General features: G+C 42.7%; 2 long non-coding RNA genes across 10 annotated transcripts; one reads left to right on the top strand and one right to left on the bottom strand.

Annotated features, from left to right (window-relative positions):
- Positions 1-43,845: 43,845 nt before the first annotated feature.
- On the bottom strand, positions 43,846-141,794 carry LOC109456686 (uncharacterized). Of its 9 annotated transcripts, none has more exons than XR_012491194.1 (11): positions 140,301-141,794; positions 134,192-134,387; positions 123,553-123,765; positions 121,072-121,201; positions 109,778-110,088; positions 83,248-83,365; positions 81,738-82,685; positions 53,110-53,244; positions 45,853-45,916; positions 44,401-44,649; positions 43,846-44,248 (listed from the first exon to the last, which is right to left on the bottom strand). It is a non-coding gene; the product is annotated as an uncharacterized LOC109456686 (long non-coding RNA). The 9 variants fall into 9 exon arrangements; XR_012491191.1 differs by having other exon boundaries at positions 81,738-83,365; positions 140,301-140,529; positions 141,102-141,794; XR_012491189.1 differs by having other exon boundaries at positions 81,738-83,365.
- Positions 138,836-141,303, top strand: LOC141568156 (uncharacterized). Its single transcript, XR_012491197.1, has 2 exons — positions 138,836-139,106; positions 139,533-141,303. It is a non-coding gene; the product is annotated as an uncharacterized LOC141568156 (long non-coding RNA).
- Positions 141,795-144,179: the final 2,385 nt, after the last annotated feature.

The following is a 144,179-nucleotide window of genomic DNA, read 5'->3' as shown; positions in this document are numbered from 1 at the left end:
ACTCAGTGAAATACCGTAACAACAATGCACTTTCTTTTTCTGCTATCCCATATTGTTCCCGGCTCTCTATCAGTAAAATGTTGGCTACAAATCGTTTCTACAACCCTTCTTGAAGTCTTCCAACAACCACACAGATGTCTGTATGCAAAACATTAGCTGTGAAAAGAATAACTGTGTTCAAGAAGACTTTTTCCAATTATAGGGAGAGGCAGAACCACTCTTTTAGGGTAAAAGCAATAAACTGAGGCCCATTGGGTGGCCTTGCTAAGTGGAAATTCAGACACCCAACAGGTATCATGTCTGCCAAGTGGGTAGACGGGAGGTGACAATGAGGAGCAATATGAATGGAGCCTAGAAAAAAATGGAACAAAGAAGCAAGATGACCAGAATTATTCCCCAGACTGGGTAAAATTATCCCTTAAGATCACCCATCGTCGAGTTCACTGAACAATTTTTTAATGCCTGACTCAGTTATCATTGAATGTTGATAGCAGGAAAGAAGTGGAGGAAGAGATTCTTGATAATACACAGAAATAACCTGTGCATCTGGAAGGTAGAGGTGACTCTGTAAATTGATTCAATGTTATCTGTTTCTACATCCATTGTTTATGAGCTTGATTACTGTGCGCTGGTACCAAGAGTTTGCGCATCCGAAGAACAATACCCAATTAAATATTTCAGGGCATGCAGTGTTGAGGGGGCTGCCACTTCTCTACCCTGGCCCATTGGACTCCCTCTTTGAGGGAATTTGAATCTTAAGCCAAGTATAAAAGAATCATAAATCATTGGAACAGAGTATTTCTCGAGGCACTTTTTGAGACTTTCAGGAGTTCCCACTACTGAGATCCCTCCAGCTGTCCTGGTTTCTGCCCTTCTCAAAGCCTGGAAGTTTTCAGCTTTTCCTTCACTTCTCTGCACCATCCACGACATACTTCAAAAAAAAATATTATTATTATTTTTTAAAGTTTGCTTCATTAGCCTGGTGTGGATTCTATTTCTTGCAACCTCAGGATCATAAGTCATTCAGGAGCCATGAGGCCTTTCCATGGAGGTACAAATCAGGGTCCACAGAAGCCACATTTTCTTTAACTGGATTTCAGGACCCAGGGGCAGATAATTAACCTTTTATTAGGAAAGCTATGAACCCTGCCTCCTCCTCCCCAGGCAGAGACAAACAGTTCTCCACCCAGGCCTTACTGAGCAATGTGATTGTTTGAGCCCACATGCGTTTGTACAGGAAGGAGCTGCTGGAACTTGCTCAGGAGGCCCTGGCCAGAACCAAGTGCTGGAAGCCCAGGAGGAGGGCCCTGCCTCACCCTGGGCGGTCGGGTGGAAATAAACTGTCTACCGCCTGGTTCTGGCAGCAAAAGCAGCACCAGCACCAGAGAAGGTTCGGACTCCAGACCCCCCAAAACCAGGAAATTCCAAGCTGAAGTTAAAATTGGAGCTGGCCTCCCCAGTTGTGCTCCCAACTCTCACACGCTGCAGCCTCAGCACAGCACATATCCACACACTGAGTTACCCACGTGGGTTCAATTATGGAGGCACAGCACTGCTGAGGCTGAGGCCCTCCGTGACTCTCCCACTCTCTGAACCCTCGGGCACGAGGGATCCTTCACCCTCTGTGGCCTTGGATACTGCAGCTGAGCTGGCTGGTCATTTTCACCATAGCATCAGAAACCAAAAACTAACATTTGTTATTGCAGGCGAGGCACCGAACTAAAGATTTAATAAAAATTACCTAGCCACTCTTTCCGACAACATTTTGATCAAAGCCATATTATCCCCATTTCACAGTGGTTGCCCAGGGATAGGAGCCAGGTTTGGAATTTGAGCCCAGGTCTCTGTGTCTGAAACCCAGGTAACCATTTGATACTTTCTGAGGGAAGTGAGAAAGTTTGAAGTGACTCTAGGCTCACGTGCCTTTTTAAAATTATAAAACCAGACCCCACCATTAGACTTTTCTATTGTAACAGCCAGGAAATGCCATCCTCTAGGTTAGGAGGTTTTCCTCTGCTTGTCCTGGCAACGTCATTGTCATCAGTAGGAATGATCAACTTCCCAAAGGCTATGACTTGGAGGAGAGAGCGCTGGATGAAGAATTAGGAAGGAGAACTGATGCTGGGTGGTACACATAATGCAATAGATAGATGATGTATTATAGAATTGTACACTTGAAACCTATGTAGTCTTGTTCACCATTGTCACCCCAATACATTTTAATTGAAAAAAAAGAATTAGGAATCCAAAACCACCCCTTAATGTTATCTACACGACATAGGTTCTAACACCTGCCTTCTTTGTGTCTTCAAACCGTTCATTTATAAGAAAGCTTGTAACTATGCCCTCCTACAATAGCAGTGTGCATATGAGAGGCAATGACCTATCAAAAATGACCTATCAAAAGGGGTGTGGGGGGGCTCACCGCTGTAATGGGGTTGTTTTCATCATTAACATTGTTCAGACTTATAAAAATAGGTGGCTTTTAGTTAATGTAATGATTGTTTTTCAATTGTCTACAGACAACACAAGTCTTATGACCTGTAAGAGAGTCGGATGGGAGATGTTGGGAGCTGGTCCTAACTCTACTTATTCTGCATGCCCCCAGATCAAGGAATTTACCTGAAAAAAAATGCAATGCTACTACTAGAAAAGGATAGATAGATCATGAACCTCAATTCATCACTTACAAATCCAGAAATCAAAGCCTGTAAAAGAGAAGTGACTTTCCAGGATTACATAGTAAATTAGTGGCAGAGTGAAGGCTAACCCTGATCTTCTCAATCTAAAAGGAAATTTCAGTACACATGTAAAGTGGTATGATACCAGTATCTTATGGCCAGAAAATGACCCCAGATATTTCCTAGAAATCCCCTCACTTCAGGCTCTGGCTCTCAGGAAGTTTATTCCCAATGGAGGGAGCATTGAACTTGGATTCCAAAGACTTTTGCTCGTGTCCTTGGGTGCTGATAACCTCATCAGGGAGGCAAGATGAGACATGAACAGTTAATTCATACTATATGGTAGAAATGACTGCCTAAGACACAGACACAAGCAGTGTCACAAAACAGTACGTGATAAGTTGTCAAAATTGTGGAACAGGAAAGTAATGCTCTGGGAAGGCAGAGGAGAGCAATCATTGGCCTCTTCCCAGAACCCTTCCCAGCTCATCTGATGTCCCTCTGGCCCCCTGAGCCCTTCATCAGGAATTTAAACAGATGATCAGCTTGGTCATTATGTCTAAGAAACGTGGTGGGTTGAGGGAAATACTAAGAGATGTGGAGTCAAGAGTCCTGTGTGTACAGCTCATCTCTGCCATATGCTAATTAAACAATCTTGGCTGAGTTTCTTCACCTTGGAGACTGTGCTTTCTCTTCTGCAAAGAAGGAACAAATAATCCATACTTCTCATGACTTGGGAGTTAAAGGAGAAATTAGTAGGAAGCATCTACCATTGTTCTTGGCTCATGGTCAACACAGAGTTTCTTCTTCAACAGACCTGCTAACTCCTTCAGGGTAAGGTCAGGCCTTATGACAGCATCATGGCTCCTTCACAGGGGTATCAAAAAGCATAACTAAGTTGAACTGACTCAAAAGTAGTCAGGAGGGAGGAGAAGAGCACCCATCTTGTTTTAATAACAGAAGAAAGTGGGATTTATACTGCTTTTCGTTGAATATCGATCAGAATCTGAGCTGTGTTTCTTGACAACGCTTTGTGGCCCTGGGCCCACTGTGGGGCTCCACCATCTATTTGATTCAGAGTCATGCCAAGAACCAAAGAAGAAAAATTAATTCCTCCAATATCTGGAACCCCAGTGGTCTTACTGGTGAGTTCTTTAAAACTTCTGTATGATGCTCTCCACAGCATGTTCATTTTCACAGGACATATAAACTGATAGAAAACTATCAATTCAACAAAATGAATTTGAAAACCTCATGGCAAAACCTGACATTTTAGTCCCGCTAAAGAAAACTATCACTTATCATTAGAGCCATAAGAGTGCTACACCAAAATTAGTGAGAAGTACTGAATGGCTTAGGAAGCAGATTACTTTTATTATTTATTACCTTTTTCATTATTTGTTACCATAAAAAGAATGCTTTATCCCAAACACACACGCACCAAATAAGCACTAATTGATTTTCTGATGGGAATTATTGAAAATGCGGAAAAATACAATATACCCGTCAGTCAGGGTCCAAACAGGAGACAAAATCCACATACCTAGTAATCTGAACAGGAAAACTTTAATACAGAGAATTAAGTATGACATGGGATGGCCTACTAAGGGGTACACTGAATTTCAGAGATGATAGTAAAGGCAGAGTAGGAAGCAGCCCTTAGCTCTAGGGCTAGGCTGAGAACCCTAGGAAGGAACAAACCTGAAAGACGCTTACACTTGCTGGAGCAGAGCTCCGTATCTGATCCGGTTCATGGTGGCACTGCTTTGGCCCATTGGGTGGTGGAGAAGTTCCTTGAGGGGAGCATCTCTGGGATGCTGGGAGAAAACATCATGCCCTTGGGGTATTGCGTCTGAAGCTCTCTGGAGGTGAGAGTCACCGTGTGTCCCTCTAGCCACCTCCCAACTCCAGGAGCAAGACAACACCACAACCAGGAGGAGTAGCCCCTCTCTAGTCCAGTATCTCTGCAGCGCCCTCTACTGACTCATTTTATCATTGTGACGGCTGGCAAAGGAACGGTATTCCAGCGCCGTAAGCAGGGCGACCAAGAGGGATAGAGCTGAGCGGCACAAATTGATAACCAGCACATACAACAAAGTATGACGTTAAGTAAATAAATTAAGATCACCAATAAGCCCATCATCAAAATATCTCTTGATAGTTTCAAATATCAACCCCCTTCCAAAACTTATGTATTTAGAAGGAGGTGGTGTCTTTTCATATTTTTTAAAACATAATTAAGATTATATTTTATATATGACTTATCTACATTGGGTTTTTTTTTTTTACTTAACATCATACCATAAGTAGTGTTTTATATCATTAAAATTCCCGTTGATGTCATTTTATTGGGTGCATAATATTCCATGATGGAATATTTATTCAAGTAGCCTTCTGAATCAGTAAGAAAAATACAACACCCTAATAGATAAAAGGACAAAGGGCCTGAGCAAAAGGACGGCTCACTGACTATCAACTACAACCATTAAACAAAGAGGGGGAAATGTTAAACCTCTTTAATAATCAAAGAAAACTATCCCTTTGATGAAAAACACGATAAAGCTGGGCATTCACTTGTGGTCATGCTCCACTGTCTGGTTGGAACATCTGAGCTACTACTCAAGTCAGTTTCAGACAACGACAAATTATTCAACTCCAAAACTTGTTTTTCTTCAAATGAGAAGGGCTGTAAGCCATAATCTTTCAAACGTGTGTATGCTGTGTGAGTGTGACATTGCTAAGTTCTAAATAGGCGCCCAGACAGATGGGAACCACAGTGTGACCACCCTCTCTCCCAGGGGTGCCTCCAAGATAATGATCTGCATTTGTTTTGAAATGTCTTCCCCAGAGAAGGAGTCCCAAAAGGCATCTTCTAGACTAAACCTTTGGCTCCTCTTGGCACAATGCCGGCAGTGGTCAGGCCCTGGGAAATGTTGAGAATCCCTGCAGGGGAGATAGGACCCAAGAGAGGGGCCCGGCTCCAGACCCAGGACTCTTAATTGGTGTCTGCTCAGGCCTCTCTGCTACGCATGCCCACTCTTGCTGAGTCTGCTGTGGACAAGGAAAGGGCTGTCAAATTCATTTATGGAGCTGCCACTCCCCTCCTCTCAATGCCCACTTATGTTTGGGAATACTGGAAAAGAATGCTGGATTTGGAGAGTACCAGCTCCTTCACTAAATTGCTGTATGATCATGGATAAGGTACATCAATCTGTGAATGCTGACTTTCTCCCCTAGAAAACGGGGTCAGTGGTTGCTTTGCCTATGTTACTGAGTTAGTGGGAGAAATACAACTAATTTTGAGGCAATGTGCATGACGTTTTACATGCTGAAACAAACCAGACACTTCTAGATTCAAATCTGTTTCCACAGCTATGCATCCTTGAGAATCTTTACTTAACCTGTCAGTGCTCAATTTCACTATTCTGTAACATGGAGATCATTTCTTATAGAATCATTATGAGAATTCCTTACTGAATATTTATGAGAATTAAATTAGATAATGCATGGAAACCCTATAACAAGGCGTGGAACTAGTCTTGTTATTAATAGTACTCAGTTAGAAAGTCCTACTATTTAAGCATTCTTTCCTGCATTCTTTTCTGAATTCTATCATGTCTTCCATGTTTTCTTCCCCAGTTCTACCAAGCAGCATTTTGTAACTTATATTTTTAGTACTTCTGACACCATCTGACACAATGATTGGCATTTCCCTAGCATAATTCTCATCTGTCTGAGGCATAGGACTGCATCCCCACACCTCTCACTCATTCGTTTATCTAGTCAACAAATATTTATTGAGCATCTACTAGATCTTGAGCCTTGTGCTAGGCCCTTGATCTATAATTATGACTTCAACTTAGTCCTTGTCATTTAAATCCCAGGGCTCAAATTCTAACTTGGAAGGCAGGCAAGCTCACAGATGATTTAAGAACCAAGTGATAAGTAGGTCATGAAATCAAGAACCAGGTTCTGTGGGCAATAGAGTGAGATGAGATTAGCCCCTCCTACCAGGATTAGGAAGGCTCCGCTGGGTCATTGGGTCAGAGCGCAGAATGTACTGGCAAGTGAAGCGGAGAAAAGGTATCTCAGACCAAGAGAACAGAGTGTTCAAGGGCACAGAGGTGTGAACACACTTGACCTATTCAGGAAAGGTTGGACAGTTGACTTGGGCAAAAGTAAAGGGTATGTATAAAGAAGAATGGCTGCGAAAAGTTGAATGGAAGAAAAAAAAATGCCAGGGACCAGAAGGGACCTTGTGACCAGAGAGGAAAGAGTTTGGACATTTTCCTAGAAATGAGGGGTTTGAAGGATGTGGCTCCCGGGCAGCCCTGATCGAATGAGGTTAGTATCTTCAAAGTTTGTTTGAAATATGGGGCATATGTTACCTATTTAACCACAGAGCCCATCATGCCATATTGCCTTACACGAACCCCTTCCCACATATCCCTGATGGGTTTGAGTTTGCAACTCTGCTGAGCCTTAGTGAGCTGCTAAAGAGTTTATACCAGGCATCAACTTCATCAAATGCCGCTGGAGGCTGGGAGGAGAAGATATGGTGTGCAATGGGTTATAAGACTGTGGATGGAAAGAACAGTGGGGGGAAAAAAAACTACTGTAATAAAATAAAAAGGATTCTTAAAAAATAAGTGTTTGCAAGGATATGGAGTAACCCAGACTCTCATACACTACAATTACTGGACGTATCAATGCATACAACCATGCAGCAAAACTTTTTGGCATTATCCATTAAGCTGAACATCTGTAGGCCCTGGGACCCAGCAATTCCATTCCCAGATACATGCCCAATAGCTATGTGCACATAGGTGCACCCAAAATTATGTACAAGACTGCTTATAGCTGCAGTATTCATAATAACCCCAAACTGGAAACCCCCCAGATGGATAGTACATAGTCGGTAGATAGTTTGTGGAACATTCACACAATAGGTTACCATACAACCTATTGTTGTATTCGTGCTCTCTGCCTATGCACAATATGGATAAATACTGTGACATAATATTGAATGAATGAAGACAAACTCAAAGAGGTACATGCTGAATGGGTCTGTGTATAAAAAGCACAAGAGCAGGCAAAACTAAAATTTACTGTTAGAAATGATTCTCTTTGGGCGGGGGATGAGGGGCAGTGTAGGTCTGGAAGAGGGCAACAAGAGGGCTTCTGGAAAGCTGGTGATGTTCTATTTCTGGATCTGGGAACCGGTTTCATGGGTGTGTTCTTTTTATAAAAAGTCATCAAAGTGGGAAGACGTATACTTACGAGCACTTGTCTGAATATACTTCAATAAAAAAACTTTACAGATTTAAAAAATAATGTTGTTTCCGCAGACCAGTTGAAAGTTAATAGAACTGGTTCAGTGGACCAGTTGAAAGTGACCAGAACCTTAACCAGGGAAATAACTGTAGTCATTGCCCATTTATCCAACCATTCATTCTTTCCATTTTTGTTAAAGTTCTACCAGGCATCAAATACTCTGCTAAGGGCTCCGGACACCAAAAGGCTACAGCACATGGAGGAGGGGGCTGCGAAACAATCAGCCACTAACTAAACACGTTCCATAAGGAAAAGGCGATTGATACACAAAACAGGATGATGAGATCCAGCGTAAGTGGGCAGCAGTGAGCAGCGAGGGGCTCGGAGGGACTACGTTAGACAGCATGGTCACTGTGTTTCCTAGGATGAAGTACTTCTGCACAATTCAGGGTGATGAAACTCAGAGCACACGAGGGTATCCAATGCCAGCAGATTCTGCTTTGTACTGACAATGAGGCCGGATTTCGACAATGCTCTCCTAAAGAAGGTGTCATGTGCAGTAAAGAGGCATGATCACCATGTCACAAGCACGCAGCACTCTGTCCGTACAAACTGTGATCCAGGGTTCATAGTGTCATCATGGAGCCCTGGGAAGTGTCTTTTGCTGTCGGCTTGCACAATTTTCAATGGATATTCTCCGCCACTACTTGACCTGTTTTATAGACTCCTCAGCGGTTTGCCTCCATAGTGGACAAGATCCCAAGATATCCTGACAGCATATGGAACACACCCTTCATCTTAACACGTTTTCCTGACATATTTTTCTCTCCAACTCCCTAGCAATTCTGAACATTATTCGTATTCCTTTGTTACCAGGGCTTTTTCAACCACCTTTACTTTGGAAACACTTCTTAAAACTCACTTTTTAAAAAATGTTCACTATCTGAATAATTTTAGATTTCACAGTTAGTCCAAACATCCCACTGTGTCTTACGTGAGTTAGAAACCTCAGTGGAAGAAAAGGTACCCACATTTTCTAAGACAGACCGATGTTCACATGGAAGGTTTTAGTTTTTAATGATATCACTGGAGCCTCTAAAAATAAAGGTGCTATGTAAATGTAAAATTCTAATCATGAATTTTCATGGTAGAGCATGCAGCAAAGACAGCTTGAAAATATCTCAGCTTTTCGGTGGGAGTTATTGCCAGATTTGATTTTGTTTCAACAATATTGGCTCTCCAGGCTGTCTTCACATCTCCAAAGTCTACATATTTTGAGGGCCCTGTTCAGACATGAACACTTGCTCGAAGCCTTTCCTGATAACCTTAGCCAGGAGTGCTTTTTGCCAGCCCAACTCTTGCCCCTTCTTCACACATGACAGTACGAAGGCACATCTATCTCCCCAACTGGCATTGAGTGTTTTGAGTGAAGGGACTGTGGCTGAGTTCACTTTGAACCTTCCCCAACACAGCACCGCCAGCATCACCACCGTCTTTGTCATCAACACAAGTAACACCCGTGAGCACCTACCCTTCGGCAGGCGCTGGGATCCCTGCTTTAATAGCCTTACTTCATTTAATTCTCCCAACCACCCCAGGAGGAAGGTATCAGAAGCACTCACTCTTTACAGATGACGATATGGGAGCCTGGAGGAATTCAGTCACTTTCTTCAAATTTCTCGGTGCTGGAACTGAAACCCCAGGGCGTCTGGTTCTAGGACAGGCTCATTACCTGCAGTGCCACTTTACCTCGTACCAAACACGATGGAAGCTCATGAGCATGGGCTAAATAAATTGGCCCCAGAGCATGGCAGTGGCGGTGAATTGGTTTGGACAGAAAAAAATAGGAAGGGAATGCTAGCCTCATAAGTGTTTTGTGGTGGGTTTAAGAGAACTGAGGACCTTCATTCTAAGACTGCCAGTGGTCTCCTTGTAGCTCTGAGTCTGTGAGGTATCCTCTAAGCACCAAAATTTTCCCATGAGTATGACCCTCTCTGACCAAACAGACACATACCCACTGTCTCCTATAATGCTATCCAGTTGCTTGTAGGATTCCCCAAGAGGCATGCTGTGAGGACAGGTGGGGCTCTCAGAATGGAATGGATACACACTTAAGCGGTTGGCAGCGATGTGTTTTTTCCATTCCCTTTATTAACTCCCATTGACTTCCATTATAAAAATGAAGATGCATCCCCATGGGAGGAAACATTTGGCCTCCCTACTAGACAAAAATGACCTGTACGAAGGAAACAAATCCTTTTCAATCAGCTGTTTAAAGGAAAAATGATAATGGATGAGAGGACCTGAAGGAATAATGAGAACCCTTTTCAGAAAGCAACGTTGAACTACATAAAACATCAAGAGGGGGAAAAAATGCCTTTCAGAAAAAGAAAAAAAAAAGAAAAAAAGAAAAAAAGGAAAGTAGGTTCCCCAAAGGAGTCGAAGCCAATGTGGATGCTCATTTATTTGTTTAGTTTTTTCACTCACGTGTTCAGTTATTCGACATGTACCACTGATTTGTGCTGCATGCTCTCCAGTTGACAGAGGGGAGAAAGAGACAAACTAGAAGATATTCAAGAGGTAATATCAGGGGGACCTGTGGGCGGATATGGAGATGTTAGAACAGAGTAGTTACTTACAGCCTTTAGCATTTGGGAGAAAACACAACACAGACCCCGGAACTGGACCGTGTGGGCGGGAATCCTATTCTATGGCCAATCAGATGTCACCCCAAGCAAGGCATTTAACCTCTCTCTACCTCAGTGTCTCCATCTGTAAAGTAGAGAAGATAGTAGTCTCTGACTAAGAGAAGTTGTTATAAGGATTAAATGAATTAATGTTTCCAAATCACTTAGAAATGGAATATAAATGTAGTTCTACTAATTATCTGTAAGAGTTTGGGGGGAAATCACTTTTTTCATCCGGAAAATGGGTAAATTTCACATCTTAGGATCATATATATATATATATATCATACATACATATATATTCTATATCATATGTATACCACATATATATACTTATATGTGTATAACATAAATACATAAAATACATTACACCCAGAAAACACACTCAAGTAGCTATGTGGTAAGCTTTATGTCAAGAGCTCTCTGTCTATCCATCTACCTATCTATCTACTTTATATAATTTTGTTATTTTATTATTATTTAATAGGGAATGAGACAGAAAGAGATAATGAATCTTTTATGTATATATTTCTAAAGACTTGCTGAGCACCTATCCCTGGCAAGGCACGGAACCTCCATAGTGAAAAGAGACAAACACAGTTGCTCTTCTTGAGGGTGCTGACATTGTAGCCCATCGTTCTGGCTTGGGAAGGCGAGTAGACCACGGTGTCCACTCGGATACAGAAGATTAGGGAAATGGGCAGTTTGGAGGGGGAAGTCCCTGTGGTCAGTCAGGGGACATGAGGGTAACAGGAAGGCACACAGGTTGGGAATTGGAGGAGTTATGGATTTGCGGTTTATCGGGAGTTGGATTGGGGAGAGTGAGATCACCCAGACCACACAAATGGAGTGTGAAGCAATAGTAGGTTAAGAATAGAACTCTTGATAACTCTACATTTTTAAGATGCAAATAGAGAAAAGGTTGCCATGATGGAATCTGAGAATAAAATCAGTGAAGAGAGCCAGGATTCTGTAAGGACCGTAGATAGAGACTACAGAAAAGGGTGGGATAAACAGGATCGTGTTCTTGAAGCTTAGAAAAGCCAAGACATTTATTTACCCAGCAGCCGAGAGAGTTACACAGGTTTTGTTACATACATGTTGGGATTGCAACTTAAAAAGCCCGACTTGGAGACACTTCCTGTATCACGAGACTTGCTGTCCAGTGAATCGCATTTCCTGAAAGTTGCTTGCTCACAATTCTGCTCATAACAAGTCCTTACGTTACAGTTTACTAAGAGCACTCTCCCATCTTGTCTGAGCCTCATCCCCAAGAGTCAGGCAGGGCTGCGATCATTATCACCATTTACAGATGAGGAGGAAATGGGTTCAGAGAGGTTAAATACTGTCGAGGTCTTGCAGATTTATTGACATCCTGCAACATACTTGCTGTTCTCTACCTGACCCTGACCTTAGAGAATTGTGTCTTCTGAGATATATTTTCAGAAATTATGATCTACGGGGTCTTCGAGGGGCATTTTGGATCCACGTGACCCATGATATATGGGGAGTTAACTTCTTTCAATCCTTTGGAAAGTGAATAAATAAAGACATGCATAAGAACTAAACCAGGTATTGGAGCATTTCACAATGATGGAGAGCGAAAGGCAGAGAAACACATCACTCTGTGTCATTATGTCCCACCCTCTCCCTCATCCCCCAACAGACAGAACAACCAGACTGAGTCTCCAGGGATGGCCTGGGCAGCAGGCTGTGTATCCTCCCTTCCCTGTGGGGGATGCATTTCCTATGTGCAGCGGCGCAGGACTTGTGCTGTCTCTCATGTGTCTCTTGAGCCATCTGTTGCTGACATGGGACCTCAGTTCTGACTCTCGTGCCCTTCCTCTTATAGTCCAGCTAGACCTTCTTGTTTCTGAAGTCAGCAGCTTCCCTAAAGCCCAGAGACAGAGGATGTCATAACTCAGATGCCAAACAGCAGGAGCTGCCAGGAAGGGGAGGAAGGAATGAAATGGTGCTGGGTGGCCAAGAGGAACAAGCCATGTGTGTGAGTTGGAGCCCTGAGGAGGGCGAAGTGGAGGGTGTCAGGACAAAAGCCACTGCATTGGGTGACCAGTTGGCCCCTTGTCTTTAAAGGCCAGTGTGTATGCAGAGGAGGTGGAATTTGGAATTGAGGCAATCAGAGCAGTGGGGTAGAAGGAGCTGGATCCAGACCCTTACTCAAAAGAGATGGTCAAGAGGTGGGCCAGGGGCAGCTCCCACAGAGTACTGGAATGCTGCTCGGTAAACCAAGGCTGCAGCTCTTGGGATGAGTGGAGCCCATAGAAAGGTAAGAGATAGGATTTTCAGGTGCAACACTCATACCCAGGTGCAAACAATGCCAAGAATCGGGCAGCAGACTCCTTTCATATTCCACAACCTAGTGCGTCTGCAATGCTCAGTTCAGGATTAATGCACAGACCTTGTAGCTGATAGCAGCCAGGACTCAGGCTGGAGGAGCCAGGAGCTAGGAAGCAGGGCCCCAGAGATGGGCAGGGGCTGGAGTCACTCAAGACCCCAGAGAGAGCCCAGTGTCCGTGCCATCAGGTGCGCTGGCAGGGAGTTAGCAGGTCCTGCTGCGACCCCCAGTGCAGTGTATTAGCATGTGTCCCGTTGTCTTGGTCCTGTTTCACAGGATCTTTAAACTAATGTCACAGACATTTGGCTGACTATGCCTTTGAGCACTTAAATTATGTTGGCTAATTATATTATTTTCCCCATGCAATTCTGAGTTGTAGATAGCTCGCTTCATCATTTTAAAACATGTTTTAATACATATAGAAATATATATACACATAGTATATATATATATATACACACACACACACACACAAATATATATGTATATATATATAGAGAGAGAGAAGCATAATAAACATATAGAAAAGTATACTACCATATACATATGTATATAGCTCACTGAATTTTCACAAAGTGAACATTTGTGTAACCAGCACCCAGATCCAGAAATACAATAAACCAGCACCCTCAAAGTCCCTATAATGCTTAACTCTTAATTAAAAAAAAAATTACATCTTAGCAACTATGCCAACTCCCAAAACTATCATTCTGATTTAGGTAGAAAACAAATAAGGATGTACTATGCAATATGTGGACTCACTCTCCCGTCTACTTTCCATACAGATCTATTCTACAAAGGGAATTGCACCGTGTCTCCCACTTGCCCAGCCAAGCCCGAGGAGGTTCACTCTGAGGACAGAAAATGGACCCAGAGCCCCTCGCGGTGACTGTTCTGCTGTGCAGTCACTCAGAAGTTGGCCCTCTGCCTGGATGAACGTCCGGAGTCTTTTCAAATAACTCGTGCCCTTCATATCATCCCTCTACGCTCTGAGGCAGCAGCCAGCATGGCATGGGTGAGTCCCACACCAGCACTTAGTTCGTTTCATGCAGATTCTAACAGAGTGTTTGGCTTTACACAAGCACCTTGAAATTACCAAAGAGTCTGTTTCTGGAATATTTGAAGGCCAGAGTCTTTGCTGAGGATTGGGATGGGAAGACGGGTGCAAATATTCCTCCGAAACCATGAGCAAGGTTTTCAGTATTTTTCTGGGGAGATTCTCAAAGTTACAGGATATTTCCACACCCTGCCCTTCCCCCTAAAAGGTTAAGAATCTCTCTACTGGACTGGGAGTTATTTGAGGGCAGGGACATTGCGCTTCAGAGTGCATGCGTACTGAGATGTTTTGCCTACACTCCCAGCCATCAGCCTGTGTAGTGAGAAACAACCTGGGAAATTTAGTCGAACACACTGCCCTCCCGCTGTGTGACTGGGTGACTTTTTCTAACTCTTGAGCCCCCTTAGCTTTCTCAGCAGTAGAGTGGGTGTATACAATGTCCACTGCATTGTTTTCATATGTATGTAAACGTCTGCCAGGGCGCTTGGCCCATTGAAGATTTCTGCAAAGACCAACTACCTCCATCTCTTTCTCTGAGAAGGGGAGGAAGATTGGACTCAGGGTGATCTACCTATTCTGACTGACAAGTCAGTATGAAGCTGAGGCTGGCCACGAGATGGTACCTCCAGCCAGAATGGCCGCAGAAAGTAGAGAAAGCCGAGTATCTTTTTGGGTCTCTATTAATAAATCCCCCCATTTCCAACCAAGTTTAACCAGGAGCTCTTTCTCCCCAGACAGACTGCCCATAACCCTTTACAGGGCCCATCCCATGTGGCTGTGGTCAATTCTGGCCATGGCTGTGGTCTGTAATCTATCCAGTTCATGATTTACCACCTTAAAACCATACCAATGTTTTGAGAGCATGAGCTCTGTCTGTTTCTACCACTGGCACTAGCGGGTATTTGATAAATGCCAACTGAATTCAGAGTTCTTAAGGAGGAAGTCTACAGCTGAGTTTAGCCTGAAATTATAAGTAAAATGGTGTGTGGAAAACCCTGTATAGTTCCCTCTGTCCCCCAGAGGAGCAGCAGATAGCATTCATCAGCTTATCCCACGGTGAGAAATGTTAACGATGAGATCTTAAAGGAGGGTCTACGTGTCAGTCATCTCTAAATGTCCTATATCCACCCAATACTCTATAGATACGCGTTTCAGGGGAATCATCAGACTCTCCTGATCACTGACAATTCACTTACTGGTGCTCAGTGGCCAGTGTGCCCAATAAGTGGCTTCCTGTCCCACTTAACAACCACCTAACTTATTCACAGGCCCATCCTCCGAGAGGTAATGCTTGTCCTGAGTTTCTTTCCTACAGAAAGGGAAGAAAGTCTATCCGTTCACAACTCCTAGAATTTGATTCACATTTTCAAGTAGGTAATCATCAAGATGGCTGTCGTGCGGGAGACCCTGCTCGCTGCGCCATTTGTCATGCGGGAGACCCTGCTCGCTGCGCCATTTGTCGTGCGGGGAAGGCCTGCGGGGTCTCTGCTCCCACTCCCCACATAAGAACGCAGGATATGATGAGGCCAAAAAGGAACACCCACGGAGCCATAAGTAGGGGAGTCATACCACTATATTCTCTCTGGCGGCACTATACTCTCACTGGAGGCTGGATCCACACTGTCCGCAAACCGCCATCCACACTTGCCAGCCCAGCCGCCATCTTCTTGCTAGCCCCCATTCTCTTCTCTCTTTCTGCTAACGTAGCCACAGCAGTTATATTAGTGGCCAATGGCTCACTGGTTACAGCTGACGGCCAACTAGCCACAGCTGATGGCCATGCAATCACAGTTGATGGCCATTTACTACCTGAGCCAGGCACCTGTCTATGTGAGGCCGAGAGCCTGGAAACTTCTTTCTGGGGCTCTGCCCCCACAATGGCACTCCGACTGGTAGAGAGGGCAGAAAACAATAACCCATTACTAAGGTGATAATACTAGTAATAATACCAATAATATCTATCACTTATGAATACATTTAAAGAGCCAAGTGTTGAACAGATTGCTAATTATGAATAGTCTCATAATATTTTCTCAAGAAGGAATTTTTAAAAACGCATTACTTTTATCTCTAGTTTTCAACTGAGGAAACTTGATTGAGAGAGGTCAAAGGTCTTGGCCAAAGAAACAGTCACAGACCCAAAAACAAGCCCCTGTGCTTGGAACTGAAACATAAATCAACCACAGTCAGGTGCCTCGTCCATATCCGTGTTGAGGATGGTGCCAGGATTAGACTTCATTGTTCTTGATTCTTAAATTCTACTTCTGCACATTGAGATGATCTCTAGATTTCCTTGCAGAGCCACATGGGTTATCCAATTCTGATTTTAAGTCAGATCACACAACGCTCTGCAGTTTTCTCGAAACCCTGGCAGAGTTTCCACTGCCCACAAGATGGCGTTGAGGGGTGAACCAAAAACCTCCAGGTCTGGATGTTCTATGCGCTCAGTTCCACCATGGCATAAATGCATTGTCATTCTCCAGCAGGATCTGCTAACAGTTTTGGACCAAGGAAGGAGAAGGGACCTAGTTAGATATATCAATTGCCTGTCATGTGCCAAATTCTACATTAAGTGCTTTGCAGCAGAGAAAAAAAAAAAAAAAATCTCAGAAACCCCTTGGGATTCCCTGCCAGGTGCTGCAGCTACTTGCTAATTGTTCACTAAACTAAACTGAGTAGGTTTAACAAAAACCTCCAGAGGAGCCTTGGTCATATCATTCTTACTTGCGTTTCCATTCTAGATTGACAACGGTAGGTGCTCAGTCTGCAAAAAGAATTGATGACTGATGTTCCCCCGCAATCCCTTGAATGCTGACTTTCTCTGGATCAGGTTGAGATAGATTTCACATCCAGAAAATAGCAAGGTTGCCACTGAGAGTTGGGATCCTGGGAAGTAAGGGGTAAGGCCTGCTGGAAAGACACCTGGACCATGAGAACCCCAATCTGCAGCTCTGGATCTGGTCCTCAGAACCCTTGAACCAATCACAATGAGCCTCATGTCCTCATTTTGAAAATAATTGTGTTTGCACTGAGTAGTTTATACTATTAAAATAATCAAATAAGCTAAGGAATGCAAGTCACAATGCAGAAAAACGTCACTATGCAGAATATGAAATCCTATACACATGGAGAGAGCATGTATTACCTTTTAGTAGCTGACACCAAATATGGTCATACATTGAGATTCTAGAATCGGGTCTGAGTCTGAATCTCAGCTCTAGCATTTATTGGCAGTACGACCATAGCTAAATCATGCAACTCTATAAGCAATAGTTTCTACATCTGTAAACTGGGGGTAATAATGGTACAAACTTCCTGGGGTTGTTGTGAGGACTGAGATAAATATAAAATATTTAGCATAATGCCTACCATATAGTTAATATTCCAATGGTACCATTAACGATATTAATATTATGTATACAACTTAAATTTCATGTATTATGTATTATGAGCTGTGGTATTCCAGGCATGGCTCGTACCAATACCCCTGAGCCAATTGTGCTCATTTCTTCCCAATTTTGTGTTCAGTGACATCCCATTGGTAGCTTGAGATTGGCCATAGTGGGAGTTATTTACACTATGGCAATTGGCAAATGCTACAAATGATCAGAGTTGCTGTTTGTTTTTCCAGAAAGTCAGATTACCAGTATCCTACTGGCTATGAATATTGAATGTGTTTTAGTTTAGGTACACTAGAAACAGTTCCTGAGATAGAGTCCTGTGCAAATGAGTTACTTAGGGAGCGCTATGGAGTAAAACCTGCAAGGGTCTGAGGGAAGCAGCCCAAGGCAGGAGAAGACACCAGGCAAAGATGATGTGGATTCAGCTGAAGGCTTGTCTCAACTCTGCAACCTGCATGCACCACAGAGTTTCCATCTTGAGGCAAGGGGCCAGGCTTTTCTACTCCCGTATGACTTGGCCATTGGCTACTGACCACCTTCTGGGGGGGCGGATGTAGCTTCCCAGACATTTCTGGGTGAGGCAGCTCCTGATCTCAGCATAATTCTCTGGAGGAGTATCCAGATGTGAGTCACTGCCATCCAGGACTGCTGAGAGATCGTCGCACCAGCTCAGTAGAGGGGGGACCCGAACAGGACACCAACAGCCTCTACTACGATATGGAAACAGATTTATGTCCTGGACATTGGAACTAAGACAGATTTGGGAAACTCCCTCTTCTATGTGTGTAGCACAGTACAGAGGGGGTGTTTATTCAACCAACAAATATTGATTGAATGAGAACTACATTCCTGGTAATGGGATGGTTGCTGAGGATGTAAGGGGGAATACTGTCAGATGGGGGATCCCCTGCACTGAAGGAGCTTACAGTCCAGCTGTGGAGATGAACTTGAACCAGATGCTCCCACAAATAAATATCTATTTACATCTGTGAGGGTTGTTGTGAAAGGGAAAAGAAGCATTGAATGTAAAGAGAGGGGTTTGATAGCCCAGGAGGCCCCAGAGGGCTTCCCTAAAACAGTGACAACTGAGCAGAGGTCTGAGTCACCAACTAGAGTTTTCTATCAGGTTGATGCAAAAGGAATTGTGGTTTTTGCAATTATTTTTAACCTTTAAAACCGCAATTACTTTTGCACCCACCTAATAGTTATGGGAGTGGGGAGGACCTAGAAGTGAGAGGGACCAAGGTCAGGCAGGAAAGCGAATCTTCCCTGGGGTCCAGCTCTAGGGCTGGAGCTTGGAGATTAGTCCCTGAGGCCCAAGGAGAGGGATGGCTCTTGGAGGCCAGGGGACTGGGGAATGAGGAAGCAGGAAGAGTCATCATTGCTGCGTTGAGGAGAGCAGTACTTAGAAGGCAGGCCGGCTCTTCTCTATTTCTACTGAGATTCTAGAAATCTCTATTTTGAAAACAGGACTATTTTTAAGCTCTTCATATTTTCTAAGATTGGTTACTTTCTGTTTTTCTTTGAAGCTTAGAAAAGTGCCTTTTGAAAATCCCTGCCTGATTTAGCGATGCCAAGGAAAGGGCGGGGGTGTGAGGGGGTGTCCTTATTAAGTCCTGAAGCCAAAGGAGGGGGAGTGATAGGTTTATATATATATATATATGGGTGTGTATGGTGTATATAAATGTATGTAATCCTGTGAGCACATGTGCATGAGAACGTATGTGTGCCCATGAGAGTACGTGTGTGCCCATGTGCGCGTGCGTGTCTGCTTTGGTGATTAGGACTGGGAGGTGGGGGAGGGGAGTGGAAGGGCAAGTCGTGGAGGGAGGAGGGGGAGGGGAAGTGCTCATCGATGCTGCTAGGCCCATTATTAAAGAGAAACAACATTCCCAGCAGGAGTCAGAAGGGCAATAAAACCAGTGGCTCCACAATTTATGATGCTAACTGAGATTCCATAGTTTGAAGCTAGACTATCCCCCGAGCATCAAGGTCAACAAGCCGGCAATGCCCAGCCTCTCAAAGAGCTCCCCTGTGCCCACCTATTAATCAGACCATTGCTGAAAATGAACCAATGAGCTCTGCTCTGGAAACATCATTAATAAGCAGGGACAAGCCAAATTGCTAAGAATTCCAGGATAAGGGCAGGAAGGCAGGGAAAAAAAATATTTATATACACATATGTGCCTGTTTGCGTGTGGGGGGGCGGGCTGTAGCCTATTATGTATATGGAGCCATCTATTACAGAGGTCAGATATAAGTGTATCTATTCATGTTCCATATAGTTTATATTGTATGAGAAATTTTCAAGCTTTAGAATCTTGCCAAATGAAATTAGAGCAATTGTTCTTCTGCAGAGACTTTGGAAACTAATGAGGTCCGCACACAGAGCCATGAGAAAATAGAATTTTTTTAAAAAAAAAAAAATTGCCCAGTTTCCAAAAATACAGCAGCCACAATCCCAGAGAGAGTGATCAGTTTAGTGACTAACCTGGAGGCCCATCAGTGGCCCAAGCATATCTTTTGGGTTATTATAATTCCGAATGGAACTTGAATCAGCTGAGCCCAACCTGGGCACCAAGGACCTACAGGCAAAGGGCATTTTCCTAAAATCCTCTGGAAACCATCTCCTCTGCTCTAAACAAATGGATCATTCTCTCTCTAACTCCTTCCTGGAGTGCAGAACTTCACATTCTTTTGTGTTTAGGAAAGAAAAAGCAGTAATGAGAAAAAAAAGAACCCTTGCAATCTGAACCCCAAAGAACCTTTTCTTAGTACAAGGTCTTCAAGATGGTCTGGGAGTTTGGACCCCAAGTTGGAAAACTTAACCCCAAAAATGTGTTTCTGTTTTAATGTTCTATCGTCAAAACCTTTCCTGGAGTCTCTGTTCCCGTCAGAGACCACCCTGGAAAGGAACTCTGTGCCACTTTTGTCATTCTCCAAGCCCCACGGGACCAGTCTTTGGCCAATATGGCGACCTCCCATTCTGATAGCTTCGCTCACAGAATGCAAGGGGTGGGGAAATGAGAGCCCAGCACTGGATGCCTGCCTCAGTCAAATGAGCCAGCTGGTTTCAAACAAAACCACTGCTGGCTTGCTTCCTCCTCATGCTCCAGTCTTTGCTCCAGTTTGGAACAGAAAGGGCTTTTTGCCAGCAATCACCCCCAAAGGGTGTTTTCCTATTGCTTAACAGACCTCAGAACCAGAAATGCTCACTGTTTTCCCACTTCTTCAGCTCCCTGCAGCCCTGTCTTCTATTTGGGACTGCCTTGGAAGAAATCCAGGGAATTTATGATATGTTGTGTTTGGTGTGAGCAACAGATAATGGCTCTGGGGTAGACTTTTGAGGGGCTCTTCTTGCTAGCGATGTAGGGTAGGGTATGTACATTCTTTTATATCTGTGTGTATTGAGATGCTATATGGGGAATTTTTTTAACTGTCATTATTGAGTATACTCTATGCCAGCTCTACAGTGAGCATTTATATCCACCATACAATGTCCTTTGATGATATGGAAACTCAAAGGGTAATTTTTCAAGATGAGTACGAGAGTTGGGGTACTAATCTGGGTCAGTCTGATCCAGAACAGGTTCTGTGTCCTCATGAGTCCTATTCCATAGGCATCAAATATCAAAACTTCCAATAGACAAAGAAGAGACAAGAACTTGAGTACAATAAGGCTTTTTGTTCTGTTGTCTCTGTGTGATGAAGAGATGGAAGAGAGGGGCCTTCCTCCCTCTGCTCAAGCCCTTACCTTCCTCAGTGAGCAAATGCATGAGGCACCTACTGAACTACCAAGAATGGAATACATTCATTCCATTTCCCCAAATGCAGCCTGAGCAGGCGTGATCACCAGAAGATGGTAATTGGAGGACCAAAGACAGCCTCCAGCCAAGAACCATGCTCAGTTCTCAGGCCAAGACCAACCAAGTGCCTTGTTGTGGGGTCCTGGAGAAGGCCAGGTCCCCTGCACACAAAGGCTACCTGAGTGCAGCTTCCTGGGCTGACGTCCCTAGGAAAGTATCCCGACTCATAGACTTCCCAGAGAGAAAGAGACACAAGCTCTGGAGCCAACGGAGATGGGGAAGACATCGGCTGCTGTTGTTGTTTCTTTCTTGATCTTATTAAGGCCAGCGGGAGGATCCATTGTGCTCCTAATGGCTGCTGAAATGTGAGGTATGTTCACTGAATGGAAGCATTTTTGTTTTAATTAAAAACACAGACTCTCAGACCCTAACAAGATGAGCTAGACAATGAGGAACCCAGACCCAATCTTCAAAGCAGATTTGGGGAAACTGAATTTGCATCCTACCTAACAGTTTCATGACCTTGAACAAGCTATGTTTTTATGCTCTGCTTTCCTTTATCATTAATGTGGCTGGCATTTAATAATTCTTGTTGCTCTAAATTGTTACAAATATGGGGTTTTCCAACCCAGCTCTAAGCGTAGGCTTTGGCTACCATGGTATCTTCATTATTCATATTGCTCCTCCAAAAGAAGAGAAAGGCCACTACTACTCACTGAGAGTTTACTCTGTACCAGGTACCACATCAGATATTTTACAGACATGAATCCAGTTTCGTCCTCGTTCTACATAGCTTTAGCCCCATGTATTGATGAGCTTCAGAGACGTTTTGAATGTTATCTGATCTCAGACTGCTCTAAAGTGAAGCTGCAGTTCAGACCCAAATCTGTCTGACGCTCATCCTTGTTCAAGCCCTCTCTGACCCTTGGCAACACACTTACACATTTCCACACTCCCACCAGAAACGACGGATGATTCCTCTTACGTTCCGTGGAACTGTCTTTCTCCCTTGACATTACTTCTATTTGCAAATGGACCCTGCTCACTCAACCGGACCAGTTTTTTCAAATTAATGTCTTCATGTCCAATTGTTCACCCATCTCTACTCATCTACGTCTAAAGGCCTACAGAGGACACCTCTGCTATTTCCTTTTCACTGGAAGCTAAATGCCCCAAACCCAACTTGTCTGTGGGCCTCGAGACAAGTCCATGGAGTAGAGCAGATGCCGAACGATGTTAGCTGGGTGCAGAAAGCGAGTATGTATCACCCCACACTCCCAATCCACTTCCCCTCCTGACTTCCCATTTTTGGATTAATGAGGTGATATTGTATCATCACCCAAGGTTGCAGAGCCAGTGCTGTGTAAGTCCTCCCTTCATCAGGGCTTGGGCTCAGGAGCAGCCCCGGTGATCCCACAGTCATCAATGGGGGTGGCTTAGCAGGTATGACAATTCAGAGGTGTAGCAATTTCAGCAAGGAAAAATTAACTCAGTGGTTGTATATCAAAAGCCAAGGGGTCATCTGTTAATTAAAAACATTAGTTGCTTAACCTTTGAGATAAACAAACCATTGGTGTCTACAGAGAACACGAAGAACAAATAACCTCAAAGTGTAAATGGGGTACTTCATCATTCAGTTCCACACTTCCACGTGTAGATTTTTTCATTGGTCTCCCCACTGCTGGCATTGTCTCAACTCCAACTTATCTTCATGGGATGGAGCAGGGTTTCGGGTCATGTGTCTATTACTTTATTGTTTACAGAGAGACAACATAGCTCAAGGAACTCTTGAGTTTTTAGAATTTGATTTTTTTCTTTTCTTTTTTTGTTTCCTTTTTTTTTTTTTTTTTCTTTTTCCTTTAAAAACAACAGGCTCTTGCTCTGTGTGGCTCTATCTTGTTCCGTCTGGCCATGCTCTGTCCTCTGAAATAACTTCCCTGCTTCAGTTCTCCTTCTCCTTTCCAAAGCCAGTCCCTTCCTGCATCTCCTCTGGTTTTTCTAGTGGAGCCTCATGATGTCTGTCCCAGCTGTTTATAATTACCTCCCTCGGGTTCTTGGGGTGAGTGACTCAGCACTCTGCCTTGTTTTCACTTTTTTTTTTTTTTTTTAAAGAAGCCAGATATTTGTTTAACATAGTTAGTTCCTTCAATATCCCAGCCCCTGGGTGCTCATTTATGTTTCCTATATATATATAGGCAGCAGCTACAGTGCTTTGTCTGAAGAAGTTAGATTTTGGAATTAGAAGTAACTGGACTTGAATTCCCTCTCTTAACAATTTGTGAGAGTCATTTAGACTCTCTGAGCCTCCGTTTTCTCATCTGTAAAGAGGAGTTCTACGTAGTGTGTATTTCACAGGGTTGTTATGAAGGTAGAATGAGAAAATGAATGTAAAAGGCATAATTCAGTACTTATCCTTTGGACTTTTTTACTCCAAACGTATCTTTTTTTTTGTCTCGGATATGCAGTCAACAATTAAATCAGACAGATTCTGCCTTCCAAATGTCTCTCATATCCTCCCCTTTCTCTTCCACTTCCTTTTCAATCAAAGTCATAGTCCTGAGTTCTAAACTTTTACAATAATCCCCCAAGTTTTTAGCTTCTCACCTTTGCCTTTTTACAACAGATTAAGTTTCTTAAACTGTACATTCCAGCCCTGCTCAAGTATCAGGACCTAATTTTTCAAGGCCACACTTAGCTGTAGGTCTGAGTTTTACTCCTGTGGGTTCAGCATCATCCATCAATCCTCTGAGCCAGCTTCTACCAAAGCAGGGGACAAGGCTGCCTAATGTCTAAACACACCTAAGTCACGCTGTCTGAGACTCTCCATCGCCACAAAGATTTCACCCTGGTCTCCAGATTTTTCACAATCTTGGCCTCCCTCACTTCTGTTCTCCTTACCTCCCACTTCATCTAGCTTTGTCTTTGTAGTCTGCAGTATCTTCCACCTTGAAACACTGAAATGTCACCAGAAAAAGTGTTTGACCCATTTTCAAGGAATAACTTCTGCTAAGTCACTCAACGTCTCCATCTACAATTCTTTTGTGTATAAAATGGGGGTGCTGATCCCTATCGGAGACCATATTGTGGGGACTAAATAAGAAAACAGAGCCAAAGTCCTAAGTGACTCACAGAAAACACTCAACAGATATCCATCTCTCTTTCTTTCCATTTCCATGGTCTATTTTGTCCATCACAGATAGGCTAGTGTCCTCACTCTTCCCCACATTTTGTGTCATCTCTGTTTCACCAACCCTCTGTCTGTCACGTTTTTTTTTCCCCCACTAACTATACATATTGAACTAATCTACTCTGTAATGACAATGGGAACAAATAAAATTCAGAGCAAACATATATCTTTGGACACCAAATAGCATAGTACCAAAATACACAATGAAGCAACTACGGAAATAACAAGGAGGCATCATGGAAACACGCTGAGAAGACCATAGACTTAATTTCACCTTCCTCAGTCTAATATGCCTTTGCTGGAAATATATATAGGTTAAAAATAGAAAATACTGTTTTTGTAAACTATCCAAATGACATCTACAAATATCATCCGTCTATTAACCAACACAGAAACTCTCAAGTCAGTTCCAAACTCAAAAATCAATTAAATAACAAAAATTTGTTTGCAGTATTCAGAGCCCAACTCAATTTCTTTCGCTTTCAGAGACACTTTTGTTAGAAATCCATGCAGCTTGGATAGGATTTCATCTCTGAAACCCAACTGGTATTGTCACTCATTGAAAGGGCTTCTATCGTTTCTAAATGGACCACCCCACCTTGTGCCTCATCTTAAAAAACTGCAGAAAGTTTGTTTCAGTCATTCATTAATTCATTTGCTCATTTAGTCATTCATTCATTTAGGCATTCATTCATCCATTTAAAACATTCATTCATTTAAGATGAATAACCACCCAAAGGCATCCCTGATAACTAATGTTTACTCCAGGAAGCATCCTGGATTGACCCCATGGATGGTTTGCCACGAGCAACTCTGTGTAAGCAACCCATATCGGGCAGAGGTTTCAAGTGTAAAGAAAAGCAAGGCGGGACCCATGCTTCATGAAGGAGGTGAGAATGGTGTTCGCGTCATATTGCCCACTTATTTTGAGATGTGAAGAGCACCTTGACTCCTGGTTGGCCTCTTCTTGGAGCCACAGGGATCCAAGTCTCTCATGTTGCCTCTCACCACTCACTGAATGAGCATGGGCAGTCCAAATGGCCATGGGTTCTTTCCTGGTCTTTCAATCATCCCAACTCAGTCTACTTCACCTGCCTGCCTCCTCTCCTTTGGCTGACCTTGCCACCCCATCCAAGATCAGCCTTGCCTGGAAGGATGCCATCCTCTGGGACTCTGAGAGGTCTCACAGAGTCCTCGTGCCTGGTCCTCTCAGCCCTTCCCACATAGTATCTCTGACACCCACCACTCACAAATTCAGCCTTGTCTCCCCTTTGTCAGTCCCAAACTAGGAAGGGTTAGCCTCAGCCGTAAGCGGGTTCTCAAATGAATTTTGCACTCTTGGGCCTGGCTTTTGCTGCTGTGGTATACCTTTATCCATTTGGCAGGCAATTAATCATCACCTACTAAGTGCCAGTTCGCATTAAGGATCTTGAGTTCAGAGACGAATAAGACGCCACATATGCCCTTTAAAGAATTTTTAGATTAGTGAGAGAAATAAAAATCATTTGCAAATAATTACAATAAACACAATATAATACAACTTGATAAGGGCTAGCATAATGGGATATACAAGTTCTTGGGTTTCTTCTGCCAGTTAGGAGCCACATCTGCTCCTAATTCTCACTCGTTCTTTCACTCAACAAGTATTTATTGAGCACCTAATAGATTTGAGGCACCGGGGATGCAGGAATGAAAACACAGACATAGTTTTGTCTCCCAAAGAGCTTCTCATCTAGTGGGAGAGACAGATAATAAATGACTAAATACATAATTAGAACTTGCAATAAATTAATTCATTAATTCAACACATATTTATTTATTGAGTGCCCGCAGTGTCCCAGGCACTGTTCTAAAGACTGTGGACACGGTGACAAAACTACAGATGTTTCCTGATTTTCTCGACCCTCTAGAGAGCACTCACAAAATCAAATAAAGAGGTTATGCATATTGTAGGTTGGTGGTAAATGCTCAGGAGAAACAAAGTAAAGCAGAAAAGGGGGGTACTCAAACATCAGGTGAGGGAGAGGGTTTGAAATGTTGAATGATGAGGTCAGGGATTGCCTCCCCAGTAAGTGGCTTTTGAGAAAAGAACCTTGAAACAATGAGGGAGCAAGGCCTGAGGATATCTGAGAGAAGATATTCCCGGAAGAGGGACGAGCCAGTGCCATGACAGGGAAGTGAGAGTGTATCTAAGTAAAGAAAAATGCAGCAGCGAGATAATGAAGAGCAGGTCTATCAACTTAAAGTTTTCAGCAAAGGGCTCTGAGGAGATGACTGCTAAGCTCAAGTGGGAGGCAGGGCAGGATTCCTACCTGGGCTACGTGACCATGTTCCACGTAGGACTTCTGTTTCTCACTTTGACTGCTTTCTGTGCCTAGAATTCATTACTGAAAACCAGCCGTCCTCCCCCAATCCTCTGACCAGACTCTTGCACCAAACGTGGCTACTACTCCAGGGTAATCATGGCCTGGAGATTTCTGATCCTTCTGCCTACGCGCCCACTGGGGAGGTGAGACTGACCTGGAACCTGTCAGCGTTCCCCCCATCCATGTGAACAACTCAGACGCCTCCTTCTACCAATGGCCAGCTTTCCAGCTGGGTAAGCTTCCTCCATTTTAGCCCCAGCTCTTCCTCTTCCAGCTGTCTCATGCTTCTGCGGTCCCAGCATGCCTTGCAACTGGCTAGTCCTGGCCAAGTTATGACACATTCACACTTTCCTGAAAAAGAAAAAGGCAGCAATATAGCTTCTGGAGACTTGATTATTTATGGGCCTTCAGTCTGCTTGGAAAGCCTACAGAGAAAAAGGACAAAGGAACATGAGTTATGACGAGTTACGTTCAGTTCTCTTTTGCCATTTACTAGCTGTATGTCTCAAGGAAAGTTGACTTCACTGAGCCTCGGTTTTCTCATTTGTAAACTGGGAATTCCTTTTCTACTTCTCAGCTTTTGAAGGATTCAATAAAATAAGTTAATTGAAGTGCCTGACATATAATAAGTGTTCCAAAGAACACTTGAATATGCAACTTCAGTCTCCTCTTTGGTTTATGCCAGGGGTCAGCAACTTATGACCTATGGGTCAAATCCAGCCACTGGCTTGTTTTTACAAATAAAGCTTTATTGGGACACAGCCACACCATTACTTTACATATTGTCTCTGAATGCTCTCGTGCTACAAAAGCACAGTTGAGTAGTTGCCACAAAGACCACCTGGCCCACAAAGCCTACATTATTTGCTATCTGGTCTTTTACACAACAAGTGTATGAACCAGGGGTTTATACATGGTGAGCACCTAGTATTATGGTTAAGCACAGGCTCTGGAGTCAGGCTGCCTAGGTTTAAATGCTGGTTTTATCATTTACTAGCTGTGAAACTCAGCATGCTATTTAACTTATCTGTACCTTGGTTTCCACATCTGTAAAAGGGAAATACTAAGTTATCACACGGGATTGATGAAAGGATTAAACGAACCAATCCAGTAAAGCACGTAGTACACTGTCAGACAATGGTTAGTGTTCATTAATGTAATGGGTAGTGTTGCGAATGTTATATTGTATTACCACATGCGCTGTCCATGCAGTTTCTCCATCAGCTGGGGTTAGGGATAGTTTGTAGAATCAACCTGAAACCCAAGGATCCTGGTGAAAATGCTATTTGGCATATAAACATCCCTCCAAGTGCTTTGTGTACGGCCCCGGACCCCAGGATCTGGCCCCACCCCATCGGCTTCTCCCCATACTGCTTGTCATCTTCTGCTCCCTCCATAGAATCTGGCTGGTGATCTGGCCTCAAGATTCAGGCCTGCAGATGAGGCCTTCCCTGCCAAGCCTTTGGCAGGTGTGCGCATGAGTCACATCTGTGCCCAGGGCCTTTTGCTAGTGAAGACGACCTGCCTTGAGTCTGGCGTGGTAAGAGCACCTGGAACAATCATTGCCGTGCGCTGCGCACCCTCCTTCCCCTTTGAAGTTAACCACACCAAGGGACGAGGAGCGTCCTCTAGTGGCTCCTGTGTGTATTTGAGGGCTTGGTGGGTAGCACTTAAGCTGAAGGTCAGGGGCTCAAGTGACAGCCCAGGTGGGAAGCACAGCTGGAACAGGGCAAGAACAGGTACCTAATAAGCTGAGTGAGACCCAGGAAACTGGACACCCTGGTGTCAAGTCCACAAAAGTTAAAACACAAGAGCTCCTGTTAAACAAACAGAACCAGGCAGGTAAGCACTGATAGTTCCAAAAGGATCAAGAGCCAGACAGTTGGATATAGATCCAGAACTGCTTTTTTAAGAGAACATAGAGAGATGTCCAAAGAGACCAAGAAGAAGACGAAGTGTGTGTGTGTGTGTGTGTGTGTGTGTGTGTGTGTTCACATAAGCATAAATATCCATACTCTGTAGCCATTCAGAGATAAGATGGCACAAGTCGGCGTGGGTCCATTTGATTCATCCACAGTGCAAGACTGCTAACATTTCTAAAATGGTTGACGCCATTCTCTCTCCCTTATAAGAAAAATGACACTCTTCCTGAATCCACATAACCTAAAATGGGCTCTTTTCTAGTTTGAAATAATATTTGTATAAATAGTCTTACTCAGTTATAAATTCAGTCACACAGATTTTACATACCACTTTTGCTGACAAGATCACAGCCTCATGTTAGCAAGACAGCTCCAAGTCTTCTGAGATTCACACTGCCCACATCAACAGGATATACACTGTCGAGCAGCTCTCAGAGTTCCTGAAGACTTCCCATGTGAATCGAAAGAGGTTTGATTAAGAGCCAAGCCACCTGTGGGGAGTGTAGCAGAAGCTGCCACCACCTCACCCTAAGTGAATAAACATATGCGTGCTGCAAATCGAAGGCCCCGGCACACACCCTAGGTGTGGCAATATTGGGAGGCGATAGTCCTGTCAAGGAAGGCAGGTGACTGTTGGGCTGGTTTGTCGGAGCCAAGAAATTGTCTTTAGCAAATGAGGACACCTCCTTAAAAAATAAAGACCTCAGCCACAAATGCCAAGAACTGTCTTGCTCCAAAGTAAGATAACTCTATCTTAAATAACCAGCCTGGTCCTGGTGAACTTTTCAAAAAGGTAATTAAGACATTCACGAAGGGAAAAAAAATATCAATTTCTCCTGCTAATACATTTTTTTCTCTGCCTTTATTGTCCCTCCATATACAGAATTTAGGGTGGGGGCAACTGAGTGCCAGTGAAGGAACTCCCTAGTCCCAGAACAGAACCCGGCATATAATAGACTCTCTATAAATTTGTGTTGACTTTCTGATTGACCGGGTTCTACTTTGGGCGAAGGAGCCAAAATCATTCACGCATTCCCTGGTGCTGCTCCTATGACGTGTTGTTTCAAACCCATTCCTACAATATTATCTTTGCTCATAGTTAAATACATCTAAAAATGACATTCTGGCAGATTTTTCTTTTCTGATGGTATCTAAACAAACACCCTTTCCAGCTGAGAGATCAATTAGACCTAGCTTTCAGTCTGTCTTTCTGTCTGACAGACGGGTGACATGTTTGCATCATACAAGGCAATCCCCCACTAACCTAGCCATGCCCAGGGGTAGGGTTCAATGTTCTCAGAAATGTGAGCTAAAGACTCAGGGTGAGCATGATGGAGGAAGGAAATACAATGGCCAAATTTAGCAAACTTTTTGAAAAACCATCCAATTTCCCACAGGCATGCGATGATGCACCAGTTAGAAATAAACTGCTCAGTGTCTCCTTGCACAGATACAACGCACTGCATCATTCCTTTGCTGCTGGCTGCAGGAGTGGGGCAAGAGCATGAACAGGCTGCCGAGAGTATCCATCTAAGGACCCCAATTCGAGGTTGGCCCTTGACTCCTCTTATTCCATCAGGCATCACAAACACAGGTTGCAGAGAAGACAGTGGGGAGATTGTACAGCCCGGAAGCCAGGTTTGTTTCTCGCTTCTTGAGGGAATTTAACCACTTGGCACTTTGGAAATGTTCTTTGTTAGCCTGCAGCTGAAGCTAAAGGTAGGATTTAGGTTGCTGAACAGAGTGATGGAAAAGCTCATCCCCAAGGCAGAAAGAGGGTCTGAGTCAATGTTCAACGTTCAGCAGAAAGTACTTTGGAGACCTTCCCTTTCAAATAAGAACCCAAATTGAGTCTGCCCCAGGTATAACCATTCCCCAAGTGCCTACTGTGAGCTCAGAGAAGTGCTGGGTGATTTCAGAGGGAACTACCTGTTATTTCGAGTTCTTTATCTCATTTAATCCTCCCGGCAGCCTCTCAGGAGTGTACTGCAAGGAAATTTCCTTTTTCGGTTCAGAGCTAAGTTCTGGGCCTATGGTGGGGAGCAAAAACCAAGACAGATAACTCAGAATCCAGTGAAGGAATGGGCATTCATCAGACAATAGCATCGACAAAAGTGCTATTCCAGAATGAGCGAAGTGCGTGGAGGGAGAGGACCAGGTCCCAGGTAGGTTCTGGAAACACAGCCTAATTGTGGCTCCAGCCTAATGGTGGCAGCCAGGTGGCTCCCGGTGACATCCAGCTCTGCCAGACCTTGGCCACATCCGTGCCTCATCTATGAAATCAGGATAATGATAGTACCTACATCATGCAGCCGTTATAGGATTAAGTGAGATCATATCTGTGAAAAACCTGCAATGGTGCGGTGAAAGCATATAGCTCAGGAACATTTGCTAAGAAGCCTGGAGGGGGCCAGACTGTTATCGCCGTCTAGGTGATGAGAATGGAGTTCCGGGAGATGATCAGACTTCCCCAAAGTCACACTCTGTGCCCCGGAAGCTACACTTGCTACCCCCCAAATATGACCATCCACTCCCTTTGTCATGCCACCTGCTGGCTTGGCAAAGGGATGCATCAGGGAGGCCCAGCCTTGGGCAGGGCTCGCTGTCACCTCCACAGAAGCAGCCTCACTATCGTAACACATCTCTGTTTAAGAAACATAAACCACCATTTGGCAGCTCCTCAAGTAAATGTCAGAGGCAATAAAGGGCTCTCTCCCCTCATTTCACATTCCTGCCTGGACTGTAAGACCCAGCCTTATGGGGAAACACACAGGAGCTTAACCAACAGGTTTCCCCAACAGCCACACCAGAGCGGGCAGGCCCCAAGGAGCCCTGGCTGGGAGGGCCCATTCTGCTGGCTGCCAGTGCCCTCTCTGACCTGGCAAAGGCGGCCTCCCTCTCCTCCTGTCTGAACCTGCTGCCTGAGTGGAGCTGATGTCACGAATCCCGCCCCAGTAGCAGCAGGCCACCTCAGGCTCCCAGCAGCAATTACCCACACCAGCTCTGCACAGGCCCTGCCTCCTCCCCGCTGGCGTCTCTCCAGCCATGGCTGAGAGCCCAGCTTGGTGAAGATATGGCCTGGCCCAGTGGTGAGTGTCCCAGCCGGGCAACCTGGCCCACATATGACAAATACCATCTGCACTTCAGTAGACTGGCAGTGAGAGCTGAACCAAAGAGCCAAATTCCAAAGCTGGGTCTTCAAAGGACAGGAGAGACTCTGGAAACTAGATGACAATCTCGAAGAGGCCACATATCTCTAAGGAGTTATTCTATGAAGAAATTACACCCAGTCCCCAAACTGTGAGCGTAAATGGCTACTCGGAAAACCATTAGCTGTGCCTACCCTGCCATTTACAATGATTAGCCTCCTTGCCCCCCTGGACTATATTGGGGACAGATCATGTTCACATTCTCCTAAGATAGAAGAAGCTCAGGCCACAACAAGGGCCGCTGAGCACAACAAATGTGGTGAGGGAGCAGGTGCTTGGCTCAGAATTCACAGAACAAGCCGGGGACTCCAGAGGGCAATCATATTTACCACAAGAAAAAATAAAATAAAATAAAAGCAATAACAATAGCTGACATTGATTGAGCTCTCACTCTGTCTTAGGAATTCTGCTAAACTTTAACATGCACGAGCGCATTGAAACCTCACAACTACTCGGGAAGGTTGATATCAATATTTTCCACTTTACAGATGAGGAAGCCTGAGTCTGAGAGAGAAGTGATTTGCCCAAGGAGCCTCAGATGCAAAGGGTCGATTCATTCAAGTCTGATATGCCTAATTCCCGGGCAGACCACCCCCCGCCCACTAATGAATAGTGGGGGCCAGGGGTGCCCCTGCTACTCCTGTGAGCTGTGGGGTCATGGTTCTACAAACAACAGGAACTCACATCTTTTCTTCTTTTGCCTTCACCTGCATCTCCAAAGCTTTAGATTCAATCAATGCCAGACGTACACGTCTGACGCATCTTCCTTGGATGCTTGGAACTGACCAGCTACCACTCATTGACAAAGCAATGGGCAGCATAGGAGTTTTGGAGTCAGACATGGGAATGTTTCCCAGCCATGCAGCAAATGATCTGGCTGGCCTTGGTAATGTCCATATACTTCTCTGGGCTTCCACAGGCTTCCTTCTATAAAATAGGGGTAGTTATTTTTACGTTAACGATCAGGACAGGTGTGAGGGCAAGTCAGAATATACTCTGAAATGCAGTGGCGGGCTAGATTGCAAACTCGATGAAGACAGGAAGCAATTCGATTTTTGCCCCTGCTGTAGCCACAGCACCTAGTCCTCCACCCAATATATACTTCGCTCAATCAATGTCTGCTGAAGAAACCATTTGAAAAAATCACCTGCAAGTGTACACAAATATACATGGGAAGGGTTATAGGTACCACCAGCAGGAAAAAATGCTTATGACCATGTTGGGGTATAGCTAAATAAATGTGAGGACTTGCGTGCAATAGAATGCTAAGTCGTCATTAAACAGCGTGAGACAGCGCTATAGAAAGCTCTGTAGAAAGGTAAGCAGGGTCAGTAAAGAAGATGGGGCGATCACAGAACAATTTGCATTTATGGTAACGTGCTTGAAAAAAAGGTCAAAAGAAGAATCCGTACTAGTCTATTAAGAGTGGCTACCTCCACTTGAGATTAACATTTCAACAAGGAAGGGTGAATGGAGAATCGAGGTGTGCCCTTTTCATTGCTTAATTTGTGTTGACAAAGAATCTGAGATAGCTTTGCTATATAAAAATACCATCAAAATTATTCTTACATCTTAAATAAGTGACTAGAAGAATAAATAAAACATCCCAAGTGCCATGCATAAAGTAGGCCCCATAAATGTTCCTTCCCTCCCTTGTCCCTAAAGAATAGTTGTCACATTTCTGTGACCAGAATGAGACAGGCAAAGATAGGCAAAGTCCTACTAAAGTCAGTTTTGTCCCTCAGTGTGTGTGGCCCTGCAAATTCTGACCACACCCAGGTTTCCAGGGTTTTCTGGCTTTGTCTTAAAAGGACGTGTAGTCTGAAAGCACAACCATTGGTTTACCCCAAAGCAGACACAGAAACTTGGATTCTTTAGCCAAATGTGAAGTAGAAGGTTTGGATGGGCTCATGGGACATTTGACTTGGACATAATTCTCATTTGAGATTTTAGTGTGGCCTTGGTGCAAAGGAATATTATCTAAAAAGTCTTACCAATAATTATAACTCCAATTTCAGAAGCTTAAGTGCAATGCAGAGGGATCATTTCCAGTCACAGCCCAGAGGTCTGAATTCATAGTCACTCGGAAGAGCTGGGTTCCCTTACAACTAACAGGCCCTCATTAGGCTGCATTTTGTATCTAATTAACCAGATAATTGTACAACTTCTTTAGTCTCTGCTACCTCGGCCCAGCTGTCTTCAGATAGACCCTGAACTTGGTCAAGGGAGACATACAGGACAGGAATGTAAGAAACAAACACTTAGGAAGCAGCTAATTTGTTTCTGGAAATACTCTAGATATTAAACATAGAAGATCTCTTTAAACTTCAAAGCATCTTGGGAGGTAGGTTAGATTACCTTCATTTTACAGATGACTCAGAAAGATAAAGTGAACGTCTCAGGATTTAACAACAAGACTAGAAAGGAAACTTAGATTTTTCTTTCTCCAAAGCCCATCTTCACCCAACACAACACCTCCAACGGAAGAGAGAGAGAGAGAGAGAGAGCGAGAGAGAGAGAGAGAGAGAGAGAAACTGGAAGAAAAGTTTCCTTACTGTAACTACTTACCCAACCAGATCAGGTTATAATGGGTGATGTTTTGCTCCCAATGTTTCACATCCTCTCAGAAGAACAATAAACACAATTATCGGGGAAGAAATGTCACTCTGGCACACATCACACTGCATACGAAATTCTTAGAAAATAGCTTTGATATTGTATTTGGCGGCCCTTAGATGTTCATGTTTCTAGTCTCATTATACCAATAGTCAGGCATAGTTACACACGCTGTGTAGGGCATTAGGCCAGACCTCGATAGGGGACCAAGTTCCTAATCTCTGCTCCTCCCCATAAATTGACAGCCTGGTAGAGGAATGTGGCAAAAAACAAACAAACAAACAACAACAAAAAAAACAGTAATGTTAGGTTGGTGCAAAATTAATTGCAGTTTAAAAGGTTAAAAATAATTGCAAACACTGCAATTACTTTTGCACCAACCTGATAACTATTCTCTCTTTAGCTTCTTCGTAGGTATAGTGAGAGCTTAAAGGTTCCTGACAGCGCATGAGCACAAGCACTTCAAATTACAGATAAAGAAACTGCAGACAGAGAAGGGAAGCCCTTCCTGAATATCACTCAGTAAATCAATGGAAGAGTCTGAAGTAACTTGTCCTTGACGGGTCTCCAGATAGTTCACGTCGTCACAGACAGGCAAGCCTCTCATGTGGGTGTTTTCACAGATTTATTGAGACATAATTCACGTAACATTGAATTTCCTTGTTTTAAATGGGCAAATTGAATGGCTTTGTGTGCATTTACAAAGGTGTATAATTATCACCAGCATCTAATTTTAGAACATTTTTGTGACTCCAAACTAGGAACTTTGCGTCCATGGGCAGTCACTCCTCATTCCTACCTCAGCCCCCCTCCAACCCCAGACAACTACTAACCCCTTGCTGTCTATAGATTTGCCTTTTCTGGACATTTTATATATCTGAACTCATGCAATATGTGGTCTTACCTGTTTGGTTTCTTTCGCTTTGTATTGTGTTTCGAGGTTCATCCCCATTGTTATCCACCACTTTTTGTTGGCAAATAGTGTTTCACAAAGTGACTTACTACATTTTATTTTCTACTCACCAGTTCATGGATATTTGGGTAGTTTTTACTTTTTGGTCTATTGTATTTTAACACACATCCCAACCCCAAAGTTCCGGTAAATATATGTGTATTAAGGGTCTTGTATCATGTTTAGTAAGGATCTCCTGGCTACATCTAGACTCAATAGAAAGAGTGCCCTTTACAATCAATGATGTCTGCCACTGGTGAAGCAGTAGAGAAGGGTGGCAGTCATACAAAGTATGATGACACCATTTCCAAGAGGTGTCTTCTTGTCCTAAATGGAATAGTCACATTTCTCCTGAGAAAAACAGTTAAAAGAAGGGAAGACGTTACACGTAGGAAGAATCACGTTCATTTTTGGAGAAGAACATACCTTTCACGGTACAGTTTATTATTAAACAATCAGGAGTTGGGGCTTCTTTAGCATATTTTTCTGGAAAGGCAATGGAGCCATGCTGTCATGATTCCTTCAAGCCAGCTTCTTACCAGGCTCAGTATTGGCACCGTTTATGTGGCCAAAGATTGGCAAACTCAGCCACAGTTACAGCCCCAAGTGGCTGATGAGTTAGCATTCCTGGTGATAATATCAACAGCCAAGATTTTTTTTTTTTTTTTTTAAAGTAAGACTAGGAAGGTTTATTCTCCAATTTCCTCTTTGGAATGGAAGAATAGACTTAACTGCTTCAAAACGCAAAGTGTTCGGTGGTGTCTTTGTGTTGTCGGCTATGAGAGAAGAGATGAGAATGTGAGTGGACCTGATGGAAGAATGAGGAAATTGTGGTTTATGTGACTATGTCCCAAGCAAAGAATCTGCTGTTACTTTAGGCGAATGAAAAGAAAACAGTGTTGATGTCAGGGAGGGAATGGGTAGAAAAAGCAAAGTATTCGAGAAGGATAAGGAAGATGAACAAGGCAAACATTGGTAAATGAAAAGTCGAATAAACCATAAATGTGAAACTGGTGGTTTGTTAGCCAAATCTAGTCCACACCCATCTTTCTTTGGTCCATACTAGTTTTTAAAAGGAAATTAATTATTCTAACACTTAAAAATCAGGAGACTTTATATAAATTGCTGAGATTCTCATTTTAAAAAGAGAGAAAGAAAAAAGGAAAGAGGGAAGGAAGGAAGGCAGGAAAGAAGGACTGACAAACATTTGCTATAGCAGAATAATATCCGCTCCTTGTGGATACGGCATGCATTCTCCAGCTTGCCACAGTCCCCACCATATCCTATTGCTTATGAGATCTGGCAATTAATTTCATGAACTTATCCTAGAAAAAGTGCTACATAGGTCATTGATGAATATCACTATGGTCACCTTCGAAACACTCCCCTTGAGTAGCTATGCACTGATGCCAGCACCTAGTTCATCCTTCAAAGCAATTTTGGAACTCTTTTTCTGGAATAGTCATCAGAGCTGTCATCGTATTACCCTCAATATCCTGAATGTCATCAAAATGTCTTCCTTTCAATATTTCCTTTATCTTCTTTTGGGTCAAAAAGAAGTCATTGGGGCCAGATCAGGTGAGTAGGGAGGGTGTTCCAATACAGTTATTTGTTTACTGGCTAAAAACTCCCTCACAGACAGTGTTGTGTGAGCTGGTGCATTGTCGTGATACAGGAGCCATGAATTGTTGATGAAAAGTTCAGATCATCTAACTTTTTCAGGCAGCCTTTTCAGCACTTCCAAATAGTAAACTTGGTTAAATGTTTTTCCAGTTGGTACAAATTCATAATGAATAATCCCTCTGATATCAAAAAAGGTTAGCAACAGCGTTGCAACAAGTTCGTGAACTTAATTGTCAGAGTTTCATGTATTCAGCTATTTCACATGTTTATGAGACCCTTTATGTCTGCGATACCTGAAATAACTATGTCCATTTTGGCTACGTCATCCCAGACATCCTGCTGGAGCCCTGTGTTATCACCCCGTCTTTCGGAGAGTGAAATGAAACTCAGAGAGGTTAAGTGACTTGCCCAAGATCACCAGCAGCAAGGGTCCAAGCTGTTTCTCATCTCAGCGTAGCTACTGTTCTATCAAGTATGCCAAACCTTGACACACAGAGAAAATCATTGATTAAACATGAAGCAAAGAGTGGAGCAAAAATGAAAAAAAGAAAACTGAAGCAGAGGGAGAGCAGGGAGTTTTTAAAAGAACAGTTTATTAATTAATTGAAAATGATGCTATGGCATGGACTTTCCCCAGTGAAGAGCCAAATGCAAGCCTGGTTGGACACACATATCCATTGCCCATGTCTCTAGAAACAAGTCCAGGTCTCCCAGACAGAAAACATTTTTTTCCTTGACTCATAAAGACAGCTCTGAAAAAGAAAAGCATTTGGGAGTTGGCTTAGGAATAAAATAACTTGTTTAAACTAGCAAACATTTTCCAAATATTTCTTAGAGAGTCTCCCACCAAACCTCACTGAATCAACAAGGTCTCCAGGTGGCTCCAGACATTTCGCTGAGGCCACAGTTGTGACCTGGTGGTATAACCCACCCATCTCTAAATCAACCTTTGGAACAGGCCCCAACACTGTCAGCTGTCAGAGTTTATTGGGGCAGCAGAGGGTCCTGTGCCCATTTCCTTGGCCCTCACGGAGAACCTGAGATGTCCCCTGAGAGCCACCACGTGTACAGAAATAGAGGAGAACAGAGAAAACAAGCATTTCTTTTAGCGACTTCAAAATCTATTTCTGGGGTTGAACAGAAGCCATTAAAACATTCCCATGACTCTATGCCAAGCCCCCAAATGACTAATGACAGACACGCTGGCTCGAAGGGAGTCATTGCTGGCAAAGATCCCTTTGGTATCTTATTAACAGTAACAACCCCGAGGCTTTCATTGAAAGATCTCAAAGCACAGTAGAAGATTTTAATTGACTCCCCCCACAGCTCTGTCCCTGAAAAAGGTAATTATCATTATATTCTTCAGACAGTTTACAGAGGGGTTAAATGGGCGACGGAGGCTGAATGATTTATCCTCGTTTCATATTCTAAGTTGAAAGGAAAAGTCTAAATAATGTCATAACTTGGGGTGAACTCCACTGCACAACTTGCTGGAACCGTGGGATCATCAAAGCGGACAAAGTAAGAGGCTGTTGCAGCTGACATGATCAGAGATGGTTTTGACTAGTGACCACAGGCCAAGCAAGCGTCATACACAAAGGTGCTGACCTGAATTCAGTTTAGCCTGAATGAGAGACCCTCAATATCATCTATAGAGTCCAGAGTCCATGTTCAATGGCATGGAGAGAAACAAGGGTCTATCTCACTGGCAGAGCGGTGTGGCAAGAGCTAGAAGTGTACCTGGTCCCCAAATATAAGAGGGGTTCATCCCAGTGGAGAACTTGAATGCCAGGCATGACATCTGGAGCAGTCACCCAGATCGAGGAGCTAAGCCAAGATGGAAATGGGCAGCACGTACCTCACAAACCTGTTCCTCCTCCTGTAAATCCCCATCTCAATAAATGGGACCTCTCCTCACACACGTGCCATAACCAAGGTGCAAGGATCCGTCTTCACCACTACCTTTTGTATTTGATCCCCAAGTTCTAACGACACCCTATGTCTTCCAAAGCAGTCTTCTTATGACCATCGCTACCTCCTGTGGCTCATCTGAGACCCCAGCATGTCTCTCCTGGATTGTTTTAACAACTCCTTAACTGTTCCTGTCACTTTTAGACTTTCCCCAAGCCAAATAATTCTTCATAATACTGTCCACAGGGTATTCCTAAAACACAAATATAATCATGGCACTTATAAACAAACTCCCCTGATTAAACCCTTCAACATCCCTTCCACAGGGACAAATGCAAAATAAAACTGCCAAGCGAGAATTCCATACCAACAAAACCATATTTCAAAAAAAGAGAGGAAATCATGTTTCAGATAAATAAATGCTCAAGTAATTTAACACCAGTCAATCTGCAGTACAAGAAGTTATACAGATACAAGGAAAATGATACCAGATGAAAACTTGCATCTACACAATAGGAATAAAACTGTAATTGAAAAATTAAAATTTAAAAAAGAAATGGTATACAGGTGAGTATATATAAAACACCTTTTTCCTTGCTTAGCTTTTTAAAAAGACTTAAGTTCAAAGTGAAAATAATGTTACTTATAATAGACGCATAAATAAAAAGTGATTGAAAGCAAAAGATGGGAGGGAATAAATGGAAGTGTATGATTGTAAGATTTTTACATTATTCATGAAGTGATATGATATTATTTAGAGGTAGAGTGCGATACATTAAAGATGTATATTATATTTCCTAGAGCAATTACTGAAAACAAAAGCAAGGAATTGATAATAAGCCAGTAGTGGAAATAATGGAACACTAGAATAATAATTAACACAAAAGGGAGGAAGAGAACAGAAAAAATAAAGAACATATGGGAAAAATATATATTCTTATGTTTCCTCATTCTGTTAAAAGTAATACACTGAATATACTGCTATTTTTATTAGAAATAAGTTTTGGAAATATTTCTTTTTTAACATTTTTAAATTAGTTTCAGGTGTACAAAACAATGTAATAGTTAGACATTTATCATTTATATCCCTCACACAGTGATAAGCCCCTCCCCCCATCTACTACCCCTCTGACATTGCATACAGCCATTGCGTTATCTTATATTTGTACATAGAAACAATGAACAAGTAGTAGAATAAAATAAACAGGGTTAGTTGCAAATAGGGGAGAATTTGGTAGATGAGGACAGGAATGGGAACAAAATATTTCTTTACATTTCTTTTAAAAATTTTGAATTTTTAAGTTAGTGAATGTATTTCTAATTTTAAAATATTAAAATGTATTTTGTGTTTTACTATTAAAAGAACATTTTTATGTCAAAAAAAAGAACATATGGGACAGATAGAAAACAAAGAAGAAGATTGCAGATTTAAACTTATCATATCAATGTTACATTAAATTTCCCTCATCTTAACAACTCCAATTAGAAGACAGATTGTGAAAGGATATAAAAATGTAATACCCAAATATAAGATAACTATACAAATCCCACTTTATATTTTTTTCTCTCTCATTTTTTTCTGTTTTTCAACCACAGTTGATGTTCAATATTATTTTATATTAGTTTCATGTGTACAGCATAATAATTAAACATTTATATAATTTACAAAACGATCACCCCGATAAGTCTAGTACCCATCTGGCACCACACATAGTTATTACAATATTATTGATTATATTCCCCATGCTGTACGTTATATCCTCATGACTATTTTGTAACTACCAATTTGTAGTTCTTGATCCCTTCACCTTTTCCACGCAGCTCCCACTCCCCACCGCCATCTTGGCAACCATCAGATTGTTCTCTGTATTTATGAGTCTGTTTCTGTTTTGTTTGTTCATTTATCTTTTTCATCAGATTCCACATAGAAGTGAAATCGTATGGTATTTATCTTTCTCTGTCTGATTTATTTCACTTAGCATAATATCTTCTAGGTCCATCTGTGTCATCGCAAATGGTAAGGCTCCATTCTTTTTTATGGCGAAGTAATAGTCCATTGTATCTATCTATTGATCGATCGATCCATACCACATTTTCTCTGTCCAATCATCTATTCATTGGTACTTAATTTGCTTCTATATTTTGGCTATTGCACATAATGCTGCAATGAACATAGAAGTGCATATACCTTTTCAAATTAGTGTTTTGGATTTCTTTGGATAAATATCCAGAAGTGGAATTGATGGGTCATAAGGTAGTTCTATTTTTAATTTTTTGAGGCCCCTCCATATTGTTTTCCATAGTGGCTGCACCAATTTGCAGTCCCACCAACAATGTACTGAGGGTTCCCTTTTCTCCACATCCTCACCAACATTTGTTTGTTGACTTATTGATGATAGCTATTCTTTTTTGTTTGTTTGTTTGTTTGTTTGTTTAATTTATTGGGTGACAATTGTTAGTAAAATTACATAGATTTCAGGTGGCCAAGACATGGAAACAACCAAAATGTCCTTTGATAGATGAATGGATAAAGAAGTTGTGGTATATATACACAATGGAATACTACTGGGCAGTAAGAAAAGATGATATAGGAATATTTGTGACAACATGGATGGATCTTGAGAGTATAATGGTAAGCGAAATAAGTCAGACAGAAAAAACAGAGAACCATATGATTTCACTGATAATAGCTATTCTGACAGGTGTGAGGTGATATCTCATTGCAGTTTCAATTTGTGTAAGCCCACTTTAAATATAAATTCATAGAGAGGTAAGGGAATAGAAAATTATATGCCATGCCAACACTAAGCAGTAGGCTGGAATGTCTGTATCATTCTACAATGGAGATTTCAGAATAAGCAACATTATCAGAGATAAGGTGGGACATTCCATAATGAAAAACTGGTGAGCACATACAGAAAACCTAGTGTGTCCTAAAAGTGTATGCAATTAACAACAGTTTCAACAACGCATGACCCCAAATCGGTAGAGCTAAAGGAAAATGAGATAAATTCATAATTATGGCCAGAGATGTCAGCAATACTCACCAGTAATTATTAGACTAAGTAGGCAAGTAATTGTTAGAACAAGCAATAAAGGAATGGAAGACTTGAATAGCATTATAAACCAACTTGACCTAAGTAACATCTATAAAATGCTCCACCCAACAACAGAATACACATTCTCTTCAGGCAGAAGATTATATGGTGTTGCTTAGATTATATGGAGGACCATAAAACAAGTTTCGATCAATTCAAAAGATCTCAAATCATTTAGAGAATGTTCTCTGACAAAGTAAAATTAAGTTATATACTGAGAACAGAAATATATATGGAAAAATCTCGAAAATTTGGAAATTGGCCAACACTTATATATATATTACCCATTAGTAAAAGAATAAAGCACATAAAAATTTAGATAATATTTTTAACTGAATGACAATGACATTAGAAAATGTCAGTATTTGTGGAAAGCAGATAAAGCAGGGATTTGTGGGAAATGTATGTAGTATTGAACGCTTATATTAGAAAACAAAAATAGTACAAAATGTATGATCTGAGCTTCCAACTTAAGAATCTAGAAATGAAGATCAATATGAACTCAAAACAAGTAGAAATAAGTAATAAAGATAAGGGAGGAAGTCAATAAAATAGGAATCAGACAAGCAGTAGATAAAAATCAATAAAACCAAAGTTGTTTCTTTAAAAAAAAATCAGTAAAATTGATAAACTCCAAGATGGACTGATCAAATAAAGAAAAAAAATAAAGGAAGATACATTTTCAATAATTGAAATATAAGAGGGACATCACTACATATCCCACAGACATTTAAAAAGTAAGTAATATAAGGAAATGTAATAAACAAATTTGTGCCAATAAATTTGACAATTTAGGTAAAATGAACCAATTCTTTGAAAGACATAAATTGTCAAAACTAACTCAAGAAGAAATAGAAAACTTGTATAGATCCATATCAAATTTTAAAATAAATTCTTAATTAAAAACAGCCCCACAAAGAAAGAGCCATCAAACATTTATGAAATAAATAATAACTCTACATAAACTCTTTTGAAAAGAGATTATGGAGGAAGATTTTCCAAATCATTTCACGGGGACAGTTTTACTCTTATCCTCAAACAAGACAAAGAAATTACAAGAAAAGCAATGTTCAAACCGATATCTCTTCTGAGTAAAGGCATAAAAATCCTTAATCCTTAGCAAATTATAGACCATCTATATGTAAAAAAGGTAGTATGTCATGACAGAGTGGGGTTTATCCCAGGGATTAATGATTAGCTTATAATTTAAAAATTATTCACTATGCTTTACTATGTAACCAGAAAAAAGAGTAAAAACACAAATCATGTTTGAGTATACACACGTTTACACACATGACAAAATTCAACACCACTTTATGATGAAACTCAGAAAACTAAGAATACAAGAAAATTATTTCAGTGTTATCAAGATTATCTATGAAAAATCTGTAGCTAATGTCATACCAAGGATGAAAGACTGAATTCTTAACCCCTATGTTCTGTAACAAAGCAATATGGCTTTCTCACCACTTCTAGTCAATATTTATCTGAAAGTCAAATAAAAGGCGTACAGATTTTAAAGAACTAAAACTCTCTTTATTTTCATATAATATGATTGAGTACATAAATTATCCTAAGGAATCTATAAAAATGTTATTAAAACTAACAAGTGAATTTGACATGGTCACAGAATACAAGTTCAACATTCAAAAATCAATTTTATATCTATATATCTGAAAAGAACAATTTAAAAGTGAAATTTAAAAACAATAGCATTTACAATAGCACCTTGACACATGAAATCCTTGGGAAAAGTTTAACAAAATATGTGCAAACCTCTAAACCTGAAACCATAATATAATTTTTAGAACTATTACAGAAGACCTAAATAAAATGAGAAATATACCATGTTCGTGAATTGGAAGATTCAATATTGCTATGATAATTCTCCCAAAATTAATCCATAGATTCAACACCATCTCAGTCAAAATCCCAATAGGTTATTTTGTAGAAATTGACAAACCACACACTAAAAAAAGGGTAAATTTTATGTTTCATAAGTTATACAGCAATAATTATACACGAGTCAAATAATTTGGTTTTTTAAAAGGATACAACAACAACAATAAACGTAAATTCACCAGAACGTTAGAATACCCACTCTGTGAAGGAAAGAAAGAAGGTCAGGAATAACATTATGAATTTAAAAATTTACCTAAGATAAACTAAACTTTAAAATGGAGGGGGTTGGGGTGGTAGAAATGGGGGGCTAAAGAGCTTAGCTAACTTCAGTAATAATGAAATCACTACTCACATTTTTGCACACCTGAGTATTTTGCTGATGAAAATTAAATTCGGATCACATCCCTTGTCAACGAGGAAGCTATCTATGCCTCACACTCGAAGCATGAAGATCACTACGTTCTTGGAAGACATCATCCCCAAGATTATTGTGTGGCTCTGTGCAGAGAGGTTGGGGATACTGCCTGGAGTCCCCTCCAGCTTGGAGGTATGAAATCCTTACTGGGAAGACACGGAGATGGTTGGAAATGCATGGCTGACCCTGTTGGGAAAGCAAGGGCTGACAATGAGACCCATATTGAGGAAGGTCATGCCCAAGGACTTCTAGTTCCTCAGTCTTCAGTCTGAATGGGTTTCTATTTGCCCCTCTCCATTCCCTATATTTTTGCCTGAACACTGATGGTGGCATAGGTCATCACTGAAGGGCTAGATATCATGTTTTGATGTTGGGGGTGGGGGGATAAATAAATAAATAACAATTTTAACTGCTACCATAGTGCTTAACAAGAAAAAAAAAAGCTCTAAAACTAGCCTGCCTGCCAATGGGTTCATGCATGGGGGGCACTTAGAATGATGTGGCACCAAGAACGCACCCCACAAGTGTTGGCTATTACTACTTTTATTTATGTTAAAATGGAAATACCATATTTCAGCTCTAAAGGTGTTTGTCTAGCTTCTCCAGACCTCCAGGCAAGACAGCCCTGTGTTTGCCCAGAGGACAGGGGAGCCTAGACTTGCTCTTGCTGTCCTCAACTCAGCATCCCCGGCACCCAGAGTGGGTCTGTCTGTGGCCACCCAGTAACACTGTGTCATCTGGGCGAGTGGGTTTTGACTCAGGCCTGCTTTGCACTCAGGCACCTTGTTTAGAACTGACGTCCTGTCCTGACCTCCAGTCCACTTGGCTTGGGCCCTGACACCTGTCCAGCCTTAGCAGCCTCTTCCACACATTGATGTCATTCCTTAAACCAGGCAGCCTGCCCAGAGCCTGACCTGGCTTGACTGCCACTCCCAGGAGACTCCCGCTGTCCTCTTCGGCCTCCAGATCAGACCTCTTTAGACTTTCTTTCCGGACTGGCTCAAGGCCTGCTCACCATGCCCCTTTTTCATTACCCAATACAAGTTCTGTCCCATCCTGGCTGCATCTTTTCCCAGCAACCCTGAGCTTCTGAATTCCCAACCTGACCTCATTCGAGGTATGATATCCCTGCTTTCTAGACGAGGACCTGTGTCTCAGGAAGGGGAAGTACATTCCCCCCCGTCACACCCTGAGTGTGTGACAGATGCAGGATAAAATCCCAGCCCCCGAGAAACATTTGTCCTGGAATACTGTTACGATTCCAAACAGCTATGGCTTATGTTTCCTCGGCTTGTCCTCGCACAACCTGTGAGCGAACTTCTTTCTGAGGCCATAATTAGCAGGTAATTCCTTCTCACAAAAGTAGTTCCTATCCTCAGATGTAAATACCTGTTCTCTCCTCAGGCGTTCAGGAGTTGTCAGAGCATTATGGTCTATCAGTAGCCTGTGATGGCTGAAACGGAGAAAGAGAACAATCATTAGAATCCTTGAAGCCAAAAAAGACATCAGATGTTTCCCTTGGTTTTCTGGGAGCTGGCAAGAGCAGGCATAGGACCAAGATATCCACGTAATTGTTTCAGTTCTCCACATTACGTGGGCTTTTGGACAGAGCCTGTTAATTGACATACTGAGATATGTGACACATTCATGCAAGCCCCCATGGTCACTTCCAGAACAGGGTGGAGACGCGCCAGGCAAACACAGAGAAAGCCCTGACTTAGCAGGTCTATGGCCTACTGGGACATTGGCTGGGGTGGGGTAGGCGTGGGGGCGTTGAGGGGGATCCTTCCATATTCCAATCTGTGCCTCTAGACTATGCTTCCGATCCTGGGCATTTCCACACCTGACTATACTCTGAATTGTGCCAAAATAAACACCAGACGAATGAGTCCCTGCCTTGAAATAATTTTTGAGTTCCATCTTCTTCATCTATTGCCACGCAGTTTCCAAACCACGTAACTCCTGTGAACTGCAGTGTCCTGGTCTTAAAATTTAAAAGGAGGAGGAGGAGGAGGAGGGAAGGGGAAGAGGAAAGGGAAGGGGAAGGAGAAAGAAGGAGGAGGAGAAGAAGAAAACTCTGTCTTGCTTTACACACAGAGTTTAACCATTTAGCTCCACCAATCTTGCAGTTTGCAGGTTGTAAAAAAATGCAAAAATGTTCAACTTCCTCTTTTAATAGATGGCACAGATCCTCCAAGGATAGCAGAAAATACAGGGCGTCAAATGAGAACGGGAGTCTGAACACACAGTCTGAAATGTTCGGTTTCCTCACCTGGAAAATGAAAGCAAGCATAGGGCCACTATAGAAGAACGTTACAAGGTTCAGAAGATAATGGCAAGCATATTGTGACTATTGTCAAATATGAGTCTTGTTTTAAAAACATGAACTCTAGAACATTCCTTGTTGCTCCCGCTGATCTTGAGAGGCATGTTTACTGCTCCTCTAAAGTGATGAGATACAGTCCTTCCCTGGATTCAGCAGTGTTTTTGAGACAAGCTTCTAAGGTTCCAACGAGGTATGTAGCACTTTTTCTAGGGTGAGTTCGCGAACTTAATTGTCCGACATTGTATGTGCTGCAGAAAGTTGATAGTCATCCCTTCAGTCCTATTTGGTAAATCTATGTCCCTGAGGGTGGGCCTAGTGTCCCCTGAAGGAAGGAGGCACAACCAGTGTTAACCCCTGAAACCCTGGGTCACCCTGCAGACATCAAGTCTCCTCAAAGTCTGAAGCCAAAGTGTAGAGACTGGGAGGTCCCTTGCCATGCCTCCAAAGAGTGAATTTTCAAGCTAAGCATGGCCTGGTCTCCAGCTGGTTAACACTGGTTGTGTATGCAAGAGCCATGAATTGTTGGTGAAAAGTTCAGGTCGTCTAACTTTTTCACGCAGCCTTTTCAGCACTTGCAAATAGTAAACTTGGTTAACTGTTTTTCCAGTTGGTACAAATTCATAATCAACAATCCCTCTGATATTGAAAAAAGGTTAGCAACATCATTGCAACAAGTTCGCGAACTTAATTGTGTGACCTCGTACACACACACTCTGGAGGACCCAGAGAAAGCATGTTCCCCAGAGAAGCACCATTCTGATGCAAGGGGCTAGGATCACTATTCAGTTTTGTTGGTTTTTTTCCATGCAAGAAATAAAAGTGGCAGAGAATATCTCCGTAGAGAGAAATCCAATGTCTCAACAAAAAAAATATAAATGCGTAGAAGGAATGCTAGAACCAAAAAGCTGTGAAAAAAGGAGATCAGCCCTCCAATTTAGAATGAAGCGACACTCATGCCCTCTGAGAGATGATGGCCTGACAGAGAGAAAGAGGAGACACTGAGAAGACAGAGACTCTATGGAAGGATTATTCCAGAATGCATGAGAAATCCTGGGTCTAACTTCACTTCCCCCCTCCCTAGCCAGGCCTGCCGCAGTTTATGAATATATGTATATATATGTAGGTCTGTCTTTATAGCTTAGACAAGATAAAGGGAGCAAAGCGCTCCTGCCACAGGACTTTACCTGCATCCCTGCATAACATTCATTCTAATGGCCCCGTCATTCAAAGATGCTCCCCGGCTCGGCCTCCCCAGGCCTCAGCGGCTCTCTGATCCCACAGCCAGCTCCAACTGTAATTGCAAACACCCTGCCCCTGGGATGCGTCAGCTGATGTGAAGACACACGGGCTTTGCCGGTGTCTGTAAATGCAAGTTCAAGGGGACTTTTTAACATCAGAAGCAAAAATATGAGAGTCAAGAGACAGGTCCCCTGTGCCCTGTAGAGGATCACAGTAAAGATAAGAAGTGGGAGGTGATTGCTCTGAAGGTGGGAAAAATCCTGTGAAGGCAGCAGAACAGACACAAGATAATTACTGCTCAGACACAGCACAGGCAAAAAGGCCCTTACTTTTGGGAAAACAAGAAGGAGCAGAGCAAGCCTGGGGGAGAGGCCCGGCTCTTCTGAGTCGGGTGGAAAGTCAGAGCTGGCTTCCTCAGAGGAAGACAGGGAGAGATAGCAAATGACCCCCTTCCTATAGCTTCTTTAGTAAAAGGTTTACCTTTGCCTAAGTGAGCTCTGTCCATTGTTTCTGTGCATCTAGCTTAACACCCCTTTGAAATGAGCAGTAACCACCCTCAAGAGAGCACAGAATCTTGTTACCTATCCTGTAATCCAATCCCCACCTTGCTTTCTCCCACCCTCAAGTAATCTTTCTTAAGGTCTCTCCTTAATCTCAAATGCATCAGAGAAGCTGCAAAACTGCTTTTCTCCGGAACATTTGAGATTTTGCACCCTGGCATGTGTTGCCAGTTTGGCTCAAATAAACTCTTATAAAAAGTCAAAAAAAAGTTAAAAAAAAAAAGCCCTTTCATACTTAATGATTTTGTGAGCTAAATTGAGTATGGGTTTTTTTTAATCAACTTTTCTATTCTGTTTTAGGACAGTGTGTGTGTGTGTGTGTGTGTGTGTGTGTGTGTGTGTGTGTGTTTTCAGATGATGGAAGGGACACGAAAATTTGGGGGAAGGGAACAGAAAGAGACATCAAAAAGGCTACATACTATCTGAGCCAGCTGTATGACATTGTAGAAAAAATAAAACTATGGAGATGGTAAAAAGATCAGTGGTTGCCAGAGTTTTGGGGAGAAGGAAGGAGAGATGAAGAGGTATCACTTTAGGCCAGTGAATCTATTCTGTAAGGTAGTGTAACAGTGGATACACAGCATCATACATTTGTCAAAACCCATAGAATGCACAATACAAAGAGTGAACGCTCATGTAAGCCATAAGCTTCAATTAATAATACTATTAATAATATACAAATATTGGCCCCTTCACTATAATAGACGTACCAAACTGGTACAAGCTATTAATAAGAGGCGGAGCTGTACATGGCAGGGGAAAAGAGTACATGAGAACTCAATGTACTTTCTGCTCAATTTTCCTGTAAACTTAAAACTACTCTAAAAAGCAAAGTCTATTAATGAAAAAGAGAGAGACGTGGGTGAGAATATGGGATTAACATTTGAACAGCCCCTTCCCATCCAGACAAACACTTGGCAGTTTAGTAACTAGAGAAATTTGGATATTAGGGTCCAGGAAACACCCTCAAAGTAAAAAACTCTAAGTCTCTAAAACTCAACTTGGCTGTAATCTGATTTCACTAAAATCCAGAAAATACCAAAACTCCTCCTAACTTGGCAAAGAAAAAGAGAGAGGGAACAACACGGGGCGGGAGGTGGGGGGGAGGCATTGCTACAACAGTGCTTCCTGAACTCTGTCTGGTGAAGGGCTGGCTTTACGTGGCTGTTGTTTATTTCAGTTCGGTTCACTGCCTACCAATACTTAGTAAAATAAAATAAAGATGAGTTACTAGGAAAGGATAATAGTGCACTTGGGTATCTAGTTCTTATTAAAGTTTACGAATGCTTATGGTCAGTCTCTGTACTTATCTCGTGGCAGGCTGGTAACAAAAGTTCACAGACAAGAGCCTGTCACAGGCAGATGGCACTTTGAGCAGCGCTGCATTAGAGAAGAATGAACCTACCTAAGACCCAGGCACTCCATGAACGCAAGCAGCAAACAAAACAATATCCAGCTAGGAAACGTGTTTAGTATTCACAAGCAAGTTTTCTTGAAAACCAAGGTCATGGGGGGGGGGGCACCGGTTAACTCAGTTGGTTAGAGCGTGGTGCTAATAACACCAAGGTTGCCGGTTCGATCCCTGCGTGGGCCACTGTGAGCTGTGCCCTCCTTAAAAAAATGAAATAAAATAAAATAAATAAATAAAATATTTAAAAACAAAGAAAACCAAGGCCACCATCTCTTGTCTGGAAGTTCATTTTATTCTCTAGCCTGGCTCTCTTTCAGTCCATTCCCATCATAGCCAGGTAGAGAACATTCTAAACTGCAAGTGTAATCAGGTCACTTTCTTACCTGACCGCAGGTAATCGTTCTGATATCTCAGGATGATGTGGACACTGTAGAGCATCTCATTCATAACAAACTGCTCCTTACTTTTCTCAGTATGCGGTGCCCCAATGGTGGCCCCAACTGAGTTGCTGGTAGTTAGCCAGAGGGCTGGAATTTAACCCAAGTAGTCACACCCCAAAATCAGTACCGTAGTCCACTAACGTATATTATTATCACGTGTGAGTAGGTAAGTCTGGTTTAAAAGCTAGAGTCAAGGGCAGTTACTTAACTAACTCTGATCGTGGGAGGTAGGGGTGGTAAGAAGGATCTGGGGATGTTCACGAAAGGAATTTCCTTTGAGATAGAGGCATTCCAGGTGCGGAGGGTCAGCACCAACAAAGGCAAGCAGTCATGGGATAGCATCGAATACTCAGGCGCTCTCAAGAAATCCTGTGTGGTTCACAGTCAGGGAAGAACCTTAAATCTTCTTTCAGTAAAGGGAATGGCGATCATTGCTGTAGAAAACCTGAAGGTTTACTTTCTCTAAGAATCTGGAATGAAGATGAGCTCTTTTTGCCTCAAATTGAAATAGTCAGAAGACACTTAATTCTACGAACTTTCCAGGAGCTAGGGGAAATCTACTAAGGAAAGAGAAGTCAAATGTTCTGAATCCCTTGGGCAAAGAGATTAAACCTTCTCCACATCAATCCAATGGCATGAGCTTTCCTCCCATTTTACAGATGAGTAGACTGAGGCTCAGAGTGGATAATTGATCTTAGCCAGTCACACGAACAGTAAGAGCATTATTGAACTTCAAACCAAGGTCAACCTGCCACTAAAAGCTGTGCATTTTGCACAAGGCCAGCACTACATATTTATGTTCCTAAGTATGTGGGAAGGTGGTGACTGAGAGGAAAGAGGATGACAGAAGGCAAAAAAGAGCAAATTTTAATCTTATGTTTGCAAATATATATTAAAGTCGAGCTATGTCATAAGAATTGGCCTTTATTGAGTGTTTGCTGTGTCAGACACAGTTAGGTGATTTGTGTGTATCATTTGTTTAATTTCTACAGTAATTATGCAAAGTAAATGTGTAGTAATGTTGTCAACTGCATACTCTCTCCCATTGTCATGTGACTCAAGGTACTTCTTTGTAGACAGAATATACCTGCCGCCCTTTTAATAGATTGGGCCATGTGACTTTCTTAGGCCAATGGTATGAGAACAGATGTGCTATTTGCCACGTCTAAGAAGTTCTAAGAGGCTTTCAAGCTTGTGCCTTCTCTCTTGCTCTTTCTTTCTGCCCCAAGAAAAACATGTTACATGGCATGCTCACAGCCTGGGTCCTGGGATAAGAAAGCACGTGGAACACAGCCATAGCAGTGGACCAATAGCTGAGTGACCAATAAAAGCTTGTTGTAAGTCAGTGAGATCTTGGAGATGTTTGTTACTTCAGCCAAGCTGACTAATACACTTGATGTTTTACAAATGAGGAACTGAAGCTGGCAGACACATCTTTCCACACCTCATACAATTTGTACTGGTGAATCCTGGATTCAGACCCATTTCTACTGGATTTAAAAGTCTGTACCATTTTAATTCAAGTTTCAAAACCTTCCTGCAAAGTCTAGAAAGTTTAAAATATCTCATGTGAGGCCACTTCCCAGGCAGGAAAGAAGAGCACAGTCTCTGGAGTCCCCATTCTTTCCACGGTCCCTATGGCTTCTCCATCCTTCAAAACCTTGCCAGTAGCTCTGCACTCTTGGTGACTTTCACCTTGGCTTCTCCCAGGCCAGTGTCCCTTCTGCTTCCTCCTCACCTCCTGAGCACTTACATTTTGTGCTCCTTGTTTAGAAACATGGTAATAGATGCTTGTGCTTAGAAAACAGACACACATCGATGCAGTAGTATACATAGAAGAACTAGACAACAAACAACCAATTACTTGAGTGCGAGGGAAATAAGTATTTGAACTTCACGAGAGCAAATGGCAGCTTGTAACATCCATTTGGTTACTTGCATGATTTGTACAGTGGGAGTACAGTCTCTGAATCTACCGCTTGTTCAGAACCACCATCATCTTTTTCCTAGCATTCAGCAACAACCTAATAAGCGCTCTCCCTGCCCCTCCTGTTCCCCTAAAGACCCTCCTCCACATGAAGTTAGGGGGAGCTCCTAAAAATGGCCATGACATTCCTTGCCTTAAAACCTTTTGAAGGCTTCTCACAGCTCTCAGAAGTTGCCACATCCTAAATGCCCTGGCTCCCGCCAACCTCTCCTAATTCATCTTAGAGTGTTCTCTCCTTGTTTATTATGTGCCAGACATAATGACATCCTTTTAGTCAAGTAGGCCAAGCTGTTCTCTCCCAGTTTATAGCCTTTCCATGTGGGATTCTTTCTATCTTGAACACTCTTCCATCTCATCTTTGTGGTCTCAACTCAAATGTCAGAAATGACGCTTATAGACCGGGTTTTACAAAATCCTTTTTCATATCCCTCCTCTGGGTTGCCCAGGAAATATACTTTCCAGCCTGCTTGTCATGAGGTGTCATCATGTGACTCGTGTTGGGCCAATGAAATAGAAAGTGGAAGGGATGTGTATCTAGCAGTCGGGCTGTGCCCTCCTCCAGCCTCCTTTCCCTGCCACAGATTCTGACCACACCATGTACTTACAAATCTCCCACGCCACTGTCTTTGCTTAATTTGTGGCATTGGCACCATGTGAAATTATCTCCTTTCATGTATGCTTACCAGATCATTTCCTGTCTTCCATGCTAAACGTGAAGAGCTAAGGGCGGGTGGCAGGATGGGGGTGGGGTCTTCTGTCCATCTTGCTCATAGTTACATCACAGTTCTCAGCATCACTCAGGTGCCCAGTGAATATTTCTGAAACATATAAATAGGAGAGAATAAGTGAATAGAGCTTTTGTAAAAACAAAATGAGTTCATTAACGAAGGCAGCAAAGTGTCTGATAAAATGTCAGCATGCACCAAATATACCTAATTATGAGCATGAAGAACTGAGGCTAAGGCCGTTTCTTTCATTTGTGTGCTGTGGAAGGGCGAGCAACAGACGTGGGGTTTGGCTTGAGACCAGAAGTCGACAAGAGGCCATCTCAGCCTTGAACATCCAAATCACATCCATAGGCAGAATGGAAGTGGCCTGGGAGAGCAGTCACTGGGGAAAAGCAGACTGAGGGTGACAGACCCCACTTCTCCTCATCACAGCAGCACGACGCTAGATCTGGCAGGAAGGGTCTGAGATGCCAGGGCCAGGACATCACCCACTTTCTGCTTCAGCACCACAGAGCGCTTTGAAGGGTCATTCCATCCGTTCAGCGTGTAATTTATTGGGTTTAGACTAGATGCCAGGTTTGGGCTGGGGTTTTGCAATTAAGAAAGGAATAAATCATCATCCCTGCCATCAGAGGGAGAGACAGACATGGAAACAAATAACTAAAAATAAACTATGACCAGTAGTATGACAGAGGAATGGGCAAGAAGATATTGGAGTAGAGAAAACAGAAGAAGCACCTCTGTCTATGGATTTGTGAAGGCTGAGGAGACAGCCTCTCCATTGGACCACCCCTAGCCCACCCTCCCAAAAAAAGCAAGTACAAATTTCCCAGGAAGACATAGCGGGAAGGGTGTTCTAGGCAGAAGGAACAGCATATGCAGGGCATGGAGTCATGAAAAGCTTCCACAAATCTTAGGAAGAGAAAGACATTCTGGTGATTGAAGCATAAGCTAAGTATATCCTAAATGGGTTGGAATGTATGGTCTTGCCTTTTGCATTTAAAAGAGACATGGGTTAGACATTTATATAATTTATGACTAATGTAAAATAATATTGCATATCAACTATAATTGCAAAATAAAATAATAATTAATCAATAAATAAACAGTGAAAAAATGAAAGACACATGGAAGAGACCCAAAAAAGTTAGACAGGAACAGAGTTACTGATTGTTACGGGGATATTCTGTTTTGTTTGTTCAAGCTGAAAATAGAAATTATTCCTGAACTCCAATCTTTTTTGAGTTCTTTTAAAAATGTATTGCTTAAGCAATATTACACCAGCAAAACAGAAAACTCAAAATTAGGAAAGAATGATCCAGAATACTACCATCCTAATAACCACATGTTCATATTCCCATGTTCCTTCAAGGTTTCACTTTGACCAGCCCATCCCTCTCTCAGGGGACTGAATAAACGGAAACAGGCCTGGACTGCATTGTAATCATGGCAAAACACCCCAGGGTCCCCTGAAGGAGACGCACGGAATTCCTGTCCCTGGAGAACTTCAACTAAAGGTTGATTACGTATAAACCTGTCTAAAAGAGTTCTGGCCATTGTCCACTCTTCAAGTTGTAGATTTCTAGAATATGGACAGTCAGTGTAAATCTCTAGTTCATAGATTTTTAAATCTTGGATCCCGAGACATATGACCCTCCTAGACCCCTTGGGGTCAAAGTGTGGGTCCATGGAGGGTTCTCAGGAATCCAGGAGTCACCTGAAATTGTATGCCGAACTTTTGCAAGTATCTGTGTGCATATTCCAGGGAGTGAATCCTCTACTCATCGGAGAGTTGGTGTGTGATTTAAGTCTGACTTCCTGTTTGGTTGTGTTCTATTTATTTCCCAGACCACACTGGATCAACGTGTTTCTGAACTTACTGTTCTGAAGATTGGGATCTGAACAAGGCTGACAAAAGATTGGTTCTTGGTGAAACACTGAGCTACTTCCTGCGCAGTCCTTCAAAAAGTCCCACTGTTTCTGCTTCCAAAACACATCTCAAATCTGTCATGTGTCTCCATCTCCATCATCTAACCCCCGGCCAGGCCACCATCATCGCCTCACCAGACCAAATGCAACAGACTTCAAGCAGGTTTCTTTGGTTCCCTCTTTGCCCGCTGTGATCTAATTTTCATAGAGTATCTTGGGTGACTATTTTTGAATGAAGAAAATTATGTCAGCATCCTACTGAAAATTCTCCAGCAGTTTCTCATTTGCTGTCAAGGTAATCCAAGTTCCTTAGTGTGGCTCGTAAAGTCCTAGATAACCCATCTCCTTTCCATTTCTCTAACCTCATCTAATGCCGCCTTCCCTCTCACTCACTAGGATCCAACCGGGATGGACTTATTTCTGCTCCTGAACTTACCCAGCTACTTATTTCTCAAGGCCCACACCCATGCCGTCCTATCTTCTGGAACGGTCTTTCCCTTTCTTCAATGGTTAGCTCCTTGCCGTTACATAGAGAGATCTCAGCTTAAAAATATCTCCTCCACAGACAGATCTTTACTGACCATCCTATCTTGGTAGATTCCCACCCTCATCACATTTATTTATTTTTGTATTGTGAAGTCTCACTCATTTGTCACAATAGTTATTTTTAGGATGTATTTTATGCTTGTTTATTTTTTTCTGTTTTCTCAACGGGACTCTGAGCTCTGTGGAGACACAAGCATTGACCTTCTTCACAGTCACATGTCCAGTTCCTGACACACTATCTGCCACATAGTAGGTTAAATGGTTGGATGGATAGAGCACAAGATGAGTGAGTGAAGAAAGAAAGAAAGAAAGAAAGGAAGGAAGGAAGGAAGGAAGGAAGGAAGGAAGGAAGGAAGGAAGGAAGGAAGGAAGAAAATGGGCCTTATAAGTGTCTTCATGCCCCGTCTTTATGCATAAAACTAAAATTACCACCCCAGAATTCTACATTCTCAGATATGCTAGGATGGCAAAGGTTACCAATGGGCATGTGAGTTAGTGAGAGTTGAGAAGGGTGTGCTGAGGACAATTAGAAGATGCCTGTAGATGGTATGCATACAATCCAACACACATGATCCTTAAGGGCTTGGTGTGCCTAAGTTTATTTCAAGGCAACCTCCATAGCTTGGGAGACTGGAGGATGGGGGTGCGGGGAATGGGAGGAGGGTCTGCAGACTGAGTGTCTCATACTAAGGGTTTAAAAGGAAACTTGGGGAGGTCTTCAGGGGCATTTTCTTGATAAGCCTGACAGTAGGTTTAGAAGAGCAAGAGAAGGGTGGAGGTGGAGTGAGGGTTGTGATGATCTGATATCCACCTAGGACTCCCCACAAATGGCACAGGGATGGGTAGGACACAGGGTCACCTTGACCTGTGCCAGCCTGACAAACCCGCACACCTCCCAGTGGAACAGAGGAGGATCTCCGCCTTTTATTCTTTACCTCCTCCCTGCCCATTCCTATCAATGCCAGGTTCAAAGCCCCAACTCTGCCTGTCTCTGGTTCCTGCCCCTACTTGTGAAAGCTGAAGGGCATGTTTGCATGAGGTGCCAGGCTCCCTTAGCCCCAGCGTGATAGGCTCCCACCTTTGGTTCTTTCACAAGATGGGAGGTTTCTGTAACCCAGACTCTGTTCCTTTGGTCTATCTTTGGCCTGAGGCCTGAAATCTAATCAGGTCTGCTCAGCTCTGAAAGGAGGACTCTGGGGGCCAATTCCTGTTAACTTTTATAACTTTATATTTAGGGAGACAGTAGAGCTCACTAATTAAAACCATGGACTCTTGACCCATGGGTCATACCCTTAACTCAAACCCCAGTAACTCTACTGAAGTGACTTCTCTCTGAGCCTCAGTTTTCTGTCTATAAAATGGGTACACACCGTCCCTTCCTCATATAAGGATTAAGTGAGATAATGCCATTGGTGCTCCACCCAGCCCCTTGGAGCTTTCAAGGAGCTCAAGTGGATTTCTAATTCTTACAACCTGGCATATGCCTGAGGGTCAGTCTGTTTCTTTGTGAAATTTGGCTATAGTTGTCGAAAGTTCATTATGTGCGTGGGTGTGCACGTGCACACAAGCACACAGAAGGCCAGAAGTGCTAAGGAATTACATCCCTAGGAGCAGGCTTCAGCCAGTGACCTTGGCATCTGGTATATAAATATCCCAGCTCCCTGCCTCCCCAGAGGGGATGATTCTGTGTATTACACAGTGTCTCAGAGCTTCCCCACAGGCGTAAGCTCCAATCCCCCACTGTGATCGCTGGCTTGATACCACACTCTTAATTGCTGCCTTCATTTCCTTTATCATTCCCAATTTCCTGGTCTCTGTTCAACTTCCCAAATAAACTACTTGTACTGGGATCATGATCTTGGAGGTCTGCTTCTGGGAGAACCCACCCCAAGACAACATTCTCAGCATAGTGCCAGTTTCTTTACAAACCCTCCATATTAAATATCTCCATATTAAATATCTCCGTGGGAGAGACCTCACTCCGTGCCACCCAAACACACTGCTCATCAGAGTGAATAATCAGCCTGAGACTATAGCAAATCCCAGTCCTGTCCTCCAGACAGGTGACTTCCTTGTGCTGTGAGCTCAGGGCCTGCTGAGGGACCCACCAACTGCTCCTCCCTAGCACAACCCTCCAGCTTCCAGCAAAGCCGACTGCAGGTCTGTGAATAAACCTGCCTCTTCAGGTGAAGCAAGAAGCTCCCTGCCCTGCCCGGCCCTGGCTGGCCAGAACAGGTCTAGCCAGGTGTTCCTCTGGTCCAGGTGCCAATCAAAGACAAAGCCAGGGCACTTTGTCCAACACTTGGATTAAGAGCTTCCACGGGGCAGAGGTGATGCCTGTGAATCTGTCTATGAATCTCTCTTTGCCCCTTGTCCATTTGGCATCCTCAGAAGTCACTCCTTATAACTTTATCTCCAATAAAGAAAATTGCAGGAGGTATCACCACCAAAGACCCTTCAGTTTTGCAGGGAGGTTGCAAACTCAGAGCCCAGCCCAACTATCCTGGAAGTGCATTCTTTATTCTCTCAACAAACCCTAAGGCTGCTTCTGGGCTGAGCACAGGCAGATACAGGCTCTGTAGAATCACATAAGTTCTTGGCAAACTCCAGCCTCAGATCTTACGGATTCTCCAAGTGTTCATGGAAACTCGTTAAGCCAAAAAGCCCATTCTTGGCCGCCATGAGTATTTCCAGCTATGAGCACAAGGGCATTTCCATAGAATAAACACAAAGACTTAGATAAAGAAAAACTTTGCAATTCCTCTATAGTCCGAAGACATCTTGGCTTTAATTCTGATTGTGAAAACACTCCCGACAGCAAACCCGCCTGAAACCTCCTTTGCACAACCTGATTCTAGACTCTCACCGGCCGTGCATCCACTTGGTAAAGAACACTCCTTGTCCATTTCTTTGTGCACCCTACAGCTTGGTAATATCATTTAAAGCAGATCCTATTTTACTCACATAAATTTAGCATCTAGGGCACATTCAGCAATGCTCGAAGTATCATAGGATCGGTCGCCAACAGAGAATGCTCTGGAGTCACATTACCTGGCTTCAAATCCCTATTCTGCCTCTTCCTCGCTCTGAAATCTTGGGCAGGTTACTTAACCTCTCTGAAGCAGTTCTCAAGCACGATCCCCAGTTGTTTGACTCTTCTCCCACTGTGCTTTGGCGACTGTGTCTCCTCCCCACAAGTCTGAGCAAACTGGGGCCTGCTTGGACCTATATAGTTTAGAAGACGTGACTTCCAAGAATAGAGCATAAAAGGCCATGCAATTTCTGCCTGGCTCTCTAGCAACACTCACTCTTGGAATCCTGGGCCACCAAGTAGGAAGGCTGACAATCCTGAGGCCACCATGCTGGAGTGGCCATGGTAGATGCTCCAGTCTACAGCTCCAGCTGAGCTCAGCCTTTGCCCAACCCAGCCCAGGCACCAGACATGGGAGAAGAGAACTCATTTGTTTGGGTTCCTCCAGCCATTCGTGAAATTCCAGCCGATGCCCCAGGCATCACAGACCAGGGGGAAGCTGCCCTGCTGTGCCCTTTCCAAATTCCTGATCCACAAAATCTATGAGTTTACTAAAACGGATATTGTTTTATGCCATTAAGTTGTGTGATCGTTTGTTACGCAGCAATCGCTAAGCAGAACATTCCCTAATCCTCAGTTTCCTCATCTGTAAAGCCGTTCGTGGTGCCTGCCTGGTAGAGTTTTCACGAGCACTGGGTCACCATGCGTCTGGCACATTATTAGCATCCCCTTCACCGTTTCATTAAATTGAAGAACATGGGTGAGATATAGTTGATGAAAATCCCCCAATTGTGTGTGCGTGTGTGGGTGTGTGCAAACTGTTTTTTCTAATTAGGTGAATTGGAGATAGTTATGAAAAAGATGTTACAACAAAGTTGCCGACAGTGATTCGTGCTGTAAAAAGTGTTTATATGGATTAGGTCGACAGAACTGCCGTGTGAGATGGTGTCTGTGTGCATCTGTGACTTCCTGTTGGTTGCACACGCTCCGGTGCCATAAGCCTACAAACTGATTGACGTAGACATAACAAGAGGCAACGGGATCGTGCGGAAGCACACAGGCACACAGAGCGACGGCACGTGCGGAGAACCCAGAGTGGTAACTGACACTCCCATTAGGGAACACTTCATCATTCCCTTCCAAGCCTAAATGCTTTTATTTTCTCGTGCACAGATCGATACAGCTGGCAGGTAAGTGTCTGTCTGCCGCATCACAGCAGTGAGACCCTAGCGGGTCAGAGGACGTCCGCTCCTTCTGGGGGCCCTCAGGCCCAGCCACGCCGAGCAGGTGTCCGAGATGCAGGCTAGACCACACTTGAGCACCGAGCCGTCAGCGTACAAAATCAGATCTGACCGAGACTGCGGAAGATAAATGAGCTGGAGTCCCCCAGCCCCAGATTTGGTCATCTCTTTATGAGCTCTGAAGGGCCTATTAGCAGCTCTGATGAGTACTGGGGGAGATAAAGTCAGCCTCGAACAACGTTAGCCGGCAGAATCAAATCACACCCAGTCCCCCAGGGAGAAGGAGACCGGCTGGCTTCCAGGAGCGGTAGGCAGCCTCTCAGCTCCCTCGCCCAGAAGGTTTATATGAACACTTAGTGAGGGGAAAAAAAAAACAGTAAGCATTTTCTTTCCAGCAGAATCGTCGAAGAATTTCCTCATATATCTAATAGCTTCTCCTCGGGCAATTTGATGTCCCTGCTTAGACAGGTGTGCTCTCATTTTCTGCTCTCAGAGTCTCTACTTAGGAGGGGCTGTCACCATCTAGAGAGGCCAGCTGAAGTCAGCTCCTTTATCACCCTCGTGGAGGCCAGGGCCCTACCTCAGGCAGCCGTCAGGGTGGCAAAGCTGTGGGAGGGGGACAGGGAGCACAGTGCAGGGACTGGACCTCCGGCTCTTGGTCACTGGGAGACCATGGGCTACTAGCCCTCTCTGGCCACGGTTAATGCTTCAGTAAAATGGGGCAACTGGCTCCATTGTGATGTGGCTCTCATGAGGATTAAATGGAATCACATGTATACAGCTGAAAAGATGCTCATTGAAGGTTCTTCCTCATCCAGCGTTACAGACTGGGCTGAGAAAGGGACATCTGGAGGAGGCAAACAGCTACCCCAAGGGCTTCATCAGCCTATTACAAAGATGAAGATAATTAAATCTAGGGCAAGATTTGGGGAGAAAGAAACACCTTCCTGAAGAAACGAAAACTGCAGGCTAATTAATACATATGTTGCCCCTACCCCACATCTCGGGTCACATGCTATAGACCAAAGAAGACTTAGGCATGAATCTTGATTACCAGCTGTGTGGCCATAGCCTGGTCACTTGCCCTCTCTGATCCTCAGTGTCTATCTCTGTAGAACAAGAACAATATTAATGTTTACACAATATTCATTCATAACAATGATAATATTTACATTGAAAGGCTGTTAGGAGGGAAGTATACAAAATATCTGACAGAGTAGCTGACACAGAGTTCACGCTCCATTAATATCAATTACCTTCTCCTTTCTTCTTTCGTTTCTGTCTGTGCAATGTGGACAATCCTGACTCTGGCAGCCTTCTTGCTCAGTTATCCCTCCCGCCCCCTATTATTCAGACATACATCTGTCACAATCTTCCTCACATCATATGTTGTGATTGTGGGTCTGTCCAATTCACCGATTTGATTGCGAGCTCCCTGAGGTCAGGGACTGTCTCTTATTGATTAAATAATGATTTCTTGAGAGATCTTAAATATTTGCCTTTTAAATCAAGAGACTGCTATATACCAAGCACCTTGCCGAGGAATAAGAGAGAGCAGAGAATGAGACAGGCAGGGAACCTGTCCTCTTAGGGCTTAAGTTCAAAGAGCGAGGGAGACAGAAACCAAAACCAAAATACAAGTAAATAATAAGATAATTAAGGTCTGTGATGTGTCCTCCCAAGGATGGAAACCAAAGGATTGAGATGAGAGAAATAGAAGGAAGCAGCTTTTGGTGGGCAAAACTTTCAGAGGAGGCACCATTCAAGGAGGGTGTCACATAAGACAGAAAGGATGACATCTGAGGGGCTCCCATTACAACATAAAGAATGAAGAAGTGTCTTTGCCAAAAGCCAAGAGGAGAGAATTTCTTCAGGCTGAGGGAACAGGATATGCAAAGATCCTGAGGCAGGGAAGAGCTTGGTGGCTCTTGGAGCTGAAAGGAAGTTATTGTACCCGGAGTGGAATAAACAGTTAAGCAGAGCTGCGTATGATAAACAGGAGGAAGGAAGAAGGTCACAGGGCTCAGTGGGACAAAGGAAGGTATTTAGATTAGAGGTCAGCAAACAATGGCCCACAGGCCAAGACTGGCCTGCTGTCTCCTATTATAAATAAAGTTTTATTAGAACACAGCCACACCCATCCATCTACATATTGTCTACGGCTGTTTTCAAGCTGTAACGGCGGAGTTGAGCAGTTGCAACAGACACCTCATAGCCCACAAATCCTAAAATATACACTATCTTGCCCTTACAGAAAAAGTTTGCCAACCCCTAGCTTAGATATGCAAAATAAAGCCAGTTTGAAGGATTTTTAACTGAGGAGGGATGTGATCTGATTAGACACTCAGAACAGTGCCTAGCTCAGACTAGATTCTCAAATGTGCTTGTTGAATGAGTGAGTGGATACTTAGATGAATAACGCTTCATTATCCACAACCATATAATATTATCCCCTCCGGTAGCACAAATAATCGGGAGTTTTCGGGACTGAGTGGGAGCCCCCCATCCATCCAGGCAGACAGCGTTTTTCACAGCACTAACAGCTGACAGATACTTAGAAAATTGAATGTTTTATGCAGCTTCAGATTGGAAATAGCAGTGCGGTTTTCACCACAGGGAACCCTCTTAATGTAAATCCAACCCAATTACACACACGCAGGCAGGCGCCGAATTTGCAGCAAGACTGAGTTTTGCCCAGCAGCAAATGAGGCACAGCTAGGGAGAGGGAAGGAGGCCTGCTGGGGAGGATACAGGAGCTGCTGCAGGAGGCACCTCCGCCCTCAACACTGCTCTGTATGACTCATGTGTGGAGGGTGCTGGGCGGCTTAGGGCACCCAGGATAAAAGTGGCTTATGCAAATGCACGACAGGCTGCATTCTGCAATTGCAAAATCATGAATAGGGGAAATTGCTCCAAAACCATAACTAACTTTTGGCCCCTGAAGGCCATACCTCTGGCCAGTTACAGATGACCAAATCCTTAGAGAAACTTAGAGACTGGAACTTTTTGTTTTTTCCTAAATCAATGGCAATGAGCTTTGTGAGATACATGCAAGATTAGACATGTAGAATGATGGGTGTCCTCACGCTGAAGTAGATTGGACACAAGAATTGAGCAAATGAAACATCTGTGTTATGGTCAGGATCCCATATCATCACCAGCCATGTCGTCCCAATGAAGGTAGTGCCTCTCCGAGTGCTGGAAGGTCCCACCTTCAACATACCCCGCCCCCCGAAATATAGACATGCGGGACCTCGCCGCCACATGCTAAGTGTTCAGGGGTCCCCTGTGCTCTTAGGAGCTTGTATTAGTTTGCTAGGACTACCACAACAAACTACCACAAACTGGGTAAGCTTAAAACAATATAAATTTATTTTCTCACTGTTCTAGAGCCTAGAATTCTAAAATCAAAGTGCAAGAAAGGCCGTGCTTTCTCTCAAGACTCTGAGGGAGGATCTTCCTTCTCTTTTCCTAGCTTCCAGAGGTGGCTAGCAATCTCTGGTGTTCCTTCTTTTGTAGCTGCATCACTCCAATCGCTACCTCATTGTCACATGACCTTTTCCCTGTAGGTCTCTGTCCAAACGTCCCTCTTCTTACAAGGATACCAGTCATTGAGTTAGGGTCTATCGTAATGCAGTACAACCTCATCTGAACTTGATTATTTCTTTAAAGACCCTATTTCCTAATAATGTCAAATTCACAAGTTCCTGGGGTTAGGATTTGCACATATGTTCTTGGGAGACACAATTCTACCCATGAGAGAGCTGTAACTAGAGGTCCAGTGGAAGGATCCTATGGAAAGAAGAACCCATCACGTGGAATGGGCATTATTCTCACTGCCTAGAGAGCTTTGTGAGATACATGCAAGATTAGACATGGAGAAAGTACTCACATTCCCACTTGTGTGAAAGCAATGGGCATGGGTAATCTCAAGTGTCAAGAAAACCAGACCAGAACTCAGAAGGCTGGGTCTCCAACCCAACACAGATGTGGGCACCCAAATTGCCCACTGCTCACAGGTCGTTTTCTCAGTCCTGTCTCCCACCACCTCCCCAGACAACGCCTCGCTCTCCATCTCTGGCATTCAGACTCTGCCCTCGTCTCTCCTCACCCCAGCCTATCTGCCTCTCACCCACATCAAAGGCCAAGTCTCTTTGTTTCCTTCTGTAGTCTTTAGTGACCCACGGAAGAGCCAGACGACGTTCAAAACAACAGCCCAAACTGGTTCCCCTTCATCAAAAGTAAGAAGGGCTCAAGCATTCTTTTCACATCGCAACAATAAAAATAATAATAAACACTGATTGATCCGCCTTGCTGGAGTGAAGCTATTTTTTCTGCCGTCGTAGAAATAGCATCGTTCTGCCCTGGACATGCTTGATTGACGACTTCTTGTGCAACACGGAAAACAGTGAGAGTCAGAGCACAGCGACTGGAAGTTCCTCAGCCCTGCACACCTTTGGCAAGCAGTGTGGGGGGGGCACCAAACCTCTGAAATGTTGTACAGGCACATGGCTCCCTGAAAGGCCAGTACCCTAATGTGAAATGGAAACTTCCACTCAAAGCTAAGGGATCGAAAAAAGAAGAAGCCACCAGCATCAGCATGTCTCAAACTGCAATGTTCCCACTGATCACCTAGGGATCTTGTTAAAATGCACTTTCTGATTCAGTAGGTCAGCTGGGGCCCAAGAGTCTGCCTTTCTAGCAAGGTCCTAGATGGCGATGATGACGACGATGATGATGATGGTCCCCTGACCACCCCTGGAGTACTGAGGGTCTACATGAGCCCCTTGGAAACAGATGTTCTTTGTACAACTGCTCGCCATGAAGTACGTGTGTTCAGCCAGGAGAAAGGCGATTGTCACGCCAGCCCTTCTTAGTCAATACAGGAAATTATCCAAGAAAAATGGAAAAGTACTTCCCGGCCCCCAGGAGATGCTAAAAAGCTACCTTCCTCTTAAATGACAAGTAAGGGTTTGTAAATATGTTTTCCTTAACCCATGCCAACCAAGTTTCTGCCACTATATATATCTTCATAAAATCCTATGGTTCTAGGAGAAATAAGGATTTTGTAATTTCACAACCTGATAATGGCAGGAAACGGGAGGAAGTTTTCACGTTGAGATTTATGTACATGCAGTTGCCTTTAACCTTCACTGGGACCCAGCAGGAAAGGTGAAGAAACTGAGGCCCAGGAAAGCTAAATCCAAAACTGGCTCTAAGTGCCAAAATTATTTCACTGGAACGTGTTGACCCTCCTGGTCTCTGTTGATTGGTTTCTCATTGGTTTCCCTCATCAATGCACAGGCTTGATTTCTCCCTGTGGGGACCCAATGTAATGTCAGACATGAGCAAGTTTGCACCCCTAATCTCCCCAAACCTCAGCTTGCCCACACTAATTAAAACTGGGCTTCACTTCACAGAGCCGATGGAAGAATCACCCGTAGGGGAAATTGCCTTGCATGGACCCCACAAAAGGGGACACTTAATGGCTATCCCTCTCCCTCCAAGCCCGCCACCCCCCATCATAAAGGAAGAAGGAAGGAAAGGGCAGGAGCCCGAAATTGCTGGTCCTGGGGTCCCCAAAATCCACTGCCAGCTCATTTCCTGCATGTGCTAACTTCCTCCCCAGGGAACCCAGTTACAAGGCTTCTCACCCTGACAGCTAGGCAGGGAGTGGCCAGGGCTAAAATGAAATCATGACTAACTTCTGAATAAACCATGGGGATGCTGGGATTCAGAGCTCCACCCCTATCCCATAAGTCCCTGACCTTTTTTGAGTGGGGGTAGAGGGGAATTGTCCACGGAAGGAGTGACTTCCGTGTACCAGGGGTATCTTTAAGTGCCGATTCCTTCTAAACCTGCACATGCCGTCATTTACTGGTTAATACCTCAGCTCTGGAACCTGACTTGAAATCCTGGTTCTTACCTTCCAGGTGTATGACCTGGGGCAAAGGCCTTTTTGTGCCCCAGTTTCCTCCTTTGTAGACTTCATAAAGTTATTGTAAAGGGCATATGAAATAACTCACATACTACGCTTTCTTAAGTCCTTGGCTCAAACATAGTAAGCACTTAATAAATAATAGAAATTATTATCATTTTTATTTCATTATTATCATTGACAGTTCTCTCTGACAATATAGCTCATACTTTTCCCCCATAACTCCTGTATTTTCACGGTCTGGGTTTAAAGAATCAAACACTATTTGATACTATAATTTTCTTTTTCCTCTGAGTAAATATAGTCAGAGTCCCAGAGTTTTCTTTGCTTTTTCTTTTCTTTTGTATTTTGTATTTATTTTGATTTGGAAAAAGGAAAATACTGTTTTTTTCCAGTTTTATTAAGATATAATTGACATGCAAAATTGTGTAAATGTGAGGTATAAAACACAATGAGTTGATATAGGTATAGGTATACCTAGAGTTTTCAAATAGAACAGCCACTGGAAATAAATTCCCTTGAGTTCTGGAACAGGTTAATCTTGCACAGAATAACAAGGAGGTCTGATTTTTAAAGGTTAAATTTTAGAGGAAGATGGTATGTTCCAGAAACATGGTGTCGTGCGGGGAGGCCTGCGGGGTCTCTGCTCCCGCTCCCCATACAAGAACGCAGGATATGGTGAGGCCAAAAAGGAACACCCACGGAGCCATAGGTAGGGGAGTCATACCACTACGGTCTCAATGGAGGCTGGGTTCACTGGACGTGCGACCTGCTGTCCGTTTTCTCTGCAACTGACCGACGACTCTCCTCCACTCTCCTCGGCTCTCCTCCGCTCTCCTTCATAGCCGCAGCAGTTATATTAGTGACCAATGGCTCAATGGCTACAGCTGACGGCCAATCAGCCACAGCTGATGGCCATCTACTACCCGAGCCAGCACTCCTCCACGTGAGGCCAAGAGCCTGTAAACTACTTTCTGGGGCTCTGCCCCCACACATGGTGTTCATAGATCTTACTTGGGCTTACTGGCAAAAAAAAGAAAAAAAAGTAAAAAGAAAAAAATGATTAGCTAGTGATGCCCATTATGGCTCCAGAAATGGGAAATTAGCAATAAAGCAAACATGCTACTCATCTTGCTTTCCATGTGGGGTAGAAGACAGAGCACCAGCTTTGCAGTCAAAAGAGCTGATTCAAATCCTGAATTTGCCCCTTCCTGGATGGTGTGGCTTTGGACAAGTTCTCTGACATTCCAGGTCCAATTTCCTCATTTTTATGAACAGGAGCTGCTCTGAATATTCTATGAGAATACACATGCAAGTTAGTTGTAGATACAGAATAAAGACTAATGGTATCAGATCTCTCCCTCTCTCTCTTTCCCTCTCCATCCCACTTTCCCTGTCTCTCCCGCACTCTTTTTTCCCTTTGTACTTTCTTAACACTGGCTGGTCTTCCCATTCTTTCTCCTCTATCCCCGATGACTCATCCCCACACACCTTCCACTTACCAGGAATATTTCAAGCCCTTCCCCAGTTCTGAACCTACAAGATCAGGAAATCTCATCACATTGCAGGTGGCATGCCCTAGGCAACCTTGCACCAAATAAAGACGTGGGTAAAGCTTAACCCCTCAAAGTCGCTGTTAGCTAGTCTGGAAAACACATAAGACATTCAATCACTATCATTGATTGACAGGGTCCTCCTACATGTCAGCCCTGTCTTGGCCATTGAGGATACAGAAATGAAAGAGGTCATCTTGTGCGGGATGTGTGGAGTAACTAAATAATCTTAGGGGTTGAAGGCAAGATTCCTAGAGCAGGTCACAGATGAACTGCGTCTCAAAATTTATATCAGCAGAGCCGGGCTGATACATGAAAGGCATGAGGATTCCCAAGCATGAAAGCATAGAACCCCAGAAGTGTATGTATTCTGATACCACCAGTGTCCCTTGGAGTGCTTTCTCCCCACTCCCAGGACCGTCCTGTCCCTCACCCCACCCCACTTCTATGCCCCCCTCCCATAATGCAGGCATAAAGGACTTACACACTGTCCCCTGAACTTTTGTTTCAGCCCGTGGGCCTGTCTCTGACAAATGAGATAGTCAGATAATGGCAGGGAATATTCTTAACAACCCTCTGCCCATGCACTTAGGATGTAGAGTGTCTGGCATAAGATTCTTGAGCAAGAGAGACTTGGGTTTAAAACAGGGCTCTTTCCCCTATTATCTGAGAGAGCTGGAATGAGTCCAGTGAGATCTGGATGAAAGGGTTTTAGGAGGATTGCAAGAGATCATAGGTGCAATGTACCCAGCTTATTCCAGACTTTCAGTATGTGGGTGATGGTGGACTTCACAGACCCTTGCTTTAACATTCAGACCCAGTCGCATTTCTATCTGTGCTCACAGAACCCCCATACCAAGACCCCATTTGCCCATCTACTTTCTCTTCTCTTTGTTGGCCCCGAAGTTCAGACCTGCTTAGCAAGAAGGTGACCCGCCAGACATGAGGCCCTCATCACTTGGGGATCAGCATGAACTGAGAGAAACCCCAGAGGAGTATTGGCAGGGCATTAAGTGAGCTTCGAGAGCTGGGGATGGAATGAGGTGTGATGGGGTCCACCTCTCACTGATTGGCTGCCTTCTGCATGGCTTTATAGAAATCATGGTGATGAGCAATCCTGGCCAAGCTCGTTCCCTGGGAGGGCATGGTATATCCCTGTGTGCCATCCTGCCTCTCCTTCTTCAGTCCCTCTGGGACTCCTGTTTCATGGGCATCAAGTGTCCCAGACCAGCCAGAGGGCTGTGAACCAAAGCCAGCAAGACAAGAATTCCTTCCTCTTCCCCCACCCCCATCAGGGCCCAGCCCTCACTGATGGGGCTTCCAGGAAATGCTCAGAAACAGTATTTGACTTGCCTGCCATATTGGAAGCTTTTACTCGCTCTTATCTCAGGGTTGGCTGGGCCCCCTTTTTGAATGTCTGCACTAGAGGTGGAAACCTGCCAGTCGAAGCCAGGTTTGGCCAATGAGCCTGGAACCACCCCCGCCCCTTTGTTAGACAGAGGAAGCGCCTAAGGCTCATTTGCTGAGCTGCCATCCCCTCCCACCACACACTTGGCAGCTAACAGATGAATAACAGCAACTGGATAGTGTTTCCTGGGCACTTACTACAGTCCAGACGCTGAGCAAAGGCCTTGAGGTGGATTATCTCATTTAACCCTTTCTCCAGGAGACAGCCTGAATGAGCTTTTTGAAACACAAAACTGATCCTACCACCCCCTTGCTTAAAGCACTTCATTGAATTCCCAGTGTGCTTAGAACAAAGGCCCAAATCCTTTGCCTGGCCCGGAGGCCGTCCAGATTCCTCCAGGCCTCTGCAGCCCGCCTGGCCCACTCTCCCCCTTCTCTGTGCTGGCTGACAGGGCACTTGGCAGGGCTGGGTGTGGGCTTGTGCTAGCTTCGAGACAGTGGCAGAAGTTCGTGGGCTGTCTCTGATATTGACTGGCTGTCCCCACCTCCTTGGTTGCCATCCAGGGTAGAAAGCATGAAACGGCCAATTATTATTCACTGTGATTTCACACACTGCACACCAGCACAGACACACGCCCGGAACATGGCTCTTTCCTCTCTGAAGCTCCTTCAACGTTGCTCAGCCTGTAACTTGCCAGAAAATTCCCAGTGGATTTCTCCTAATTAGTATAGTTCCCACATATAGGCATTGCCACCTTACTGGCCGACAGAGGAGCCCACCACTCTGAATTAAAGGGGCATTTGCTGCCCAGGACCCAGATGCAACTTGCTCTGGAGAAAATGCAACGATGTCCCCGCTCACCTGTGCTTTCTCACCTCACCCACCACCAGCCTCGTGAGACAACCAAGCCAATCCATAGTCAATTATTATGCCCATTACACAGGTGAGTAAACAAGCTCAGAGGTGTGAAGCAACTTGCTCACGGTCATATAGTCATGAAGTAGAAGAATTGTGCTTTGAATGTGTGCTGGCCTTTGAAGGAAAGATTGGATCTGGGCTGCAGAGGTTCTGCTGGAAAGGTGAGCCTGCATACCTGAGCCCTGCCCTCCTGGAGAGCGGCGGGGGAATGCAGTGTCCAGAAGCTGAGGGTTTGCCTCCCAGCCTTTGCTAAATATAAGAGCAGGCTCACTCTTTTTTCTTGATTGTTTTCAGTTTTGTTTTTGGTTTGTTTGTTTCCTTGCAACTCTATATTGCCTGGTAGGGTTTTCAGCTCTTTCTTCTGTATCTCAAGGTTTTGAATGTAGTATTCTTATGTTCCCTCCGAAGACCTCCCAAGCTACACTGGGGTCTGAGGGATCCACTGAAAAGAAAGGCGATTTCCAGTGTCAGTCCCTCCCACACACTTCCACGGCCACAACCAAGTGCTGCACTCTCCATTTTCCAGATGTTTCCAGTCTGACACTCTGCATGCCTTTGCCTAGTACCCTAGTCCAGACTGCACCACCTGTCACCTGACCTAGCATCCCAGCCCTCCCTGGCCTCCGGACCTCCAGCCTCGCCACTTCCGGGGCATCCTGGCTCCTTCCATGCAGAGCTGGGACCACGTGCGTGATCAGAGGTGTAGCTGCAGCCCTGTGTGTTGGTCATAGCCTCGCTGACATGCTGGCCTCCCAGGGTCTGAATGTGGGTCTCTGCTCCGTCACGTATTCATTGAGTAAATCACTTTCTGGGACTCAGTTTCTTTTTCTAGTCATTGAGAATAACTCTCTCTATGGTTTCTTTTTCTAATTCGAGGGATTATGAGAATTAAATGGGTTAGTAAATCCTGAGAATAATGTCAGGTACTTAGTAAATACTCCTATTTCTTTATCTCCCTTTCTAAGGCTTCAGGGCCGCTACTGTATTCCCATCACTATAGAAATCACTCCTGGTCATTGTTCCTCACACCCTCCCTTCCAACCTTCCCGCTCATCTCCAGCTCAGGTTTCAAAACTGACACCCCTGTAACTGAGTTTGCCCTCTCTACCCTGCCCCTAAAGATTGCTAACAGTGCTATAGTCTAGGCCTCTGATCCTGGGCTCCCCCATTTGCTGTTTCTCAGATTATCCCCTCAAGTCTACTAATGCTGGGCCCATGGTTTAGGGTACCCCACTCCCGTGTTCCAGACTCACTCCTCTCCCCGGGGGAGAAAACTGCCCCCGCCCTGGCCCTGCATGCACTCTCCATCTCCTGTAGCCCTGTGTCTCCACGCCTTCCTCTGACCAGCTACGTGGCATCACCCAGGAGCTGGAGGAAAATGTAGATTCCTGGGCCCTGCTCCAGGGTGCTGCGTTTTTAACAGACTCACAAGCCGATCCGCAAGTCTGTGAAGCATGGGAGCCACTCATCGACACACGCTTGTCTTGTGATGTGGCACGAGGTTCTGAGTCCTGAGTTCGATCTTCTTCTCCGTCTTCATCTTCCCCCCGTGTCCGTGAAGTGCCACTCGAGCCCTCTGCCCAGGAGCCCACATTTCCTCTCTCATCTGGGGAATGTCTGTCCTTCCTCCCAGGTGCAGCCCCCTTGCCAATCCCTCTAACAAGCCTCCTCCTTGGACCCAGAAAGCCAAGCTGCTCATGCCTTTCTCGGTGTATTTAACAGCAATTTGCTCACCGTGGTCTGATTCAGCCCAACCTCCTCCCTGGGCCTGGGGACCTGGAGCCACCCAGGCAGGATCTTCTACCTCAGATCGGATGGGAGGGTGGAGAGAGGGCCAGAAAATGGCGTGAACAGAAGGTGGCCCTTTCTGAGCCACTGCTATGCACATTTGTATTCATTGATGGCTTTCATCCTTCCTTCTAAGTGTGAGGTGAGTGTTGTCGCTTAGATCTTACAGGTGAGGAGACTGGAGCTTGCAAAATCATAATGTGAAGATGGCACCACTGGTGGCAGAACTGGGCCTCCACCTCCGCTCCACCTGAGGCGCCTGTGACAGCTACAACCGCTCCTGTGAGATCCACAGAGACAGGGTGAACACATCACTTTCAGCACAGGAGACTGTGGTCAGAAAGCGGCTGACAAGGAGCCAAAGACCTGATTCTTCTGCTGGGTATGTTTAGTCCCTGAGGACCCCTCTTTGCCTGCAGCACATCCAAGACTTGGAGGCAAGCCTTCGACCCAGGGTGACCTGGTCTGAACCCCGGCATCATCCTCAGAGGTGTGGAATCCACTCACCGTGTATATTTACAGACGGGCTTTATACTCCCACAGAAATGCACTCAGGAATGGCCCTCATCAGAAATCTGTGTATAATATCCTCTTCTTGATGAGGAAGAAAGGGCTGCTGGCTAGAGGGGCCAGGACAGAGGGGGAGGAGAATTAATTTGATGTCAGGTTTCAACTGTTGAGTTACTAATCTAATCAGTGGCGACTTATGCTTTTAGATGTATGGCTTTCCAAAAATGAGAAATATCCTTTTTCCAAAAGGCTGTTGGAGAGGAGATAATTACCCCAATACAATCTGTGCTTATTCTCATCGTTGTTTTTTCTTTCTCTTTAAACACGACAACATTTCCTACATGTGTTCAGTGAAGCTGAAAATGCTATTTTGATAATGGGCCCACAGAACGTTTAACAGGCCTGGATGACAACGTGAGACTTTCTTAAGGAAAGAGAAGGCAATGAAAAGCTATAATAGGAGTCATTAATGGGAATGGGGAGGTCTGCTGGAGACATCACTGCAATTCTCAGTTTTGCTGTTTTCTTAATCAGGCTCTTCGGAGGTCAGACCTGAAGTATGATCTCTCCAGCTCTCTTGACCCTGTCCTTACTTAACCTGACCCTCCCTATTACCAAGATGGAGCCCTCCTTCCTCAGCACCCCACCCCCAACGGATAAAAACTGACTAAGTACTTACCATGGACCAATTTCCCTATTACGTGCTGGCAGTAAGTGGAAAATAATCTTTGTCCCTGCACTTCACAGCCCGAGGAATGCAGACGAGAAAAGAGAATGGCAACCAAATGTGATGGTTTCCATGATGGGGCAGCACTGTATTCTATGGGAGCAGTGAGAGAGGGGAGGAACTCAAGTTCCTGGTCTCAAAAAACGAGTAGGACTTTCCCAGTGTGAGAAACTGAGCCTCGTTATCCAGTTTCAGTCCCGTGCCCATCCCTGAACCAGCTGCTGAGGCCAGAAGTATGGAAGACACTCTGACTGATGCAAAGTGGCTACCCGCTTGGTGGACAGTTGTTATTATAGCCTGTTTAGCATCTATCCCCCTTGCTTCTGGTAACAGGACCATAATGTTCTTTGGGGAATCACTTCTCCCCTACAGTCAGTCAGTGCGTTTCCCAGGGGGTGACTTTGTTGTCATTTCCAAGGATGGGCATGTGACTATTGAGTTTGCTCACCACACTGAGAAGGGAAGAAAAGTGACAGGAGAAGAAAAAGGTGAAAAGGAGGAAAGACGAGGCAGTCCAATGGGTCCTCAACTAGTAAAGCTCTATGAGATGTAATCGTCATTTGGAGAATGGGATAGATCCTCTTATCCCTTTAAATGTGGTTATGCTCCTGAGGTGGAAACCCTACCTCCATTCAGAGTTTGACCAAAGCTCATGGCTGAGTTTTTGTGGTAGTGGTTTGGGTTTGTGTTCCAGTTGATTTTGTTTGGTTACACAAAGTGAAAAGCCTTTGTCTGACATGGACATCAATGTGGTTCAGAACAAAGATTACATATTAGAAAGAAGGAGGCCATTATGAGAATTCAGGGCGATCTTAAAGAATGCCATAGGAGTGAGATTTGAGGCTGTCTTATCCCAGTCCCAAAGGGCTGGCTCACATCTGGGTTACAGAAATAAAAAATGGAGAAAGGAATGAATTACTCTTTGTTCAAGGCCCTTCTCACTATGATATAAAGTATCTTTTGATAAATCTGGATAATTTTTACCTTTTTTCCCCCCACATATCAGGTTTCCTAGCATCTTTAACTTCATGCATGTAACCAGGCCCTCCAAAACACCTTCTTCATTCAGAGAGACAATTCTTTCTGCCTTTTATGATTCTACTTTCCATATTAGTGGGCTTTCCAGAGCAGCATTTGCCCAAAACCTTACTGCAACACCTCTGATCAGTTAGCATATGTCCTTAGCCCTGCAGAACTAGAGAAAATCAGGGAGATGGAGAAGCCACAGGTGGACACGGAGAGAAGGGTTTCCAGGAAGACTGGGAGGAAAGCAAGGCTTTGACGTCACAGGGTAGGGATGTGACAACCCAGCCTCTGAACTCTACAAGGGCAGGAATCTTATCTGTCTTGCCCATTTGTATGCCTCTAGCACCTGGGAAAGTGACTCATAAAATGCATAGGCCCTCACTATGTATTTCTTAACTGAATAAATGAATGGACGAACTCCTCAGAGCTCTATGGATTAAGTGTTACGGCTCATAGAGGAAAAGAAACTGAGGTAAAGTGGATTTCTCCAAGTCGCAGAATCCCAAGGCCCGGATAGAAATTCCAGTGGGTTTGGCTGCAAAGCCTGCGTCATTTTCAGCCTCACACATGGCTGGCTCTTTCTTCCTATTTAAACAGCACTGCTTCCTGTTGCTTTAGCCCCCAGCTTGCTGTTTGGCATGATCTAATCCTCAGCTCATTGTGACACTGAAAGCAGTGGTTCTCCATCATTAGGCAGCATAGACTCACACAGAGACTGGACTAGCATACAGGCTTCTGGGCTTCACCCACAGAAATATTGACTCCATCCGCCTGGGTGAGAGCTGGGAATCTGCAAGTTTAACCTGGGTCCATTACGTGACGAATCCCTTTCTGGAAAAACAATTTTGATGGTGCAGCCAGGTCCTTGCAGATTCTCCTTTTACTGTGTGTGTGTGTCCCTTGGCACCTGTGGTTCCTTTTTCAGGGGCCGCCCTTGTGCTTTGCCCTCATACACAGAAAGATGGAAGTTTCTGGGAAATTCTATCCCTCTGGGAAACCTCAGACTGTTGTGTGAAGTTGTATGAAAACCCAGCTCCCGTACTTTACGTCAGGACACGGAGGTTTCACTTACATTCCAGTATCATGGCAGCATCGAGCTGAAGTCACACTCTGCAGGACTTGGCCTGAGATCGCACCTTTGCGTGATTCCCTACCTCTTCCTGTCTGATTTCCCCTGTCCCTTGCCAATTTCCCTTTATAAGTTATCTGCAAATGAATCCTTCTTTCAGGGTCTGCTCTGGGCATCTAAACTGCGACATGCTTCCTGGCTTCCATTCTTCATTACTTATGCCCTGTCTGCACCCCTTCTCAGAGCTTGGTCTTATAGAAAGCGGAATATAAACAACCCAAAATCAACACATTTGATGCTTAAAAGTAAGTTCTCCCCAACTCCCTGAGAACCATATACATTTTGAGTTGACAGTTACCGAAATAAGAGATGTCAAGCTGGAAGGTGGAATGGGTCAAGCCTCTTCCAGGAAGGCAGAAATAGTAATCCCCACCCTCAAGGTCAAAAGAATTGGCTCTGAACTGCCACTGGGGGCTGACGTGGCACCACCTATCCCCTTCTTCTGGGAAGCCTGAAGTCAGACCCGTCTGCTAAGACCCCACTAGGTTTAGCCTCTATTTCCCTTCCTGCCCCCTAAAAGAGAAATGCACATGACCTCCTCATAAAGACCCAGAAGTTAATCTGTCATTATTTTCTATGCTTTCAGAAAAGAATAGAGAGAAGAAAAGACAATGTATTTCTTCATAGGGAACTGCGTGACTGAGTGACACATCTTTCCATTGTGAAATCTGAGCTACTGTCATAAAAAATCTAGAAGAAAAGGGAAGAGAGGGACAAGGTGGCCTGAAGAGGAAGCACTAGCCATGTATTTGCATTTCTATGGAAACAGTCTTAGGCAGACATGGCCTTGGTCTTCTGTGGTCAGAGGGGACGTGAGGTCAGGTGCCCAGCAGCTGGTCAGAGGCTGCTGTAGCAGCAGTTTGCAGGGAATGGGGTGGCACAAGCAAACAGGCTTCAAAGGCCTCCAAACCTTCTATCAGCAGGAACAAGGAACTCGTGGGCTTCTCTCTCCGTATGTCCAGCTGAGTCTTGTGACAGTCTCTTCCCATATGTACTTGCAAATGGGCTCCCCTCCTTCAAAAAGGACCATGCAGTGGAACAGAGAGTCGATAGATGAATGGCTACATGCCTTGTGGTTGGGAGAAAAGAAAGTGTTTCATTTGCACTAAGTGAATCAGGTAGAGTTGATTCCAGTAACACAAGGATGGTTGCGTATTAGCAACATGAATCATGCAGATTAATAGATTAAAGAGGAAGAAAAAAACCAGCGGATCATTTTGAGAACTGCTAAAAAAAAAAAAAAAAAAAAGTGGATGAGAGTCAATACCCGTTCCTGATTAGGAAAAAATGAACACACATACCTTATTAAAGTAAAAATAAGAAAGAAATGTTGAATATGATACGACTAGAGGTTTACAACTAAATCATACCTAATGATAAAACATCAGAATCATTGCTAACTATACAGAACAGAAGAAGAAGCTGACACATTATAGCTTAGCATTGTTCTAGAAGTTCTAGTCCCCACAATAAGGTAAGAAGACGTTTAACTATTGGTAATAAATGGGCAAGATAATCGCTACTTGAAGACGAAGTTATCTATACGGAAAATCCAAGAGACAACTAGAAAACGGGTAACATATTTAAGAAAAGTACACACAAGCACATACACACACACACACATACAGAGAAAGAAGGGGAGAGGGAGAATGTTGACAGTGTGCCTTTGTGGCATTATGCATCATTTTAATCCTCACTGCAAATTAGCCATGTGGGTACAGCCTTCTATTCTTACAGACAATACAACAGCCTCAGAGAGGTTTAGTGTCTTAGTCAAGGTCACACAGCTTCTAACTGCTGGAACATGAACCCAGGGGTGACTCCCTCCCAACTCACTTCCTTTGTGTACGAACACAACCTGACTTTTATTATTAATATAAATGTTACTCTATTCACATTATAAATATTTCTTAAAAGCTACCCCTTGGTGAGTACTTTTTATATGCCATGCCCTGCACTACGAATGAATGATTTCTGTCTCCCCAAAGCCCAGCAAAGGCTCCTCAGAGTTTCCTGGTCAACATACGTTTCTTCAATAAATACAACTTCAGTACTCTCCAATTGCTCACTTTCCCTAAATATTACTATCCTGTGTAATCCATGAGCAGAGAAGGATAGCATTTGGAACCAGAATGGGTCAACAAAAATGAAGAAACTAAAATGCATGGATGCTTCACCGGCTCTCCCTAAAATATCTTCTCAAGACAAATATTTGTATAGTCCAGATAAAGGCGGCTGAGACAGGTAACAAACACTTTGCCCAGCATCCCAAATTTGGAGACAAGACTCAAACCCAAATCTGTCCCCACCTCCCACTGCCTTTCCATGAGTTAGACTTTCCTTTTCTAGTCCCTTCCTTCAACTCTTACAGGGAGCACACCTCACTAGATTTGAGGGGCCCACCCGTTCCTAGAACAAAACTGGGCATTGGGCCCAGAGAGGATGGGAAATCCTTTCTCCACCCAAACATAATTACCCAAAACCACACCGTGAATGCCAGCTGCTATTCACCGAGCACTCACTGTGCATTGATTGTATTGCCTGCAAAGCCTCATTTTATGTTCACTGCAGCCTTGACAGAAAACACTGCGGCTCTCCCCATTTTACAGCTGGGAAAGCTGAGACTGAGGGAGGAGAGGTGCCTTTCCCATGCACACACACTTAGTAAGCAGCAGAGCCACGCTTCCTATCCATAGCTCTCTGAAGTCAAAACCAATTCCTCAGACATTCTGTTGTCATCCTCCTACACGTAAGTGCAAGGGCCAAAGTGCTCAAAATTCACTTCCCTTCATGCTCCTAACCCCAGCATCCTACAAATCTCTAAGATCTACCTCCAGAGGTTCCAATGCACAAGGTCTGGGGAAAACCCAGACAGCTAGGTCTTCTCAAACACACCAGGTGACTGTTGTGGTCATTAAAATGTGAAACCCTCGGGCCTGGAAGATTCTACTCTTGGGCCAGGACTTGGTTAGGGAGACCCACCCCTAGACAAGGCGTGGCTTACATCCCCTTTGTTTTTCTCTGGAAATGATAGCCTCTGGGCTTCCTGTCTCTGTATGGCCAGAACATGTCTTCTAGAGACAAGAAAGGGAATGGACTGTCTGCTGCAGAAGGTCTATGCTTTGGAAGACGGTCTCTCCGGAACTAGAAACACAGCTTGTTCCCTGCCTAAGGAAGTGGCAGGTTCCTTTTCCTACTGAGCTGTGATGACCAGTTAGAGATGATAACAAACAGAGCAGGAGAAGTTAGGATAGGCAGAGGGAGGAAACAGTGTTACCCACTGTTTCCTGGGGGAGCTGCCGGCCTGTATCAAGTGCACCCTATTTATTTGGCAAGGTCTGCTGACAAACAACGTTGTCTGCTCTCTCCCGCTGAAGAATTCCTAATATGAACTATGAGACATCCACTTCCTTCCTGTAATTCATCTCCTGTGTAACGCAGAGATTTCTCCTGGAAGTAAAGCCGGCCTCACCACCTCGGCTGCCAGGTTGGCAGTAGAATAGTGGAATCTTGTAGCTGCAACCCTCTCAGAGAGACGCTGCCCCATTGCGTCTTTTGCTGGGTCTGCTGTTTCCAGCAAAACAAGCTGCGTGTGGGGTTCATTGCCTTCCCCGGCATGTCCGGGAGCAGGAAGAGATTGTCCCACTGCCAGCGTTCTCTGCTTGATTCTCTTCCCTTCTCTGGGGCATTTCAGCTCTCTGAACCTGGTACCTTGCTTTCTGGAAGGCCAGGAATATTCTGTGGTTAAGGAAAATGGGACGCATGTTGGTGCACAGAAGAAGTCTCTGGATGTTTGCCCCTTAAAACCTTGAGAGTACATTCGTGGACAAGTCTACACTGGCAAACATTTCTATTTCTAGCTGTTGATGATTTGGGGGCTCTGCATAATGGATCTGTCTAGAGCTACAGAAAAAGGCAAGGCCCCAAGTCTAAAAGCTCAGTGAAAAGGCTTTAGGATGCAACACACCCCACCAAGGAAACGCAAGCCAGATACATATACATGGCAATGCTTCTGATAGAATCTTATACCTGCATCCCTGATCCATAAGAGTAACTACTTTCCTAAACAGGCTTTGTACTCAGAGAATCATGATTGATGGTAAATCTCAGGGTAGGATGGAGACCAGATAGAGAGCCTGTTTCTAGAGTGAGACTGTAGTCCATTCACTCATTTACTCACACAGTTGCTAAGGCAACAAATGTGTATTAAACACCCACAGATGAGCAAGATGACATTCATTCAGCACAATGAGGGTTGTTTTAGGGGATGCAGAGTTGCTCTTGGACCCCAGAGGCAGGCATCTAACGTAGCCTAGCTGTGGGGAATCAGGGAGGGCTTCCCCAAAAGGCTAACACCTAAACTGAGTTCTGAAAAATGAGTAAGAGTATATGCAAACGCGGGGGGCGGGGGGGGGGCATGGGGAGCAAAGCAGGGATCTGAGGAGCTGAAAGGACTGGGTGGCTACAGGGTAGTATTTACTGCATTCTGAGAAGTCTTGTTAATACATCATATTGAGCCCAATGGAGAGTCGCAGAGTGCTTTTTAAAGGGGAAATGGTATGAACAAAATGAATGTTGAGAAAGGCCACCTGGCTGTCAAGTAGAGAACTGATGGGGAGGATGACCCCAGTGCCAGTAGGAGCCGGCTTTGTAGTGACCTGAGACGAGAAAATAGAGGGCACTTTTATGTGGTGTCAATGGAATGGAGAGAACAGGATGAATTCACAACTTATTTAGGAGGTAACAATTTTTTTAAAAAAAAAAGACTTGGACAAATGTAATTATCTCCATTTAGATGGCGTATAGGCTGAAGAGTGCCCCCCTCCCACCAAAACTGTCGCGTCCTAATCCCCGGAACGTAGGAATATGTGATCTTAAACGGCAAAAGGGATTTTTGAAGAGGTGGTTCCATGAACGATCTTGACGTGTGGAGGCAGCTAGGTTAGGCAGGTTGGCTCAGTCTAATCACAAACTTTCTTGTAAAAGAAAAAGGGAAGCAGGAGAATCGAAGCCAAGGAGAGAAAGACTTGAAGCTGCTTTGCTGCTGGCTTTGAAGGTAGAGGAAGGGGCCAGGAGCCAAGGAATATAGTTGGTTTCCAGAAGTTGGAAACGTAAGGAAACTGATGGTCCCCTAAAGCTTCCAGAAGGAACGCAGCCTTACCTCCTCATTTTGGGCTTCCGATGTCCAAAACTCTGAAAAAATAAACTGTGTTATTTTAAGTCACTAAGTTTGTGATAATTTGTTACAACACAATAGGAAACAAACAGAAAAGGGAACGTTTTGCTCTTAATAGGCATTCAGTAATGATGTGGACAATTAATGAACAAATGAGGCTTAGAAAGGTACAGTAGATCCTCTAAAGTAACAGGCTCGCAGCCCTCAGACTCACACTTGAAGTTTAAAATGGTCCTTAACTGATAACGGTGGTTGATCAAAGCATGAGATGCGGAGATGGGAGACTTACTTTCACCGTATAACACATTACACTATCTAAATTTGTTACCATGTGCACATATTACCTATGTTTAAAAGTTAATGACCCTTGTCTTCAAGTATGGGGCGCTAACACAGATACATAGATCAAACTGGAAGAGAAAGTAATCAATTCACTCTTTGTTGGACGTACTCAATTAACTAAATCTGTATTCCAGCACCTACCTACTTAATCTGTTTTCTTGTGTCCACTCTCTTCCCCTTCCCCATGTCTTGGCTCTAGGAACAGTTTATATCTGTACCACCCTCTCCATTCTTGACCCCATGAAATCTTACATACAGTTACATACCCCAAACAAAATACTCAGACGCTCATCCTCTGATGTGACATCATGGACAGAACATGCCTTTTAGAGACAAGAAACCCTAGGTTTGAATCCCACCCTCCACAGCAGGATGACCGGGGGGAAAAAATTATTTCAATTACCTGAACCTCAGTTTCTCCATCTGTGAAATAAACATGGTGATATGTTATGGGGATTTGTTTGTTTGTTTGTTTGTTTGTTTTTAAAAGGATTTCAGTCAAGCAACACATGTCAAGGATTCAGCACAGTATCTGGTACTAAACAAATATTAGTTCAATTTCTCTCTGTGTCTCCCCTTTTCTTGCCTTTTCCACAGGAGCCAAAGCTCTCGTCTTAGGCCTAACGCTCCTCAAATGCTCGGCCGTCTATGACAACTTTGATTTGTCTTTCTTATCCTCTCACTCTTCTCTCTCATTTTATAGTTTTAATCCTATAATTTAATATCCGTACAGCAAGACACACTGTCACAGTCAAGTTCTGAACCTGGGGGGGGGGGCGGTCACTGGCCTCATCCAGCTTGTGCCACAATCCCCTCCCCAAGGGTTTCGACAAGAGTGCTGTGCACACTTCATCCCAGACTGTCTTCCCTGATCCCTTGAATTTACAGAGCTCTGCCCACCCCCGTTTACTTCCCTATTCCATCACCCACATTATTTCCTCGGATTTATCTAAGTTATTTGTCTGCTTTTGTTCCCTCCGACTAGAATGCAAGTTCCACGCCTTTGTCTGTCCCATTCCCACCCTTAACAGAGTGTCTGACCTACAGGGGAAACCTAATTAATATGTTGGATTTACGAAATGAATGAATGAATGTAAGCCTTACTGGGACATGCCAGGGGTAGCTGAAAATCTATTGTGGAGTTCATGGATCTCTGAGAATGCTCTCCCCAGAATCATGGTGGGACTCGTGTAAACGTGTGTGTGAAGACACACACACAGTGGATGAAATAGGAGAGAATTAAGGTGGTTTAACCTTCCATCTTTTGTTTCTGGCTTGACTGGAGAGTGATTGGTGTGCAATGAAAATGGCATTGCTTTACCTGGCAGTGAACACGGCCGCAGGCAGCTTGTAAGAGCCATCATGCTGGTGGCATGCTTGGATCCAAGGGTCATCTTGTTTAGCCAACACTCCGAACTCTAATCACGGGTATCCAGGCACGAGCTGTATTCCAGAAATCTCTGTCTTTCAACAGCTTCAGCATTTACTGGACAGCCTCTTATGTTGCTAACACTTTTATAATCATTCTTTTATTTAAGGAGTATTGCAAAATCCCATTTTACTAACGAGGAAGCTGAAACTCAGAGAAATTGTCATTTGCCCAAGTTACACAGCTGGAAATTGCAGAGTCATGGTTCAAGCCCCAGTTTCACTGAGTCATGCTCAGATGCTTGTCTTCAGGCCACTAGCACTTCATCTTTTTTTTGAGTGGTTTTGTCTTACATTCATTTTCTCTGTCTGGAGAGCCCCGAGCTGACCTGCTGCATATCAGTGCTCAAAAGAGCTCTCTGGTTTATTCAGCTTCTCTCCACTAAGATCTAGAGAGTGTTGCATTGAAGGGCAGAAGCTTCCATCCCTCGGTGTGTCTTTATTCCATTTTATTATTTGCACTTTTTGTGTCTTTTATATTTGCACAATTTGAAACAGTTCCAGATCTCTTCTCCCAGTCCCAGAGTCTGTTACTATGGAAAGAGTGAGCCGTAGACGTGCTGGATTCAGGAGGAAGGTTTCCTGGGCAGGTGTACAGGGGAGAATTTCCTCATCCCAGGTCCCCAGAACCACACACTGTCTTTCCAGAGGTGTCCCTTGGTCTTACAAGACAACTCCACTGTAGCTAAAGTGACATCAAAAGTCTGCTTGCCAGGGAGAGCCATTATTGTTCCCAGTCCCATTGAGTAAATCCTTAAACTCTTTCCTGTCCACCATGGGCAAGTGACAGAGCCAAGTACATAGGCCCGTAGTAAATGCACAGTTCATCTTTCCAGTTCATCTTGAAAATAAGGAAACAAATGAATGGCACATACACACAAATAACCCAAAAGTGTTGCTATTCTCAGAAGACTTGCATTTTAAAGGCTTTCTTTTTGTTTAGTTCATCCATGTATTCAATAATTGCAAAGCTTCTATGAAGCTCTAAGCCCTGTGTTATGAGCTAGAGACAAAAGGACAAGCACAAGGAGGCAAGGCCCTGTCCTCACAGAGCTTACAGTCCAGTGGCACATCTGGATTTGGGTCCGGTCCTTTTGTAATTCATAATTATGAAACATAATACATGGTCTGAGAAAGCAGCATAGGGTATCGGGGAGGGTTTACCAGGAGAACCTCATCAGGTCTGGCCAGGCAAGGCAGGAAAATGTTCCATAAAGAAGGACTCGAGGACTCACTCCTGAAGAAAGATTCTCCAATGAGAGTGTGCTCCAGAGCTGGAGCAATTGACAAGAACGGCATGCTGGGTAAGAGGGTGAGCAACATCCTCACCAAGAAACAGAGCTGGGCTAACTCTCCAGTTTGCTGGGAGCAGTCATCTTTCAATTTTTTGCCTGGTTACTCACCGAAAGAACATTGAAAATGTTGGTCTCCCTTGCAAAGGACATCATTTCTGGCATTCTGTAAATATTGACATTTTAAAACAAAACTGCAAAACACTCTTTAAAACGTAGTCCAGAGACTCTAAAAAAAAAAGAAATCATAGTAATTTCGTAACCATCTTCATTCGTGGAAAAGAAGGAAGAAACTCTTGTGTAACAGTCAGATAATTTATGTATTTCTTTTTCTCCATAAACTAATAGTTTCATTTCACTCCCGTCCCCAACACCCCCAACACACACACACATGGAATTTTAAGCTCGTGTGATATACTTTGATGTTTTAAAATCTTTTATTGATCATATTTGTCTGCTACAGAAATATGTACGGAAATTGACTTTTTAATTTTGTTTGTAATTCCTAGGGCTATATCGTTCTAAGTATTAAAAAGAATTTCTTCTATGTGGAGATATTTTTATTATTACTAAGCCATGGATTAGAACAAGATGGATACATTAAAATTTTGATAAATATTTATTAACCAGAAATAATACAATTGTATTAAAAATGCATCTTTTCATGAGATGGATCCACGAGGCTGCTTATGTTCCTGAGGATGATTATGACTAATAACATGAAAGAAAGAGGACTCAGTATCAGTTCTATTCCTTTTTTATTTATTTGTTTTTATAGGCATTAAACGTTTAGAAAATGTGTTCACAAAAACAACTACATAGAAATGGAAGCTTCTTTTCTAACCATTGTTACTCAAACTGTTACTCCAATTCAGTTACGTAACAAAAATCACACAGTGACCTAGCATCAAAAAATATTTGTAATGTTTTGAATTATCCCTTTGTTTGGTGCCCTGGAAGTTTTTCACGTTAGTATAATGCACTGTAATAAGATCTCCAGTGGGTGAAAGGTATATTCTTTTTTATTTTTCATGGGGAATGGGAGAATATGAAATAAAAAGGACAAATCCAAGGCCAACTCAGTTAGACCAATATTAGAAAAGAGTTTATATGGAAGCTGATGATCCAAAACCAAATTTCTCTATGTATCTCTTGGAAAAATATTTATAAATGTTCAGAGGTCTGTGCACTTCAGTTTAAAGACCGCTGGCTGAAGATTAGATAATACTCCACTCAACCCCTGAGACTGATAATACCCTTGGTTTCACTCCAATATGCTGAGCTCCCAACAAGGGGAGAGAAGCCACCGAGGTAGGTGTTGCTTAAACCTCCACCCCTCCTTCTTCAGGCTGAAGGGCTCCTTCCTGGATTTTTCAGATCCTATGCCCCTGCAGGTTAGAGTCCCCTGCCGGAATTAAATACCAGGAAGGAAAGAGGCAGGGTGGAATGAGAATAAATAGCACAACTTGACCTTGGAGGGCAAGGAAAGCTTAACTGAAGAAGTGACATCTGATCTGAGATATAGTAGATGTATAGAAGTCAACTGGGCCATGAGAGGAAGTAGGAGAGGGAGAAGGTTTCAGGCTGACAGAATGGCACACCGAAAAGAACTGAAGGAAAGGGCACGAGGGGCTCTGTAAGGTAGGAGGAAGAGGGCATGATTTATTCTCAGTGCCTGCAAAGTCACTGGATGGTTTTAAAGTCTGAACTGACATGATCAGATTTTCAATTCACAAAGGTCATTCTGGGAACTGCTGGTGGCCAAACCCCAGAAAAAAGCACAAATCCAGAAAGGAGGTGGGCTAGCCAGCCCAGAGAATAAAAGGACGGTCACCTCCTCCATTCCAGACAGCAGACCTTGTTTTATAGAACCTAAGAGCATTGCTTGACTCTTTGAAGCCCCTCCACACTGAACTTCAGCCCCTGATGTCTCCTCTCTCAGTGACGTTGAGACAATTCTCCCCAACCTGTTGGTGAACACTTGGCTTCCTGGTCCCAGAATAGGACTTCAGTGTTATACCCAAGCCCCAAGGTATTTCAAGACTAGAGAAGACAGGTAAGCCTGGTTCTCCCTCTCCCTTCGTTCTGGCCGTAGACTTGCAACCAGCTGCTGGGATTTGTACAGTTTGCTTTCCAAAGCCTACTGCTTCCTCTTCTACTGCTGACCTGCACATGGGTATCAGAGCAGATCACTTTTTACAAGTTTTCCAGGCTACAAAACATTTATAATTGAAAATTAAAATCTGAAGATGCTGTAAAGACCTCTATCTCTATGCCTCGCTCCAGTTCTATCTCTATCTCTACCCATCACTTTACATATCCAGATGTGGGTTTACATTTTCCTGCTTCATAAGAGGTAGATAAAAATCCATCAAACCTGCATTGCACATCCAGAGCTTTGTAAAGATCCCACAAGTTCCCTAGAGACCTCTGGTCTCCCACTTCCCCTGAACACTTCAGTTTGGGCCACCTTGCCCCATTAGTGTTTCACCCCATTCGTTCTGCATCGACTCGCATAACTCTTCTAAATTCCCATCTAATGAAACATTCATGCAGTGTGTGAGTGTATAAAAGCCCTTGATACTAATTTTGGGAAGGAGCAGAGATTTACATTATGGCAACACAAACAGCTTGAAGTTGACTTTGAACTAGTCAAGCGCCTAAAAAGTACTGAAATTCTAAAGCTTGAACACCAGGCTCCTGCCTTATCATGGAACATATTTCTTTCCTTGTTCTCTCTTCCCAAATAAGATTATTGGTCTCTCTCTTTCTTTGATGCCCATGGTGCCTGATATGCTATACATTTGGGTTTCTTCTTCTCTCCAAAGTCTTCTCCAGATCCCCTTTGTTTCCTAAGCAGAATGCTGGCAGCAGCTACTAACATGATACATATTTTCACCCATTACACATATGATCATATGACCTGACACAGTACATATAATATATTTATAATGTAACATAACACAACATAATATATTTGAGAGTTAATCACAAAATATCCACCATGAATGATTTATAGTCCCAAGTAAATCTGAACATTAATACAAATAATTATGAAATACTTATTTGACTATTGAAAGAAAACTCCTGTTGGATACATTGACATTCCAAGTTAAACTGCTTCAGTGTTTTATAAAACATGATGAGAAAAATACCAGATTAATAGAATGTAAGTATTAAGTAACAAAATAATATATTGTAGAATAAGTCTGGGATGCTTGGGGTTAGGGGGATGGGAATGGGGAAGATGATTCTTTTTCTTTCCTGTAAAAGTTTCTAGTGTCCTCATTATGTCCCATGAGGGTTCTTATAAATGTCCATGGTAGGACATACAAAGTTATCCAAACATGTTTGACCACAGCACACTTTTACTTTGAGCATCTTGCTGGCTGGTGTCCTGCAGAATACTCTTCAGAAAACACAGTAGCTGAAGGATGACTCAAATTGTGTCCTCTCCCTAGTCCCCTGGGATTCTCAGACCCCACCTACACCTGTTAGCTAAACCTAATTCCCCTTCTTGGCAGGAATATCATTGGTTCCCTCTTCTACCTTGCAATCGCCCTCTCTGGCCATCTCTAGAGCAAAGGTATTTGGTCCAAATTCTAGTGATTTAGATTGATAACCTCTGTGTATTAAAAGGCCATTTAATATATGTTGATGGAAGGAGAACTGATTCTGGGTGGTGAACACACAATGCAATATATAGAGGATGCATTACACAATTGTACACTTGAAACCTATGTAATTTTACTAACCATTGTCACATCAATAAATTTTAATTTACAAAGGGGGCCATTTAAAACATGAAGTAAACTCAATTTTCTCGGAATAACTTTCTAAAGAAAATTGGACTGAATTGAATAATGTGAGCTCTTTATGCTCAGGAACCACATGCAACTTGGTGCCAGGTTATGGTAAGCACTTAGTAAACAGTTGTTAAAAGAATGAATAGTAACTAGCACATAGTAGGTACCCTGTAAACTGACTCGCTTCACCTTTTTCCTAAAACACAAGGAAGACATTGCATGACGATGCATAGTGCAGTTCAGGGACTGAGCTTACAGGCTTTATTGCAAATATTCATTGGTGCCCACACTCTCTGTGCACCGTTGAACAAGTCTTTGCCCTTGGGAACCTCACAGCCAGGACTGCATTCCACTACTGCCCAATCTTTCTGGGTTGTCAGAAGTTACAATGGCCTTTGACCTGTTTACAGCCAGTCCAAGTTCTAGATAAATGATTCATTTATCCATTTTTTTTTCACAAGTTCTTGACCAATTAGGATGAGGTGTGTGAGAGTTGAACTGAGGAAGTAAAAATGTAACTTGAACATCTGAAGAAAACCACTCTAGTTTCTAAATGCATTGACTTTCCTTGATTTACAGTAAAAAGAGAGAAAAGCACATCTTGGCAACTGCTGACGGTGCACATTTGTACTTTGGAGTTCTCCACCCCCACCAAGGCATGCAATGCACTTCCCAGAAAAGTGAATATAGGCAACAGCATCAAAGGGGTCCTCCCAGGCCACTGCCATGGGCTCTCGCCTTGCTTTTCAGCTGGACATTGGGGTTTCTTCACCTCTGGTCTGTTTTAAAAAGTATTTTGTTCTTGAACAGAAAATATCTGGGCAGGGACTCTGCCCTGACTGCTTGATGCCCCCTCATGGCACAGAAATTGGGAATCACAGTCACTCCCCTACCTCGGCATCCAGGGAGGTCAGCATCCTTGCTGACTGGCTCTTACCATCTTCTCTGGAAAGCTGAGCCATGCCATCTAATGACCCGTCCCCATCATTGACCATCTTGGGCCCACCATCTTGGGCCAACCGTCTATAGCCATGTCCATGGGATGTTGCAGGAAGAAGAAAATATACATGCTTCTCTGAGGCCCTACAACATGCTTATTAAACAAAATGGACTGTTGAGACTTAGACCTGCACCTCAGGGCCACTGAAGCTTGGGTCTTTCTCTTTAGCTCAGTCTGAGATGCAAAATGTGTATGACCACACACTTCGGTCAAACAGACCTTGGTTCAATACAGGTTCCACCATTTCCCGGAAGATCCTAGAATGTCCTAGATACGGCGATCAACATTAAGTTGACAAAGATGAATAAGACAAAGGTCTGCTCTTGAAATTCTTCTGTCTAATGGGAGAGGAAGGGATGTGGGAAATATTTTATAATACACTATGATAAGAAGATTTCTGAATGAGGCGTGAATCGGAATTAATCTCACCTGTGGTGCTCAGGAGAGCTAGAGAGAGATGGGAATGTGTTAAGTGGGTTTTGAAGTATGAGTAGGTGTGTTATGAGCAGATAGAGTTGGCAATATTATGCTACAGAAACAAAATTTTTTAACTCTAAATGGATAAACAGAGTAAACATTTATTTCTTACTTATGTAAAGTCCAATTCAGATCTTCTAGTCAGGCAGCTTTCCTGGGTAGCTCTTCTTTGCACAGGGCCCTAGGATCCCAGGCTACTCCATTTAATTGGTTCTACTCTTCCCTATGACCTCAGAATTCTTCTGGGTTTCCACTGGATGCTCTTCATCTTCACAATGAAGATACAGAATATAAACCTCTCAACAGCCTTTAGGGGCCAGCAAAAAAATCTCCTTACATCACTGCTAGTCACATTACACTATCCAGAAGTGGTCCCATGGTTCCAGTTAAATACAAAGGAAGCTGGGAAATGTAGTTCTCCTGTGTACCCAGAGGAGTAGAAAAGTGAGTTTGGTTAATTCATAATACTAGTTGTGCCAGCATAGGATTTATCCAGAAGAAAGGGAAAAAGACATTTCATGGGAAAGGAGTGGGGATCTAGCTTTGGAAGATAAAGTTGTCACTCCATAGAAGTCATAGGCAGAACAGTGCCTTTCAAGAAAAATATATTCGTACACCAGTCAGGAAAACTAAAGGCAGAGCTTGCGATTTTGTGAAAGAGGGTTGCAAAGAGTACAGTGAACAGTTGGTCCGGAGGTCAGCTGGGATACAAGCTGAGACATCCCACTGAAGCCATTTTTCTCCTAAAGAGTATGTAGACATGGCCTCCAGTCCCTGCACAAAAGAACAAGTCCCCAGAGAAACTCCCACAAAGGACAGTTTGGCCTATTTCAAAACACAAGCTGTTCTTTCTTTCCTTTTCTTTTCACTTGTCCAGACAGACCTCAGTGCCAGAGGCCTAATGACCTTCAAGTGGGTCTGGGTGCCACCCTTCAGTGAAAGAGCTTTCACCACTGCCCTGAACCCCATGCCAACAGCCCACCTTCGTGGGTACCTGGAGGCTCTGAAGTGCCTAGTCCATGAGTCAAGGGTTCAGATAGTTTCCAAGAAGATCTAAGATGTTGGGCTCAGAGAAGGGAACTTTGAAGACCCATGGAGGCACGGTCTGAGATGTGGGTTGAAGGCCATCACCAGAGAACTCAATGAGTTATAGGCCATGGCAACCAGCCCTGATGTCTACACTCTGTCTTCTCAGCCATTGTTAGCAGGCTTTGACATCAGAGCTGTTAACTGACTCTAATCCCAAACAATCTGTCAGAGAGCATATTTTTTTAAGTTTAAATGATTATTGATTTTAATTTCTTTTGATAATATATTTACCAAAAAAAAAAAAAAAAATTTTCATTTTCAACACTTAAAAAATTGAGCATTGAGTGAACATTTTCCTAGACCTCTCTTTCCACATAAAGATAAATGGAAAAAGGGAGGGAAAGTTAGAGATGGAGGGAAGAAGGAAGGATAATACCATATCACAATGGAACTATACTTTACATCCTGGTGTAGTACTCTCATACTTTCTTAAAAAAAACAATAATATTTATTGACAATTCAAAAAAAACCATAAATACAACCTCAAAGAAATTGTCTTTAATTAATCTGTCATGTTAATATGAATTCCTTCACCTAAGAGTTCTCCTTAAACTACCCACTGGAGCCATTGTGCCACCCGCCATTTTTCAGTCTGTCTTAATTTCTTCATTGATGGAACATTTAATGAGGGCCTACCAGAAGCCAGGCCATAGGCTAGTGCAGGAAATAAGCAGTGAGCAAAACCAACACGGTTCCCGTCCTCAAGGAACTTAGGTGCAGCAGAGTGTTCTTGGAGCATGGTTCAATATGTCAGGGCAACTGGCTTCGTGGTTCTAGTGTGAGGTCCAGGAACCTACATTTGCAAAGCTCTCCAGGTGATTGGGATACACATTGCAGCTCGGAACCACTGGTACAGTTTTGTGCTAGTAGAACACTGCTCAGAACCGACTCAAGTCAGGAATCCAGGTCAAGAGTAGGCGATGGTCCAGGCTGATGGAGTTCGACTGACCATGTGGGACAGGCTAATGTAATGCTGGGTCTCCCCTGACTCACCTGCAAATCAGCATTACCACTGACATGGGGAGGACATTTCTTTCACAGGAAGCAGCATCTTTGCTGGTGATGGACTTTGGCGGATGTTTACCGCAGGCTACATCCTTTGGATAAGCTGGTGGATAAACTTTGAAAAATTTTGTTATAGGAATTTTAACCCCAACTTCTATGAATATCTGCCAGCAGTGATATTTCTTTGTGCCCTGGCAAATGTCCTGAGGACTTAGAATCTTCAGCACAAAGATTCCCAGAGGAAGAAACAGAAGTCTGCCTAAGGATCAGGGTCAACTTCCTGCTGAAAGCTGAGTGCTCCCCATGAAATATGTTGCTAAAAGATTTGTTTTTCTTTCTGTTTGGTTGAAAGGTGGAAATTAAAACTAACTGTGCAGAAGAGGTTAAGACTCAAAGTGTATCCTGAGACCATCTGAAGAAAGGTCTAGGTGATAGGAAACCCTGCTTTCCTCATTTAAATAACAGCGCTTAGCATGCTAACAGGAGGGCAGGTGGGAATGCATTTAAGGGATTCGTGCAATTATGTAAATTGAATGAATAAACTACTTGGAAGACATAACATTTAGATAACAACATTCAGTTTTTAATCACCCTCCAGCCCTTTAAAGACACATGTTTCTAAAGACTCGTTATAAATATTATTTCATAAAATAACTGAAGCTGTAGAGTTCTGCATAAACATCTATTAGATAATGCTATTTATTATTTTAATGAGTGAGTGAATCGATGCTTGAGAAAATAAAATTAAAATGAGAAATTAGTTTTTAAAAATCTCTGGAATGTTAAATAATTATCACAAACTCAATACCTTTTTCCACATTAGCCTATAATTTTCGTTTCTACAAATTGCTAGCAAGATTTAGTATCTTATTCTTTACTGACATCAGATTGGGCAGAAGAAAAGTTTAGTGTTTCTAGACTCTGGGAAAAATAAATAGCAATTGCCACAAAGGGGTTTTATTGATAGCTAGATAATGAGGGAAAAAACAAAATAATAATAACACAAACCAAATTTAAAATCCTAAAATCACCGACACCTGGTGGCATTCACTAGAAAGGCAGGCAGCCCTGGATATTCTTCAGTAGCTCTGAATACATCACATGTTACAATAATTAATATTCATATTAACGACCTCAAATTATCACGAAAGTTTTGTCATATATCCGCGTATTCTAATTTAGAAGACTAAGAAATGTATTATGCATTAAAATTTCCTTCCAGGCCATTTTTTTAAAGTTTTGGTATTTTATGGGTTTGGCTTCCATCATGAGTAAAATTCTCTTGGCCAGAAAGCCTCTTTCTCCAGTGACGAAAGTTGCCAGATTTAGCAAATAAAAGTACAGGTTACTCAGTTAAATTTGAATTTCAGATAAACAACTAATCACTTTTTGGATATGATATACATATATCGCATCCAATATTTGGGATATACGTATGTTCCATGCAATATTTGGGACACATTAAAAATATTTTGTTGTTTATTTGAAATTTAGATTTAATTGGGTGTCCTGTATTTTATCTGGCAACACTACCAATGACTCAAAAGGAACCCAGCGTTGCATCTCAGAGTTAATACATTCTGGAACTGTTGCACTTGAGAAGAAAGCCTGGCTGATTCTATGAGTCAGCTCCACAGAGCTTTTCAGAAGAAATCTATAAACTTTAGGACAAAATAACCTCTTAGGGTAGAATAATTTACGGTAGAATAATAACCTCCCTTTGAAAGTCTCAAGTCACGAGAGATCAAGGCTGGAGACAGACCTGCAGGAGGTATGCAAATAGAGATGATAAGCTCTAGGGAAGTAGGCTATAAGGAGTAAATTAACTCAATAAGGCTCCTTGCAAAATGACCTCCACTGAACTGAGTTCTATAGCGAAGTCTTTGGTTCTTACTGAGGGAAGCAACAGCACTGTAACACCATTACTAAAACTGCCACCAACGGTTGTTGGAGACACGGTCCCGTGCTTGTGTCTTTTCTCAGAAAGCTTCCATTTTCATCCTAATTTTGCATATCTGTAATTGTCTATCTGTGTTGTTTACTCACTAGATTCTGTAAAGGACAGAGAACGTATCTTTTAACTTTGTACTGTATTCCCGGTGATACAACATTGCCTGGCGTGCAGTAAGCACACAGCATGCGTTTGAATGGGTGGTAGAGAGGATGGGTAGATGGATGGGTGATACAGTTGAAAATTTAAAACTGTGTTTATGGAGACATACGAATTAGCTCTTACACCTGTGTAAGAATACTCATTGTCACCTTATTCATATTAGGAAAAAACGGGAAAACACCAATATGTCACAATAGGAGAATGGATAAATGGATAAACAAACTGTGGTATATATTAAGCCAATGGGATTCCACTTAACAAAATAAAGGAATAAACTGCTGATACACACAATAGGAATTAGCTTCAAAAATATTATGCTGAATAATAGAAAACACACAAAAGAGTATATAATATATGATTCCCTTTTCGTGAAGATGTAAACAGACAAAACTAACTTAAGGCTGAAAAACATAAGAACAGAATTTGTCAGGAAGAGGGTGGGAATTGACTAGGAAGAGGCATGAGAGAATTTTCTGGATGATGATACTGTATCTTGACAGTTATTTCGGTTGCCTGGCTGTATGCCTTTGTCAAAACTCAACAAACGTACGCTTGAGATGTTTGTGTTTCGTAGCAAGTAAAGTTTACCTCTTAAGAAGAAAACTGTACATAAATAGTGAACTCTGGTTACATGCACAAGTATTTAGGGGAAGTGTAGTGTTATCTGCAATTTGCTCCAAAAGGCATCCAAGTAATACAATGGATTGGTGGCTGGATAGAGCGAACCCTAAATATAAAATAAAGCACGTATAGTAAAATGTTAATGTTAGAATCCAGGTGGTGAGTATACAGGTGTCCACTGTAAAATTATTTCCATTTGCTATATGTTTGTAATTTTTTATAACAACATATTGCGGTAAAAAGAAATGTCTGGTTCACATAACTTTCAGAGAGCTTCACACTTGAAAGAAATCGGACATTCTCTGAGGATATTTGAGAACTTTTCTCAGAGTGAGTAAATGACCTCTAAGTCTTTCTGGGGGAATTGGCCCTTCTCTAATGAGACCCCCCCCCCCCCCAAATACCATTTGGCCAAACTGGGTATAACTGGTGAGAATTCTCCTCAGGTTATGTTTCATCACTCCAGCCATTCCAGCACTTTCTCCCCTGAAAACACTGCCCATTTGGTTAGAAGTCGGAAGAATGTCCCCATCACTAGGGCTCCTGTACCCAGTGGTCTCTGTCCTTTAGTGTCTGGCAGAGAGAAGCCACGTCAGCATCGATAAAAAGTCCATTCGAGATGACAGACTCTTGGGGTCCACGCTGGGCTCAGCTGCTCCCTTCTGCAGAAGTGATGTGCCAGAACATCACTCTCTCCCTGACACATTTCTGCAGCTGCTGAAGGACAGGATTTACTTGGGTGGAATTTAGGCCCGAGGGGAACTCAAACATCATGCCCACAATTAGAAGTGACATGTGACCCAGGATTAAAAAGCTGGCTGCCAGAGAGAGGAGTGAGCTGGTTCTTTTGAGTTGGTCAGATTCAGGAAATCTGCCTTGGTAATTCCATCTGTGAAAGGTCCGGAAAGTTAAGTTTTCAGTTTGGTCGGTTAAAATTAAGCGGGGGAGAGGAGGCAAGGTAATAGTAAGGCATCCTTTTTAAAAACAAAACAGAACAAAAATGTTGCAGGCTCCCTTTTATAAATGGAAGAGAGGAGGGCGAAGAGCTCAGTCACGTTCTGCTGGAAATTTCTGAGACTGTGTCACTCTGTGGCTGCAGGATGTGGAGGATAAGCCACAGTTGACCCTTCACTCTCCAACTGCAGAGTCTCCCCCAGTCAAGGGAGTGGCAGAATCAAGCAGCTACTCAGGGTGCCGGTATTTCAGCTGGCTGGTCAGGAAGTCTGGGTCCTATAACCTTCCAGTTAGAGTCATTTGAACTCTATCCACTGATAGATGGTGAGGTAGTGTGTTCCTTATCACTGGAGATATTCAAATGGACACTGGACAGTTTGAATGAGGGGTCACTAAAGATAGAATTGTGTTCCAGGCTAAATTGTGTCCCTCCAAAACAAGACCTCCAAGTCTACTCTTGGACTTCCAGCCTTCAGAACTGTGAGAAAATAAGCCATCCACCAAGCCCGTGGTATTTTGTTATGGCAGCCCTAGCAAAATAATGTAAGTGGGGCTTGGAGCAGATGGTCTTCCAGGTTCCAGGTTCCATCTTTACATGTAAGCTGCATAGAGTCAAGGTCTTAGCCTGGTTCACTACAAAATTCCAAACTCTTACAACAGTCCTTGACAGAGAGTAGGCATCCAATAAATAATGAATAAATAAATAGTGTGAGACTTTCTAGAGAACCCAATGTTGTTGGAAATTCACCACTGCCAAGCACCGAGCCTTTTAAACTTCCGTGTTGGCCCTTGATATAGTTCTATTACATTTATTATAGCACGTAACTTTTTCTAGTTTGGTTTTAGAAAACGTGGAAAAATACAGGCATTAAAAGAGAAAATAAAAGTCTTCTGAAATCCCAACCCTTAGACATAACTATTATAAATATTTTGGTTTGTTTTCTTCATTCATAAAAATATACACATAGGTAAATTTAAGACAAATTGTAAATGCAGTAGTTTTTCTTCTTTTTCACAGAGGATTATAGTATATTTTCCGATCTTGCTACACTTTCTCAAATAGGATTTTAACATATACGTATTACTCCATTATGAACATGTAGTGTTGTTTAGTCATCTGAAAATTGACTTAAATATAACAGGAAAAAATGAAATGAATCTACATGTCCAAAAACAATCAATTTTTGAAGTTGCATTTAGGGAGGTTAAATATTTTCTCATGTTTTAATAGACATTTTGAGTATTTCCTTCTTCTATTATGATTTTTTATTGTTTTGTGCTTTAAAAATCTTTCCCTGTACCCAAATCAGTTAATTAATCACTTTCATTTTCTTTGGAGGTATTTCCATTATCAAAACAATATATGCTCATGATGTAAATTTTGGAAGTATATGAAAGCTGAATTAATTTTTAAAGTCAATAATACTCTGAATTTTTGTGTTCTTTCCCATCAATTTGCAGTGTACATTTTTACATTTGTTATCATATAGTACCTATAAAATTTTATATACTAATTTTAAATTTATCTATATGATTATAAAATGAACATCTGATCACTGTATAAAATCTGGAGACTACACAGTGTTACTTGGAGAAAATAAAAAGGAAAAAGAAACTAAGGCTCAATCCCCCAGGCAGAGCCACCATTAACATTTAGTGTACAATATTTCCTTCCAGTTTTTTGTTGCGTATATTTTTACAGAATTCCAGATGTACAATACGCACAAAATTATACTGATTTTAATCATGTGTTCATGTAAAATTTATATTCATGGTGGAAAATTGTGTATCCAAAAGCATAAAATAGAAAATTAAAACCACTAATAATACTACCATTCAAAGAAAATCACTGTTGATAACTTTGTATATTACCTTAAACAGTGATATTCATATGTCTTCTTTGAAAGGTAACAAAAGAATGTACACGTATATCATATATACCGGGGGTGCCAAAAAAAATGTGCACACATGACTTGTATTCATCTTTTGTTATTGACATATATTGAGTATTACAATTTTGATACAGTCTTTTCCTTTCTTAAAATGTGTATACTTTCTTGTCTCTCTCTCTCTCTCTCTCTCTCTCTCTCTATATATATATATATATATATATATATATATATATATATATATATATATATATATATATATATATCACATAATGCATCTCAAGCAATAGCCACAGGTTTTCTATGGAAGGTAACACATAAACAGAAGCTTAATTAAGTCATTTAATTAAGTTATTTAATATTTGTTCTTTTCTTCTGTATTTTGAATTTCTCAACTTAAAAATAAGTTAACTGTCTCCAAATTACTGAGTTGATTTTCTGCAGAACAGTTCTAATCTGTACTCCCTCCAATGATGATTTTAATTATCTTGTTTTGCAAATTAGCTTTCTATGTCAACTAGCTCTTCGTCATTTTTTTTTTCTCCATTTATTTTTGTTTTATGGTTTTCTGCTCACCATTCAGAGTTCATACTGGGGATTTTTTGGTACTTAAAATTTTCTCTGTTTTTTGTTGTTGTTGTCTCTTAATGAAAGTTTTTTATTTTTGATAACTGTAGGGTATAGGAAGTTTTAAGAAATATTACAGAGAGATACCATGTACCATTTCCACTTTCCCCCAATGTTAACATCCTGCAAAACTGTAGCACAGTATCACAATCAAGGTGTTGACATGAATACAGTTAAGTTACAGGACAACTCTGTGTCCTTCTTGTTCTTTTTATACTCACACCTACCTCTGTCTCCTTCTGTCCCTGACCCCTGGCAACCACTCATCTGTTCTGCATTTCTATAATTCTGTCATTATAACAATGTTATAGAAATGGAATCATACATTATGTAACCTTTTGGGGTTGGCTTTTTTCTCCTCATCATAATTTCCTGGAGATGCAACCCAATTGTTTTCTGTCTTCTGTGTTTTGAAACACTTACATAAATGATACAAAATTGCAAAGAACAGACTTAAAAGTGGTTCCCATAGTCATCACTTCCTGGTATTCATACATGTGTGTAAATCCTCTCCCTTTGAGTGTGAGTGGGACCTGCAACTTCCTTCTAACCCAAGGAATCAGGGAAAGATACTGAGAAATATGTGATTACGTGTTTACGTAAGAGTATAACCCCATCTTGCTAGTCTCTTTCTCCCTTGCTGGCTTCAAAGAAACAATCTGCCATGAAGTAAATGGCTGTGTTAGAGAAGCCATGTGACAGAGAACTGTGGGTGACCTCTAGGAACTGAGAGTGACCTGCAAAAAACTAAAGCCCTCAGTTCTGCAGCCATAAGAAAATGAATTCTTGTAACAGCCGGAGGGGGCTTGGAAGTGACTCCTTCTGTGGTAGAGCCTCTGATGAGACCAAAGCCCTTCCTGACACCTGGAATGCAGTTGGGTGAGATACTGAAGCAGAGAACCCAACCAGGTGGTGCCCAGACTTCTGACCTACAGAAACTGTCAGATAATGTCTGTGTGTTATTTTAAGCCACTAAGTGTGGTAAAACTAATACAATAATCTATTGCCACTCCCTTTCTTCACTCAACATTGTGAGATGTGATAGATTATAGTATTTAACTGCTGTACAGAATTTCAATATATATATACAAATCACAACTTCTCCATTCCACCATTAAAAAAGGATATATTGCCACTTCTCAGACATTAAAAAGCAAGTGCTGTACAGAATATCCTTATACTTCCTCAGCACACATGCAACAACATCTCTAGAAAATGTGTCTTGAACTAAAGTTGCTGGGTCAAATTGTATGTGCATCTTTGACATTACTTGCTACCTATTTATTGCCAATTTGCTCTCAAAAGTAGTTAGATCAATTTTTGTACAGAAGCCTTCCAGATTCCCTACATCTTCACCAACACTTGGTATAATCAGACTAAGTCATTTTTACTAATGTAGTGCTTATGAAATGACAACTCTCTGTTGGGTATTATTGATTACAATGACATTGAGCTTTTCATATGTTAATTGCCCATTTGGGTTTCCTCTTATATGTAAATTACCTATTCTTTTGCCCATTTTTCTATTGATGAGGTTTCATTTATCTTATAGATTTTTAGGAAACTCTTTTGTATTCTGGGTGTCTATGTTTTGTTGACTGTATATGGGTTGATATAAAATTCTCCCAGTTTGTAAATGATCTTTCAAGTTGGCTTATGGTATTTTGTCCATATGTATTTTTAATTTTGAGGTCAAAATTATCCATATTTTGTGTCCTGTTGAGAGGTTTTACTTTCCTCAAAGTCATAAAGATATTCTTCTACATGGCTCCTTTTCAAATTTGATTTCATAATTGGGTTCATGATGTACTTTGAATTTATAGTTTTATAGTGAAGCAAGAATTTACTTCTATTTTTCCTTATAGTTAGCCAATTGTTCCAGCTCCATACATTGAGTAGCTCATTCTTTCTCAGTGGTATAAATGTACCTCTGTCAAAATCCAATTTGATCTTTATATATGTAGATCTATTTTGAGATCCTGTTTGTTACATCTATCTAATATGTCTATGCGAGAAAAAAACATTGTTTTAATTGCTAATAGCTTAATAAGTCTTGAAGTCTGGTAAGGTTGGATCCAATGATTATATTTCTTAAAATTTTACTTTATTATTTTTGAGTCTTTACTCATCCACACAAATTTTAGGATCAGTTTATCAAGTTCAATAAAAAACAAACAAACGAAAAATCCTGTTGAGGGCTACAATAATCAAAACAGCATGGTATTGGCAGAAAAACAGACACATAGACCAATGGAATAGAATTGAGAACCCAGAAATAAAACCACATAAATATGGACAGATAATTTTTGACAAAGAAGCTAAAAACATACAATGGAGCAAAGACAGCCTCTTCAATAAATGGTGCTGGGAGAATTGGATAGCCACGTGCAAAAGAATGAAACTGGACTGCTATTTGTCACCATGTACCAAAGTTAATTCAAAATGGATCAAAGACTTAAGCATAAGACCTGACACAATAAACTGCATAGAAGAAAACATAGGTACTAAACTTATGGACCTTGGGTTCAAAGAGCATTTTATGAACTTGACTCCAAAGGCAATGGAAGTAAAAGCTAAAATAAACGAATGGGACTATATGAAACTTAAAAGCTTCTGCACAGCAAAAGAAACCATTGACAAAATAAAGAGGCCACCAACTGAATGGGAGAAGATTTTTGCAAACAGTGCCTCCGATAAGGTGCTAGTATCCAGAATATACAAGGAACTCATGCAACTCAACAACAAAAAAACAAACAACCCAATTGAAAAATGGGCAGAGGACTTGAAGAGACATTTCTCCAAAGAGGACATACAAATGGCAAATAGACATATGAAAAAATGCTCAACATCACTAATCATCAGAGAAATGCAAATCAAAACCACAATGAGATATCACCTCACCCCAGTCAGAATGGTTATCATCAACAAGACAAATAGTAACAAATGTTGGAGAGGCTGTGGAGAAAAAGGAACCCTCATACACTGTTGGTGGGAATGCAGACTGGTGCAGCCATTATGGAAGGCAGTGTGGAGGTTCCTCAAAAAATTACGAATAGAATTGCCATATGACCCAGCAATCCCTCTCTTGGGTATCTACCCAAAAAATATGAAAACATTTAGAGATAAAGACACGTGTGCTCCAATGTTCATTGCAGCTTTGTTTACGGTGGCCAAGACATGGAAACAACCAAAATGTCCTTCGATAGATGAATGGATAAAGAAGTTGTGGTATATATACACAATGGAATACTATTCGGCGGTAAGAAAAGATGATATAGGAACATTTGTGACAACATGGATGGATCTTGAGAGAGTAATGCTGAGCGAAATAAGTCAGACAGAAAAAGCAGAGAACCATGTGATTTCACTGATATGTGGTATATAAACCAAAAACAACAAAAGAACAAGACAAACAAATGAGAAACAAAAACTCATAGACACAGACAATAGTTTATTGGTTGCCAGAGGGTAAGGGGGGTGGGGGGTGGGGGGTGGGAGATGAGGGTAAGGGGGATTGAATATATGGTGATGGAAGGAGAACTGACTCTGGGTGATGAACACACAATGGGATTTATAGATGATGTAATACAGAATTGTACACCTGAAATCTATGTAATTTTACTAACAATTGTCACCCCAATAAATTTAATAAAAACAAACAAAAAAAATCCTGTTGGGATCGTCACTGAAATTACACTTAACCTATAAACGAATTTGTGGAGGATTGCCAGCATTACAATGTTGAGTTTTTCCTCGTCTATGCATGGGGATTGTGGTAAATAGAATAATGGGCACCCAAAGATGGTGTGAATACTTCCTGTGAATATGTTAAGTTACATGGCAAAAGGGAATTAAGGTTACAGATAAAATTAAGGTTGCTAATAAGCTGACCTTGAAATGGGGAGTTAATTCTGCATTATTGGGGTAGGTCCAATGGAACCATAAGGGTCTTTAATATGGAAGAGGGAGGTAAAAATGTCAGTGTCAGAGTGATGAGAAAGACTCCGTCAGCCACTGCTGGCTTTGACTATGTAAGAGGCTATGAGCCAAAAAATACAGGCAACTCCTAGAAGCTAGAAAAGGCAAATAAATGGATTCTCCCTTAGAGCCTCCAAAAAGGAACGGAGCCCTGCTGACACCTTGATTTTAGCCCAGTGACATCCATTTTGGATTTCTGAACTCAAGAACTGTAAGGTGATAAATTATGTTGTTTCAAGCCCCTATGTTTATGGAAATTTGTGACAGCAGCAGTAGGAAACCAACACAAGGAGATAGGTAGATAGATGATGGTAGATAGATAGATAGATAGATAGATAGATAGATAGATAGATAGATAGATAATAGATAAGCAGTAGGAAACTAACTCGTGTGTGTGTGTGTGTGTGTGTGTGTGTGTGTGTGTAAATTTATGGCAGGAGTTCATTATTTGCATTTTGATTAGAAAGACTGTTCTCTTTATGATATGATTTAAATGTGTTCAAGACTAATTTTGAGGCTAAGAACATGGTCATGATTTTCATCACAGCAATCCTGTCATTTGAGTGTAAGAAGGATCCCTTCTCGGGGGCCCTGTCCAGTAGGAGAGATAGATATGATCATCTTACTACCAATTTTTATAGATTCTTTAATTTGGTGGATCCAGCACCATACCAAACTCTGTGGTAAGCACATATTTATAGATTTTATTCTTCATAATAGATGATATAGATAGATATAGATAATGGAATATTGTTCAGTCATAAAAGAGGGAAATCCTTCCATTTGCAATACAAACTGAAGGACATCACGCTAAGTGAAACCAGCCAGACACACAAAGACAAACATGTCTGATCTCACTGATATGTAAACTCTAAGTAAAGCTGAACTCATAGAAACAGAGAGTAGAATGATGGTTGCCAAGGGCAGGGTCAAAGGGTACAAACTTTCAGTTATAAGGGAGTAAGTTTTGGGGATTTAATGTACCACACAGTGACTATAGCTAATAATACTGTATTGTATCCTTGAAATTTGCAAAGAGAGAACATAGTATGTTCTCACCACACAAAAGACTAAAAACCCACGGTAACTCTGTGAGGTGATGGATGTGGTAATGAGCTTGATTATGGCAATCATTTCACAGTGTGTACATGGATCAAATCATCACATTATACACTTTAAATATGTATCATTTTTATTTGTCAGTTATAGCTCAACAAAGTTTGAAAATAATGCCATTTATACCAGACCCGTTCTTTTGGTATCTGGTGTAAGGGTATGTTATTTGTGCATAAGACTATAAGCTTCACTGAAAATACCTTGATATTAACTACACAAATCTGGAGATTCCGACGGAGTATTCTACGCAGTGAATTGTTTTACACAGCAAATCACTGACTACAATTCAACTTATTGTGAAAAAAAGAGGTTCAAAGTTTTGCTACCATTTTATAGATGGTAAAACAGATGAGGCATGGCTTACAGACGTGAAAGGGATTTCAAAGTCCATTTCCTTCACTCCTTGACCATATTGGTTCATTTCTGCTTTATCTTTTCAAAGGTCTATCGCCTTCACGACCATGATGACAGGTTAATGCTGTCAAACTGGCAACGTGAAATGGGGTAATTTTAAAGCCTGCATTCTAATAATGGGAGGCATTCACTTCTGAGCCTATCACTAATTCAAAGCAACTGAGATTTCCCAAAGAGAGCACACTGTAGTGGGAAGCACCACCCCACCCCACCCCCCAGGCCCCAGAATGAGTCCCTGAGACAGACTTAGTCCATCAGGCAGGTATGTAGGCAGGCAGTCCTAGTCCTGGAAGAGGGGGAGCCCAAAATAGAACGTGGATAGAGTTGATTATCCCACATTCAGCCTACTCAATCGACTCCCTTAAAAGTCTATATTCCCACAAGCTAACCCTGATGCATTGCACGGAGTATAAGCAAGGCTCACAGATTTTTGCATATGTTTGTCAATTAGCAAACACTAACAGAATACTGCTGAAATGCGAGGCATCTGTTATGCATTGGAGGACATAACCTCTCTCTATAGTTTTGAGTGGCCCACAGTGGTTTCTTTAAACATTTACTGAGTGACTTCGATGCATTTGATACAGGACGAGACATGCTTCTCCAACCAATCTTGAGATTTCGTGAGGATGGACACTTGCAAAACAACAACTAACAAACCACAAAACAGAGAACCACATTAACCTGTGCTGGGTCAGGTGGAGAATACTTTTCTAGAGATGATTAGTTTCAACTGGTTTCTCACCTAACCATGTTGCTGAGATACAAGAAAGAGTGACAAATACACTAGGGAATTCCCAAGACAGTGTGCCTCAGTTTCCAGTACCCAATGCTGAGTTAGTGCAGGGTGGATAGAGGAAGTCATCCTTCTGGCTTCCACGCAAGAGGCACAGAGAGAAGGCTATGAGGGTGAGAACATATGTGATCATGGCAGAAAAGCCCTAATAGAAACTCCAGATGCATAAAAGAGTGAGACAGCCAACCTCACTTTCTCTGACTCATTTAATACACAGTGACCGCATGCACCATTGGTTTGAAAGATAGCCCAACAATCCACCCTGCTCCTTGCCAATATGAATGTGAATTTTTTTCTCAGCGAGAGATGGGGTTTATTTCCCCTACTCTTGAGTCAGGATGGCTTTGTGATAACTTTGACCAATAGACTGTCAGTGGAAGTGACACTGTGTACGATCCCAGCCCAAGCTGCAACAGATCTTGCATTTCCTGGCTTTATACTCCGGAAGGACTCCCCTGAGGCTACCATGTAGACCAGCAGTCTTGCCTACTAGAGGTGAGTGTCCATGTGGAGGTAACCCAGATCATACCAGGTGACAATCAATGCTGCCAACTGCCACACTTAAGAATGAGGCCATCCTGTATCTTCCAGCACAACGGACTGACCAGCTATGTAAGCCCAGTTGAAGCTAGTAGAAGGATTCCCCAGCTAACCCACAAAAATTATAAGGAAAAAGAAAGTGTTGTTTGCAGTCACTAAGTTTTAAGGTGGTTAGTCATAGAGGGATAGATGACTAAAACAACTAGCAAACATGGTCTGTTTCTCATATCTGACCTATGTGGTCAGTGTCCTGGGTTCTGGAGAATGATAGTGGGGGCACCAGGAGAGGTAGGAAGATGCATGGGGGACGATAAAACCCAAGCAGCAGCCACCACCTGGGAGGTCAAACAGGGTCAGATTCAGGATTAACTAGTAGACACTGGTGCAAAACTGGGTCTTGTACTAGAACAAGCTCAAGTTTCCTTTTCACTCTGCTTGTTGTTGTCAAGTGCAGAGAGAGGGGCACTAGCCTGACAGTGAGGATCTGTGAGTTCTACTTACTCACTGTGACCTTTAGATGTATCACGTAAGCCACCTGTGCTTCAGTGTCATCACCAGCAGAATGTCCTTAACCGCCCTGCCTCTTTCACAGCAAGGGCTGCCGTGAGGATCCAATGAACAGCTACGCTGGAAAATCTGAGGCATGATGCAACCATGAGACATTTCTATAAATTAGATCTGATGCTATTAATTAGATCCATTGCCATTTATTGAATCCCCAGTCCCCTCAAATTATTTGATGAGATAAAAGGAAACGTTTTATGGCTGGAAGGCATTGGTGCCATCACCTCACAAATACATGCCTTTATGAAGAGGGTGGAAGCCAGAACACCAAGAGCGAAGTGTCACAGGAGGATCCCTAAGCCGCAGAAAAAAAGGCAAATGCATAGAAACATGAGTCTTCTGAGCTTCCTGGCCTCATTTTCAGATCGACAAAATTGGAAAACTTCGAGCACTATTGACAAAGCTCTTGACGTGCTTTGGGAATGGAAAATGAATAATGTAGCTATCCCTCATCACCTGCCATGTGCCAGGTACTCTATGAGGAGAGTTTCTGGGGGTACTTTTTTTTATTCTTTTCAACCACCCTGTGAGGTTACAGAAAAGAAAACTGGTTTTCAAAGAGATAAGCAATATGATAAGGTGCAAAGGAGGAAGGTGGTGGGATTTATAACGTTTCTATGGATGACAAAAGAATAGGCGGTGTTTTCAAAGGTAAATTTTTTAAATTGTATTAAACCTATGGGGGTGACGTTGGTTAATAAAATTATATAAGTTTCAAGTGTGCAATTCTAGAATACATCATCTACATATTGCACTGTGAGCTCATTAAGTGGAAAAAATAGTTAGGCAAAATTCATGCTGGAGAAGAGACAAGCGCGAGGTACGAAGCCATAGAGCTGGATGCGCAGAGACAGATGTATATGGGTCGTAGGAGGTGAGATTACAACACGGGGCCAAGACGCTATCAGTCAGGGGTCAACCAGAGAAGGAGAACCAGGAGGATGTGTATGGATTGGTTACAGCGAATTCTCCCACCATTGTGCAAACTGGTTAAGCAGCCTCTGGAAGGTGGTTGTCTTTGCATCTGATACTAGAGCTTAAAGTCCACGTGGCAATCAATCCAGAAGGAAAGATCAAAAGCAGGCTGAAACCCTTATAACTCTGTAATAAAAAGATAAATAACCCCATTCAAAAATGGGTGAAGTATCTGCGTAGACATTTCTCCAAAGATATGCAAATGGTCAGTTGCATGCAAATGGTAAAGGGATTAAGAAGTACAAATGGGTAGTTTCAAAATAGACATGGGGGTGTCAAGTACAGCACAGGGAATATAGTCAGTGATATGGTAATAACTGTGTCTGGTGCCAGGTAGGTACTAAACTTATTGGGGGGATTACTTCGTAAATTATATAAATGTCTAATCACTATGCCATAAACCTGAAACTAATATAAAATAATATTGAATGTCAACTGTAATTTTTAAAAATTTTTGAAGAAAGAATGCGAAATGATGTTCAACATCAGTAGCCATCAAAGGATGCAAATCAAAATTACAATGAGCTACTACTTCACACCTACTAGGAGGCTATGACCGAAAAGGCAGATAATAACAAGTGTTGGCAAAGATGTGGAGAAATTGGGATCCTTATGTGTTCTGGTGGAAATGCAACGCACTGCAGTCACTTTGGACAGTTTGGCAGTTCCTCAAAATACCATATGACCCAGTAATTACCCTCCTAGGTATATACCAAAGAGAAATGAAGACATATGTCCACACAAAAACTTGTGCACAGATGTTCGTAGCAGCATTATCCATAATAGCCAAAAGTGGAAACAATGTCAATGAAAAGATAAACAACACATGGTATAGTCATGCAATGGGACATTGTTTGGCAACACAAAAGAGTGAAGCACTGATACATGCTTCCACAGAGATGAACTTTGAAAAAAATGCTAAAAAGAAAGAAGCCAAACAAAAAACACCATATATTGTATGATTCCATGTATATGAAATGTTCAGAATAAGCAAATTCATAGACACAGAAAGTAGATTATAGTTGCCTAAGACTAGGGGTGGGGGACAGGGACATGGGAAGAGGGAGTTGTTTGGGGGGTGACGAGATGATCTACAGTTGATTGTAGCAATGGTTGAGCACCTCTGGGAATAACTAAAAAAACCAATGAACTGTATGTTTTAAATGTATGACATGTGTCTCAATAAAGATGTCGAGAGAGAGAGAGAGAGAGAGAGAGAGAGAGAGAGAGAGAGAGAGAGAATGCATGAGCTGGAACCACACGGGAATGAACTGAAACCTCCGTCCATTCTTATTGCGTCTGACCTTGGTGACGAGGAATCCTGCAGAAGCTGAGTGTCTTCATCATGGAGCTAAATACACACGCCTGGCCTAGGAGTCAGAGAAGCTAAAGGAGAACCCAGGGGAGAGTAGAGCAATTCAGGTCCAGATGGTGCTTAATACCAACAAGGTGAGTCAGCAGATCACCAACAATGTGTGTGTGGCACAGAGGCAGCCACTTTTCTTCTGCCCTCCAAATCTCCTAAGAATCTCCCTGTGACTCACCCTAACTGGACACATAAGAGAAGGTACTTCTGGGAAACGTAGTTCAGGCTAGACAAATTGAAACGTTACAAAACCATGAGGGACTCTAGTGTTAAGAGCTTTGAAGGCAGTGGGGCGACATCCCTCAATAGGCAGTGGGGAGCTACTGAAGTGTTAAGAGGAGGGGAGTAACATATTCTAAATCGAGCTTTGGGAAAATAATCTGGCAGCAGAGGGAAAATAGCTTGTAGAGGTAGGAAGTCTAGTTAAGAGGCTATTGCAGTGAAGTGAGACTTAGTGAAAACCTGAAAGGAGGTGGGGGTGGGGTGCAGCTGGGAGAAAAAGAGGGACAGAGACAGACAGAGACAGAGACAGAGAGGAGAGGGGTTACCATTAACAGAGGCAGCAATCCAGGAAAAGGAGCAGGGTGGTCTGGGAGAAGGGTGGGAGCTTGGCAGGAATCAGAAGGAAACTCAGCACAAAGCTAGGAGGATGTTAATCTCGTTCTGGAGAATGCGTTTGAGAATGAGAATGAGGCTGATGAGTTTGCAAAGGTGAGAAACCCTGGAGAAACGTCAGGGTCCGTGAGATGCCCTCATGTGCTGGCCGTCCATCCAGAAGACGCAGGGCAGCCACTAGTCAGGAAGACTTAAAGCCGTGTTTCCCTCCGGGGATGCCACACTGCTGAGGAAATCATCCCTCACTGGGAATTCCTCACCCTGAGTCTCTCCATTTCTCTAGAAATGATATCTTAATTGATTTTTAATTATTTTCATTTCTCAAAGTTAATTACCCTCTGAAGTTACCATCACGGCCGAATCACTGCCTGTCCCTGTGCATGTGTGCATGTGTGTGCATGTGTGTATGGGTGTGTGGTTTACAGGTATACATGCAGTCACACAGCTATGCTCATCTGTGATTGTCCTTCTTTGTCAAAAATAATTGTCACAATCTTGTTATACGTACGTGAATACAGCTGCGAACAACGCTTCAGAATAGAAATAAAAAAAGGAAAATGGCTTCATGTGTGTGTCTAGGTTAGAATTTCCCGTATTTTTTCGGTTTATGACATACTTGGTGTCTCCGTAATATTTTCATGGCAACCCGAAGCCAAAAGAAACACCTGTTCTCTTTATTAAGTAGCTGGGTCCAAACAACTTAATAAGTGGTTATGTGCAAACAACTTAGCAGCCATTTGAAAACAAATAATTCACAGAAAGGAAGTCTCCAATCACCTCTATTCTCTGCACGATCAATCACCCCATCTTTGTTTCACCTGAGGCATCCCCCTAATTCTCTCCCTATATACTGCTTTTGTCTTCATGACACAACGCAAGGATTACCCTACCCGCCTGTCATGCCCTCCCTCCACTCTGCCGTGAGAATCACTCACGCCTTCCCCTCTGCTCCCAAAGGACTCTGCTCTCGTGCCCCGAGCACAAGTGTCACAGTTATTCACTGGTGGTAGACTGCGTACCTTACAGTGAGGGAAATGTTTATTCATGGCTCTCTCCTCAGCTCCTAACAGGGTCTGCCACCTTGTAGGTGCTGAATACATGTTTATTCATTGACTGAATGACTGATGTCACCAAAGTCACCAAACAACTTTGAAGTGACAATGTGTGAGAACTTTAGGTACTAGCCTATGTTTAAATACACAGCCATATGTACATGAGCCAGTCTACATACACACTTGCGTATGTCATATACACACAAAGGCATGTTGACGTGAGCCTCTGCCTACAACCCAGCTGCCTGAACATTGCTTCTGGGTCCTCTTCCTGGACAGAACCCAGACAAATTAAATAACATACTCAAGGTCACAACACTGGTATGAGGCAGAATTGGGATTCAAACCCAGACTCCGTGTTCCTAACCGATATGCTCTCCTGCCTCTCATTTCTCCTGGCTGAACGTCTTTCTTAGGTGTGTGTATCCGAGCTGGAAGCCGTCTCCAAAAGAAGAGCAGTGAAGTGTTTGCGTTTTGTCCTCATCCTCAATCCTGCTGCCCAAGCAGATCCCCATCATCACAGAATGTATGAATAGAATAAAGTCAGCAAACGGGCATGTTGTGCCCTAATCTGTACCAGGCCGGTCTCTGAGCAGAACATGGCCCTTGCCGCAGCTGAGAAGGGAAGACAGAGGAGTCTCAGAATATAAGAGGATCATACACAAGGTATACAAGGAACACGGAATAGGACAGAGCGGTTCCATAGGAGGACACCAGGCTCCCAAAAAGCAGAGCTCCTACCAGACTGCGTTCATTCCAGAATAAGTGGTCAAACTCTGAATGATGCTGGTGCACTCCAGGCAGCACCCCCCTCCCTGTGACAAAGAAACAGGGAACCCACCCAGCTCTGCAAAGCCTGGAGCAAGCCATTCCCCAACCCCGTGCCTCAGTTTCCTCCCCTGCAGATGCCCCATGGAGCAGGCTGGACTAGATAGACTATCTTTAGCTTCAGAACCTCCATCCATCCTATGTCAGATCCACATATGTGATAAAACATTCATGATGGTGCTCCGAAAATAAGAGAAAACCATAGAATTTAAAGTTGATGCCGTTATTTTCATTTTTGGCAGGAGAACCTAGAGACCAAAGGGAAGAGGCCCATGGCCGCAGAGCCCACAGAAACAGTCTTTTGTCCCGGACCCATCGCTCTTCTTGAGTAGCAGAGCAGGGACGCTCAGATTGCTTCCTGGGGCTCACCATACCCCGAATCACCTCTCTGAGGAGCAGTGCTTAATATCCCTGAGCACCTACCCTGTGCCCAGAATTGTGCAAGATTCTGCATGTCTATGATGCTGTATTTCATCTTCTTAATAACACTGTAAAGACAAGGTGATGATCCTTCTTCTACAGATGAGAAAACAGACTCAGAGAAGTGAAGTCACTGGCTTAAGGCCACACAGCTGAGAATCCAGACCCATGTTATTCTACATTTAGTGTTCCTTCCATTCTGTATACCTAGCTGGCTTTGGTAGTAGGTAGTAGAGTAGGGGAAGAAAAATAAGAAATGGGTTGATAATAAGAGATGTGTTCTAGAGATTGTATTACCTCAAAGCTTTCACCGCGTATTGGTCCCCTGTTAAAAACACAGCATGTAAACTCTTTGTATGTGTAACTTATTTAAAAAAAAAAAAAAAAGGAACTTACATTATTTCCGTTCCATGCCTGTTTGTTGCTGCCTTGCATTCTCTCAGCTGCTGCCCACAGCTGGGTTTTGTCCTCTTCCTTCTTTCAAATTTGCTCAAAAAAAGAAAAAAAAAAAAAATGCCTTCCACCTCCCCGGATATAAACACTGAGAACGACAACTCCTGGTTCCTATAAGCGTGGGAGAAGTTATGCCAAGTATCACACTTACATTCCACTTTGCTAAAACCAAGCGGTGTGGGTCAATCTGGGTCCTCGGAGAAGTAGGCACCAAGGTGGAATTAGGCATGCAAGAGATTGATGGGGTGACACACCTATGAAAGATAAAAGGGAGAGAGAATGGGAGCGGGCTAGAGAAAACCTTCAGACTGCAGGGAGGGTCTGACACTCATGACGAGAGAGAGGCAGGAAGGAAGATTGGGTGGGAGGAGTCACAGGCTTCAGCTCAGTTCTGAAAAAGTCTTGGTGAGGCTGATGGGGACCCTCAGAGTAAAGAGTCCTGCACTGGACAGGAATGGTATGGCTCTACGGCCCCCTCGGTGGTCACAGTTGTTGTGAAGAGCCTAGGGCGAATGCCTCAGAGATCTAACATTTGCAGCCACTGGAATCTGTCAGCCAACTATAAACCTTACAGCAAGTCTTTTCCTGAAAGGAGATCTGAGAGGCATGCTTCCACAGCTGCCATACAGAATTGTCTTCTCCAAAAGCTTTCATGATTCTAGCAGATATATGCACTTTGGGTAGATGACTGACTGTCTGAGAAAATGGTTGCGTTCTTCAGTGTCTATTCCAAGAGGCACTGGAGGTGATTCTGACAGCTGAGTTCAATAAGGCAAGCTAAGATATCTTCTAAGGTACACCTGTGTCTCATTTTGATGCCAGAGAGTATTAAAGGAAGGAAGGAAGGAAGGAAGGAAGGAAGGAAGGAAGGAAGGAAGGAAGGAAGGAAGGAGGGAGGGAGGGAGGGAGGGAGGGAGGGAAAGAAGGAAGGAAGGAAGGAAGGAAGGAAAAGAAGAAGAGAAAAGAGAAGAGAGCAGGGGAAAGGAGAAAAGAGAAAAGAAAAAGAAAATTTACCAAAGGGCTAGATCTGTGGAGAACCACCATCTGTAACAAAGTTCATATTAAAGATGCTCACTAGTATTGATGGAATGAATGAACCATTTCCATATTCCATGCTTTAATATCTTCCACTCGAGGCCATTCATTCAGCAAGCAGATATGTGTACCTACTATGTGCCAGACATTATACAGAGTCCTGGCAATGCTGAGATTCATTTTCACAGTCCCTGCCCACGAGAGATGAATAGCAGGAAGACACTCAGAGTAATCAAAAAGACAAGCCAACGCTTACTTTTCTAAGTGCTCTGATAGCAGGATACACAAGGCACTTAGATGATTGCTATGGTTAGCATGTGCCCGTTGCAAGGAACATAAAACCCAACTCATATGGGCTTAAATAGGATGGTTATTGCTTCCCATAAATGCTCTTATAACAAAGTTGCATTTTCCTCTCTTTTTTTGTGTGTTTGGATAGGATGTCTGCAACTTAAATAAATGTTTCTCTTTACAGAGCCTCCGTACGGATGGACCAGCATCCTATTTTTTCCTACCAAGCCCACTTGATAGTCTTCTTCCAGAGGTGTAAGAGGCAGCTGATGAACAAAGGGGAGTCCTCGCTTGTGCCCTTCATCCCACCTCAACTAATTCAGTACTTTAGAGTTGGTTATTAACAATGCCCCACTTTCTGGTACCCAAGTTCTCTACCATTTGAGATGCCCTGAATTGTAAATAATAATAATTTAAAAAATTAACTCAAAATGGTTTTTACTAAACAACAGGATATATTGGTGAAGAATGAAGGTCTTGCTGTAGGGAAGTGCTGATTTGGTTCAGCAGCTCACAATGTCATCATGTCCATCTGTCTTCTGTTTGGCATCGTGTCAGCTTCCTCCTGATAACTCATGGTTATCAGACGGCCGCCAACCACTACCAAAGAGCTATGCTTCCTTGGAAATTGCTACTAGAGGCTCTCAGAGAAGAATGAGGAAGTACAATTGCAGAGACTCCTAGAAAATATCTCTTCTCTTTTCATTGGTCCACATGGTCCCATGAGCCCCACCCGGAACCAATCACGAAGGCCAGAAAAGGTGGTTTTACTCATTGAAAGAATCCTGAACCACACGCCAGGGGTCAATCTTCTTCCCACTAAGCCCATGGATTTGAATAGGAGAAGTGTTGATCTCTGAATTAAAATGGGGGTTTTCGTGAAAAATGGGTGTTAGGGAGACAGCCACAGCTTCCACGGTGAATTATAACAATGATGACAGCAAACATTTACTGAACTCGTCTGTGCAGGGGGGCTAAGAGCTAATGATCACGAGTATGGACGTATCTCTGCTCTCATGCTCAACAGGACCCCCAAGAAATCCAGCCAAGAAAACCAGAGCCAAGCCCTTCTGCAAGACTCCAGCTGAAACAAAAAGCCAGCCAGACTCAGTTACTGTCCTCCTATCTATTCCCCCATCTGGGATGGGAGCACCCTTATTTCACTGTTTCGTTTGCTTACAGCACGAGGCAGACACCATTACTAAATTCAGGCAAGAACCTGAAAGGACCCCACAGGTCTTTTTACTCAACCAGAAATCATTTGTTCTAATGAGCCCCACTCATCACCTCCTGACCTTGGAGCTCAATTAATTTTATACAAGAAACATGCTGAGTGCCTCTGACCCCTGCTGCTGAAGATGTTCCTATTAAAAAGGTTGTCACCTCCCTCAATAAGGACTTAACTGGAAACTGGCTTTAAGGAAACTAGCTATAACCTGGCACTGAGGCAAGAAAGCAGCGTTTTTCCGAAGCAACTGGGGAAGAAATGGAAATCAGATTGCACCTGAGCCAGAGTGGACTGCTAGGTTCAGAACTGTCCTCATGCCACTAGAGGTTACAAAGAAGCCACAGGGAAACGTGGATCTGCCTGGGATTTCCCCACATCTCTGCCTCCCTTCACTTGGCTGATTCTTCTTCGTCCTTCCGTACTTACCTTGGTTCTCCTGTCTCTTTCTTCAAGAAGTCTTCTTGGCTCTTCCCTCAACCTTACCGATTGTGTAGGTTACCTTTTGATCTTTGTCACATCCTGAACCCCTTTTCTCTCCACCATGCATTCAATCCATGTTATCAAAATGGTTTGGTTGCTTGTCTGTGATCCCTACTAGATTGTGGGTGCCTTAAGGGTAGGAAGAGAGTCTAATTTTCTTTCAACCATACCCTTAACCTCTTAGAACAGTGCCTGGCACAGATTCAAGGCTCAATAATTATTGTAAAAGGAAAGCAAAGCAAGAAAAGACCAGGTAGACAGACACCCAGAAGGAAAATGTCTTGATCCTCTTTTCACAATTCCACCAACCTCATCACAGAGTCTTCTTGACTTGGACTTTTCAATCTTGCAAACCTTGAAGTTGATGAGGTATTGTCTCTGCCTGCCTTCTCTGGCCCCAGAATCTGGGGGCTCAAAGGAGTGGCTGGCAGAAGAAACCAGAAAGGGATGTTGCAATATCAAAATTTGACTGGGGAAACCAGATGTTCTACTCTTTGAGGTGTGGAGTGCAGGTGGGGAGCTGCCTGTCGTCCGCCACTGTTAGTGAGTTCTTTATCTCTACCTCTCCCACAGGGTGAGGCATTCAGGGGGGAAAAAAATTTTCATGTCAAACTTACTTGGAGAAACACTGGTGCAAACAGAAGTAAGGGAGCTTCTTTGATGGAGAATTTCCTAGAAGTTTCATATTCTGTGAGAAAGGAGTCTGCGAGTGAGATAGGGGTAAAAGATTCCATTACTTCCACAAATTAACAAGCAACTGAATTTTTTTTCCAGGGAGATCCAGTTTGTTTAATTGTCATCCTATAAAATGGTGCTTCTCAAACCATTATGTTGTAGAACAATGGGGTTTTCTGTTCACGTCCAGTCTGCAATGGGCCCATACACGGCCTCACTCTGCCTGATTAGTACACAGCCTGTGATACATGCCACTCACCACATGGATTTGACATCTGTCCTGTGTGTATACCCTGTTCAAGATGAGTCCATTGAACACTTCCATGTTGGGGCAACATCTAAATTCTTACTCTCAATTTCTGTGTTTATCATACTGCAGACCAGTTAGGAAGAGATCATAGAGTAGTATTGCTATTAAATATTACCTGCGAGATAAAACTCTCTCTCCAAATCTCTCTTACCAAATCAGATGTCAAATAGTATTTCTCAAATTCTCTCTCTCTCTCTCTCTCTCTCTCTCTCTCTCTCTCTCTCTCTCTCTCTCTCTTCCCCTGAAAAAAAAACATATCTGGAGAGTGAGCTGGCAAACCACCACCTCTCCATTTTCCATACTAGAAGCTCCTTTTGTATCACCTAATCCAGTTGCAAGGAGGAAAGAAACTTACCTTAGCCCATCAATTAGGGAGTGAACAGCAGGACCAGGGCTGGGACTTGCCAAATGGCCAGGGTGACCTGGTCTATTGAGAGTTCAGGGCTCCCCTTTTTCCAGGTTCCGCCTATGGAAGCCCTGAGAAGGGAAGCTGTGAAACAAAAGAGGTTCTGCAAGTGGGACCCTGGAAAGCGGTGCTGTTTGTGTTCTTGTTCCTCAGTGCCCAGCACAGAGTCTGATGCTTAGCAGAGGTTCAGCTAAGAAGCAGCTAGAAGTCAAGAAAGGACTTCTAGGGCCACAGAAATGCTCACAGGTTAACAGAGGGAAGGAGAGAAAAGGAGGTTTCATGCTAACTAAATGATGCAGGACATAGGGAGTTAGTGTTTAATGGGGTAAAGTTCACCTGCTTTTCTTGTTTTATTCAAGAAGGGTAAGAATTCTAATGGAGCGAGCTACTAGCATATCCAGTCATGTGAAGGATGGAAGAAAACTCATCAATATCTCAGTCCTTCCTATTAATTTCCAGGCTTGCAATTAATTGATTTTCCCCCCATTGAATCCCCATAGTCATAAGTAGCTTGTATATAAATATGACAGGTATGCTGGGTGGATAAGAGCATGCCCTGGATATGTAGTGGCATTATTAATGACCTTGTCATCGACAAAATGGCAATTTTTTTTTAAAATCAAACTTTAAGCTCAATTTGTGCATGTGTCTGAGACCAACGTGCATGCATTCAAAAAGGTGCTGATCCTAAAGACTTGTTTTTCTTTTGTGTTGCAACTTGAGCTTCTTTTGATGTTTGCCTCTTTGGATATTACTTAAATAATTAAAGCAACTGTTTTTTTAAAATCTACTTTACATATAGAAACTTTGATTGCCATCAATAAACTAGAAAATTATTTAATGGCACCTCATTAAATAGAGAGAAGATAGAGATAGATAGATAGATAGATAGATAGATAGATAGATAGATAGATAGATAGATAGATAGATAGACAGATAGGAATACCATGCTATCCAGATGGACACAAAGCCCCATTGTGATTCTCTGCAGCTTCCAGATACAGACTTCCCACTAACTTCAAAGGGAATTGAAGAGGAAGAAAGCACCATGCCTTGGGGATGCACCCCATGCTCTTGCTACCTGGTGAGAAGCAAGTTGCAATGTCTGTGTGGTTTATTCCTACTGAAGGACCTGAGGAAAAGTTCATCTGCCTTCGTAGGCAGCCCCCAGAGCCAGTTTTGTCAGTACAGAAGGAGCATGCCTATAACCACAGACCACTTTTGAGTCTCAGCTCTATGATTTAGCAGCTGTGGAGCCCTGGGCAAGTCACCAAACCTCTCTGGGCCTCTGTTTCCTTATTTATAAGATAGATATTTAAGAGATGAAACTGGGTACTGCATACATCCCTTCTCATCACCCAGAATGAACCCAGGGAACTCCACCTTAACCTTTATGATTGGGGGAGGGAGTTCTCTACCCTTTCAGGTAGGAGTCGTCTTTATTCTCACTATCTGTTCTTGGGTCCTGCTTCCTGTGACTAGTGAACCAGACACTCTTGCCAAAGTCCTCTCTCCACATGGAACCCTGGGCAGTCCTGTTAGGTTATGCTATCCTAAATGAGAGCATTAAATTTCCATTTCTTATGCATTTATTCAACAATGAGTTATCAAGGGTCGATGAAATGCCAGGCACAGTTCTAGGCTCTAAAGGAATATATGAAAGGGAAAACAAAAGACACCATTTCTACCCTCATGGGAGAGGCAGACATTAACTAAATAAATAATATTGCAAGTGTGTTAATGTGCTATGGAGAAGATGTATGCGGTGCTATTAAAGGAAACAATATGGGAAACTGACCTGGTCCAGGATATCAAGGAAGGCAGTGATCCCTGAGCTTCGCCCTAAAAGATGAGGAACCTTAGTGAAATGAAGTGAAGGCAAGGGTGGAGGTGAGAGGTTATTCCAGGTAGAGGAAATACATATGCAAAGGCCTAAGGCAAGAGGTGATATGATGTGTGCCACTGAACCCCTCAGGAAATGTGGAGGAGACTCATGACACAAGCAGGCATCATCCATATTATGTAAGACTCTGCAGGACCTCTGAAGGAGTTTGGTCTTCTGCCCAATAGCAATGAGAAGCCACTGAAGTGATGTAAGTGGTTAGAAGATGCCATGCTCAAATTTGCACTTTCAGGAAACTGTTATTGGGTCTTTTGCTAACTGGACATCAACGATCTTTACAGATACACTTCCAAAACCAACTTCTCAGCGGGCTCTGAAATAGGGAAGCAGGAAGAAGCATGAGTCAGGGGCTCGCTATAATTGGATGTCTCTACTCTTTGCTCCTCTGTTGGTGATAACTTGAGTGCACCATGATTTCATCACTTTCTTTATCTTGGCTTCTGGTGCCAAGGAGCTTTCAGCATATCTAGCTTCTCTCTGCCTCAAGGGTAAAAAGAAAAATCACCATCCTTGATACCAGTATCTTCTCCTGGGAAAGGAACCAAAATTACTCTTTCAGTCTCATTAAAGGTCAAACTCATTGATGAGTTAAACCCTATTAAAAACTGTTTTCATTTTAATGTAAAGCGTATTCTCCCTTGTATTTATTAGCAAAAAAGAAAAAAGAAAAAAAACCAACATACTAATAACTAAACCATAAGGTCCATAAAAGAGACCTGTTGGCATCATTCTATTTCCAACCTGCTACACAGTAGTTGCTCAATAAATATTTGTTATATAAATGAATCTTAAAATATTTTTACAAGAAAAAATAAAATGGAAAAAAAATTCATCATCCTATCATTCTAAAAGAACTTCCCATTTTTTACAGAATGTTTTTGTTTTTATGTTTATAGACATGTATTTTGAATTAACATTTTTAGCATGTAATCATAGTGCATATATGATATAGACATCGTTTCCAATATGTTCTTATCATAAATATGTGAGTAAACCTCTTAATTAGCCACTTAGATCTTTCTGGTGTGCATGCTGATGGACACAAAATAATGCATAGCAATATCAAAATAGTCAGAAATGAATATGATTAATGCTATAACCCCACAACCTAAACTGGGACATTTTTCTCCACATAGAGACAAAGAAAATGCAACAGACTTTTAAGGGAAGAAGAAACTGAGTTTTAGGAATCACCAACTGAAAGTTTAGATTTTGATATTATTTACAGCGTGGATCACCATTTCTCAGGCAGAAAAAGATAGGCCTCTAAAGATCAAATATATTTGTCTAAGATCACAGATCTAGGAATCTTCTGATCTCCTGGCCAACTTATAGGAGCCTCTCTCACTGATATCAATAAGCAGAAATGATCTAAAGAAACCAGTAACTTTATTTAATATGCATACCGACTGTAATAATGGACCAGTAATGTCATTTTTTATGTTGTCCATAATGAAGTACACAGGTTGAGACACCGCTTTCTCTATCAGAAGCTATTTCTATGAGGTTTCTAGCATTCCCTCATTTTACATGTGAGGAGACTGAGGCTCAGAAAGTTTAACTCATTTGCCCAATGTCATGTAACTAAAACGAAGCAGAGCCAAAATTCAGACTTAGTCTAATTCCCAAGCCTGTGTGCTTTGTCCTAACCACCCCCTCCCAACTGTGTCCTTAGACTCTTCTAGATTTACTTTTTAAATCTGATTTGATTTTCTGTGTCTTAAAGACTCAGGGGGAAATAATCCAAAATAGAAGTGTGGGAGAAGAAAGCAAGATGGCAGCTCCTGAGCTATACCAAACAATGCAGGAAGAGAGACAAGAGCTTTAGGCTGTATTATTTAAAGGCCCAAAGCCATATACCCTAAAACCACAAACACCACATTTTAGCATTCTTTCCCTTAATGTCTGGAAGACAAATGTGTAAGTCAGGAAAATGTTAGTGGGAGAACATGCTCTGATTTGGGTTATGAAAATGTAGGTGCTGCAAACCCAAATACAATGAGTCAAGTTCACCTCCACCTAAGATTCTTGTCTTAATCAGTCTGGGCTGATATAACAAATTACCATAGACTACGTGGCTGAAACAACAAACATGTATTTCTTACAGTTCTGGAGGCTGGAAATCCAAGGTCAGGGTGCCTGCATGGTGGGGTTCTTGGTGTGTGCCCTCTTTCTGGTTTACAGATGGTCATCTTTTTGCTGTGTCTTCACATGGCGAAAAGAGAACGAGGTATCTCTTCAACCTCTTTTTAGAAGGGTACTGATGCTGTTCATGAGGGCTCCATGCTTATGACCTAAATGACCTTTAAAGACCCAACTTCCAAATACCGTCCCATGGAGATTAAAGTTTCAACATTCTGATTTTTGAGGGGACACAAGCATTTAGTCCATTGCAATCGTCTTTTATGCCCTGGCATCAACTCCCATGTGACCTTAAGACTAGCATTTGAAAGTCTTGTTCTGTTCATTTGTGTATTTTCAGATCCATGGTCTCCTGAAGAGATGGGCACTCTTGGCCTACACAATATTTTTCACCTTAATATCTCCTCTACTGTTTCTACTCCTTCCCAGAAAGAAAGGGTTCAGACCTTAGACCTTTGTTTCCCAAAGACATGGAACCTGAAATACATACTACTGAAGCGTCATGATTATTGAGAGCAGATGTTAGCATGTAGCCTTCAGGAGGTAACACAGGTTTGAAACCATCACCGTACCATCAGCAAAACTGCCAAGTTCAAAGGGTCAGGGAGATACAAACCAGGTAGGGACTCCCCACGGGTTGAACTGCCCTAGAAATGTGTTGGCCTTCCCTTCCAACAACTGCAGCCCTCCCCAGTCCTTTAAAAATGGCCCTTCATCTTCTCTAAGTAAATGGTGTGAGTTTCTCCGAGTAAACAGAAACTCACCCTCAATACATTTGACAGTTCAGGGAAGGTTGTTAAGATTAATTCGTTCACCCTGAAGACAATTCTCCCACCCTCAGAAGCATACAGTTGGCCTCGTGGTTTGTAAGGAAGGTGAGCTCAGTTTCAGAGTCTAATGATGATGAAAGCACAAGCAAGGAGGATGTGTTGTTGACGAGAGAGGTGTGGGGAACGACAGCTTATTTCGCCGTCAAAGGACGTGCACTGGGACCTCCATGGTCAGGATCAGAATTCAAACGGAGCCAAAGACTGCATTTCATATATTGAAACTGAGTCTTTGAAATTGAGTCAAAGACCCGATTTCATATATCTTTGTAGCTCCAGGGGTTTGAATACCTTGGCTTTCCAGGACAGATGATGTGAAATCTTCTCAATAAGTATTAAATGATTGAATGAATGAATGAGTGAATGAATGAATGAATGAATTCTATTATTCCCCTGTGCCTTATAAGCACAAATTGCCTCTTCCTTGGAAACAACCAAATAAGCTGTTACAGTTTTTGAGGTCAGGCAACCCTGTGAATCTTAGTTTTGTCATTTATTAACAAGTGACTTAAATTTCTCTGAATTTTCTTCCTTGTTTGAATAAAAAGGATTATAATCTCTTATCGCAAAGCACTCTGGAAATATTGGAAGGGCTAACTCATGAAAACTACCTGGCACACAGAGAGGCTCAGCGTCCGCTGGTTTCCTTGCTCTCTTTGTCTTCTCCTCCTGCGTTTTCTGAATTCCCTAGGCCCTAATGCTTAAGAGCACAGAGCCAGGCTCAGTACAGTGGGGTCCTCTGCCTGTTTCTGACCAGGAGACACTAGAGCCCTCGAGATCACAGGCTCTGAAAGCCAACTGTTTTCATTTGAATACCAGCCCCATCCCTTACAGCTGTGTGAGCTTGGGTGAGTTACTTCACCTCTCTGAACATGTTTCCACATCTGAAAGATGGGGATAATAACTGTACTTATCTTGAAGGGCTTTTGCAAACTCATGCACAGTTTAGAATAACGTCTAGGCTTTGAACTGTTTGATAAGTGTAACTATGATGTCATGTATATAAAGCTCTACTTGAAATTTGAACTCCTCTAGCCAGGAACCAAAGCTCTCTCTCTCTCTCTCTCAAACCTACAATCAGTGCTTTTTCATGTTGCTCGACTCCCTCAGGTTATTCTGGGATTAGGGCTAATAATGGTTTGCTGTTCCTTCCCCATGCCACCCACCACCCCATCTCCCCAGACCCCACAGAGCTTGGGGACTTTTGGAGCAGGCCCAGGGGGATGGAAATGCAGCAGGCCGAGGAAACCCCTTAGGCCCCTCTGCAGAACCCTGCATCTTAGGAGCACGATGAGGCTTAGATGTCCTCAGAAGCTGCTTCCGGCTACACACTCTGCTCCCATTCAAAGAACTCCACAGTTTGGGTGGAGGTTTATGTGGAATTGATGAGATTTTTCAGCTTGCTGCCAGCACCTGAAACCACTCTTCTCCCATTTTTCTGTGTTTCTTTTTAGGTGAATACGTACATGAGGGCACATTAAGGTTTGTTAAGTAAGGGCAGAAATGCTTGCAAATTTTTACTGCTCCTCCCAGACCTATAAACAGTTTGCCTCAGTCCTTCTTTCCAAGGCAATAAAACCTGGAGGGAGGTGAGTCCTGGGACCTGGGGGTGAGGGGGTTCTGCCCCCTAGTCTGAGGCTGAGGTGAAGCCACGGCAGCTCTGCCCTGCTCCATCCTCCAGGGGAGGGTAACAAAGAGGGAACCTGCAGAGCTGAAACTGCTATGAGTCCAGAAAGCCTGAGTGCCCCACCCCGCCCCACTTGTATGTAATAACCAGAGAAGGCGCAATCTGGAGGCAGCCCAGCGACCCAGGATGAGACTTTGTAGGCTCTGCAGCTAGAACCTTTTATGAGCAAGAAGGTGGCATAGTGCAGGGGATGAGATTATGGACAGTGAGTCAGAATGCTGGGTTCTAATGCAATGCAGGCTCTGCCACTTACCAGGTACGTGGCCCTGAGCAAGTGACATGATCTCTCTCAGCCTCAGTTTCCTCATCTGTCAGGAGGATCATCAGATATCTGGATGAATGCATGAGATGATCCATGTAAAGCAAATAACACTGTGCTGAGACTATAATAAACATTAAAAAAGAGAAACATGACAAATCATTATTTAAAATGTGAGTTGAGCACACATCCCAAAGGATTTGGAACATGAAGCCACACGTGGTTAATAACAGTGGTTATAGAGATCACCCCTGTTTGTTTGTCTTGGTGACAAGCCTGCCATTTTCTCAGAGAGCCCAGAAGGAGCCCTCAAGAATGTCAGAGACATCAGTGGTGCTAAGAAGAGAGGCCAGTAGGCTCTAGGAGTTGGCCTCTGAGGGGTCCACCTTCGTTGCACCCCTCGCTGTTCCCAACACCAGGTGGCCCAGATGTTGCCCAGTGAGAATCATGAGCCCAGAGTCAGCAAAGTCTGGACCTAGTCCTAGGAGGGACATAGGGTGACTTATAGCCCAGTGGCAGGCCTAACAGCACACACTCCACTTTAGCAAGAAGGAATATAAAGACCCACACCTGGGTCCAAAACATACTCACAAAGAGCAAACGGAACCTGTGGTTGAAGCTTAATTCCAAGATGGAGTCAGGACTTCTGGTTGGCAGCGATTTCTTTTATGATCCTCTATTAAATTAGGTTTATTTTACCTCCCACCAGTTAAATTTTCATGTATGGGTCATGTTAACAGAACCACATTTCATTTTAAATATTCAAGGGATTCTATAATAGTTTACTGATATACTCTTTTTGGAATACTTACATGGATATGCACTCTGCCCAGCAGAAAGATAAAGCTACAGCTAGAACTCACAAATGGTATGAAAAGATTACGGCTAGTACTGAAATCAATTAAAATCCAGGTAAGACTACATCATTATTTTACGCTTAGTTATAAAGTTATACACCAAAGTCAAAATGATTTTTGGAAAAGTCAGTGTTTAAAGGAAATAACAGCAACGATAATAATTCTACACCAGTACTTTGTATGCAAAATTCCAGAGCCTGTTAATAAATACTGTGAAGTGGCAAAGAAAAATAGGAGGATGACAAAGAACAAAGTAAAAGTATGTGAAAAATCTTAATCCAAACAGGAAGAGCTAAATTTAAAACAGGGTATATACATTTTAATAATTACTAAAGAAAGCATATAAAAGCATTAAAACGACAAAAAGCAAGATACCAAGAAAAAAATAAGGACGTGTAAAAATAAATTCCAAATCAAGATGATAGAAGAATGAATTTAACAGTTATAATTTTATGTATAAATGTGCATTTAAAATATACAAAAATCGATTTTAAATTTAATCAGAATCAACATTTAAACAGAGGCATCAAAATTGTAAAAAAAAAAAAAAAATGGATTATCAGTTTAAAAGGAATTTAAAAAGAAAACAATCGTCACAGTTTTACTATCAGACAAAAGGTTAACTGGGATAGAGAAGCCTGCTTTCTAATGATAACATTTCAACACCCAAAGAGAAGAAAAGAGAAAGACACAAGGAATCATGATGGAAAAGTTAACCGTGCTCATCTTCCACCTTTTAAATTACAAGCGAGTTTGATGTTCTTCTTTTGGTTTACCTGCATTTTCTCTCTTCTTCAGTGAACATCAAGAGAAAAAGCGTTATAACTCCTTCCTTTTACCACATTCCACATTCCCAGAGAAGCTAATACAGGTCAACTCTCTCCTTTTCTGGGAAACTTCCCCTGACATTACAAATCCAACTCCTGCATGGACCAAATGAGGTGCCATTCTCTGGGATGTGCTGAGCCAGCTCCTACTAGAGAACAGGGTGTGTTCACCTGTTCCCAACTCCATGTGTAGTAACAGCAGGTGGGTAGCTTGAAATCTACCAAGGTGGGAGTATTTACACGGTGGAAATCGGCAAATGCTACAAATCCAGGTCTTCTCCCAACCTAGAGCCCCGGCTGTTAAACATTTATCACCACACCGCTGTTTATGTTCCTTGAAGCCTGTGCTTGTCCCGCTGTATAGTTTTTGTCATCTTGTACTATAATGCTCTAGTTGTTTTTCTCCACTACTAATTTCTGAACACCTGAGAGGTAAGACATTTCATCATGTATCTCTAACCCAACCACAGTCCCAGGCATGGAGTTGGTGGAAGGAAGGATAGAAGGAAGGAAGAAGAAAAGGAAAGAAGGAAAAATGAGAGGAAAGGCGAGAGAAAAGGAGGAAGGAAAAGAGAAAGGGAGGGAAGGAGAGAGAGAGGGAGAGAAATAGGGGAAGAAAGACTAACTTCTCTCTTTCTTCAAATATAATGCAATTGCCTAATTATCCCTAAATATCGACTATTCCCCATTCTTTGGAGCACGAACTTCTTCAGCTGCCACCAAAAGAAAGATATAGGCTTCCTCACTCCTGATTCTTAAGAAGCAAAAGCCTTTGAAAAGCAGCCACTAACCTCTGGAACTTGCAGCCAGACTGGGTCAGGAACGTAGAATGAGGCTATTGTTGAAAAGACATCTCTTAATCCAAATTAGGATGGGAAATCCCAGTTTTGCTTAGCACTCTTCCTGAGAATTAACAATTCGGTGTCTGCTTCCTCATTCAGCACGCAGGAGCCATGAGAATTCTTCCTTCTCCACTTCACTGAGCACCAGGTATGGAGAAAGGGCTTCATAAACAAAAAGGATTTGAAAAGTTTACCTGGTTGGTTCCTATTCCCTTTCAAAGGGCACGGAAATCTCTCCAAGTATCATTTTTGCTGTCATAGCCTATTAAGTATCCTTTTGGTAGGGACTTATCGAATTAAAGTGCTCATTATGTTAATATGCCTTAATATATCATCATTAATGTAAACTCCCCTACCCCGTGAATATGTACACCCAGGCAAGAAGAAGCTCAGAGGCCAAGGAACTTGTTAAAGTTAAACAAAATAAAACAAAACAGTAGCTAAGCCAACTGGTTTAGCCAGTTTTTCTGATACCTACTAGATACATGCACCAAGCTGTTATTTCCATTGTCCTATTCGAGTTCTTTCAGGTTGTGTGTGCCACTGTGTGTGTGTGAATGGCGACTGCTGCTTAGAGGAAACAAGGCAATGAAAACCACTAATCATTGAGTACCCACTGGATTCATTCATTGGTTCAACAAATATTGATTGAATGGGGTGCCAGGTGCTGGTCCAGCCCCTGAGGATACAGATAAATGAGACAGGCTTTTGTCATGTGCAATCCACTGGAAGAAGGACCCTGGGAGAAGTAGTAAAAAAGCAAATAAACAACAGAATTACACATTGTAATACGCTCTAGTAAGGACCGAAACAAAGCGCTGTGGTATACTATAAAGGAGACGGATGGGTGTAAGAAAGACAGGAGGTGACATTTAAGCTAACGCAGGAACTAAAGGATGAGAAGGTGGTCATGCAAAGCACCGGGAGAGAAGCATTCTCAGTAAAAGAAATAGCAGGAGCAAAGGCCTTTTAGATGGAAAGAGCTCAGCGCATTCGAAGAACAGGAAGGGGCCTGCATGGCTACAGGAGTGAGCAAGAAGGAAGGTGGGAGGCGAAGAGGGAAGGCCAGTAGGTACCAACCACACAGGGCATGATAAGGAAAGTAGATTTTAATGCAAGTGCAAAGGGGAGCAATTGACACATTTGAAGCCACAGAGAGACATGAGCTGGCTTCAATGAAAGTTTTCCTCTGCGTGTTGTGTGAAGAGCAGAGGGGAGTGGGATGAGAACAGAGAGACTACTTGAACTGTTGTGTGGGCCTCCTTTCATTAGATGTTGGACTCGGAGGCAGGAGAATTGAATGAATGAACGCATGTTCACTAAATCCAATGCAAAATTTTCAAACGTGGATCCATTTGATCAAAGGAAACATTTGGTATCTCCACGCCTTTATCATACTTCTGGCTGTGAAATTTTGGACAAATTACATCACCTCTTAGAACCTCAGTATCTTCACTTGTACAAGCAGTTTAGCTCAATCTTCCAGAGTATCCAGTAAATGTTATATTCCTCAGTTTCTTGGAAATGAAAATCACTCATCTGCTGGAACTAGACCAGGTCGCCCCAGGCAGTTCCCTGGGCCCAGACACAGCCAAACTTGGGTGGAGCCTGAAAGGGGCCAGGGTGGAGACCCAGAGAGGCCTAGGTATCTGATTATGCAGTGCAAAATCCCACGTCCCACTCTGCCGAACTTCAGCTCAGGAATGTGGCTTAGGTGGGGCCAACTAGTGATGGAAACAGCAGGGAGAAAATGAGGAAGCCCTGCAAGAAATAGTACAGATAAATATTTAAATAATTGTAGGGTGGAGAAACATTGCTAAATTGGAAAGCAAAAGCAGAAAGCACACAGGAAAAGATGGATAGAATTTATTTTATGAAAAATCCAAGACTATCCTACAAATCAAAAATAAAATCACGAGTAAAGTAATAAAAAATGGGCAAAACACATGAACAGGCATTTCACAGAAGACTCATGAATGATCTATAAACCTTTGGCAAGATGTAAGACAGTATTACTGATCAGGAAAATACAAATCAAGTCAACTATAATCCATAATTTTATACCTATTCAATTGATAGAAACTGAAAGTTTACAATGCTAAGTTTTGGAATAGATTTAGATCTATGGAATCTCTTACACACTTCTGGTGGAGTGTAACATGGTATTATCACTTTGGAAAATAATTGAGTAGTGTCTTCTAATGATAAGTATTTATACAGTGTATGGTCTAGCAATTCCACTCATAGATGTAATTATATGTCTATATCAGCCAAGAATATTCAGAACTCTACTGACCACAATAGCAAAAACCTGGAAACCACTCAAACACTCATCAGTGATAAAGTGGATCATTAAAAATAGTATATTCATACAATGGAATAGCATAAAATAGTCAAAGTAAATGAGAACAATAATATGACACGCAACCATGTGGGTACATTTTATCAAAATGATATTCAATGAAAAAAGGTACCAAAAGATTGCTAACAAGTCCTTTAGGAGATTGAAAAAGTTCTACATTTTGGAATAAGAGATAGTCACATGGGTGTTTACATGAGTAAAAACTTGTTCTCCACTAAAAATCCATTGAGGCGTATACTTAATACTTTCTGTACTTTATTGTATAGATATGATAAACTAATAATAATTGTCTTAAAAAAAGATTATGTACCCTTTTCATGAAATCACAATCCACAAAATTTTGAAAACTTACCTTTTAATACTACAAGCCCACTTTCATTTAAAAAGTAAATAAATAGGGATTCTGGATGATGGTGACCACCAAGTAGAGGAGACATGGGGACAGATTGGGAGATGAGACCCAACCATGTTTTTATGTTGCTTCGTGTCAAGAGACTAACTGAATTTTGGAAGCTAGTTCACACATGTTTACTGCATCACTAAAAACAACTAACTAAAAAATAAAAATAAAAACACACACAACAAAACAACCGAATAAAAGGAGGGAGTAATTGTTAATTTTATGTGTCAGCTTTACTGGGCCAGTGGTGCCAAGACATTTGGTTAAATATTATTTTGGGGTGTGTCTTTGAGGGCGTTTCAGGATGATACGAACATTTAAATTGGTAGACTGAGTAAAGCAGATTGCCCTCCCCGATGTGGGTGAGCCTCATCCAATCGGCTGAAGGCACGAATAGAACAAAGGCTGAATAGGAAAAATTCTTTCTCTCTGCCTGACTGCTTCTGAGCTGAGACATTGGTCTGCTCCTAGAATCACATCATCAGCTCTCCTGGGTCTTCAGCTGGCCAACCTGAGACTTGTCAGTCTCCATAGCCATGTGAGACGATTCCTTATAATAAATTTCTTTATAAATAAATATCTTTATAAATGGGATATATTTGTACAAAAGCCTTATATGGGCAACAAAACAGTGTGTCAGAACTAAGGCTCCTGATTAATCAGTTCTGTGTATGGAGGTCTAAAAAAGAAAAAGAAGACCTGATTCTCTCTGGGAAACAAAAGTAGAATGAAAATTCAAAAAGAAACGGCAAACTTGGAAGAAACACTTTTGAATTTCTCCATCTAACAGAAAAGCATTTGATACTCTTAACATATAATGAGCAATTCCAAATCAAAAAGGAAAAAGCAAACATTTCAACTGATAAAATAGACGAACCATTTTTTAAAAAATAAAATGTAAAAAGCAAAGACAAAATAGTAAACCTCACTTAGAAACAAAATATCTTTTCCACATATACCGGAATACTGGGAGCCACGTTCCTCACTGTCATAGACGTTTACACAATAAAAATGGAAAGGACAATATGTGTACAGTGAGAGGGTCTAGAAGTAATAATACACTCGTAGCATTCAGATTTTGGCTTCTAAATACCATGCCCCACTAAAAGGAACGAGGACTCCTTGGGGGAAAAAAAGGCAAATTCCAAGGACAAGGGAGAGAAAGTGGAAGACAAGCTTGGAATATCACATTGTGTCAGAAAAGAAGAAAATGTCCAAAGAATGATGGGGAGGTATCACCAGGACACAGAAGCCAGCTTGAAGGGACTGTCCCTGGAGACATCTGGGACAATTTGAGAATCAAAACTGGATTGTGATCCAGTAAATAAAATAGGAATCTATGAGTCTGTGGTAATGTAAATATATACATACAAACATACATACGCACCAGAGAAGAGAAAGCTCTTCACAGAATATCACCAACTAGTACATGCGGAAGGAATAATGGCAAACAGACAATCATCAATGGATGCTAGAATTAGTGGTTGAATGAATGTTTGATGTAGAACAGTGGATTTGCATAATCTCAAAGTATTTACCTACGGAGAGAGTCCAAATGGAAAACCAGTACTTTATGGTGGAGAAACTCAGCAGACATCCCCTGAACTAAATGATCAAATATCTTTAAAAATGAACAAATGAACAGTATGTGCGTCCTGATATGGTGTTCCAAGAAGGACACACATTAATTATTTGGTTTTCCTACCAAACCGTATAACCTGAATCCAATTATGAAGAAACATCAGACAAATCCAAGTTGATGGGCATTCTACAAAATAACTGTCTTGAACTCTTCATTAATATCAAAACTAAAAAAAAAAAAAAAAAACACAAAAAAAAAACACGAAAAAAATCGTTCTAGATTGAAGACAACTAAAGCTATGACAACTAATACAGTAAGTGATACAGGATTAAATCCTGGGTTGGGAAAAACTAAATAGCTAAATAAAAATACATTATTAGACAATTGATGAAATAGGAATATGGGTGGACTGTGGATTGGATAATAGCATTGTACCAATATTAAATTTCTTGATTTTGATAATCACAGTGTGGTTGTACATGAGGCTGTCTTTTTCCTTAGGAAATACACACTGAATTATTTAGTGAAGGGGCATCAATGTTTCCAAACTTACTCTGATATGATTCAGGGGGAAAAATCATATACAGAGCTAGAGCTGGAACAAGAGAATGAGACGGAGAAGGAGAGAGAGAGAGAGAGAGAGAGAGAGAGAGAGAGAGAGAGAGAGACGTGTGTGTGTATAGAAAGAGAGACATGCATATATAATGTTTACATATACATATATGTAAAACAAATGAGAAAAATGGAAACATTGGCAAATCTGTATAAAATGTATACAGGAATTTCTGTATAAAACGTATACAGGAATTTCTTGTACCAATATCACAAAATAAAAGCTTACTTTGTAACGTACAGAGGGTGCCAAAAACAATGTATACACATTTTAAGAAAGGAAAAAACGGTATTAAAAGCATAATACTCAATATATACCGATAACAAAAGAAAAATACAAGTCATGTGCATACATTTTTTTGGCACCCCGGGATACATACATACAAATGACTACACCCAAAGTAAGTGAGAATTTAAGGAAGTAGGTGCTGGTAAGAGCATATAAGTTTGGTATTGCTCTTTTGGGCAATATATATTGGAACCTTGTATTTTTACATACAATTTTGAGCTAACAATATAGAATATGAACATGGATGCACATAAATCAAGAGCTACAATTATCAGAAGACTAGAAATCTAGGAACACCCTAAATGGCCAATACTAGGAAACCGACTAAACAAATTGCAGAACATCCATTCAATGGAATAAAGGTACAATCCATACAAATGCTCGTGCAGAAGACTATTGTATTACATGGGACTATTTTTCTGCAGTATATTAAGTGAAAAAAAGCTAGTAACCAAGAAAAAAAAAGCATGTGCAATTTGAGCCAATTTTTTCAAAACAAAATGATATCTTATGATATTATAAATTGCAGTACTGGCCCCAATTTTTGACTCCTTTCTGAATCTACACTCCATCCCTAGATTTTTGGTTCAGCCAGGTGAGTTGCTTTGGCCAATACAATAGGGTGAAGAGGTGAGCGTGCCAGGGCCAACTCAAGGTCATAAGAGCCTCGTAGATTCCCACTTGTCTCACATTTCTGCTCACCTCCATGAGAACAATATAACTGGACTGGCTCTTGTTCCCAGGAGAATGAGAGTCCCAGGGAGCAGAGCAGAGCTGCCCAGACAAATTTAGCCTCTATCGGGGGCTCAGATTAAGGCCTGAGACTTGGGGTGTCACATTTTTCTGGCAACAGCAAATTGATATATATCTGAAGCACATACCTGACTATTATCACAGGTGATTTTTATTTTGTTTATAGTTGCCTTCTAAATATTTAAAGTGTACATGTATTGCTCTTGTAATAAGAAAAAACTGAGTTACAAAAAAAAAAACAGAGAAGCAAAAGAGCAATGACAAAAATAAATAATGAGCTCTGATTCAATGGATCTCAAAAGATTTCCGGAAAATGTTTTACTACCCAAATAAAAAGACAGCTTCCATTTATTGACTGCCCACTATAAGTCAAGCACTTTAATAAGTGACCCCTCTTTTTTTTTTTTCTTGGTTACCATCTTTACTGGTCACAAAGCAATAAAGTTTGATAGGATTATTTCCAGGTTATAATTGAGGAAACTGAGGCCTGTATAAGTTGAGTAGCATGCCTAAAATGACTCAGCTACAAATTGTCAGAGCTGAGATTCAAACACAGGTCAGCTGGATATGAATTCTCCATCCTTGATTCATATTAGGGTCCTCCCAGATCCCTGCTCCAGCCAGAATTCTGCTGCTAACCCCAGGAACTTAGCACTCTACTCCAAGTTATATGGAGTCTGGAAGGTCTGCCATTGCTCCGTTATTGTGAAGTCACTCACACCACATGTCCACTTCCCATAAGCTGGGGATGGAAGATTCAAGAAAGCCGCAAATTCGCCTGACCAAGAGAATGCTGTAGTCACGAGATTCTGGGCTTCTGTAATGTTCTAAGAAGCCTTTGATCCAGCTTCCACCTGGGTCTGTTGGAACACTCTTGGAACCCCACCACCCTGTTCTGAAAAAGTCCAGGGAATCCACTTGGAGAGAACTGAGTCCCCCAGCAGAGAGCACCCGGTGAGCAATGGCAACAATGCCCAGTCCTGTGAGTGTGCCATCTTAGAATCCTCCAGCCCCAGATGAGCTGACCCACCAAGAGATGCCCCACTTGCTGATCCACAAACAAAATAAATAATTTCTCTTGTTTTAAGCCACTAGTTTTGCTGTAGTTTGCCATGTAGCAATACATGACTGGTATAGTGGGTATCCTTAATTGATGAAGGAAGGAAAGAAGGAAGAAGAGAAGAAGGAAGGAGGGAAGGAGAGAGGGAGGGAGGGAACAAGGAAGAAGTATTTACCACTTCATTCCATGGAGAAAATTGCACAAATGAGTAAAATTATTTTAGTGAGCAAAGGTACCCTGACGTCTGGGCCTCTGTGAACACCTGGGCAGAGAGGGGTGCAGGTTGTTCTCTCCATCCAGCTCTTCCTGTCCTCAGCAAGATCAGAATGGTAAAAAGATGGAAGTTCCTGGTGCAATCCTACCTTGTTCAGGCCACTGCAACGGCAACGTCTACAGCAGAGAAGCAGGAGTTTTATTTATGAAGCTCCTTGTGTATTTATTTCTCTTGTCAAAAGCATTTTCAAACTTGTCCTTTTAATCCCAAGAAATTTTTTATCCACTTTGGAATTGCAATCACCATGTCACTGAATGGTGGTGGTGATATAGGGGCAGCCAAGCTCCTTGGAGCAGCCTGATTCCCACGGCTTCTGCCTCCAGGTGAGCTAGTCCCTGGCGACCCGCTGCCAAAAAGCATTCAACCAAAGGAGGCTGGACCCTGGCCATCAAGGGACGTGCTGTGAAAGATGCTCATCTCAATGGGGGCTTCCTTCTCCTTGAATTGTGACTAAATCCCACTAAAATCTACTTTCTTTTCAGGGTCTCTAACTTCTGGGGTAGCAGATGGAAACTAAGAGTCCATCTGGTCCAGACTCCTCACTCTAGGCTGAGAAATCCATGTGTTACAGGACACCTGGAATGTCAGTCATTTATCTGTTTGGTCTCAGATCCATTCCCCATGCTTCCTCTGCTCAGCTCTATATTGTACAGTGTTGAGTCCTGCAAATTACATCCCTGAAATCCCTCAAAACTGGCTTCTGATGAGGGTTCATCAATCCTAATCAGAAATACTAGTGGGAGATTAAAGGAGAGGAGGAAGGGAGAAGCCAGAGTATTTCTTCCCATCACTCTTTCAGGCCAGTAACTGGGACTCTTCCATGGATCCCATTGAAGCAGGGAGATCCTAGCTCCCAGGTTCCCTGGCCCTATTAACTCCACCTTCTCCCTTTAAACAAGTGTGCCATTTCTAAGCTATTGGTGGCATATTCCTGATGTCCTGGCACCAACACTCATGTGTTTCACAATTTCCTTAGCTTCTTCTACTCCAGATTGAACCGTTCAAAATCTCATACCTTAAAGTTGCTGAGATATTTTACAATGCAAGGCAGACCCTTGGCATTCTCCTCTTCTTCAACCTGGGGTAATCATGTATTGTCCCCATCCATGAGCCCAGCTTTCCCATCGATACTCGTTAGGTCAGCAGATCTTGGATCTGAGTTCCATGAGCCAGCAATTATTTCACTCTTGAAATGTCTTGTTTTACAGTGTAAGTCTCCTGTGGGCAAACAACTCCATGTCAAGTCACATAAGCCCCTGAAGGTTTTGGACTGCTGCACATGTATTTTTTATCACTAGCATTCTTTTGCCATGTGGAATTTAGCATCTGAGACAGAAAAGCATAGGAGGAAAATCCTGGCCCCATCCACTCTTCTCACTTCCATCCATCCATCCATCCATCCATCCATCCAGCCAGCCAGCCAGCCAGCCAGCCATTCTTCAATCCCTCATTGATATAAATGAGTTTATGGATTAAGTGTAGAGATCTTGGAATCTGAAAGGATGGGAGTTAAAATACAACACTACCACATTTTTTTTTACACTGTGTGAACTTGAAAGATTATTTGCTTTTCTGAGACTTAGTTCATTTTTAATAAAATGGAGTTACAAATAGCTACTTCAGAGAATCGGTGTGAGGATTAGCAATTATGATGTATAATGTGCCTGTACTTAATAATAATGATAGTTATTCTGTCATTCTAATAAACATCTATTCACTGGGTGTCTCACATATGCCGTGCTCTGTGCTGGATGGTAAAGCCTCAGTTTCTCAAGTTGATCTGAGACCATTTATACTGTCAACAATCAGAATGGAATAAGTTATTTATTCACTCAGAGCCTCAGTTTTCTACTCTGTAAAATGGGTCTGGGAATAATAACTACCAATTGGTAGCAATTGTGAAGAGTAAGTCAAGCAGTTCCTGTAAAATGCCTAGAACAGGACCGGCAATATAGCTATCACTGCGTGAGAATTTGTGTTGAGGAAGTAGAAGAAGCAGGAGAAAGGAGAAAAGGAAGGGAGAAGGAGGCATAGACAAATACAACGGCAATGAAGATGGTGAACAATTCATAGATGCCTCTGCCTGGAAGCGAGTCCAGATAAACCCTTTGCAAAGCCTTGAAAATTCATATAAAGCAGTCTGCCCAGCTCCTGTGGTCTGAGCTATGCCAAAGGTTCATGGAAAGCAGAATCCATGATGACAGACCTGGCCTCATTTCCATGGACAGCAAAGTCATATGAGGCTGAACAAGTCACTGATGGACCACCAGGAGAGGATGCCCCACCCTCTGTGTGATGAGTGCCAAGACCGAGCCCTCTGTGAACACGAGCCCTCTCTAGGAAAAGGCGGAGACGTCAGAGATCCAGACCCGACTTTCAGTAACACAGCAAGACTGGATTAGATCATGTCTACAAAGCACTTTGGACTCCTTGGAGAATGGCCATCTCGAAATATCAGGTGGTGGTATTATTATTATTAATCAGGCAACCTCTCATTGAAGTTAACTGCTACTGAGGCCAATGGGACATTTACCTGCGTGTAGCCTAGGAATCAGGCTTTCTAGTAGCGATCTATTATTTATTCATTATTAGATTGGCAACCAAGAAAGAAATGCATCTCATAAAGAGCAGTGGTGTTTATTGACTACAGGAAGGCCCAAAAGGGGAACAAAAATCCATTATTTGTTTTTCTGGTCATAAAGACTTGAGTTCCAATCCCACCTTTCCCTTGGATTGTGTACGTGATAATAAGCTGACTTTCTTCACTTTCTTGAGCCTCAGTTTCCTTGTCTGTAACAGAGAAACTATAATTCTTATCTCAGGCAAGAATTGTGACAATGAAACGAGGTGATGAATGCTTAGTCTCAAGCCTACTGTCAGGCATGGGACAACTGTGGTGGTTTATAAGGCCTAGTTCCAATGTTTAGGGCTTGTCATTTGTCACCATAAACTTCTAAGCTGTCTTGTCTACACGACCATTTTCCTTATGAGGTCTGGGGTTTGCGGCTTTTATAACAAAGGCAATGGGCCCAGTTGTCAGGCCAATGAAAGATCAGGGAGATACCTCAATGGAAATCAAAGAATAGACACACATTGTTCACCGATGCCTTACTCTTCTTTGAATAAGGTCGAATATCTACTTTCTAATTCTCTGCCCAAGTAAAATTCCAACCAATGAGGAACAACTGTAGCCAATGGCTGACTTTGCTGCTACCTGAAGTCTAGCCAGTAGCTACCTTCCCCACCCTCTCCTTACCTGCTGGCAAATGGAGGAGAAATTGACTCATGTGCTTGGATTGGCCAATGAGTGAGAGACAGAAGCTATGATGAAAGGCTGCCTTCTAGGTCTGCAGAAACCATAAAGCTGCCCCAAATGAACTCTGTTAGCTCATCGTCTGTTAGGAACCATGATCACCATGTGACATACTCCCTAGGGCTCAGCAGAGTACAACCTACAAAAAAGGAGGAGGAGGAGAAAGAAGGGGGTGTAAAGGAGAGGAGAGAGAAGGGGAGGGGAGGGGAAGGGAGGGGAGGGGAGGGAGGGAGGGAGGGAGGGAGGGAGGGCAGGGGAGGGCAGGGGAGGGGAGGGAGGGGAGGGGAGGGAGGGGAGGGGAGGGGAGGGGAGGGGAGGGGGGAGGGGAGGGAGGGAGGGGAGGGAGGGGAGGGAAGGAAACATAAGCTTAATATCTTATAGGTCTATAGATTAGAAGTCTGACACAGTTCTCACTGAGCTAAAATCAAGGTGTCAGCTGGGCTGCACTCCACTTTGGAGGCTCTACGAGAGGACACATTTCCTTCTCTTTTCTAACTTCTAGAGTCTGCCCACATTCCCTGACTCATGGGCTACTCCCCCCATCATCAAAACCAGCTGCTATGTCACATTTCTCTAACCTTTCTTCCATTGTCGCATCTCTTCCTGACCACAGCCAGGAAAACGTCTCCATTTTTAAGTGCTCATGTGATAATATTGGGCTCACCTAGATAATCCAGGATAATCTTCCCATCTCAAGGTCAGCTGATGAGAAACCTTACTTACATCTGAATCCTTATTTTGTTTGCCATGTAAAGTAACATTTTCACAGGTTCCTGGGATTAGAACTGCATCTTTAACTATGGACCCCTGCCCCCCACACACACCCTCAAGGGTAAAGCTGCCTTCTTACCTGTTCATGACTACAGTCAATAGATGAGGGTCACAAGGAAATTAAAACTTATAAAGCATCTATTATGCTGGCTCTTCACATATTCCTTAATCTAATCATAACAATTCTTGAAAGTGGACCTGACTATGTAAATTTAACCATGGGGAAACTGGGAATCAGAGAGGTAACACTTTGCTCATTAACAGCTATTAAACGTGGCCCATCTGGGATTCAATCAAACACACATCTCCCTCACGTGGTGAGACGTGCTCTGAGAATTGCCTGAACCCTGACGGACATCAGTGCTCCACTCTGCCCACGTTTGTGAAAACCCAAAACTAGAGCTTAGACCCAGTTGGCTAGAGAATTGGGGAAGGCAACATGCTTTGTTGAACTATCTAGATTTGGGGGGATAGAATTCTTTACTTCCCCTGTACAACAAAGAATTGGTGTAAGTCAGAGAAAGGTGAGAAATTCTACATGCTTACACCAATCTCAACGCTTTAGAATAGGTTCAGTCAAGGAATTACATGGTAAAAATATAGGCGGCTGACTGTCCATCGATTAATTAATCAATGTAATTAATTCCCCAAAGAAAATGTGGAGTATCTACCATTGGCCAGACATTGTGCTAGGTTCTACACTTCCCAGGGCTTAGAGTCTAAGGGTAGATGGTTATCAAACAATCATTTGTTTGAGTCCTATAAGATTGTTAACAAATTTGACTATCTCACCTATAGAAATGACATTTCACATAGTTCCACCTATAATTACACAATCGACTATATTAAAATTGTGATTAGAGCTGTGGACATTCTAAAACAAGAGGGGGTGTTACGTTTTAAAACCAAAAGATAAGCCCTGTGTCTGGAGCACAAGAAGTGACAGAGACAGATTGGCACAAGAGGCATCCATAGTGGAAGGCAGGGAGGTCAGGGAGGGTTTCGTGGACCAAGGTAAAAACTTCAGATTTAATCCTGACATAACATGAGCTGTTAAAGAACATTTTTCCAACATTTTCGTATGAAACATTTTAAAGGAAAAAGGTTGAAAAGAGAGTCACACGACAAATCCCCATATACCCAGCACCACGTTCCTAAAATTAACCTTTTGCCCTATATGATTTATAAGTTATTATCCATCAAGTCAACCATCTTTCCATCCATCCACCCATCTTATTTTTTGATGAATTTCATGGTAAAGTGGCAATCATCCATACACTTTACCCAAACATCGCAGCATGTATGTCATTCATTAGAGTTCAATATTTGCACACCATTTTCCAAGGAACATTTCCATGACATGAAATCACAAATCTTAGGTATATTATTCCAGAGCGTTAAAAGATTTTTAACCACAGGAGTAAGTTGACCAGATTTGCATCTTTTTAAAGTTGACTCCAGTTTTTGAATAGTTAATGTCTGGGAAGTATGAAGGGATAGGATTGATGAGAGAAATCAGTTGGGGGGCTATGAAAATGGTTTTGTGAGGAAAGACGGTGAGGGACTCAAGTGGTGGCCATAGGGGCAGAGAGCAGAGGATGGATTTAAGAGTTCTTTTACGGGTAAAGCAGACAGAAGTTGGAGATGGATTTGACTTGGGGAGATGAGAGAGAGCCGGGGTAAGATTGGCTTCCATGTTTCTGGATAGACAGTGCCAGCATTTTCTGAGACGAGCCAGACTTTAATAACGGAATTTGGGAAGAGTCATGGGTGCAGATTTGGACGAGGACCCTTCAGGTGCAGACTTTAGTTAGTTAGAAAACAACACTGAATATGGAACAACCCTACCCTTCACAGTCAAAAGACCTTTTCTGGATTCCGCTACCGGTTAGCATTCCCATGTGCACCCGTAGGGAAGGTCCTACCTGTATATTAGGGCCCAGAATACAGCATTCTAAGGCCACTCTCAGCTACTTTGGAACCATCTGGAACCTCATCTTTCCATCTTTCAAATAAGTACCTTCTTCACTTCTGGAAGGGCTAGGCGTTGACAAGTCCCAGCCTGGCAATTCTGAGGCTCTTAGAGAAGGAAGACCTAAGGGGCCTTAGGGGAGGCCAGTGCCTGTACACTGGGCAGTGTGGCTCAGGTGTTCCCAGACCTCAGGCAGCTCCTGGAATGTTAACACCGCTCCTTTCTGTCACCCAGAGTGTCTGAAGGGAAATGGCCAGTTACCCAGCTCTCACACTGCTGCACCTTAGTTCATTCATTTCTAATGCCAAATAGGTTCCTGAAGAAAACAACCTCATTGACTACTGGATGCTTTTGACTCTTTCCTTTGCCCTCGGGAACTCTGGGCTTTAACAGACAGCCCAGTGGAAACTTGCAGATTGTCACAGGGGATGGGCCTTTCCCTATCTCTGGCTTTGAGTGCCTTGAGGACATTGATTGCGCATCGCAGGAAATGATTGGGGAGTAAGGAATGGAGAGAGGGCGGCCCACTCATCAGACATTTATTCTATTCCAGGCAGCAGGCTGAGCACCAGGGCAAAAAGATACATTAGACACCGACCTTCCCCAGCTGAAGAGACAGGAACGGGAGATAAAGAAATCTCAATGCAGTGTCATACATGACAAGATAAAAGCTTGTGAAATGCTGACAGACAACAAACACCTACAAAGTCCGAGACGGGGTTCCCAAAGCAGGTGAGGCCTGCAATGGGTTTGGACAGATGACCAGGTGGACCATAAGTGAAGAAGAAATAGCATCTACAAAGGCAAGAAAGCTTCCAGCGTGGTACCTGATCTTTCCTCTGAAGCCCGGCCATTCCCAGATTTTGTTCCAGTCAAATCACCGTGAGCAAGCACAGTACTTTATATCATACAGGTACCATATACCTCAGACGCAGAACAAAACAGACTTTGCAAATACAATACCTAGAGGGGCTTTAAATATTAAACACTTTTCTTGCCCTGGCACCTATTTCCTCTTCTCATGCTCTTTGCAACGCATGACAACTAAGTGCAGCAGAAAGGAAAGAGACTGTGGGTGCAAATCCCAGTTCTGCGTTTTAATGTTCATGTGACATTGGGCAAACGAAGTCTTTAAAAGGAAGTTAATAATCCCCATCTCACATGGCTGTCGTAGGCATGAAGTGAGTCATATATGCTCAAGGTAAGTAATAATAATAACAGATAGTCTTTATTGGGTTTTTACTGGGGATGTGCCAAGAACTTGATATGATTTTCTCATTTGCTCCTCACAACATCCAGACGCAGAAGATGCTGTCATTTAATTTATTTTACATGGGAGGAAACTGAGGCATGCAGCTGAGCTAGCTCAAGAGAAACAGTATTGTAGCCCAGGCAGACTGATGCTGGAAACAAAATGTCTAACAGTTATGTTACAGCCCTTTCTTGTCCATAGAGACTCTTAATTATTTGTGGCTCTTGGACCCTTCTGAGAATCAATTTCTCTCCCAGAAAAATGTTCAGACATTTTATACACAGCTCAGGGGGTTTCCAGAATCCCCAAAGTCTATCCACAGAACCCACATTTATAACCCTGGGACAGCACACCACCAGGCCACTGTGTGTAGAACTAACTCACTGACAGCCTCCATGGGGGTAAAGAGGAAGGACAGAAAGACAGAAGAGTGGCCCAGGGAAGGAGCCTCCAACTTGCCCAGACTAGTAGAAGCTGGAGTCTGCCAGGGGAGGAAGGCAGGCCGGGAGCACCCAGCCCCACGATGAAGAGGAGAAGGAGGAAGAAAGAGTCAGGGTAGGACAAGCTGGCTCCAAGCCAGAGGAGCACCTCCCAAGAGCCCAGAGCATCTGACTCAGGGTGGGGGGGGTCACTGAGGCCGTAATGCCTGCCAGGAAATCACAGGGGAGGGGCCCAACAGGAGCCAGAGCCATGTGCAAGTGGCAGCAACAGAGGGCTCAGCCTGGGCCGTGGGGCAGGGTGGTGCTGGGACAGCCCTGGCCTAGGGAGGCTTCGGAATGACCTGGCAGGACGCCCTTCCAAGGGAACAACTTGACCAGGGTAGGCTCCCAGAAGGCCTGCAATGGGAACGTGGCCAGGCCAAGGTGAGGTCACTTTCCAACAGCCCATGGGGATGGGAATCCCAGGTTACCCTGTGAGGATTAATTTAGCCCATGCCAGGCAGGAGATTGAAGGGCTTACCTTCTTCTACCTTCTAATAGGGGTCATTTTTTTCTGGCAGGGGTTACAAGTATTTACGAAGTTGTTCAGGGTTTTTTTTTGTTCGTTTGTTTTTTGGTTTTCAACTTTTCATTTTGAATTGATTATGCACTTACCAGAAGTTATAATAATAATAGGAACAGCATGCGGAGTTCCTTGAACCCAGCTTCCCCCAATGGTGACATCGTATAACTTTCATACAATATCAAAACCAGAAAACTGACATTAGTGAAATCGCCTTAACTAGACTATAGACCTTATTCAGTTTTCACATGGGTGTGAAGCTTTAAATCTATGGTTTGCCTTTACAGGATGTCACCTCCCAGGCCCATGAAGAAAGGTTGCTGTTGGTTTAACTGGAAGGCAGAAGAGGAGGCAGACAGAGGTCAGGAGAGAAAAACAGACACAAGCAGTGGTCAGTCCTTAGGTTGCAATTGTGACCATGCAATGTGATTCAGACACAGTGAAACCTGACCCTCTGTGAACCAGCCAAAGCCTGGCACACAGGTCCTGTGGGATCCTGGCACATACCTGGGAGGCTTCCATGCCCACTTTCTTTGCTTCTATGGATTGAATGATGGCCTCCCCAAAAGCTTGCTCCGGTCCTACCTCCCCAGAATCTGTGAATGCGACCTTATTTGGAAAAGGGATCTCTATACATGTCATTAAGTAAAGGATCATCTTGAGATGAGATCATCTTGGCTTATCCGAATAGGCCTTAAATCCAGTGACAAGTATCCCTATAAGAAAGGAAAGCACAGAGAGAAGAGACGGGGGCAGAGATTGGAGTGATGCAGCCACAAGGAATGGCACAGCCACCAGAAGCTGGAAGGGACAATGAAAGATAATCTCCTAGAGCCCCCAGAGAGAGTGCAGCTCTGCTGACCCGTCGACTGCAGACTTCTGGCCTCCAGAACTGTGAGAGAGCAGATTTCTGTTGGCTTAAGCCACCTAGGGTACTACAATTTGCTATGGCAGCCCTAGGAAATGAATGCATTCTAAAATTCAAATCCCCCATCCACACGGCCCTCTGCCTTTCACACAGCAAACAGACAGACATCATCTGGTTTGTTTCTTACCTGGGCAGGACTTCTGATCCCAGTTTCTCAACAAGGAAAGCGAGGCACAGAGCAGTCCTCTGACGTGCCCGGGGATGCAAAGCTGCTAAATGGTTGTGCTATGACTCAAATCCATCTCTGGCTCGCTCCCAAACCCACGATCTTCGCTAAGATTATTGAAAGCCTCATAGAGGGACAGCTGGTTGCCTGTTGGAGCAAGTTTTTGTTCTAAAGCTTTAACAACTTCTCTCTATTAAAAAAAAAGAAGAAGAAGGAAAAATATAGTCTACCTAGTACTACAAGCCTCAGGAACCTGAAAAAGGACGTTTACTTGGTTACCCTCTCACTCACTGTGCCTCCATCTGAGACAAGAGGTGAGGTGAATTGCTGAAAAGGAGCAGCAAGGTGCTGGAGGAAAGAGGGAGCCTGTATTCCCCTGACTGTATTCACCAACTGAACATCCACTGGCTTACGCTGCAGCTATGGGCAGCTGCAGGCAGCTGCTTTCTCCCGGAGCACCCCAAAAAGCCCGCCTGAAAGCCAAGTTCTACACCAGCTGGTCCCCTCCATGCCTCTGAAGACCAAATCAGGCCAACTTGTCCTCGCAGCCCTGTCCTGGCCTGTTGGAGCCTGTTCTCCTTACACATCTTCCCTTGGAGTCCAAAGACTTTTTTTTATTTTATTTTTTGAAAAGGTATTACATGTACACGGGGGGGGGGGGGGAGGGGAATCAAACAATTTAAAAAAGATAAAATAGGAAACATCTCCCTCCCACCTGCAACACCAGTTTCTGAATTCTCCTCCCCAGAGAATACGGCTTACCAGTTTCTTGGGTGAACCAGGTCCGTGTCAGCATGGACAGCTAAATATATCCTTCTGTTGTACAAATGAGAGCACCCTGCCTCATTGTCTTGTGCCTTTTCCCATTTGCTACAGCTTGAAGATTTTCCCATAACAGTACACAATCTTGATTACAGCTTCCGTAACATGGTTTTGCAAAATAAACTCTAATTTCTACAACCTGCTCCCTGTGCAGCAACACTTAGGGTTTTCCCAATATCTCCTCTCCGTAAACAGTGCTGTAATGTATGTCTTGTGCACTTACCTTCACACATACGTAAGAGTGCCTCTGTAGAATCAATTTCTGAAAGAGGAGTTGATGTCTCAATGGATACATGCATTTTTAAATTTAATAGATACTGTGAAATTGCCCTCCAAAGGGGTTGTAAGGATTTATGCACCCAGCCAGCAGTCAGTAACTATTTCTCTGCGATTCTACCATAATAGTGTGTTATCAAATCTTTTCTCTTTGCAAATCAGATAAGTAACAATAAACATATGAGTGCTGAGAAGGAGCTGGTGCAACGAGAGGAGCGTGCGCATATGCATGCATATATAAAAGTCATTGAACTGTACACTTAAAGTTACTCTGCTTAAGGTACTTTATTGTATGCATATTATACCTCAGTAAAAAGGAAAATAATATGAAGGAAAAACAGGACGCCGAGATTAAAGAATGACTGGGTCTCCTCCTTAACAAGATGGTCTTGAAATGCCTCCCTGTAACCCTAAGGATGCTGAGGCTCCCACACAGGAGTCCAACATGTGAAAGAGGGTTTCAGACAGAAGGCAGAACATGGTCAAAGGACAGGGAAGGAGCTTGATTTATTTGAGGAAGTGAAAACAGCAAGCTAGGGAGACTGGTCCCAGATGAGGTCCAAAAGGTTATCAGGGGCCAGATCAAACAGCGTCTCTTAGGCAAGAAGCTTGGGTTATTTATCTCATTGCAATGGGAAGTCATTGAAGGGATTGAAGCACGTGAGTGACATGATCTGTTCTATATTTTTAAAAAAGAAATCACATGGTTGCTATATAGAGAATGGATTTTTAGGTGGGCAGAAATGGAAGCACCGAGACAATTGAGAAGGCTGCTCTATTTTTCAATCTGAAACATGGGGGAGGCTTGGATCAGGATGGTGATAAAAATAGGGATATATATATATATATATATCTGTGGTATATCTATATAGTTGATCCATAGTGTGAGGTATTAGTGGGAGGATGAGAGTGAGGGGGCAGAGAAAAGACACTGCTAGCTCTCTGGACAAGGGGATGGGTCATGGCACCACACTCCAAAACTAGAAAAGATTTTGGTAGGTCTTGTTTTGAGAAGACTCAAAAGTCTGGTCTTCATGCTGTTAAGTTGTAGGCATCTAACAGTCAAAAGGCATCAAACAGGAATTACCCAAGAGGGAGTCCCTGGAGGACCGTGAAATGTCTACCTTCACATTATCCGGTTTGTTCCTTACTGGGCAGGACTTCTGATCCCACTTTCCCAACAAGGAAACTGACACATAGACCCACTCTACCATCACGCCTGCCTTAGGCTGAAACCTCAAGGATTTGTGGGCATTGTCTTTTTGGAGCTGTGAAACAAATGTCTCTGTTTCATGGGCACATCCCTTCTCTCCACAATTTGACCCTAAGCTCTTCCAGGGTAGAGACCGAGTGTTAAACCTCCTAAATGCCCAGGACCATGCTCCCAAAATGGATATGTGGCTGAGTTAATGGCTCTTCACAGATTTAGTTCAGGGGCTCTCAGAGGATAAAAGAAAGTCCCCTCAAGCCCCTGACTCCATTGGAATCAGAAGATCCCAGTGGAATTGCTTCCAACATCCAAAGGAGTAGACCCAGAAGAGACCATGGTCTGTGGTGACAGCCCAGATGCCACCTTCACCAAGTTGAAACTGTAGGAGGTTCATACGACTCCACAGAAAGCCTGACCCATGTATGTCTGGCCAAGTCCCACCACCACGCCATCAATCCGACGTCAAATGTGCCACCAAGAAAGTCAGTAACATTCCTGAACATGGCTTCTGTTGTTCATCCCCACGACTAACCATTCCCTTCGTCCCCCCACCTCCAAGTTTAGTCCTTCCAATCTCTCCCCTGCATGCATACTGACATACAAATCTGATCATTCCACCTCCCTTCTTTTTTTTTTTTTTTCTTTTCTTTTTTTTTTTTAAAGCCTATGTTGGCTCCCATTGCTTTTAAGGTAGGTCCCAGACTCCTTACCTGGGAGGAGACATGGCCTACAATCTGGTCTCTGCCAATTTGTCCACCATCTTTTCCACCCTTACCCCCTGAATACCAGACTCGTAGACTTTCTCCCTGTTCTCCAAACATTCCAGGCCCCAGGAGTTTGTCCCTTAACTCTTTTCTTGAAAGGGCTAGTTCATATGTAAAAGAAAAAAAGCATGGGAGGTTGCTAAGCCTTATCAGTGCACAGGGGAACACAAATTAAAACGAAGTCGTCTTTTCTACCCATAAATTGGTAAACATTTAAAAAGATCTAGACTATCGAGTGGTTAAAGACGGAAAAGAGGCTGCACATTACTCTGTAATTGGAACACATTTAAAAGGCAGATGTGCTTTGTTCCCCGCCATCACACTTCTGGGATTCTGAAGTACTCGGACAATGTATAAACATGTTGACTGAAGCCTTATTTGTCATAGCAGAAGTAGGACACAACTTAAATGCTTCCTCTACTATGCACACACACACACAAAAAAAAAGAGCAGCGAAGTCATTTATGGCACATCCAAACTACTGACTTTTATGAAGTTGTTAAAAAGAACGAAGTAGATTTGTATGGATTGATTTGGAAGGATCTGTATGGTATATTGTTAATGTCAACAAAAAGTTGTACAATAAGAAAATATGACCCCCATTTTGGCAAAAACTGAGGATAACAAAGAGGGAAATTTGGTGTACGCATATTTTCTGCTCATGGTTGTTTCCCCTGGGCGGTGAGAGTGGGAGTGGGGAACCATGAGCAAGTAGAAAAGACTCTCACTTTTTCCTTTGTACTTGCTATATAATTAGCATATTTTTTC

This window comes from Rhinolophus sinicus, linkage group LG13 (assembly GCF_036562045.2).
Source record: "Rhinolophus sinicus isolate RSC01 linkage group LG13, ASM3656204v1, whole genome shotgun sequence".
Taxonomy (NCBI): Eukaryota; Metazoa; Chordata; class Mammalia; order Chiroptera; family Rhinolophidae; genus Rhinolophus; species Rhinolophus sinicus.
Note: the sequence above shows the minus strand (reverse complement) of the source record. Positions and strands in the feature narration are given on the sequence as shown.